We start from the raw sequence: 144,179 nt of genomic DNA on the forward strand, positions 1-144,179 counted from the left end.
CCGTCAGTTCGGCATCGGCTACTGGTACCCCTTTCCAGACACTCATGGATGGGTAGTGCCTACCTTTACCAACATTCTAGCACGACTATGTTATCTGGAGTTACTGACCACAGCCAGATCTCCACTTCAGCTCCTTCCTATCCAGGTGTTCTTGAGTGGGACATCACAGGAAGCACTGAAAAGAATTCCTCTTCACTCGGAGACTTTACTCTGGCACTCACTGACCGGCACCCAGCTGCTTCCTCCATGTTTATGGCAGCCCAGTATGATAAAACTTCAGACGCCAATAACATGGTCCCTCTATATCCATCACTTTCTGCCAGGCTTGCTCAGGGAGCACCATCTCAGATTCCAAATCAGGGGCATAGCCGCCTGTCACTTCCCTACCAGGAAGGAAGCCAGGTATATTACTACAACCAAGGCACACTGGGGTCTTTACTGTATGGAGAACTTGGCTCCTGCCCGCAGTCCTATGGCTCTGTGCCATACACAGGGAGTAGGGCCTCTGTGCAACCAGAAATGGGAATGGGACTAAAGGAGATTCAGCCCACAAATATCCGACCACCAGCTTCCACCTCTGCAACCTGCCACCCTGTGTCTGCTCAACGCATCACAGAAACAAGTTTTCAAGGTGAGTATACAAACGGCAGAGAAAGTTGAAGAATGAGGTCGGCATTCACAAATGGGGTCAAATCGACAGCTGGGAAGTGGTGTAGAGACAGGTAGAATTTAGATCCTGAGCCTTCAGTAACCACTACCTTCGCTCAGTGCCCTCTGTTTTTAGACTCTATATAAGAACACCTAGGCTTCCCTGGTGGCGCCGTGGTTAAGAATCCGCCTGCCAATGCAATGCGGGGGACACGGGTTCGAGCCCCGGTCTGCGAAGATCCGACATGCCGTGGAGCAACTAAGCCCATGTGCCACAACGACTGAGCCTGCATTCTAGAGCCCATGAGCCGCAACGACCGAAGCCCACGCGCCTAGAGCGCATGCTCCGCAACAAGAGACGCCACCGCGATGAGAAGCCCGCACACCGCAACCAAGAGAAGCCCCCGCTAGCCGCCAACTAGAGAAAGCCCGTGCACAGCAATGAAGACCCAGTGCAGCCAAAAAAATAAATACGTAGAATAAATAAGTTCAAACAATAAATAAATAAACATAAATTAAAAAAAAAAAAAAAACAAGAACACCTAATGCAGGTGGGAAGGTGGGAGGGACACTGTAAAGGTCATCTATGCTACATGGACGAGAACCCCGAGAGCACACCAATAGGTACCACATTTTTCACTGCTGTAGCCGAGCATTCCCCCTGTACTACCACACTGTAGCACTCCCTTCCCTCGTCTACTGCTACAGTCTCTTTGGAAGGTGTTTCAGAACTCTTGTTACGAGAGTGCCGGTTGAACTGTCCTCACTTCCGTCATTTATACCAGGATTTAAGACCTTGTGGTCCGAGATCCTGTCCAGAGAGCAAGCAGGCTAAGACTCTGTCTTTGTTTCTATATTTCATCAGAAAGGGCTCTACCCCCTCTCCTAGTTCATGGTGTGAAGTGTTCTTAGCCTCTCGGGAAAGTGGGGAGAATTGAAAGGACTCTAGATGAGAATGCTAGGCTTTGTAAAACATTTCAGTTTTTTAAAAATAAGACTCATTTTGGATTGGACTGTATCTGCTTTCTGGGCTTGGACTTGCGTTTTCTCAGCACTCTTACCCTCACGTGGGGTATGCCGCCATGGCTGGATAGCTGGGGGTGGCTGGGGGTCTTTGGGGTTGCTTGAATTTCCCAAGAGCCGACAGGAAGAGAGCCCAGTTTTCGTCTCATTCTTCTTCCCCAGCGCATGAAGAACCTTCACAGACTCCAGCACGCGCACGCCAAGGGAGGTTCGAGGCTTTTGAAAGCTCTCTTGGCGAAGCTCGGTTTGGTGTTCCTTTGGCTTCGTGTTGGGGATTGCTGGCTTGTCTTCTGCCTTGACTTTGTTCCCTGACTGCTTGTTCTCTTCAGCCTTGTTTCTTCCTCTGGTCCTTTTGGTCTTTTCCTGCCCATGGCTCTCAGTTTTGCTGATCTTTCCGGATGCAGCTTTCTGAGGTTTGCCTTGAGAGTGCTTGGCCGTGTTCGCAGGAGCCCTGTCACTGACTGCAGCAGTGCATATAACCGCTTCTCCCCCTAACAGGCACTCTGGATCCTTTGGCTGGATTTTGGCCTTGGGAGCACCACTGATAGGCTCAGAGGCTTTCTGTTTGTTCTTCCTGGGTTGATCAGAGGGAACCTTCACGACACTTGGCTTTTCCTGCACCTGATTCACCTTAATGGCTCTGGTGTCTTTAGCTTTGATCACGTTGGGACCTTGGGATCGATCAAGATCTTTCAAAGAATTAAAGAGCTGGGGAAGGTGAATATCCTCCGCCAGTGTAGTAATGTCTGCAAGACCACTGCTAGGTTCAATCCCATTTTCAAGTGTCCCTAGGTCCTGACGACTCAGGCTGTTCTCTCCCAGATCAGCATTTTCAGAACCAGGCTGCTCCTCTTGGCTGAGGGGATCGGTGCAGGCCAGCGGCTGGGGAATATCAGGGATTCCTAAAGGGAGTAGTGGAGGATCTTGGTTTTCTACTGGGATCTGGTAGGCATCCAGAGGCTTTGAAAGCTTGGTTTTGAAATCATCCACGTTCTTACTCTCTGTTTGTCCCTGGCTTGGAGCTGGAGGCAGGGCCAGGAGACGCCTGGCACTCTGGACTGGAGCTGTCACTGAAATGTCCCCAAGTGCACATGGTGGGTTACTCTCAAGTATGTGACTGTTTCTGCTACTGCAGGACTTGGGGAGTTCTTGAGTTTGTGTCACACAAAACGTCTGGCTTGGAGGTTGCAACCTCCAAGCCAGACAGCTTTCCTATGGAATGACAGAGAACTTCAGAGAACTTGTCAAGATGAAACACCAGTCTGCGGGAGAAAGGGAAGAAGAGAATGATGGAAGTCGTTTCTGGGAAACTATTTTTACATAATGTTTTGTTTCTTCCTGGTAAATAAACTGAAATCTTCTTAACATTCAAACAAAATCTAAACCACTAAATTCAATAATACAGGAGTATAACTTTTGAAAAAATTTTCTTTGGCTGTGCAGCATGTGGGATCTTAGCTCCCCAACCAGGGATTGAACCCACGCCTGCTGCATTGGAAGCGCAGAGTCTTCACCACTGGACCACCAGGGAAGTCCCAGGAATATCACTTTTAAAGGAGAAGGTATAAACCCCTTGGTTATATGAACTGGAGATTTTTAGTAAGAAGTCAATATATTTTTTGTTAGGCACATTTTATGTTAGGCTGTCTCCCTGCACAGGATGCAGGCGCCTTGAAAATGGAAATCGTATCCCTCTATAGTACGTCCCTCTTCTTTCTGCTTTGCAGTTTGCTGCTCCACTTGTTCAACCCCACCTAGTAATAACCTATACTTCCCTTGTTCCTGTTTTCCCATCTGGAAAACAGACAAAAGGCAACCAAACAACGCAAAGGTCTCAACAAATAAGGGATACCCAAAACCAGAGATGGCCAGAACTTCTGTATCCCTCATGAAACCTAGCCCGGTGTTCAATACTTAGGTATCATTAATACATGCGTGTTGACTGAAACAGTTGAAACGCAATTCTTCCACTTCCCAGTTTAGTTTTAGTCCTCATACAAAACCTGATCATCAAATTCCTTAATACTAGGAATCACAGTGAAAAATAATTTCTCAACTGACTTCTGTCAGATGAGTGAGAACTAAGGTTAATTCAGTGTATCTGAAGCATAGAAAGTGAGGGCACAAGTGGCACAAGATGGGGCTAGAGAAGCAGAGAGAATTCTAGACCACGCAGAGTCTTAAAGGCCAACACTGTGTTTTCCAGTCTCAAAACAATGTTTGTGAGCGATGTTTATGAGCAATGTTCCAACTTGCTTTGAAGCTTTCTTGTGTGAAGAATGGATTGGAAGGAAACAAGATATATGGACACTAGTTAGGACCTAATCGCAACAGACAGGCAAGTTCAGTATTAGGATGTTGAGGGAGAGCTGACAGATTCCAAAGAAATTCAGGAGATAAACTGAAGCGGGCTTAATGGGGTATGAGATGGAGGAAAGGAAGGTCTTAGGGAATTAAAGGGTTTACTGCACACATGTGCAAAGTCTCAAAATTAATCATTTGAACGTACAGAGGTAGATCTCCCAAATGACACCGGTTAGGAAGCAACGGTACGGCCTTTAGAATTCCTAGAGACAACACAAATCAACTGTTTCGATGGAAAATTCGGCGGGACCCTTGATTTCCATGGGAATACAGAGAAAAGAGACACTGATCTGGCTTGCAGTTATTTAGGAAGTTGTTAGCCTGACATCACATACTAGTATCATGTAAGTAGGCCGTCTGAAGTATGAAGCTTAGGGGAAAAACCTTGAAGAAAACTTAAAAGCTTAAGCCACACCTCTACACTACAACACCTTTCACAATTTCTTCTCAGATAAGCATCATCCCCATCAGTGAAGAAACTCATATCTCATAATAGGAAAAACAGGCCTAAAGATTCAATGTGTGTCTTTGGAGGTCCCATCTATGCGATAGCTTCCTGGTACCACAAAAGTCCTCAGGAAGATCAATCTTTGCACCCCTGAAAGCTTACCACCAAGGAAAATGACTAGGTCCATAGATTTCCTCCCTCAAACCAGCTTACCTCACACATAAATCATTAGCAACTCAGCCCTTACTCACATTATCACAGTCACAAGAGTGGTTAGGGAGAAAAGCACTAACCGGGGGAACTAAAACAGAGGCAATCCAGGCCAAGTTGGGCTGGTGGCAGATATCTGCTCCTTACGCTCGGGTGCATAATGGGACTCACCGCAATGCCTTTTTCACAGACCCTTTTTAAAGTTTCTCCACAAAATCCAACAGCTCAAGTTAGTTCATGACGCTTCAAGGTAAACGATCGTCAAGAGAAAAACATGCAATATGTCTTACAATGTTGGATTCCTTACAAATAGGACAAGGAAATAACCATGTAGACAAAACCAGAGCATTTTAAAATATCTGTATTCTACAAACATACCAGTGAATGCTATAAATAAGGTAATATGACATAAAACAAAATGAAAACTAGATGTGAGACTGTTCTCTGCAGTGTACAGACTTCATGGCAGTTGCTGCACTATCTAGCTACTTATATCTACAACTCTCTGTTCTGTTAATACAAAATGAGGCCCAAGTGTGTCAACTTGTTTCCCACAGAAACCAAAAAATCTACATGCATCTCTTTTCTCCTGTGCCCTTTCACCTTACCTGCTCCCAATTCTCCACCAACGTCCTCCTCTTTCTCTAATTATTCTCCTCTTCATTTTGCTTGGCCTTGCACCCAAGCATGCAAGACAGAGAGTCCTAGAGGTCCAAGATTCTAGAGTGGCTGTCTGCAAGGGGGAGGAGATTACAGTAACTGCCACACTGTATATACTTCTGTGCAAAGAAAAAGGGACAGTGTTCAGAATGTCTCTCACATATAAAAAGAGCTGGATGGCAGGATACCTGTGTGGCCCAGGGAACTAGAGCTAGCAAATTATGGGCCAAAGAATTGCAACCAAAGGCTGGAAGAGGAAAGGTCTGCAACCAGCTCTGTCTCCTAGCTCTCTGGTATTTGCTGCCAACGGGCAGAGTCTATTTCGTGAAGCATCAAGCACTGAAAAGAAGACTCCTGCTGCTGGAAGTTGACAGGAAGTAACATCCAATGCAAGATCAAGGCTTGTCCTAGAAGCAATGCCCATAATGGAAGAAAAAAAAAAAAAAAAAAAGAAAGCGGAAGAGAAATGTTAAGTCGCAAGCCCAACCTGGCCCCCAGCCTAGCCCAGCCCAAGGAAGGTAGGAGTCAAGGAGAAGAAACTAAAAGAGAAGAGCCTTGGACCACAACATTCTCCACAAGGTACACTCAACAAACTTCACCCTACTCTTGAACCAAGTTACAAAAAGAGCTTCTTAATCCCTACTTTTGCTCCTTACAATCTGCTATCAGGTCACTCATTAGACACATATGATTTCAGAACAACTGTAATAGTTCAAACTAGATGGCTCTTTCCTTCCTAAGAATTATTAATTGAATAACATCTATATAGCTCTAAGTGTATGATACATAAAATAGAATACCCTGTAGAATATAAGTAACTGTTAGTTAATTATATTAATGAACGTCTGTAAGAAATGTTGCAATGATTTCCCTAATGGAAGAGCCTGGGGGAGGTAAATCTGTCTTCTAGGATTTCCTCCCCAGAGCTCAGAAATTGAGGGGTTGTTTTAGCTCTCCTACGCTCTCTTCACCCAAGCCCGCCTTCCTGTTGGGGATCGGACCTCCCTATTGGCTATCTCATACCTTTCAACTAACTGCCTGCTTTGTGACATCACTCTCCTACCAAACCTACTACCACTTGGTAGAGGTCTTGGGGTTTCCGTGGAGCTGTTTGGACCAGTAACCAGTGACCTCTGTACTGGACACGTGCGCCGTTCAGCTGCAGCCACTCAGACATCCTCTAGTGTTGTCTCCTCATCCCTTGCACCTGCAGTTGATGTCTCCTCTTCTCTGACCATGTCAGGTAAGAAAAGAAACTTTGGAAAGTTTTGCGTTCGATTTCTTTTGCCCCTAAATTGAGTAGGAGATTCAAAATAGCGTGGAATAATGAGGGAAAGTATTGAACTACAAGTCTGGAGACCTAATTTCAGTTTTGACTTTGACGTTTACTGTCTGTGTGACTTTGGACAAAGCACTGACTGCCTCACAAAGCCTGTTGCTTTCCTTATCTGTTACTTTAGGATACCACATTGGGTTGATCACTCTGATCCCCTTCTTTGACAATATTGAGCCTTAAAGGGTACCCATGTAGAAAATGAAATCAGAGACTTCTCAAGAGTGTTTCAACAGAAACGTAGAAAAGCCAGGTGACACAGAAAACTAGCAATATATACCAAGATGTTTCATCTCTAATGGTCTCCCTCCACTAGTATTTCGACTAGTTGAAAAGAGAGAATAGGGAGAGAGGATGGAGAGTACTGGGCTATATAGGGAGGCACAGCGTCAAACGTAAGGAAGTTTAGGATTGTTTTCATTAGCACAGGCCAGCAGGAACCAAGAGATGGGGAAAAAATGTAAGAATGAAGAGGGAAAGCATAGAGGAGCTCTCAAGAAAGACGTAGTTTGCCATGGAATGTTGATGGGAACCAAAGATTTTAAATTAAAGCAGAAACAGCACAGAGGGAAATCTGCTCAGAGCAGGGCAAAACAAAGTTGACGGTAGCAAATCCTTACATTAACAGACTAAGAAGGAAAGTAAGGCCAGAACAGGGGATCACCAGGAAAGGCAGCTTATCAGAAAAGTCATACTCCGTTTTCTTTCTTTTATTGCCTCTCTGAATACAGTTGGCACTTGACAGTTTTGAATATAAACATTTTAGAAATACGTTTTAGAAATGATGCTTCCTGTAAACAAGAAACCAAAGTGGTTATCTAGGGGGCTGCTTTTCAGTGTTTTACTCTTTCTAATTTTTAAAGTAGGTAGACATTTTACCAATTAAACATTTTAAGTGATATCTTCTAAACTGAATCAGAAGGACTATTTCCTTTGTGTGATATGTAGCTTCTAAGGCAAGGTTGCTTTTCATTTTTACAGTTATTTCCTTCCTAACACAGAGAGCACATTGATCAACAGCCATCGTTCGCTTGTAGATCTTAGCTACCGAAGAAGAAAAAGAAAAAGTCAAGCCCCACATCTCTAATTCCCCATTTAGGGAATTCCCTGGCGGTCCAGTGCTTAGGACTCGGTGTTTTCAAGGCCAGGGCCACGCGGCGCAGCAAAAGAAAAAAACAAACAAACATCCACATTTATCTAAAACAATACTGGGGAGTCCTTTGGATTTTCTTACATTTGAAAATCTTTTTTAATTGGATTCTAGGGATGATTTTTTTTGAGGTTTTGGGATGCCATCTTCTTGGATGTTGAAGATGATTCTAATCTAAGTTCTAGGATAAATACAAAAACCTTCTTGATACTTTTTAAGGTTCCTTTCTGCTTATTATATAAATTATATTCATTGAAATATATATTTCTCCTAGGCTTAATACCTGTTACTTGCTGGGTAAAAATAGGAATGAGCACAATAATGAAACTCTTTTACACTTATTATTTTGCTGTCTGCTTCGTACCAGTTTTCATTGAAATACTTGTCTATATATGTTGTGGCTACCTATACATTCACATTTATTGCATTCTGTTGCTTGTCATGCAGTTTTTACTGATATACCTTCTCTGTCTGTATGCACTGGCTAGGAATTCATTCACCTCTATCACCTCTATCGTGTTTTTTGGTTAATAGTATTCACTAAAATAGAGTGGGCAAAATTCACTTTCATAATATTGCATGGATGGTACAGAATGTCATTTCTTAGTAAATTCATTATGCTTTGATACTTGCCACATACCCCAGTTTTCATTAATATCTATGGATCTCTTTTTCGTTACGTAATATGTTTGTCATGATTTTTCTTTGTCTTTCTAGAACTTATTGTATCTTCCTCCATATAAATCATACGCAATAGGTCAGCTTATTCATCTATTAATTATTACTGCTATTATTATTGGTGGTGGTGTTATAACCACTTTATAGATGAGTAATCTGAAGTAATCAGGTAACTTTTCTCTTTCCAAAAGCACTTAAGAAATCCACTTTCGGGCAATCATTTTGAGGTAGGATGAGAAACCAGGCTTGAAGAGGGCAAAAAGGACTCTTAAAATTCACCAGTTGGACTGAGCTATACGTCAACTCTAGGTAATAGCGTGGGAACTGCACAAGCAAAGGGAGACACTGAAGATGACAATGGTAATAGCCGTACTGTTTTCTAATGGACAAAAAAAATGCCTATATTATAAGTTCTATTTCTCCTGCTTTCTGGCAGTATCATGCTCAGAGTGGAGTCCTGGCAAGGAAGTCAGGATACTTAGGTTCTGAAACCTGGTAATGATACTAACATAATGAGAGAACTTGAACAAGTCAACCCGACCTCTCTGAGCCTCAGTTTCCTTACTCATGAAATGAGACTGAGAAAATAGAAGTTCTCTAAGGGCCTCCTAGTTCTAAAATGCTTCCAGTCTAGGAAATAGCATAGAAGTCAATACGAGTGCAGGCTGAAGGGAAAGACAGGGCAGGGAGAAGGTTGCTTCCAGCCTAGACAACAACGTCTGAACCATACCACTTGGTTCTTCTGCCCATCTGTGCCCAAGATGGGAGCACAGGCAGTTAATACAGAAGAGTGGAAAACTGCTCAGTCCTTACAGCCATCATTAACTGTCTGATTTTGGGTTTCTCAGGAAGGATCGATAGTACAGGTGTCCTGAGAGCAAGAACCTTAAGATAATGCTGTTCCTCAAACGTAGTGAGAATTTCTCAACCTCCCTGAGTTTTTCATGTCCCTCTTGTTCTTACAGAAAATTTCCAAAATCCATCTCTACTTGGAACTCTTAAGTTCTCTGCAGCATTCTCTTCCCGTGGTGAGCAATGCAACTTCCCTAACACGAAGTGTCTGCAACTTCTCCAGAGTCTCTGCCCCTGCCGTCAGTTCGGCATCGGCTACTGGTACCCCTTTCCAGACACTCATGGATGGGTAGTGCCTACCTTTACCAACATTCTAGCACGACTATGTTATCTGGAGTTACTGACCACAGCCAGATCTCCACTTCAGCTCCTTCCTATCCAGGTGTTCTTGAGTGGGACATCACAGGAAGCACTGAAAAGAATTCCTCTTCACTCGGAGACTTTACTCTGGCACTCACTGACCGGCACCCAGCTGCTTCCTCCATGTTTATGGCAGCCCAGTATGATAAAACTTCAGACGCCAATAACATGGTCCCTCTATATCCATCACTTTCTGCCAGGCTTGCTCAGGGAACACCATCTCAGATTCCAAATCAGGGGCATAGCCGCCTGTCACTTCCCTACCAGGAAGGAAGCCAGGTATATTACTACAACCAAGGCACACTGGGGTCTTTACTGTATGGAGAACTTGGCTCCTGCCCGCAGTCCTATGGCTCTGTGCCATACACAGGGAGTAGGGCCTCTGTGCAACCAGAAATGGGAATGGGACTAAAGGAGATTCAGCCCACAAATATCCGACCACCAGCTTCCACCTCTGCAACCTGCCACCCTGTGTCTGCTCAACGCATCACAGAAACAAGTTTTCAAGGTGAGTATACAAACGGCAGAGAAAGTTGAAGAATGAGGTCGGCATTCACAAATGGGGTCAAATCGACAGCTGGGAAGTGGTGTAGAGACAGGTAGAATTTAGATCCTGAGCCTTCAGTAACCACTACCTTCGCTCAGTGCCCTCTGTTTTTAGACTCTATATAAGAACACCTAGGCTTCCCTGGTGGCGCCGTGGTTAAGAATCCGCCTGCCAATGCAATGCGGGGGACACGGGTTCGAGCCCCGGTCTGCGAAGATCCGACATGCCGTGGAGCAACTAAGCCCATGTGCCACAACGACTGAGCCTGCATTCTAGAGCCCATGAGCCGCAACGACCGAAGCCCACGCGCCTAGAGCGCATGCTCCGCAACAAGAGACGCCACCGCGATGAGAAGCCCGCACACCGCAACCAAGAGAAGCCCCCGCTAGCCGCCAACTAGAGAAAGCCCGTGCACAGCAATGAAGACCCAGTGCAGCCAAAAAAATAAATACGTAGAATAAATAAGTTCAAACAATAAATAAATAAACATAAATTAAAAAAAAAAAAAAAGAACACCTAATGCAGGTGGGAAGGTGGGAGGGACACTGTAAAGGTCATCTATGCTACATGGACGAGAACCCCGAGAGCACACCAATAGGTACCACATTTTTCACTGCTGTAGCCGAGCATTCCCCCTGTACTACCACACTGTAGCACTCCCTTCCCTCGTCTACTGCTACAGTCTCTTTGGAAGGTGTTTCAGAACTCTTGTTACGAGAGTGCCAGTTGAACTGTCCTCACTTCCGTCATTTATACCAGGATTTAAGACCTTGTGGTCCGAGATCCTGTCCAGAGAGCAAGCAGGCTAAGACTCTGTCTTTGTTTCTATATTTCATCAGAAAGGGCTCTACCCCCTCTCCTAGTTCATGGTGTGAAGTGTTCTTAGCCTCTCGGGAAAGTGGGGAGAATTGAAAGGACTCTAGATGAGAATGCTAGGCTTTGTAAAACATTTCAGTTTTTTAAAAATAAGACTCATTTTGGATTGGACTGTATCTGCTTTCTGGGCTTGGACTTGCGTTTTCTCAGCACTCTTACCCTCACGTGGGGTATGCCGCCATGGCTGGATAGCTGGGGGTGGCTGGGGGTCTTTGGGGTTGCTTGAATTTCCCAAGAGCCGACAGGAAGAGAGCCCAGTTTTCGTCTCATTCTTCTTCCCCAGCGCATGAAGAACCTTCACAGACTCCAGCACGCGCACGCCAAGGGAGGTTCGAGGCTTTTGAAAGCTCTCTTGGCGAAGCTCGGTTTGGTGTTCCTTTGGCTTCGTGTTGGGGATTGCTGGCTTGTCTTCTGCCTTGACTTTGTTCCCTGACTGCTTGTTCTCTTCAGCCTTGTTTCTTCCTCTGGTCCTTTTGGTCTTTTCCTGCCCATGGCTCTCAGTTTTGCTGATCTTTCCGGATGCAGCTTTCTGAGGTTTGCCTTGAGAGTGCTTGGCCGTGTTCGCAGGAGCCCTGTCACTGACTGCAGCAGTGCATATAACCGCTTCTCCCCCTAACAGGCACTCTGGATCCTTTGGCTGGATTTTGGCCTTGGGAGCACCACTGATAGGCTCAGAGGCTTTCTGTTTGTTCTTCCTGGGTTGATCAGAGGGAACCTTCACGACACTTGGCTTTTCCTGCACCTGATTCACCTTAATGGCTCTGGTGTCTTTAGCTTTGATCACGTTGGGACCTTGGGATCGATCAAGATCTTTCAAAGAATTAAAGAGCTGGGGAAGGTGAATATCCTCCGCCAGTGTAGTAATGTCTGCAAGACCACTGCTAGGTTCAATCCCATTTTCAAGTGTCCCTAGGTCCTGACGACTCAGGCTGTTCTCTCCCAGATCAGCATTTTCAGAACCAGGCTGCTCCTCTTGGCTGAGGGGATCGGTGCAGGCCAGCGGCTGGGGAATATCAGGGATTCCTAAAGGGAGTAGTGGAGGATCTTGGTTTTCTACTGGGATCTGGTAGGCATCCAGAGGCTTTGAAAGCTTGGTTTTGAAATCATCCACGTTCTTACTCTCTGTTTGTCCCTGGCTTGGAGCTGGAGGCAGGGCCAGGAGACGCCTGGCACTCTGGACTGGAGCTGTCACTGAAATGTCCCCAAGTGCACATGGTGGGTTACTCTCAAGTATGTGACTGTTTCTGCTACTGCAGGACTTGGGGAGTTCTTGAGTTTGTGTCACACAAAACGTCTGGCTTGGAGGTTGCAACCTCCAAGCCAGACAGCTTTCCTATGGAATGACAGAGAACTTCAGAGAACTTGTCAAGATGAAACACCAGTCTGCGGGAGAAAGGGAAGAAGAGAATGATGGAAGTCGTTTCTGGGAAACTATTTTTACATAATGTTTTGTTTCTTCCTGGTAAATAAACTGAAATCTTCTTAACATTCAAACAAAATCTAAACCACTAAATTCAATAATACAGGAGTATAACTTTTGAAAAAATTTTCTTTGGCTGTGCAGCATGTGGGATCTTAGCTCCCCAACCAGGGATTGAACCCACGCCTGCTGCATTGGAAGCGCAGAGTCTTCACCACTGGACCACCAGGGAAGTCCCAGGAATAGAACTTTTAAAGGAGAAGGTATAAACCCCTTGGTTATATGAACTGGAGATTTTTAGTAAGAAGTCAATATATTTTTTGTTAGGCACATTTTATGTTAGGCTGTCTCCCTGCACAGGATGCAGGCGCCTTGAAAATGGAAATCGTATCCCTCTATAGTACGTCCCTCTTCTTTCTGCTTTGCAGTTTGCTGCTCCACTTGTTCAACCCCACCTAGTAATAACCTATACTTCCCTTGTTCCTGTTTTCCCATCTGGAAAACAGACAAAAGGCAACCAAACAACGCAAAGGTCTCAACAAATAAGGGATACCCAAAACCAGAGATGGCCAGAACTTCTGTATCCCTCATGAAACCTAGCCCGGTGTTCAATACTTAGGTATCATTAATACATGCGTGTTGACTGAAACAGTTGAAACGCAATTCTTCCACTTCCCAGTTTAGTTTTAGTCCTCATACAAAATCTGATCATCAAATTCCTTAATACTAGGAATCACAGTGAAAAATAATTTCTCAACTGACTTCTGTCAGATGAGTGAGAACTAAGGTTAATTCAGTGTATCTGAAGCATAGAAAGTGAGGGCACAAGTGGCACAAGATGGGGCTAGAGAAGCAGAGAGAATTCTAGACCACGCAGAGTCTTAAAGGCCAACACTGTGTTTTCCAGTCTCAAAACAATGTTTGTGAGCGATGTTTATGAGCAAGGTTCCAACTTGCTTTGAAGCTTTCTTGTGTGAAGAATGGATTGGAAGGAAACAAGATATATGGACACTAGTTAGGACCTAATCGCAACAGACAGGCAAGTTCAGTATTAGGATGTTGAGGGAGAGCTGACAGATTCCAAAGAAATTCAGGAGATAAACTGAAGCGGGCTTAATGGGGTATGAGATGGAGGAAAGGAAGGTCTTAGGGAATTAAAGGGTTTACTGCACACATGTGCAAAGTCTCAAAATTAATCATTTGAACGTACAGAGGTAGATCTCCCAAATGACACCGGTTAGGAAGCAACGGTACGGCCTTTAGAATTCCTAGAGACAACACAAATCAACTGTTTCGATGGAAAATTCGGCGGGACCCTTGATTTCCATGGGAATACAGAGAAAAGAGACACTGATCTGGCTTGCAGTTATTTAGGAAGTTGTTAGCCTGACATCACATACTAGTATCATGTAAGTAGGCCGTCTGAAGTATGAAGCTTAGGGGAAAAACCTTGAAGAAAACTTAAAAGCTTAAGCCACACCTCTACACTACAACACCTTTCACAATTTCTTCTCAGATAAGCATCATCCCCATCAGTGAAGAAACTCATATCTCATAATAGGAAAAACAGGCCTAAAGATTCAATGTGTGTCTTTGGAGGTCCCATCTATGCGATAGCTTCCTGGTACCACAAAAGTCCTCAGGAAGATCAATCTTTGCACCCCTGAAAGCTTACCACCAAGGAAAATGACTAGGTCCATAGATTTCCTCCCTCAAACCAGCTTACCTCACACATAAATCATTAGCAACTCAGCCCTTACTCACATTATCACAGTCACAAGAGTGGTTAGGGAGAAAAGCACTAACCGGGGGAACTAAAACAGAGGCAATCCAGGCCAAGTTGGGCTGGTGGCAGATATCTGCTCCTTACGCTCGGGTGCATAATGGGACTCACCGCAATGCCTTTTTCACAGACCCTTTTTAAAGTTTCTCCACAAAATCCAACAGCTCAAGTTAGTTCATGACGCTTCAAGGTAAACGATCGTCAAGAGAAAAACATGCAATATGTCTTACAATGTTGGATTCCTTACAAATAGGACAAGGAAATAACCATGTAGACAAAACCAGAGCATTTTAAAATATCTGTATTCTACAAACATACCAGTGAATGCTATAAATAAGGTAATATGACATAAAACAAAATGAAAACTAGATGTGAGACTGTTCTCTTCAGTGTACAGACTTCATGGCAGTTGCTGCACTATCTAGCTACTTATATCTACAACTCTCTGTTCTGTTAATACAAAATGAGGCCCAAGTGTGTCAACTTGTTTCCCACAGAAACCAAAAAATCTACATGCATCTCTTTTCTCCTGTGCCCTTTCACCTTACCTGCTCCCAATTCTCCACCAACGTCCTCCTCTTTCTCTAATTATTCTCCTCTTCATTTTGCTTGGCCTTGCACCCAAGCATGCAAGACAGAGAGTCCTAGAGGTCCAAGATTCTAGAGTGGCTGTCTGCAAGGGGGAGGAGATTACAGTAACTGCCACACTGTATATACTTCTGTGCAAAGAAAAAGGGACAGTGTTCAGAATGTCTCTCACATATAAAAAGAGCTGGATGGCAGGATACCTGTGTGGCCCAGGGAACTAGAGCTAGCAAATTATGGGCCAAAGAATTGCAACCAAAGGCTGGAAGAGGAAAGGTCTGCAACCAGCTCTGTCTCCTAGCTCTCTGGTATTTGCTGCCAACGGGCAGAGTCTATTTCGTGAAGCATCAAGCACTGAAAAGAAGACTCCTGCTGCTGGAAGTTGACAGGAAGTAACATCCAATGCAAGATCAAGGCTTGTCCTAGAAGCAATGCCCATAATGGAAGAAAAAAAAAAAAAAAAAAAGAAAGCGGAAGAGAAATGTTAAGTCGCAAGCCCAACCTGGCCCCCAGCCTAGCCCAGCCCAAGGAAGGTAGGAGTCAAGGAGAAGAAACTAAAAGAGAAGAGCCTTGGACCACAACATTCTCCACAAGGTACACTCAACAAACTTCACCCTACTCTTGAACCAAGTTACAAAAAGAGCTTCTTAATCCCTACTTTTGCTCCTTACAATCTGCTATCAGGTCACTCATTAGACACATATGATTTCAGAACAACTGTAATAGTTCAAACTAGATGGCTCTTTCCTTCCTAAGAATTATTAATTGAATAACATCTATATAGCTCTAAGTGTATGATACATAAAATAGAATACCCTGTAGAATATAAGTAACTGTTAGTTAATTATATTAATGAACGTCTGTAAGAAATGTTGCAATGATTTCCCTAATGGAAGAGCCTGGGGGAGGTAAATCTGTCTTCTAGGATTTCCTCCCCAGAGCTCAGAAATTGAGGGGTTGTTTTAGCTCTCCTACGCTCTCTTCACCCAAGCCCGCCTTCCTGTTGGGGATCGGACCTCCCTATTGGCTATCTCATACCTTTCAACTAACTGCCTGCTTTGTGACATCACTCTCCTACCAAACCTACTACCACTTGGTAGAGGTCTTGGGGTTTCCGTGGAGCTGTTTGGACCAGTAACCAGTGACCTCTGTACTGGACACGTGCGCCGTTCAGCTGCAGCCACTCAGACATCCTCTAGTGTTGTCTCCTCATCCCTTGCACCTGCAGTTGATGTCTCCTCTTCTCTGACCATGTCAGGTAAGAAAAGAAACTTTGGAAAGTTTTGCGTTCGATTTCTTTTGCCCCTAAATTGAGTAGGAGATTCAAAATAGCGTGGAATAATGAGGGAAAGTATTGAACTACAAGTCTGGAGACCTAATTTCAGTTTTGACTTTGACGTTTACTGTCTGTGTGACTTTGGACAAAGCACTGACTGCCTCACAAAGCCTGTTGCTTTCCTTATCTGTTACTTTAGGATACCACATTGGGTTGATCACTCTGATCCCCTTCTTTGACAATATTGAGCCTTAAAGGGTACCCATGTAGAAAATGAAATCAGAGACTTCTCAAGAGTGTTTCAACAGAAACGTAGAAAAGCCAGGTGACACAGAAAACTAGCAATATATACCAAGATGTTTCATCTCTAATGGTCTCCCTCCACTAGTATTTCGACTAGTTGAAAAGAGAGAATAGGGAGAGAGGATGGAGAGTACTGGGCTATATAGGGAGGCACAGCGTCAAACGTAAGGAAGTTTAGGATTGTTTTCATTAGCACAGGCCAGCAGGAACCAAGAGATGGGGAAAAAATGTAAGAATGAAGAGGGAAAGCATAGAGGAGCTCTCAAGAAAGACGTAGTTTGCCATGGAATGTTGATGGGAACCAAAGATTTTAAATTAAAGCAGAAACAGCACAGAGGGAAATCTGCTCAGAGCAGGGCAAAACAAAGTTGACGGTAGCAAATCCTTACATTAACAGACTAAGAAGGAAAGTAAGGCCAGAACAGGGGATCACCAGGAAAGGCAGCTTATCAGAAAAGTCATACTCCGTTTTCTTTCTTTTATTGCCTCTCTGAATACAGTTGGCACTTGACAGTTTTGAATATAAACATTTTAGAAATACGTTTTAGAAATGATGCTTCCTGTAAACAAGAAACCAAAGTGGTTATCTAGGGGGCTGCTTTTCAGTGTTTTACTCTTTCTAATTTTTAAAGTAGGTAGACATTTTACCAATTAAACATTTTAAGTGATATCTTCTAAACTGAATCAGAAGGACTATTTCCTTTGTGTGATATGTAGCTTCTAAGGCAAGGTTGCTTTTCATTTTTACAGTTATTTCCTTCCTAACACAGAGAGCACATTGATCAACAGCCATCGTTCGCTTGTAGATCTTAGCTACCGAAGAAGAAAAAGAAAAAGTCAAGCCCCACATCTCTAATTCCCCATTTAGGGAATTCCCTGGCGGTCCAGTGCTTAGGACTCGGTGTTTTCAAGGCCAGGGCCACGCGGCGCAGCAAAAGAAAAAAACAAACAAACATCCACATTTATCTAAAACAATACTGGGGAGTCCTTTGGATTTTCTTACATTTGAAAATCTTTTTTAATTGGATTCTAGGGATGATTTTTTTTGAGGTTTTGGGATGCCATCTTCTTGGATGTTGAAGATGATTCTAATCTAAGTTCTAGGATAAATACAAAAACCTTCTTGATACTTTTTAAGGTTCCTTTCTGCTTATTATATAAATTATATTCATTGAAATATATATTTCTCCTAGGCTTAATACCTGTTACTTGCTGGGTAAAAATAGGAATGAGCACAATAATGAAACTCTTTTACACTTATTATTTTGCTGTCTGCTTCGTACCAGTTTTCATTGAAATACTTGTCTATATATGTTGTGGCTACCTATACATTCACATTTATTGCATTCTGTTGCTTGTCATGCAGTTTTTACTGATATACCTTCTCTGTCTGTATGCACTGGCTAGGAATTCATTCACCTCTATCACCTCTATCGTGTTTTTTGGTTAATAGTATTCACTAAAATAGAGTGGGCAAAATTCACTTTCATAATATTGCATGGATGGTACAGAATGTCATTTCTTAGTAAATTCATTATGCTTTGATACTTGCCACATACCCCAGTTTTCATTAATATCTATGGATCTCTTTTTCGTTACGTAATATGTTTGTCATGATTTTTCTTTGTCTTTCTAGAACTTATTGTATCTTCCTCCATATAAATCATACGCAATAGGTCAGCTTATTCATCTATTAATTATTACTGCTATTATTATTGGTGGTGGTGTTATAACCACTTTATAGATGAGTAATCTGAAGTAATCAGGTAACTTTTCTCTTTCCAAAAGCACTTAAGAAATCCACTTTCGGGCAATCATTTTGAGGTAGGATGAGAAACCAGGCTTGAAGAGGGCAAAAAGGACTCTTAAAATTCACCAGTTGGACTGAGCTATACGTCAACTCTAGGTAATAGCGTGGGAACTGCACAAGCAAAGGGAGACACTGAAGATGACAATGGTAATAGCCGTACTGTTTTCTAATGGACAAAAAAAATGCCTATATTATAAGTTCTATTTCTCCTGCTTTCTGGCAGTATCATGCTCAGAGTGGAGTCCTGGCAAGGAAGTCAGGATACTTAGGTTCTGAAACCTGGTAATGATACTAACATAATGAGAGAACTTGAACAAGTCAACCCGACCTCTCTGAGCCTCAGTTTCCTTACTCATGAAATGAGACTGAGAAAATAGAAGTTCTCTAAGGGCCTCCTAGTTCTAAAATGCTTCCAGTCTAGGAAATAGCATAGAAGTCAATACGAGTGCAGGCTGAAGGGAAAGACAGGGCAGGGAGAAGGTTGCTTCCAGCCTAGACAACAACGTCTGAACCATACCACTTGGTTCTTCTGCCCATCTGTGCCCAAGATGGGAGCACAGGCAGTTAATACAGAAGAGTGGAAAACTGCTCAGTCCTTACAGCCATCATTAACTGTCTGATTTTGGGTTTCTCAGGAAGGATCGATAGTACAGGTGTCCTGAGAGCAAGAACCTTAAGATAATGCTGTTCCTCAAACGTAGTGAGAATTTCTCAACCTCCCTGAGTTTTTCATGTCCCTCTTGTTCTTACAGAAAATTTCCAAAATCCATCTCTACTTGGAACTCTTAAGTTCTCTGCAGCATTCTCTTCCCGAGGTGAGCAATGCAACTTCCCTAACACGAAGTGTCTGCAACTTCTCCAGAGTCTCTGCCCCTGCCGTCAGTTCGGCATCGGCTACCGGTACCTCTTTCCAGACACTCATGGGTAGTGCCTACCTTTACCAACATTCTAGCACGACTATGTTATCTGGAGTTACTGACCACAGCCAGATCTCCACTTCAGCTCCTTCCTATCCAGGTGTTCTTGAGTGGGACATCACAGGAAGCACTGAAAAGAATTCCTCTTCACTCGGAGACTTTACTCTGGCACTCACTGACCGGCACCCAGCTGCTTCCTCCATGTTTATGGCAGCCCAGTATGATAAAACTTCAGACGCCAATAACATGGTCCCTCTATATCCATCACTTTCTGCCAGGCTTGCTCAGGGAGCACCATCTCAGATTCCAAATCAGGGGCATAGCCGCCTGTCACTTCCCTACCAGGAAGGAAGCCAGGTATATTACTATAACCAAGGCACACTGGGGTCTTCACTGTATGGAGAACTTGGCTCCTGCCCGCAATCCTATGGCTCCGCGTCATACACAGGAAGTAGGGCCTCTGCGCAACCAGAAATGGGAATGGGACTGAAGGAGATTCAGCCCACAAATATCCGACCACCAGCTTCCACCTCTGCAATCTGCCACCCTGTGTCTGCTCAACGCATCACAGAAACAAGTTTTCAAGGTGAGTATACAAACGGCAGAGCAAGTTGAAGAATGAGGTCGGCATTCACAAACGGGGTCAAATCGACAGCTGGGAAGGGGTGTAGAGACAGGTAGAATTTAGATCCTGAGCCTTTAATAACCACTACCTTCTCTCAGTGCTCTCTGTTTTTAGACTCTATGTAAGAACAGCTAGGGCTTCCCTGGTGGCGCCTGCCAATGCAGGGGACACGGCTTCGAGCCCCGGTCTGCGAAGATCCCACATGCCGTGCAGCAACTAAGCGCATGTGCCACAACGACTGAGCCTGCATTCCAGAGCCCGTGAGCCGCAACTACCGAAGCCCACGCGCCTACAGCCCATGCTCCGCAACAAGAGAGGCCACCGCGATGAGAAGCCCGCACACCGCAACCAAGAGTAGACGCCGCTAGCCGCAACTAGAGAAAGCCCGTGCACACCAATGAGGACCCAGTGCAGCCAAAAAAATAAATACGTAGAATAAATAAGTTCAATCAATCAATCAATCAATCAACGTAAATTAAAAACAAACAAACAAACAAAAAAACAGAACACCTAATGCAGGTGGGAAGGTGGGAGGGACACTGTAAAGGTCATCTATGCTACATGTACAAGAACCCCGAGAGCACACCAATAGGTACCACATTTTTCACTGCTGTAGCCGAGCATTCCCCCTGTACTACCACACTGTAGCACTCCCTTCCCTCGTCTACTGCTACAGTCTCTTTGGAAGGTGTTTCAGAACTCTTGTTATGAGAGTGCCAGTTGAACTGTCCTCACTTCCGTCATTTATACCAGGATTTAAGACCTTGTGGTCCGAGATCCTGTCCAGAGAGCAAGCAGGCTAAGACTCTGTCTTTGTTTCTATATTTCATCAGAAAGGGCTCTACCCCCTCTCCTAGTTCATGGTGTGAAGTGTTCTTAGCCTCTCGGGAAAGTGGGGAGAATTCAAAGGACTCTCTATGAGAATGCTAGGCTTTGTAAAACATTTCAGTTTTTTAAAAAGAAGACTCATTTTGTATTGGACTTAACAACAGTCCTACGAGATACAAAGAGAGCCAAGGATCAGTGACATGAAATGATCACCAGTAAGAATTACAACAGTCACCGCTTACCTCGTAGCATAGGGCACACTGTCCATGATCCTTAAGAAGAGTTAGTAGAAATGCCTTGCCCATCTTGCCCCTGAACCCCTTGAAAGGTACACGACTGCTGTGTTGGTGTTTAGGGGGAGCATCTCACTTACCCGGGACTGACTTCAACCTTGATTCCTCTGTAGTGATGGAGCCTTCCCCGCTGATGAAAAATTCCCTGGGATTGCAACCTCCAAGCCAGACCGCTTTCCTATGGAATGACAGAGAACTTCAGAGAACTTGTCAAGATGAAACACCGGTCTGCGGGAGAAAGGGAAGAAGAGAACGATGGAAATCGTTTCTGGGAAACTATTTTTACATTATGTTTTGTTTGTTCCTGGTAAATAAACTGAAATCTTCTTAACATTCAAACAAAATCTAAACCACTAAATTCAACAACACAGGAGTATAACTTTTGAAAAAAATTTCTTTGGCTGCGCAGCATGTGGGATCTTAGCTCCCCAACCAGGGATTGAACCCACGCCTGCTGCATTGGAAGCGCAGAGTCTTCACCACTGGACCACCAGGGAAGTCCCAGGAATAGAACTTTTAAAGGAGAAGGTATAAACCCCTGGGTTATATGAACTGGAGATTTTTAGTAAGAAGTCAATAGATCTTTTGTTAGGCACATTTTATGTTAGGCTGTCTCCCTGCACAGGACGCAGGCGCCTTGAAAATGGAAATCACATCCCTCTATAGTACGTCCCTCTTCTTTCTGCTTTGCAGTTTGCTGCTCCACTTGTTCAACCCCACCTAGTAATAACCTATACTTCCCTTGTTCCTGTTTTCCCATCTGGAAAACAGACAAAAGGCAACCAAACAACGCAAAGGTCTCAACAAATAAGGGATACCCAAAACCAGAGATGGCCAGAACTTCTGTATCCCTCATGAAACCTAGCCCGGTGTTCAATACTTAGGTATCATTAATACATGCGTGTTGACTGAAACAGTTGAAACGCAATTCTTCCACTTCCCAGTTTAGTTTTAGTCCTCATACAAAACCTGATCATCAAATTCCTTAATGCTAGGAATCACAGTGAAAAATAATTTCTCAACTGACTTCTGTCAGATGAGTGAGAACTAAGGTTAATTCAGTGTATCTGAAGCATAGAAAGTGAGGGCAAACGTGGCACAAGATGGGGCTAGAGAAGCAGAGAGGATTCTAGAGCACGCAGAGTCTTAAAGGCCACCAGTGTGTTTTCTATTCTCAAAACAATGTTTGTGAGCGATGTTTATGAGCAATGTTCCAACTTGCTTTGAAGGTTTCTTGTGTGAAGAATGGATTGGAGGGAAACAAGATATATGGACACTAGTTAGGACCTAATCGCAACAGACAGGCAAGTTCAGTATTAGGATGTTGAGGGAGAGCTGACAGATTCCAAAGAAATTCAGGAGATAAACTGAAGCGGGCTTAATGGGGTATGAGATTGAGGAAAGGAAGGTCTTAGGGAATTAAAGGGTTTACTGCACACATGAGCAGAGTCTCAAAATTAATCATTTGAACGTACAGAGGGGGATCTCCCAAATGACACCGGTTAGGAAGCAACGGTACGCCCTTTAGAATTCCTAGAGACAGCACAAATCAACTGTTTCGATGGAAAATTCGGCGGGACCCTTGATTTCCATGGGAATATAGAGAAAAGAGACACTGATCTGGCTTGCAGGTATTTAGGAAGTTGTTAGCCTGACATCACATACTAGTCTCATGTAAGTAGGCCGTCTGAAGTATGAAGCTTAGGGGAAAAACCTTGAAGAAAACTTAAAAGCTTAAGCCACACCTCTATACTACACCACCTTTCACAGTTTCTTCTCAGATAAGCAGCATCCCCATCAGTGAAGAAACTCACATCCCACAATAGGAACAACAGGCCTAAAAATTAAATGTGTGTCTTTGGAGGTCCCATCTATGCGATATCTTCCTGGTACCAGAAAAGTCCCCAGGAAGATCGATCTTTGCACCCCTGAAAGCTTACCACCAAGGAAAATGACTAGGTCCATAGATTTCCTCCCTCAAACCAGCCTACCTCACACATAAATCACTAGCAACTCAGCCCTTAACTCACATTATCACAGTCACAAGAGTGGTTAGGGAGAAAAGCACTAACCAGGGGAACTAACACAGAGGCAATCCAGGCCAAGCTGGGCTGGTGGCAGATATCTGCTCCTTACGCTCGGGTGCATAATGCGACTCACCACAATGCCTTTTTCACAGACCCTTTTTAAAGTTTCTCCACAAAATCCAACAGCTCAAGTTAGTTCATGACGCTTCAAGGTAAACAATCGTCAAGAGAAAAACATGCAATATGTCTTACAATGTTGGATTCCTTACAAATAGGACAAGGAAATAACCATGTAGACAAAACCAGAGCATTTGAAAACATCTGCGTTCTACAAACATACCAGTGAATGCTATAAATAAGGTAATATGACATAAAACAAAATGAAAACTAGATGTGAGACTGTTCTCTTCAGTGTACAGACTTCATGGCAGTTGCTGCACGATCTAGCTACTTATATCTACAACTCTCTGTTCTGTTAATACAAAATGAGGCCCAAGTGTGTCAACTTGTTTCCCACAGAAACCAAAAAACCTACATGCATCTCTTTTCTCCGGTGCCCTTTCACCTTACCTGCTCCCAGTTCTCCACCAATGTCCTCCTCTTTCTCTAATTATTCTCCTCTTCATTGTGCTTGGCCTTGCACCCAAGCATGCAAGACAGAGAGTCCTAGAGGTCCGAGATTCTAGAGGGGCTGTTTGCAAGGGGGAGGAGATTACGGTAACCGCCACACTGTATATACTTCTGTGCAAAGAAAGAGGGACAGTGTTCAGAATGTCTCTCACATATAAAAAGAGCTGGATGGCAGGATACCTGTGTGGCCCAAGGAACTAGAGCTAGCAAATCATGGGCAAAACAATTGCAACCAAAGGCTGGAAGAGGAAAGGTCTGCAACCAGCTCTGTCTCCTAGCTCTCTGGTATTTGCTGCCAATGGGCAGAGTCTATTTCGTGAAGCATCAAGCACTGAAAAGAAGACTCCTGCTGCTGGAAGTTGACAGGAAGGAACATCCAATGCAAGACCAAGGCTTGTCCTAGAAGCAATGCCCATAATGGAAGAAAAAAAAAAAAAAAAAAGAAAGCGGAAGAGAAATGTTAAGTCGCAAGTCCAACCTGGCCCCCAGCCTAGCCCAGCCCAAGGAAGGTAGGAGTCAAGGAGAAGAAACTAAAAGAGAAGAGCCTTGGACCACAACATTCTCCACAGGGTACACTCAACAAACTTCACCCTGCTCTTTAACCAAGTTACAACTGTAATAGTTCAAACTACATGGCTCTTTCCTTCCTAAGGATACTAGTTAAATAAGATCTATATAGCTCTAAGTATATGATACATAAAATAGAATACTCTGTAGAATATAAGTAACTGTTAGTTAATTATATTAATGAACGTCTGTAAGAAATGTTGCAATGATTTCCCTAATGGAAGAGCCTGGGGGAGGTAAATCTGTCTTCTAGGATTTCCTCCCCAGAGCTCAGAAATTGAGGGGTTGTTTTAGCTCTCCTACGCTCTCTTCACCCAAGCCCGCCCTCCTGTTGGGGATCGGACCTCCCTATTGGCTAGCTCATACCTTTCAACTGCCTGCTTTGTGACATCACTCTCCTACCAAACCTACTACCACTTGGTAGAGGTCTTGGGGTTTCCGTGGAGCCGTTTGGACCAGTAACCAGTGACCTTTGTACTGGACACGTGCGCCGTTCAGCTGCAGCCACTCAGACATCCTCTAGTGTTGTCTCCTCATCCCTTGTACCTGCAGCTGATGTCTCCTCTTCTCTGACCATGTCAGGTAAGAAAAGAAACTTTGGAAAGTTTTGCGTTCGATTTCTTTTGCCCCTAAATTGAGGAGGAGATTCAAAATAGCGTGGAATAATGAGGGACAGTATTGAACTACAAGTCTGGAGACCTAATTTCAGTTTTGACTTTGACGTTTACTGTCTGTGTGACTTTGGACAAATCACTGACTGCCTCACAAAGCCTGCTGCTTTCCTTATCTGTTACGTTAGGATACCACATTGGGTTGATCACTCTGATCCCCTTCTTTTCCAATATTGAGCCTTAAAGGGTACCCATGTAGAAAATGAAATCAGAGACTTCTCAAAAGAGTGTTTCAACAGAAACATAGAAAAGCCAGGTGACACAGAAAACTAGCGATATATATACCAAGATGTTTCATCTCCAATGGTCTCCCTCCACTAGTATTTCGACTAGTTGAAAAGAGAGAATAGGGAGAGAGGATGGAGAGTACTGGGCTATATAGGGAGGCACAGAGTCAAACGTAAGCAAGTTTAGGATTGTTTTCATTAGCACAGGCCAACAGGAACCAAGAGATGGGAAAAAAATATAAGAATGAAGAGGGAAAGCATAGAGGAGCTCTCAAGAAAGAGGCAGTTTGCCATGGAATGTTGATGGGAGCCAAAGATTTTAAATTAAAGCAGAAACAGCACAGAGGGAAATCTGCTCAGAGCAGGGCAAAACAAAGCTGATGGTAGCAAATCCTTACATTAACAGACTAAGAAGGAAAGTAAGGCCAGAACAGGGGATCACCAGGAAAGGCAGCCTATCAGAAAAGTCATACTCCGTTTTCTTTCTTTTATTGCCTCTCTGAATACAGCTGGCACTTGACAGTTTGGAATAGAAACATTTTAGAAGTATGTTTTAGAAATGATGCTTCCTAGAAACCAGAAACCAAAGTGGTTATCTAGGGGGCTGCTTTTCAGTGTTCTATTCTTTCTAATTTTTAAACTAGGTAGACATTTGACCAATTAAACATTTTAAATGATATCTTCTACGTTGAATCAGAAGGACTATTTCCTTTGTGTGATATGTAGCTTCTAAGGCAAGGTTGCTTTTCATTTTTACAGTTATTTCCTTCCTAACACAGAGAGCACATTGATCAACAGCCATCGTTCGCTTGTAGATCTTAGCTACCGAAGAAGAAAAAGAAAAAGTCAAGCCCCACATCTCTAATTCCCCATTTAGGGAATTCCCTGGCGGTCCAGCGCTTAGGACTCGGTGCTTTCACGGCCAGGGCCACGCGGCGCGGCAAAAGAAAAAAAGAAAACACAAACATCCACATTTATCTAAAACAATATTGTGGAGTCCTTTGGATTTTCTTACATTTGAAAATTTTTTTTAATTGGATTCTAGGGATGATGGTTTTTTGAGGTCTTGGGATGTCATCTTCTTGGATGTGGAAGATGATTCTAAGTTCTAGGATAAATACAAAAACCTTCTTGATACTTTTTAAGCTTCCTTTCTGCTTATTATATGAGTTATATTCATGGACAGATATATTTCTCCTAGGTTTAATACCTGTTACTTGCTGGGTAAAAATATGAATGAGCACAATAATGAAACTCTTTTACACTTACTATTTTGCTGTCTGCTTTGTACCGGTTTTCATTGAAATACTTGTCTATATATGTTGTGGCTACCTATACATTCACATTTGTTGCATTCTGTTGCTTGTTATGCATTTTTTACTGATTTATCGTCTCTGTCTGTATGCATTGGCTAGGAATTCATTCACCTCTATCACCTCCATCGTGTTTTTTGGTTAATAGTATTCACTAAAATAGAGTGGGCAAAATTCACTTTCATAATATTGCATGTATGGTACAGAATGTCATTTGTTAGTAAATTCATTAGGCTTTGATACTTGCCCACATACCCCAGTTTTCATTAATATCTATGGATTTCTTTTTCGTTACGTAACATGTTTTTCATGATTTTTCTTTGTCTTTCTAGAACTTATTGTATCTTCCTCCATATAAATCATACGCAATAGATCAGCTTATTCATCTATTAATTATTACTGCTATTATTATTGGTGGTGGTGTTATAACCACTTTATAGATGAGTAATCTGAAGTAATCAGATAACTTTTCTCTTTCCAAAAGCACTTAAGAAATCCACTTTCGGGTAATCATTTTGAGGTAGGATGAGAAACCAGGCTTGAAGAGGGCAAAAATGACTCTTTCAGTTCACCAGTTGGACTGAGCTATACGTCAACTCTAGGTAATAGCGTGGGAACTGCACAAGCAAAGGGAGACACTGAAGATGACAATGGTAATGGCCGTACTGTTTTCTAATGGACAAAAAAAATGCTTATATTATAAGTTCTATTTCTCCTGCTTTCTGGCAGTATCATGCTCAGAGTGGAGTCCTAGCAAGGAAGTCAGGATACTTAGGTTCTGAAACCTGGTAATGACACTAACATAATGAGAGAACCTGAACAAGTCAACCCGACCTCTCTGAGCCTCAGTTTCCTTACTCGTGAAATGAGACTGAAAAAAGAGAAAGTTCTCTAAGGGCCTCCTAGTTCTAAAATGCTTCCAGTCTAGGAAATAGCATAGAAGTCAATACGAGTGCAGGTAGAAGGGAAAGACAGGGCAGGGAGAAGGTTGCTTCCAGCCTAGAGAACAATGTCTGAACCATACCACTTGGCTCTTCTGCCCATCTGTGCCCAAGATGGGAGCACAGGCAGTTAATACAGAAGAGTGGAAAACTGCTCAGTCCTTACAGCCATCATTAACTGTCTGATTTTGGGTTTCTCAGGAAGGGTCGATAGTAGAGGTGTCCTGAGAGCAAGAACCTTAAGATAATGCTGTTCCTCAAACGTAGTGAGAATTTCTCAACCTCCCTGAGTTTTTCATGACCCTCTTGTTCTTACAGAAAATTTCCAAAATCCATCTCTACTTGGAACTCTAAATTCTCTGCAGCATTCTCTTCCTGTGGTGAGCAATGCAACTTCCCTAACACGAAGTGTCTGCAACTTCTCCAGAGTCTCTGCCCCTGCCGTCAGTTCGGCATTGGCTACCGGTACCTCTTTCCAGACACTCATGGGTAGTGCCTACCTTTACCAACATTCCAGCACGACTATGTTATCTGGAGTTACTGACCACAGCCAGATCTCCACTTCAGCTCCTTCCTATCCAGGTGTTCTTGAGTGGGACATCACAGGAAGCACTGAAAAGAATTCCTCTTCACTCGGAGACTTTACTCTGGCACTCACTGACCGGCACCCAGCTGCTTCCTCCATGTTTATGGCAGCCCAGTATGATAAAACTTCAGACGCCAATAACATGGTCCCTCTATATCCATCACTTTCTGCCAGGCTTGCTCAGGGAGCACCATCTCAGATTCCAAATCAGGGGCATAGCCGCCTGTCACTTCCCTACCAGGAAGGAAGCCAGGTATATTACTATAACCAAGGCACACTGGGGTCTTCACTGTATGGAGAACTTGGCTCCTGCCCGCAATCCTATGGCTCCGCGTCATACACAGGAAGTAGGGCCTCTGCGCAACCAGAAATGGGAATGGGACTGAAGGAGATTCAGCCCACAAATATCCGACCACCAGCTTCCACCTCTGCAATCTGCCACCCTGTGTCTGCTCAACGCATCACAGAAACAAGTTTTCAAGGTGAGTATACAAACGGCAGAGAAAGTTGAAGAATGAGGTCGGCATTCACAAATGGGGTCAAATCGACAGCTGGGAAGTGGTGTAGAGACAGGTAGAATTTAGATCCTGAGCCTTTAGTAACCACTACCTTCGCTCATTGCCCTCTGTTTTTAGACTCTATATAAGAACACCTAGGGCTTCCCTGGTGGTGCCGTGGTTAAGAATCCGCCTGCCAATGCAATGCGGGGGACACGGGTTCGAGCCCTGGTCTGGGAAGATCCCACATGCCGTGGAGCAACTAAGCCCATGTGCCACAACGACTGAGCCTGCATTCTAGAGCCCGTGAGCCGCAACTACCGAAGCCCACGCGCCTAGAGCGCATGCTCCGCAACAAGAGAAGCCCGCACACCGCAACCAAGAGTAGACCCCGCTAGCCGCAACTAGAGAAAGCCCGTGCACAGCAATGAAGACCCTGTGCAGCCAAAAAAATAAATACGTAGAATAAATAAGTTCAATCAATCAATCAATAAATAAACGTAAATTAAAAAAAACAAAAAAACAAAAAGAACACCTAATGCAGGTGGGAAGGTGGCAGGGACACTGTAAAGGTCATCTATGCTACATGTACAAGAACCCCGAGAGCACACCAATAGGTACCACATTTTTCACTGCTGTAGCCGAGCATTCCCCCTGTACTACCACACTGTAGCACTCCCTTCCCTCGTCTACTGCTACAGTCTCTTTGGAAGGTGTCTCAGAACTCTTGTTATGAGAGTGCCAGTTGAAGTGTCCTCACTTCCGTCATTTATACCAGGATTTAAGACCTTGTGGTCCGAGATCCTGTCCAGAGAGCAAGCAGGCTAAGACTCTGTCTTTGTTTCTGTATTTCATCAGAAAGGGCTCTACCCCCTCTCCTAGTTCATGGTGTGAAGTGTTCTTAGCCTCTCGGGAAAGTGGGGAGAATTCAAAGGACTCTCTATGAGAATGCTAGGCTTTGTAAAACATTTCAGTTTTTTAAAAAGAAGACTCATTTTGTATTGGACTTACAACAGTCCTATGAGATACAAAGAGAGCCAAGGATCAGTGACATGAAATGATCACCAGTAAGAATTACAACAGTCACCGCTTACCTCGTAGCATAGGGCACTGTCCATGATCCTTAAGAAGAGTTAGTAGAAATGCCTTGCCCATCTTGCCCCTGAACCCCTTGAAAGGTACACGACTGCTGTGTTGGTGTTTAGGGGGAGCATCTCATTTACCAGGGACTGACTTCTCCCTTGATCCCTTTGTAGTGATGGAGACTTCCCTGGTGATGAAAAATTCCCTGGGATTGCAACCTCCAAGCCAGACGTTTTGTGTGACACAAACTCAAGAACTCCCCAAGTCCTGCAGTAGCAGAAACAGTCACATACTTGAGAGTAACCCACCATCTGAACTTGGGGACATTTCAGTGACAGCTCCAGTCCAGAGTGCCAGGCGTCTCCTGGCCCTGCCTCCAGCTCCAAGCCAGGGACAAACAGAGAGTAAGAACGTGGAGGATATCAAAACCAAGCTGTCAAAGCCTCTGGAGGCCTACCAGATCCCAATAGAAAACCAAGATCCTCCACTACTCCCTTTAGGAATCCCTGATATTCCCCAGCCGCTGGCCTGCACCGATCCCCTCAGCCAAGAGGAGCAGCCTGGTTCTGAAAATGCTGATCTGGGAGAGAACAGCCTGAGTCGTCAGGACCTAGGGACACTTGAAAATGGGACTGAACCTAGCAGTGGTCTTGCAGACATTACTACACTGGCGGAGGATATTCACCTTCCCCAGCTCTTTAATTCTTGGAAAGATCTTGATCGATCCCAAGGTCCCAACGTGATCAAAGCTGAAGACTCCAGAGCCATTAAGGTGAATCAGGTGCAGGAAAAGCCAAGTGTCGTAAAGGTTCCCTCTGATCAACCCAGGAAGAACAAACAGAAAGCCTCTGAGCCTATCGGTGGTGCTCCCAAGGCCAAAATCCAGCCAAAGGATCCAGAGTGCCTGTTAGGGGGAGAAGCGGTTATATGCACTGCTGCAGTCAGTGACAGGGCTCCTGCGAACACGGCCAAGCACTCTCAAGGCAAACCTCAGAAAGCTGCATCCGGAAAGATCAGCAAAACTGAGAGCCATGGGCAGGAAAAGACCAAAAGGACCAGAGGAAGAAACAAGGCTGAAGAGAACAAGCAGTCAGGGAACAAAGTCAAGGCAGAAGACAAGCCAGCAATCCCCAACACGAAGCGAAAGGAACACCAAACTGAGCTTCGCCAAGAGAGCTTTCAAAAGCCTCAAACCTCCCTTGGCGTGCGCATGCTGGAGTCTGTGAAGGTTCTTCATGCGCTGGGGAAGAAGAATGAGACGAAAACTGGGCTCTCTTCCTGTCGGCTCTTGGGAAATTCAAGCAACCCCAAAGACCCCCAGCCACCCCCAGCGATCCAGCCACGGCGGCATACCCCACGTGAGGGTAAGAGGCCTGAGAAAACGCAAGTCCAAGCCCAGAAACCAGACAGCAGTGCTGAAACAGAGTGTCCATCTCCATCCCAGTGTGAGCGGCCTCCTCCTGGGAAGGTCAAGTTGATACCTCTGCCTTTTTCTGCCTGGGACAAGCCTCAAGCTCGACCCGCTCCTCGGAGGCCACAGTCTCTGGCCTCACATCGGCCTGCTGTGGCTTACCGTGCCCAGCCTGGTTCTACTGACTCAGCTCAACCTGCTGCAGTCAATTCATCCCAGCCAGCTCCTGCCTCTTTGCCAGGTCCCGCCAAACCAGCTCAGCCAACTGTGGCCAACCCAACCCAACCGGCTTGGACCAACCATACCCAGCCTCGTGTCCCTCAGCCTGCTGCTCCTAGGCCTGCACCCTACAAAACTTCATCTGGCGCTTCTCTCCAGCGCGAGCCTGTTCCCCCTGCTGTGACTAAGCGCCAGTCCCCACCCAAGCTCCAAACCCAACTTCTACTCCAAGACTTCAGCAAGCAACGAGTTCCATGGAGGGAACCCAACGTGCCTGAGCCAGTCATGTCAAAGCCCATCGAACAAGAGCAGAGGCCAGAGCGAGAGGCCATGAAGAGGCGGGCTCAACAACAACGGGAGAATGCTGCCAGATACACCTCTTCGGGGAAGCTGCAATTTTTCACCCAGAGGGACAAAGAAATGGAAATTGCTGACTACTACGGATACGTCAGGTGACAGCTGCTAGGATTCTTGCTGCCACCTTGGCTACCAGCGGTTCTTCCATACATAGGTAAGATAGGTATAGAACCGAATAAGTAAATGGAATAGAATTAATAGATGAGTAATAAACCTTTCGAATTTTGAGATGCTGCTAACTGGGGCGTGAGAAAGGAAGGCCTGAAAGTTGGATGGGAGAATGAAGGAAAGGGGTAAAAACTGAGGAAAGAGGAAGGAACTTGGCCCAGGGCTAGGAAGGCCAAAAGAGACGTATGGATTTAGGAAAGGAAGCAGGAGTGAGGATGAAATGGCAGAAGTAAAAAGCAGGGTCAGGGGTCTGGGTTGAAAGAACACAACTGGAGTAGAGTTGAAGGTGACAGGAGATGAGTCTAGGTTTACTAGGAGAAATAGAAACAAAGTCTCTCGGGGAGGTTGGCCTTAAGTCTCACAACCACCAGATAGGTATTTCAGAAAACAAGAGGTTCACGACACATCTCTGAAAGGTTTGAGTTGCCTTATTCAGGTGTGATTATAGTGGGGGAATAGGCAAATCTACCAGAGAAGTGGCTAGGGCTCAGAGTCCTCCTAGGGGCAGCTGACGACAGGGCCAGAGCCAAGGGAACTGCTGCATCAGGAGGCCCACGAACAAATCAGGGGCATAGCCGCCTGTCACTTCCCTACCAGGAAGGAAGCCAGGTATATTACTATAACCAAGGCACACTGGGGTCTTCACTGTATGGAGAACTTGGCTCCTGCCCGCAATCCTATGGCTCCGCGTCATACACAGGAAGTAGGGCCTCTGCGCAACCAGAAATGGGAATGGGACTGAAGGAGATTCAGCCCGCAAATATCCGACCACCAGCTTCCACCTCTGCAATCTGCCACCCTGTGTCTGCTCAACGCATCACAGAAACAAGTTTTCAAGGTGAGTATACAAACGGCAGAGCAAGTTGAAGAATGAGGTCGGCATTCACAAACGGGGTCAAATCGACAGCTGGGAAGGGGTGTAGAGACAGGTAGAATTTAGATCCTGAGCCTTTAATAACCACTACCTTCTCTCAGTGCTCTCTGTTTTTAGACTCTATGTAAGAACAGCTAGGGCTTCCCTGGTGGCGCCTGCCAATGCAGGGGACACGGCTTCGAGCCCCGGTCTGCGAAGATCCCACATGCCGTGCAGCAACTAAGCGCATGTGCCACAACGACTGAGCCTGCATTCCAGAGCCCGTGAGCCGCAACTACCGAAGCCCACGCGCCTACAGCCCATGCTCCGCAACAAGAGAGGCCACCGCGATGAGAAGCCCGCACACCGCAACCAAGAGTAGACCCCGCTAGCCGCAACTAGAGAAAGCCCGTGCACACCAATGAGGACCCAGTGCAGCCAAAAAAATAAATACGTAGAATAAATAAGTTCAATCAATCAATCAATCAATCAACGTAAATTAAAAACAAACAAACAAACAAAAAAACAGAACACCTAATGCAGGTGGGAAGGTGGGAGGGACACTGTAAAGGTCATCTATGCTACATGTCCAAGAACCCCGAGAGCACACCAATAGGTACCACATTTTTCACTGCTGTAGCCGAGCATTCCCCCTGTACTACCACACTGTAGCACTCCCTTCCCTCGTCTACTGCTACAGTCTCTTTGGAAGGTGTTTCAGAACTCTTGTTATGAGAGTGCCAGTTGAACTGTCCTCACTTCCGTCATTTATACCAGGATTTAAGACCTTGTGGTCCGAGATCCTGTCCAGAGAGCAAGCAGGCTAAGACTCTGTCTTTGTTTCTATATTTCATCAGAAAGGGCTCTACCCCCTCTCCTAGTTCATGGTGTGAAGTGTTCTTAGCCTCTCGGGAAAGTGGGGAGAATTCAAAGGACTCTCTATGAGAATGCTAGGCTTTGTAAAACATTTCAGTTTTTTAAAAAGAAGACTCATTTTGTATTGGACTTAACAACAGTCCTATGAGATACAAAGAGAGCCAAGGATCAGTGACATGAAATGATCACCAGTAAGAATTACAACAGTCACCGCTTACCTCGTAGCATAGGGCACACTGTCCATGATCCTTAAGAAGAGTTAGTAGAAATGCCTTGCCCATCTTGCCCCTGAACCCCTTGAAAGGTACACGACTGCTGTGTTGGTGTTTAGGGGGAGCATCTCACTTACCCGGGACTGACTTCAACCTTGATTCCTCTGTAGTGATGGAGACTTCCCCGCTGATGAAAAATTCCCTGGGATTGCAACCTCCAAGCCAGACCGCTTTCCTATGGAATGACAGAGAACTTCAGAGAACTTGTCAAGATGAAACACCAGTCAGTCTGCGGGAGAAAGGGAAGAAGAGAACGATGGAAATCGTTTCTGGGAAACTATTTTTACATTATGTTTTGTTTGTTCCTGGTAAATAAACTGAAATCTTCTTAACATTCAAACAAAATCTAAACCACTAAATTCAACAACACAGGAGTATAACTTTTGAAAAAAATTTCTTTGGCTGCGCAGCATGTGGGATCTTAGCTCCCCAACCAGGGATTGAACCCACGCCTGCTGCATTGGAAGCGCAGAGTCTTCACCACTGGACCACCAGGGAAGTCCCAGGAATAGAACTTTTAAAGGAGAAGGTATAAACCCCTGGGTTATATGAACTGGAGATTTTTAGTAAGAAGTCAATAGATCTTTTGTTAGGCACATTTTATGTTAGGCTGTCTCCCTGCACAGGACGCAGGCGCCTTGAAAATGGAAATCACATCCCTCTATAGTACGTCCCTCTTCTTTCTGCTTTGCAGTTTGCTGCTCCACTTGTTCAACCCCACCTAGTAATAACCTATACTTCCCTTGTTCCTGTTTTCCCATCTGGAAAACAGACAAAAGGCAACCAAACAACGCAAAGGTCTCAACAAATAAGGGATACCCAAAACCAGAGATGGCCAGAACTTCTGTATCCCTCATGAAACCTAGCCCGGTGTTCAATACTTAGGTATCATTAATACATGCGTGTTGACTGAAACAGTTGAAACGCAATTCTTCCACTTCCCAGTTTAGTTTTAGTCCTCATACAAAACCTGATCATCAAATTCCTTAATGCTAGGAATCACAGTGAAAAATAATTTCTCAACTGACTTCTGTCAGATGAGTGAGAACTAAGGTTAATTCAGTGTATCTGAAGCATAGAAAGTGAGGGCAAACGTGGCACAAGATGGGGCTAGAGAAGCAGAGAGGATTCTAGAGCACGCAGAGTCTTAAAGGCCACCAGTGTGTTTTCTATTCTCAAAACAATGTTTGTGAGCGATGTTTATGAGCAATGTTCCAACTTGCTTTGAAGGTTTCTTGTGTGAAGAATGGATTGGAGGGAAACAAGATATATGGACACTAGTTAGGACCTAATCGCAACAGACAGGCAAGTTCAGTATTAGGATGTTGAGGGAGAGCTGACAGATTCCAAAGAAATTCAGGAGATAAACTGAAGCGGGCTTAATGGGGTATGAGATGGAGGAAAGGAAGGTCTTAGGGAATTAAAGGGTTTACTGCACACATGAGCAGAGTCTCAAAATTAATCATTTGAACGTACAGAGGGGGATCTCCCAAATGACACCGGTTAGGAAGCAACGGTACGCCCTTTAGAATTCCTAGAGACAGCACAAATCAACTGTTTCGATGGAAAATTCGGCGGGACCCTTGATTTCCATGGGAATATAGAGAAAAGAGACACTGATCTGGCTTGCAGGTATTTAGGAAGTTGTTAGCCTGACATCACATACTAGTCTCATGTAAGTAGGCCGTCTGAAGTATGAAGCTTAGGGGAAAAACCTTGAAGAAAACTTAAAAGCTTAAGCCACACCTCTATACTACACCACCTTTCACAGTTTCTTCTCAGATAAGCAGCATCCCCATCAGTGAAGAAACTCACATCTCATAATAGGAACAACAGGCCTAAAAATTAAATGTGTGTCTTTGGAGGTCCCATCTATGCGATATCTTCCTGGTACCAGAAAAGTCCCCAGGAAGATCGATCTTTGCACCCCTGAAAGCTTACCACCAAGGAAAATGACTAGGTCCATAGATTTCCTCCCTCAAACCAGCCTACCTCACACATAAATCACTAGCAACTCAGCCCTTAACTCACATTATCACAGTCACAAGAGTGGTTAGGGAGAAAAGCACTAACCAGGGGAACTAACACAGAGGCAATCCAGGCCAAGCTGGGCTGGTGGCAGATATCTGCTCCTTACGCTCGGGTGCATAATGCGACTCACCACAATGCCTTTTTCACAGACCCTTTTTAAAGTTTCTCCACAAAATCCAACAGCTCAAGTTAGTTCATGACGCTTCAAGGTAAACAATCGTCAAGAGAAAAACATGCAATATGTCTTACAATGTTGGATTCCTTACAAATAGGACAAGGAAATAACCATGTAGACAAAACCAGAGCATTTGAAAACATCTGCGTTCTACAAACATACCAGTGAATGCTATAAATAAGGTAATATGACATAAAACAAAATGAAAACTAGATGTGAGACTGTTCTCTTCAGTGTACAGACTTCATGGCAGTTGCTGCACGATCTAGCTACTTATATCTACAACTCTCTGTTCTGTTAATACAAAATGAGGCCCAAGTGTGTCAACTTGTTTCCCACAGAAACCAAAAAACCTACATGCATCTCTTTTCTCCGGTGCCCTTTCACCTTACCTGCTCCCAGTTCTCCACCAATGTCCTCCTCTTTCTCTAATTATTCTCCTCTTCACTGTGCTTGGCCTTGCACCCAAGCATGCAAGACAGAGAGTCCTAGAGGTCCGAGATTCTAGAGGGGCTGTTTGCAAGGGGGAGGAGATTACGGTAACCGCCACACTGTATATACTTCTGTGCAAAGAAAGAGGGACAGTGTTCAGAATGTCTCTCACATATAAAAAGAGCTGGATGGCAGGATACCTGTGTGGCCCAAGGAACTAGAGCTAGCAAATCATGGGCAAAACAATTGCAACCAAAGGCTGGAAGAGGAAAGGTCTGCAACCAGCTCTGTCTCCTAGCTCTCTGGTATTTGCTGCCAATGGGCAGAGTCTATTTCGTGAAGCATCAAGCACTGAAAAGAAGACTCCTGCTGCTGGAAGTTGACAGGAAGGAACATCCAATGCAAGATCAAGGCTTGTCCTAGAAGCAATGCCCATAATGGAAGAAAAAAAAAAAAAAAAAAGAAAGCGGAAGAGAAATGTTAAGTCGCAAGTCCAACCTGGCCCCCAGCCTAGCCCAGCCCAAGGAAGGTAGGAGTCAAGGAGAAGAAACTAAAAGAGAAGAGCCTTGGACCACAACATTCTCCACAGGGTACACTCAACAAACTTCACCCTGCTCTTTAACCAAGTTACAACTGTAATAGTTCAAACTACATGGCTCTTTCCTTCCTAAGGATACTAGTTAAATAAGATCTATATAGCTCTAAGTATATGATACATAAAATAGAATACTCTGTAGAATATAAGTAACTGTTAGTTAATTATATTAATGAACGTCTGTAAGAAATGTTGCAATGATTTCCCTAATGGAAGAGCCTGGGGGAGGTAAATCTGTCTTCTAGGATTTCCTCCCCAGAGCTCAGAAATTGAGGGGTTGTTTTAGCTCTCCTACGCTCTCTTCACCCAAGCCCGCCCTCCTGTTGGGGATCGGACCTCCCTATTGGCTAGCTCATACCTTTCAACTGCCTGCTTTGTGACATCACTCTCCTACCAAACCTACTACCACTTGGTAGAGGTCTTGGGGTTTCCGTGGAGCCGTTTGGACCAGTAACCAGTGACCTTTGTACTGGACACGTGCGCCGTTCAGCTGCAGCCACTCAGACATCCTCTAGTGTTGTCTCCTCATCCCTTGTACCTGCAGCTGATGTCTCCTCTTCTCTGACCATGTCAGGTAAGAAAAGAAACTTTGGAAAGTTTTGCGTTCGATTTCTTTTGCCCCTAAATTGAGGAGGAGATTCAAAATAGCGTGGAATAATGAGGGAAAGTATTGAACTACAAGTCTGGAGACCTAATTTCAGTTTTGACTTTGACGTTTACTGTCTGTGTGACTTTGGACAAATCACTGACTGCCTCACAAAGCCTGCTGCTTTCCTTATCTGTTACGTTAGGATACCACATTGGGTTGATCACTCTGATCCCCTTCTTTTCCAATATTGAGCCTTAAAGGGTACCCATGTAGAAAATGAAATCAGAGACTTCTCAAAAGAGTGTTTCAACAGAAACATAGAAAAGCCAGGTGACACAGAAAACTAGCGATATATATACCAAGATGTTTCATCTCCAATGGTCTCCCTCCACTAGTATTTCGACTAGTTGAAAAGAGAGAATAGGGAGAGAGGATGGAGAGTACTGGGCTATATAGGGAGGCACAGAGTCAAACGTAAGCAAGTTTAGGATTGTTTTCATTAGCACAGGCCAACAGGAACCAAGAGATGGGAAAAAAATATAAGAATGAAGAGGGAAAGCATAGAGGAGCTCTCAAGAAAGAGGCAGTTTGCCATGGAATGTTGATGGGAGCCAAAGATTTTAAATTAAAGCAGAAACAGCACAGAGGGAAATCTGCTCAGAGCAGGGCAAAACAAAGCTGATGGTAGCAAATCCTTACATTAACAGACTAAGAAGGAAAGTAAGGCCAGAACAGGGGATCACCAGGAAAGGCAGCCTATCAGAAAAGTCATACTCCGTTTTCTTTCTTTTATTGCCTCTCTGAATACAGCTGGCACTTGACAGTTTGGAATAGAAACATTTTAGAAGTATGTTTTAGAAATGATGCTTCCTAGAAACCAGAAACCAAAGTGGTTATCTAGGGGGCTGCTTTTCAGTGTTCTATTCTTTCTAATTTTTAAACTAGGTAGACATTTGACCAATTAAACATTTTAAATGATATCTTCTACGTTGAATCAGAAGGACTATTTCCTTTGTGTGATATGTAGCTTCTAAGGCAAGGTTGCTTTTCATTTTTACAGTTATTTCCTTCCTAACACAGAGAGCACATTGATCAACAGCCATCGTTCGCTTGTAGATCTTAGCTACCGAAGAAGAAAAAGAAAAAGTCAAGCCCCACATCTCTAATTCCCCATTTAGGGAATTCCCTGGCGGTCCAGCGCTTAGGACTCGGTGCTTTCACGGCCAGGGCCACGCGGCGCGGCAAAAGAAAAAAAGAAAACACAAACATCCACATTTATCTAAAACAATATTGTGGAGTCCTTTGGATTTTCTTACATTTGAAAATTTTTTTTAATTGGATTCTAGGGATGATGGTTTTTTGAGGTCTTGGGATGTCATCTTCTTGGATGTGGAAGATGATTCTAAGTTCTAGGATAAATACAAAAACCTTCTTGATACTTTTTAAGCTTCCTTTCTGCTTATTATATGAGTTATATTCATGGACAGATATATTTCTCCTAGGTTTAATACCTGTTACTTGCTGGGTAAAAATATGAATGAGCACAATAATGAAACTCTTTTACACTTACTATTTTGCTGTCTGCTTTGTACCGGTTTTCATTGAAATACTTGTCTATATATGTTGTGGCTACCTATACATTCACATTTGTTGCATTCTGTTGCTTGTTATGCATTTTTTACTGATTTATCGTCTCTGTCTGTATGCATTGGCTAGGAATTCATTCACCTCTATCACCTCCATCGTGTTTTTTGGTTAATAGTATTCACTAAAATAGAGTGGGCAAAATTCACTTTCATAATATTGCATGTATGGTACAGAATGTCATTTGTTAGTAAATTCATTAGGCTTTGATACTTGCCCACATACCCCAGTTTTCATTAATATCTATGGATTTCTTTTTCGTTACGTAACATGTTTTTCATGATTTTTCTTTGTCTTTCTAGAACTTATTGTATCTTCCTCCATATAAATCATACGCAATAGATCAGCTTATTCATCTATTAATTATTACTGCTATTATTATTGGTGGTGGTGTTATAACCACTTTATAGATGAGTAATCTGAAGTAATCAGATAACTTTTCTCTTTCCAAAAGCACTTAAGAAATCCACTTTCGGGTAATCATTTTGAGGTAGGATGAGAAACCAGGCTTGAAGAGGGCAAAAATGACTCTTTCAGTTCACCAGTTGGACTGAGCTATACGTCAACTCTAGGTAATAGCGTGGGAACTGCACAAGCAAAGGGAGACACTGAAGATGACAATGGTAATGGCCGTACTGTTTTCTAATGGACAAAAAAAATGCTTATATTATAAGTTCTATTTCTCCTGCTTTCTGGCACTATCATGCTCAGAGTGGAGTCCTGGCAAGGAAGTCAGGATACTTAGGTTCTGAAACCTGGTAATGACACTAACATAATGAGAGAACTTGAACAAGTCAACCCGACCTCTCTGAGCCTCAGTTTCCTTACTCATGAAATGAGACTGAGAAAATAGAAGTTCTCTAAGGGCCTCCTAGTTCTAAAATGCTTCCAGTCTAGGAAATAGCATAGAAGTCAATACGAGTGCAGGCTGAAGGGAAAGACAGGGCAGGGAGAAGGTTGCTTCCAGCCTAGACAACAACGTCTGAACCATACCACTTGGTTCTTCTGCCCATCTGTGCCCAAGATGGGAGCACAGGCAGTTAATACAGAAGAGTGGAAAACTGCTCAGTCCTTACAGCCATCATTAACTGTCTGATTTTGGGTTTCTCAGGAAGGATTGATAGTACAGGTGTCCTGAGAGCAAGAACCTTAAGATAATGCTGTTCCTCAAACGTAGTGAGAATTTCTCAACCTCCCTGAGTTTTTCATGTCCCTCTTGTTCTTACAGAAAATTTCCAAAATCCATCTCTACTTGGAACTCTTAAGTTCTCTGCAGCATTCTCTTCCCGTGGTGAGCAATGCAACTTCCCTAACACGAAGTGTCTGCAACTTCTCCAGAGTCTCTGCCCCTGCCGTCAGTTCGGCATCGGCTACTGGTACCCCTTTCCAGACACTCATGGATGGGTAGTGCCTACCTTTACCAACATTCTAGCACGACTATGTTATCTGGAGTTACTGACCACAGCCAGATCTCCACTTCAGCTCCTTCCTATCCAGGTGTTCTTGAGTGGGACATCACAGGAAGCACTGAAAAGAATTCCTCTTCACTCGGAGACTTTACTCTGGCACTCACTGACCGGCACCCAGCTGCTTCCTCCATGTTTATGGCAGCCCAGTATGATAAAACTTCAGACGCCAATAACATGGTCCCTCTATATCCATCACTTTCTGCCAGGCTTGCTCAGGGAGCACCATCTCAGATTCCAAATCAGGGGCATAGCCGCCTGTCACTTCCCTACCAGGAAGGAAGCCAGGTATATTACTACAACCAAGGCACACTGGGGTCTTTACTGTATGGAGAACTTGGCTCCTGCCCGCAGTCCTATGGCTCTGTGCCATACACAGGGAGTAGGGCCTCTGTGCAACCAGAAATGGGAATGGGACTAAAGGAGATTCAGCCCACAAATATCCGACCACCAGCTTCCACCTCTGCAACCTGCCACCCTGTGTCTGCTCAACGCATCACAGAAACAAGTTTTCAAGGTGAGTATACAAACGGCAGAGAAAGTTGAAGAATGAGGTCGGCATTCACAAATGGGGTCAAATCGACAGCTGGGAAGTGGTGTAGAGACAGGTAGAATTTAGATCCTGAGCCTTCAGTAACCACTACCTTCGCTCAGTGCCCTCTGTTTTTAGACTCTATATAAGAACACCTAGGCTTCCCTGGTGGCGCCGTGGTTAAGAATCCGCCTGCCAATGCAATGCGGGGGACACGGGTTCGAGCCCCGGTCTGCGAAGATCCGACATGCCGTGGAGCAACTAAGCCCATGTGCCACAACGACTGAGCCTGCATTCTAGAGCCCATGAGCCGCAACGACCGAAGCCCACGCGCCTAGAGCGCATGCTCCGCAACAAGAGACGCCACCGCGATGAGAAGCCCGCACACCGCAACCAAGAGAAGCCCCCGCTAGCCGCCAACTAGAGAAAGCCCGTGCACAGCAATGAAGACCCAGTGCAGCCAAAAAAATAAATACGTAGAATAAATAAGTTCAAACAATAAATAAATAAACATAAATTAAAAAAAAAAAAAAAACAAGAACACCTAATGCAGGTGGGAAGGTGGGAGGGACACTGTAAAGGTCATCTATGCTACATGTACGAGAACCCCGAGAGCACACCAATAGGTACCACATTTTTCACTGCTGTAGCCGAGCATTCCCCCTGTACTACCACACTGTAGCACTCCCTTCCCTCGTCTACTGCTACAGTCTCTTTGGAAGGTGTTTCAGAACTCTTGTTACGAGAGTGCCGGTTGAACTGTCCTCACTTCCGTCATTTATACCAGGATTTAAGACCTTGTGGTCCGAGATCCTGTCCAGAGAGCAAGCAGGCTAAGACTCTGTCTTTGTTTCTATATTTCATCAGAAAGGGCTCTACCCCCTCTCCTAGTTCATGGTGTGAAGTGTTCTTAGCCTCTCGGGAAAGTGGGGAGAATTGAAAGGACTCTAGATGAGAATGCTAGGCTTTGTAAAACATTTCAGTTTTTTAAAAATAAGACTCATTTTGGATTGGACTGTATCTGCTTTCTGGGCTTGGACTTGCGTTTTCTCAGCACTCTTACCCTCACGTGGGGTATGCCGCCATGGCTGGATAGCTGGGGGTGGCTGGGGGTCTTTGGGGTTGCTTGAATTTCCCAAGAGCCGACAGGAAGAGAGCCCAGTTTTCGTCTCATTCTTCTTCCCCAGCGCATGAAGAACCTTCACAGACTCCAGCACGCGCACGCCAAGGGAGGTTCGAGGCTTTTGAAAGCTCTCTTGGCGAAGCTCGGTTTGGTGTTCCTTTGGCTTCGTGTTGGGGATTGCTGGCTTGTCTTCTGCCTTGACTTTGTTCCCTGACTGCTTGTTCTCTTCAGCCTTGTTTCTTCCTCTGGTCCTTTTGGTCTTTTCCTGCCCATGGCTCTCAGTTTTGCTGATCTTTCCGGATGCAGCTTTCTGAGGTTTGCCTTGAGAGTGCTTGGCCGTGTTCGCAGGAGCCCTGTCACTGACTGCAGCAGTGCATATAACCGCTTCTCCCCCTAACAGGCACTCTGGATCCTTTGGCTGGATTTTGGCCTTGGGAGCACCACTGATAGGCTCAGAGGCTTTCTGTTTGTTCTTCCTGGGTTGATCAGAGGGAACCTTCACGACACTTGGCTTTTCCTGCACCTGATTCACCTTAATGGCTCTGGTGTCTTTAGCTTTGATCACGTTGGGACCTTGGGATCGATCAAGATCTTTCAAAGAATTAAAGAGCTGGGGAAGGTGAATATCCTCCGCCAGTGTAGTAATGTCTGCAAGACCACTGCTAGGTTCAATCCCATTTTCAAGTGTCCCTAGGTCCTGACGACTCAGGCTGTTCTCTCCCAGATCAGCATTTTCAGAACCAGGCTGCTCCTCTTGGCTGAGGGGATCGGTGCAGGCCAGCGGCTGGGGAATATCAGGGATTCCTAAAGGGAGTAGTGGAGGATCTTGGTTTTCTACTGGGATCTGGTAGGCATCCAGAGGCTTTGAAAGCTTGGTTTTGAAATCATCCACGTTCTTACTCTCTGTTTGTCCCTGGCTTGGAGCTGGAGGCAGGGCCAGGAGACGCCTGGCACTCTGGACTGGAGCTGTCACTGAAATGTCCCCAAGTGCACATGGTGGGTTACTCTCAAGTATGTGACTGTTTCTGCTACTGCAGGACTTGGGGAGTTCTTGAGTTTGTGTCACACAAAACGTCTGGCTTGGAGGTTGCAACCTCCAAGCCAGACAGCTTTCCTATGGAATGACAGAGAACTTCAGAGAACTTGTCAAGATGAAACACCAGTCTGCGGGAGAAAGGGAAGAAGAGAATGATGGAAGTCGTTTCTGGGAAACTATTTTTACATAATGTTTTGTTTCTTCCTGGTAAATAAACTGAAATCTTCTTAACATTCAAACAAAATCTAAACCACTAAATTCAATAATACAGGAGTATAACTTTTGAAAAAATTTTCTTTGGCTGTGCAGCATGTGGGATCTTAGCTCCCCAACCAGGGATTGAACCCACGCCTGCTGCATTGGAAGCGCAGAGTCTTCACCACTGGACCACCAGGGAAGTCCCAGGAATATCACTTTTAAAGGAGAAGGTATAAACCCCTTGGTTATATGAACTGGAGATTTTTAGTAAGAAGTCAATATATTTTTTGTTAGGCACATTTTATGTTAGGCTGTCTCCCTGCACAGGATGCAGGCGCCTTGAAAATGGAAATCGTATCCCTCTATAGTACGTCCCTCTTCTTTCTGCTTTGCAGTTTGCTGCTCCACTTGTTCAACCCCACCTAGTAATAACCTATACTTCCCTTGTTCCTGTTTTCCCATCTGGAAAACAGACAAAAGGCAACCAAACAACGCAAAGGTCTCAACAAATAAGGGATACCCAAAACCAGAGATGGCCAGAACTTCTGTATCCCTCATGAAACCTAGCCCGGTGTTCAATACTTAGGTATCATTAATACATGCGTGTTGACTGAAACAGTTGAAACGCAATTCTTCCACTTCCCAGTTTAGTTTTAGTCCTCATACAAAACCTGATCATCAAATTCCTTAATGCTAGGAATCACAGTGAAAAATAATTTCTCAACTGACTTCTGTCAGATGAGTGAGAACTAAGGTTAATTCAGTGTATCTGAAGCATAGAAAGTGAGGGCACAAGTGGCAAAAGATGGGGCTAGAGAAGCAGAGAGAATTCTAGACCACGCAGAGTCTTAAAGGCCAACACTGTGTTTTCCAGTCTCAAAACAATGTTTGTGAGCGATGTTTATGAGCAATGTTCCAACTTGCTTTGAAGCTTTCTTGTGTGAAGAATGGATTGGAAGGAAACAAGATATATGGACACTAGTTAGGACCTAATCGCAACAGACAGGCAAGTTCAGTATTAGGATGTTGAGGGAGAGCTGACAGATTCCAAAGAAATTCAGGAGATAAACTGAAGCGGGCTTAATGGGGTATGAGATGGAGGAAAGGAAGGTCTTAGGGAATTAAAGGGTTTACTGCACACATGTGCAAAGTCTCAAAATTAATCATTTGAACGTACAGAGGTAGATCTCCCAAATGACACCGGTTAGGAAGCAACGGTACGGCCTTTAGAATTCCTAGAGACAACACAAATCAACTGTTTCGATGGAAAATTCGGCGGGACCCTTGATTTCCATGGGAATACAGAGAAAAGAGACACTGATCTGGCTTGCAGGTATTTAGGAAGTTGTTAGCCTGACATCACATACTAGTATCATGTAAGTAGGCCGTCTGAAGTATGAAGCTTAGGGGAAAAACCTTGAAGAAAACTTAAAAGCTTAAGCCACACCTCTACACTACAACACCTTTCACAATTTCTTCTCAGATAAGCAGCATCCCCATCAGTAAAGAAACTCATATCTCATAATAGGAAAAACAGGCCTAAAGATTCAATGTGTGTCTTTGGAGGTCCCATCTATGCGATAGCTTCCTGGTACCACAAAAGTCCTCAGGAAGATCAATCTTTGCACCCCTGAAAGCTTACCACCAAGGAAAATGACTAGGTCCATAGATTTCCTCCCTCAAACCAGCTTACCTCACACATAAATCATTAGCAACTCAGCCCTTACTCACATTATCACAGTCACAAGAGTGGTTAGGGAGAAAAGCACTAACCGGGGGAACTAAAACAGAGGCAATCCAGGCCAAGTTGGGCTGGTGGCAGATATCTGCTCCTTACGCTCGGGTGCATAATGGGACTCACTGCAATGCCTTTTTCACAGACCCTTTTTAAAGTTTCTCCACAAAATCCAACAGCTCAAGTTAGTTCATGACGCTTCAAGGTAAACGATCGTCAAGAGAAAAACATGCAATATGTCTTACAATGTTGGATTCCTTACAAATAGGACAAGGAAATAACCATGTAGACAAAACCAGAGCATTTTAAAATATCTGTATTCTACAAACATACCAGTGAATGCTATAAATAAGGTAATATGACATAAAACAAAATGAAAACTAGATGTGAGACTGTTCTCTTCAGTGTACAGACTTCATGGCAGTTGCTGCACTATCTAGCTACTTATATCTACAACTCTCTGTTCTGTTAATACAAAATGAGGCCCAAGTGTGTCAACTTGTTTCCCACAGAAACCAAAAAATCTACATGCATCTCTTTTCTCCTGTGCCCTTTCACCTTACCTGCTCCCAATTCTCCACCAACGTCCTCCTCTTTCTCTAATTATTCTCCTCTTCATTTTGCTTGGCCTTGCACCCAAGCATGCAAGACAGAGAGTCCTAGAGGTCCAAGATTCTAGAGTGGCTGTCTGCAAGGGGGAGGAGATTACAGTAACTGCCACACTGTATATACTTCTGTGCAAAGAAAAAGGGACAGTGTTCAGAATGTCTCTCACATATAAAAAGAGCTGGATGGCAGGATACCTGTGTGGCCCAGGGAACTAGAGCTAGCAAATTATGGGCCAAAGAATTGCAACCAAAGGCTGGAAGAGGAAAGGTCTGCAACCAGCTCTGTCTCCTAGCTCTCTGGTATTTGCTGCCAACGGGCAGAGTCTATTTCGTGAAGCATCAAGCACTGAAAAGAAGACTCCTGCTGCTGGAAGTTGACAGGAAGTAACATCCAATGCAAGATCAAGGCTTGTCCTAGAAGCAATGCCCATAATGGAAGAAAAAAAAAGAAAGCGGAAGAGAAATGTTAAGTCGCAAGCCCAACCTGGCCCCCAGCCTAGCCCAGCCCAAGGAAGGTAGGAGTCAAGGAGAAGAAACTAAAAGAGAAGAGCCTTGGACCACAACATTCTCCACAAGGTACACTCAACAAACTTCACCCTACTCTTGAACCAAGTTACAAAAAGAGCTTCTTAATCCCTACTTTTGCTCCTTACAATCTGCTATCAGGTCACTCATTAGACACATATGATTTCAGAACAACTGTAATAGTTCAAACTAGATGGCTCTTTCCTTCCTAAGAATTATTAATTGAATAACATCTATATAGCTCTAAGTGTATGATACATAAAATAGAATACCCTGTAGAATATAAGTAACTGTTAGTTAATTATATTAATGAACGTCTGTAAGAAATGTTGCAATGATTTCCCTAATGGAAGAGCCTGGGGGAGGTAAATCTGTCTTCTAGGATTTCCTCCCCAGAGCTCAGAAATTGAGGGGTTGTTTTAGCTCTCCTACGCTCTCTTCACCCAAGCCCGCCTTCCTGTTGGGGATCGGACCTCCCTATTGGCTATCTCATACCTTTCAACTAACTGCCTGCTTTGTGACATCACTCTCCTACCAAACCTACTACCACTTGGTAGAGGTCTTGGGGTTTCCGTGGAGCTGTTTGGACCAGTAACCAGTGACCTCTGTACTGGACACGTGCGCCGTTCAGCTGCAGCCACTCAGACATCCTCTAGTGTTGTCTCCTCATCCCTTGCACCTGCAGTTGATGTCTCCTCTTCTCTGACCATGTCAGGTAAGAAAAGAAACTTTGGAAAGTTTTGCGTTCGATTTCTTTTGCCCCTAAATTGAGTAGGAGATTCAAAATAGCGTGGAATAATGAGGGAAAGTATTGAACTACAAGTCTGGAGACCTAATTTCAGTTTTGACTTTGACGTTTACTGTCTGTGTGACTTTGGACAAAGCACTGACTGCCTCACAAAGCCTGTTGCTTTCCTTATCTGTTACTTTAGGATACCACATTGGGTTGATCACTCTGATCCCCTTCTTTGACAATATTGAGCCTTAAAGGGTACCCATGTAGAAAATGAAATCAGAGACTTCTCAAGAGTGTTTCAACAGAAACGTAGAAAAGCCAGGTGACACAGAAAACTAGCAATATATACCAAGATGTTTCATCTCTAATGGTCTCCCTCCACTAGTATTTCGACTAGTTGAAAAGAGAGAATAGGGAGAGAGGATGGAGAGTACTGGGCTATATAGGGAGGCACAGCGTCAAACGTAAGGAAGTTTAGGATTGTTTTCATTAGCACAGGCCAGCAGGAACCAAGAGATGGGGAAAAAATGTAAGAATGAAGAGGGAAAGCATAGAGGAGCTCTCAAGAAAGACGTAGTTTGCCATGGAATGTTGATGGGAACCAAAGATTTTAAATTAAAGCAGAAACAGCACAGAGGGAAATCTGCTCAGAGCAGGGCAAAACAAAGTTGACGGTAGCAAATCCTTACATTAACAGACTAAGAAGGAAAGTAAGGCCAGAACAGGGGATCACCAGGAAAGGCAGCTTATCAGAAAAGTCATACTCCGTTTTCTTTCTTTTATTGCCTCTCTGAATACAGTTGGCACTTGACAGTTTTGAATATAAACATTTTAGAAATACGTTTTAGAAATGATGCTTCCTGTAAACAAGAAACCAAAGTGGTTATCTAGGGGGCTGCTTTTCAGTGTTTTACTCTTTCTAATTTTTAAAGTAGGTAGACATTTTACCAATTAAACATTTTAAGTGATATCTTCTAAACTGAATCAGAAGGACTATTTCCTTTGTGTGATATGTAGCTTCTAAGGCAAGGTTGCTTTTCATTTTTACAGTTATTTCCTTCCTAACACAGAGAGCACATTGATCAACAGCCATCGTTCGCTTGTAGATCTTAGCTACCGAAGAAGAAAAAGAAAAAGTCAAGCCCCACATCTCTAATTCCCCATTTAGGGAATTCCCTGGCGGTCCAGTGCTTAGGACTCGGTGTTTTCACGGCCAGGGCCACGCGGCGCAGCAAAAGAAAAAAACAAACAAACATCCACATTTATCTAAAACAATACTGGGGAGTCCTTTGGATTTTCTTACATTTGAAAATCTTTTTTAATTGGATTCTAGGGATGATTTTTTTTGAGGTTTTGGGATGCCATCTTCTTGGATGTTGAAGATGATTCTAATCTAAGTTCTAGGATAAATACAAAAACCTTCTTGATACTTTTTAAGGTTCCTTTCTGCTTATTATATAAATTATATTCATTGAAATATATATTTCTCCTAGGCTTAATACCTGTTACTTGCTGGGTAAAAATAGGAATGAGCACAATAATGAAACTCTTTTACACTTATTATTTTGCTGTCTGCTTCGTACCAGTTTTCATTGAAATACTTGTCTATATATGTTGTGGCTACCTATACATTCACATTTATTGCATTCTGTTGCTTGTCATGCAGTTTTTACTGATATACCTTCTCTGTCTGTATGCACTGGCTAGGAATTCATTCACCTCTATCACCTCTATCGTGTTTTTTGGTTAATAGTATTCACTAAAATAGAGTGGGCAAAATTCACTTTCATAATATTGCATGGATGGTACAGAATGTCATTTCTTAGTAAATTCATTATGCTTTGATACTTGCCACATACCCCAGTTTTCATTAATATCTATGGATCTCTTTTTCGTTACGTAATATGTTTGTCATGATTTTTCTTTGTCTTTCTAGAACTTATTGTATCTTCCTCCATATAAATCATACGCAATAGGTCAGCTTATTCATCTATTAATTATTACTGCTATTATTATTGGTGGTGGTGTTATAACCACTTTATAGATGAGTAATCTGAAGTAATCAGGTAACTTTTCTCTTTCCAAAAGCACTTAAGAAATCCACTTTCGGGCAATCATTTTGAGGTAGGATGAGAAACCAGGCTTGAAGAGGGCAAAAAGGACTCTTAAAATTCACCAGTTGGACTGAGCTATACGTCAACTCTAGGTAATAGCGTGGGAACTGCACAAGCAAAGGGAGACACTGAAGATGACAATGGTAATAGCCGTACTGTTTTCTAATGGACAAAAAAAATGCCTATATTATAAGTTCTATTTCTCCTGCTTTCTGGCAGTATCATGCTCAGAGTGGAGTCCTGGCAAGGAAGTCAGGATACTTAGGTTCTGAAACCTGGTAATGATACTAACATAATGAGAGAACTTGAACAAGTCAACCCGACCTCTCTGAGCCTCAGTTTCCTTACTCATGAAATGAGACTGAGAAAATAGAAGTTCTCTAAGGGCCTCCTAGTTCTAAAATGCTTCCAGTCTAGGAAATAGCATAGAAGTCAATACGAGTGCAGGCTGAAGGGAAAGACAGGGCAGGGAGAAGGTTGCTTCCAGCCTAGACAACAACGTCTGAACCATACCACTTGGTTCTTCTGCCCATCTGTGCCCAAGATGGGAGCACAGGCAGTTAATACAGAAGAGTGGAAAACTGCTCAGTCCTTACAGCCATCATTAACTGTCTGATTTTGGGTTTCTCAGGAAGGATCGATAGTACAGGTGTCCTGAGAGCAAGAACCTTAAGATAATGCTGTTCCTCAAACGTAGTGAGAATTTCTCAACCTCCCTGAGTTTTTCATGTCCCTCTTGTTCTTACAGAAAATTTCCAAAATCCATCTCTACTTGGAACTCTTAAGTTCTCTGCAGCATTCTCTTCCCGAGGTGAGCAATGCAACTTCCCTAACACGAAGTGTCTGCAACTTCTCCAGAGTCTCTGCCCCTGCCGTCAGTTCGGCATCGGCTACCGGTACCTCTTTCCAGACACTCATGGGTAGTGCCTACCTTTACCAACATTCTAGCACGACTATGTTATCTGGAGTTACTGACCACAGCCAGATCTCCACTTCAGCTCCTTCCTATCCAGGTGTTCTTGAGTGGGACATCACAGGAAGCACTGAAAAGAATTCCTCTTCACTCGGAGACTTTACTCTGGCACTCACTGACCGGCACCCAGCTGCTTCCTCCATGTTTATGGCAGCCCAGTATGATAAAACTTCAGACGCCAATAACATGGTCCCTCTATATCCATCACTTTCTGCCAGGCTTGCTCAGGGAGCACCATCTCAGATTCCAAATCAGGGGCATAGCCGCCTGTCACTTCCCTACCAGGAAGGAAGCCAGGTATATTACTATAACCAAGGCACACTGGGGTCTTCACTGTATGGAGAACTTGGCTCCTGCCCGCAATCCTATGGCTCCGCGTCATACACAGGAAGTAGGGCCTCTGCGCAACCAGAAATGGGAATGGGACTGAAGGAGATTCAGCCCACAAATATCCGACCACCAGCTTCCACCTCTGCAATCTGCCACCCTGTGTCTGCTCAACGCATCACAGAAACAAGTTTTCAAGGTGAGTATACAAACGGCAGAGCAAGTTGAAGAATGAGGTCGGCATTCACAAACGGGGTCAAATCGACAGCTGGGAAGGGGTGTAGAGACAGGTAGAATTTAGATCCTGAGCCTTTAATAACCACTACCTTCTCTCAGTGCTCTCTGTTTTTAGACTCTATGTAAGAACAGCTAGGGCTTCCCTGGTGGCGCCTGCCAATGCAGGGGACACGGCTTCGAGCCCCGGTCTGCGAAGATCCCACATGCCGTGCAGCAACTAAGCGCATGTGCCACAACGACTGAGCCTGCATTCCAGAGCCCGTGAGCCGCAACTACCGAAGCCCACGCGCCTACAGCCCATGCTCCGCAACAAGAGAGGCCACCGCGATGAGAAGCCCGCACACCGCAACCAAGAGTAGACCCCGCTAGCCGCAACTAGAGAAAGCCCGTGCACAGCAATGAGGACCCAGTGCAGCCAAAAAAATAAATACGTAGAATAAATAAGTTCAATCAATCAATCAATCAATCAACGTAAATTAAAAACAAACAAACAAACAAAAAAACAGAACACCTAATGCAGGTGGGAAGGTGGGAGGGACACTGTAAAGGTCATCTATGCTACATGTACAAGAACCCCGAGAGCACACCAATAGGTACCACATTTTTCACTGCTGTAGCCGAGCATTCCCCCTGTACTACCACACTGTAGCACTCCCTTCCCTCGTCTACTGCTACAGTCTCTTTGGAAGGTGTTTCAGAACTCTTGTTATGAGAGTGCCAGTTGAACTGTCCTCACTTCCGTCATTTATACCAGGATTTAAGACCTTGTGGTCCGAGATCCTGTCCAGAGAGCAAGCAGGCTAAGACTCTGTCTTTGTTTCTATATTTCATCAGAAAGGGCTCTACCCCCTCTCCTAGTTCATGGTGTGAAGTGTTCTTAGCCTCTCGGGAAAGTGGGGAGAATTCAAAGGACTCTCTATGAGAATGCTAGGCTTTGTAAAACATTTCAGTTTTTTAAAAAGAAGACTCATTTTGTATTGGACTTAACAACAGTCCTACGAGATACAAAGAGAGCCAAGGATCAGTGACATGAAATGATCACCAGTAAGAATTACAACAGTCACCGCTTACCTCGTAGCATAGGGCACACTGTCCATGATCCTTAAGAAGAGTTAGTAGAAATGCCTTGCCCATCTTGCCCCTGAACCCCTTGAAAGGTACACGACTGCTGTGTTGGTGTTTAGGGGGAGCATCTCACTTACCCGGGACTGACTTCTCCCTTGATTCCTCTGTAGTGATGGAGACTTCCCCGCTGATGAAAAATTCCCTGGGATTGCAACCTCCAAGCCAGACCGCTTTCCTATGGAATGACAGAGAACTTCAGAGAACTTGTCAAGATGAAACACCGGTCTGCGGGAGAAAGGGAAGAAGAGAACGATGGAAATCGTTTCTGGGAAACTATTTTTACATTATGTTTTGTTTGTTCCTGGTAAATAAACTGAAATCTTCTTAACATTCAAACAAAATCTAAACCACTAAATTCAACAACACAGGAGTATAACTTTTGAAAAAAATTTCTTTGGCTGCGCAGCATGTGGGATCTTAGCTCCCCAACCAGGGATTGAACCCACGCCTGCTGCATTGGAAGCGCAGAGTCTTCACCACTGGACCACCAGGGAAGTCCCAGGAATAGAACTTTTAAAGGAGAAGGTATAAACCCCTGGGTTATATGAACTGGAGATTTTTAGTAAGAAGTCAATAGATCTTTTGTTAGGCACATTTTATGTTAGGCTGTCTCCCTGCACAGGACGCAGGCGCCTTGAAAATGGAAATCACATCCCTCTATAGTACGTCCCTCTTCTTTCTGCTTTGCAGTTTGCTGCTCCACTTGTTCAACCCCACCTAGTAATAACCTATACTTCCCTTGTTCCTGTTTTCCCATCTGGAAAACAGACAAAAGGCAACCAAACAACGCAAAGGTCTCAACAAATAAGGGATACCCAAAACCAGAGATGGCCAGAACTTCTGTATCCCTCATGAAACCTAGCCCGGTGTTCAATACTTAGGTATCATTAATACATGCGTGTTGACTGAAACAGTTGAAACGCAATTCTTCCACTTCCCAGTTTAGTTTTAGTCCTCATACAAAACCTGATCATCAAATTCCTTAATGCTAGGAATCACAGTGAAAAATAATTTCTCAACTGACTTCTGTCAGATGAGTGAGAACTAAGGTTAATTCAGTGTATCTGAAGCATAGAAAGTGAGGGCAAACGTGGCACAAGATGGGGCTAGAGAAGCAGAGAGGATTCTAGAGCACGCAGAGTCTTAAAGGCCACCAGTGTGTTTTCTATTCTCAAAACAATGTTTGTGAGCGATGTTTATGAGCAATGTTCCAACTTGCTTTGAAGCTTTCTTGTGTGAAGAATGGATTGGAGGGAAACAAGATATATGGACACTAGTTAGGACCTAATCGCAACAGACAGGCAAGTTCAGTATTAGGATGTTGAGGGAGAGCTGACAGATTCCAAAGAAATTCAGGAGATAAACTGAAGCGGGCTTCATGGGGTATGAGATGGAGGAAAGGAAGGTCTTAGGGAATTAAAGGGTTTACTGCACACATGAGCAGAGTCTCAAAATTAATCATTTGAACGTACAGAGGGGGATCGATCTCCCAAATGACACCGGTTAGGAAGCAACGGTACGCCCTGTAGAATTCCTAGAGACAGCACAAATCAACTGTTTCGATGGAAAATTCGGCGGGACCCTTGATTTCCATGGGAATATAGAGAAAAGAGACACTGATCTGGCTTGCAGGTATTTAGGAAGTTGTTAGCCTGACATCACATACTAGTCTCATGTAAGTAGGCCGTCTGAAGTATGAAGCTTAGGGGAAAAACCTTGAAGAAAACTTAAAAGCTTAAGCCACACCTCTATACTACACCACCTTTCACAGTTTCTTCTCAGATAAGCAGCATCCCCATCAGTGAAGAAACTCACATCCCATAATAGGAACAACAGGCCTAAAAATTAAATGTGTGTCTTTGGAGGTCCCATCTATGCGATATCTTCCTGGTACCAAAAAAGTCCCCAGGAAGATCGATCTTTGCACCCCTGAAAGCTTACCACCAAGGAAAATGACTAGGTCCATAGATTTCCTCCCTCAAACCAGCCTACCTCACACATAAATCACTAGCAACTCAGCCCTTAACTCACATTATCACAGTCACAAGAGTGGTTAGGGAGAAAAGCACTAACCAGGGGAACTAACACAGAGGCAATCCAGGCCAAGCTGGGCTGGTGGCAGATATCTGCTCCTTACGCTCGGGTGCATAATGCGACTCACCACAATGCCTTTTTCACAGACCCTTTTTAAAGTTTCTCCACAAAATCCAACAGCTCAAGTTAGCTCATGACGCTTCAAGGTAAACAATCGTCAAGAGAAAAACATGCAATATGTCTTACAATGTTGGATTCCTTACAAATAGGACAAGGAAATAACCATGTAGACAAAACCAGAGCATTTGAAAACATCTGCGTTCTACAAACATACCAGTGAATGCTATAAATAAGGTAATATGACATAAAACAAAATGAAAACTAGATGTGAGACTGTTCTCTTCAGTGTACAGACTTCATGGCAGTTGCTGCACGATCTAGCTACTTATATCTACAACTCTCTGTTCTGTTAATACAAAATGAGGCCCAAGTGTGTCAACTTGTTTCCCACAGAAACCAAAAAACCTACATGCATCTCTTTTCTCCGGTGCCCTTTCACCTTACCTGCTCCCAGTTCTCCACCAATGTCCTCCTCTTTCTCTAATTATTCTCCTCTTCATTGTGCTTGGCCTTGCACCCAAGCATGCAAGACAGAGAGTCCTAGAGGTCCGAGATTCTAGAGGGGCTGTTTGCAAGGGGGAGGAGATTACGGTAACTGCCACACTGTATATACTTCTGTGCAAAGAAAGAGGGACAGTGTTCAGAATGTCTCTCACATATAAAAAGAGCTGGATGGCAGGATACCTGTGTGGCCCAAGGAACTAGAGCTAGCAAATCATGGGCAAAACAATTGCAACCAAAGGCTGGAAGAGGAAAGGTCTGCAACCAGCTCTGTCTCCTAGCTCTCTGGTATTTGCTGCCAATGGGCAGAGTCTATTTCGTGAAGCATCAAGCACTGAAAAGAAGACTCCTGCTGCTGGAAGTTGACAGGAAGGAACATCCAATGCAAGATCAAGGCTTGTCCTAGAAGCAATGCCCATAATGGAAGAAAAAAAAAAAAAAAGAAAGCGGAAGAGAAATGTTAAGTCGCAAGTCCAACCTGGCCCCCAGCCTAGCCCAGCCCAAGGAAGGTAGGAGTCAAGGAGAAGAAACTAAAAGAGAAGAGCCTTGGACCACAACATTCTCCACAGGGTACACTCAACAAACTTCACCCTGCTCTTTAACCAAGTTACAACTGTAATAGTTCAAACTACATGGCTCTTTCCTTCCTAAGGATACTAGTTAAATAAGATCTATATAGCTCTAAGTATATGATACATAAAATAGAATACTCTGTAGAATATAAGTAACTGTTAGTTAATTATATTAATGAACGTCTGTAAGAAATGTTGCAATGATTTCCCTAATGGAAGAGCCTGGGGGAGGTAAATCTGTCTTCTAGGATTTCCTCCCCAGAGCTCAGAAATTGAGGGGTTGTTTTAGCTCTCCTACGCTCTCTTCACCCAAGCCCGCCCTCCTGTTGGGGATCGGACCTCCCTATTGGCTAGCTCATACCTTTCAACTGCCTGCTTTGTGACATCACTCTCCTACCAAACCTACTACCACTTGGTAGAGGTCTTGGGGTTTCCGTGGAGCCGTTTGGACCAGTAACCAGTGACCTTTGTACTGGACACGTGCGCCGTTCAGCTGCAGCCACTCAGACATCCTCTAGTGTTGTCTCCTCATCCCTTGTACCTGCAGTTGATGTCTCCTCTTCTCTGACCATGTCAGGTAAGAAAAGAAACTTTGGAAAGTTTTGCGTTCGATTTCTTGTGCCCCTAAATTGAGGAGGAGATTCAAAATAGCGTGGAATAATGAGGGAAAGTATTGAACTACAAGTCTGGAGACCTAATTTCAGTTTTGACTTTGACGTTTACTGTCTGTGTGACTTTGGACAAATCACTGACTGCCTCACAAAGCCTGCTGCTTTCCTTATCTGTTACGTTAGGATACCACATTGGGTTGATCACTCTGATCCCCTTCTTTTCCAATATTGAGCCTTAAAGGGTACCCATGTAGAAAATGAAATCAGAGACTTCTCAAAAGAGTGTTTCAACAGAAACATAGAAAAGCCAGGTGACACAGAAAACTAGCGATATATACCAAGATGTTTCATCTCCAATGGTCTCCCTCCACTAGTATTTCGACTAGTTGAAAAGAGAGAATAGGGAGAGAGGATGGAGAGTACTGGGCTATATAGGGAGGCACAGAGTCAAACGTAAGCAAGTTTAGGATTGTTTTCATTAGCACAGGCCAACAGGAACCAAGAGATGGGAAAAAAATATAAGAATGAAGAGGGAAAGCATAGAGGAGCTCTCAAGAAAGAGGCAGTTTGCCATGGAATGTTGATGGGAGCCAAAGATTTTAAATTAAAGCAGAAACAGCACAGAGGGAAATCTGCTCAGAGCAGGGCAAAACAAAGCTGATGGTAGCAAATCCTTACATTAACAGACTAAGAAGGAAAGTAAGGCCAGAACAGGGGATCACCAGGAAGGGCAGCCTATCAGAAAAGTCATACTCCGTTTTCTTTCTTTTATTGCCTCTCTGAATACAGCTGGCACTTGACAGTTTGGAATAGAAACATTTTAGAAGTATGTTTTAGAAATGATGCTTCCTAGAAACCAGAAACCAAAGTGGTTATCTAGGGGGCTGCTTTTCAGTGTTCTATTCTTTCTAATTTTTAAACTAGGTAGACATTTGACCAATTAAACATTTTAAATGATATCTTCTACATTGAATCAGAAGGACTATTTCCTTTGTGTGATATGTAGCTTCTAAGGCAAGGTTGCTTTTCAATTTTTACAGTTATTTCCTTCCTAACACAGAGAGCACATTGATCAACAGCCATCGTTCGCTTGTAGATCTTAGCTACCGGAGAAGAAAAAGAAAAAGTCAAGCCCCCACATCTCTAATTCCCCATTTAGGGAATTCCCTGGCGGTCCAGCGCTTAGGACTCGGTGCTTTCACGGCCAGGGCCACGCGGCGCGGCAAAAGAAAAAAAGAAAACACAAACATCCACGTTTATCTAAAACAATGTTGTGGAGTCCTTTGGATTTTCTTACATTTGAAAATCTTTTTTAATTGGATTCTAGGGATGATGGTTTTTTGAGGTCTTGGGATGTCATCTTCTTGGATGTGGAAGATGATTCTAAGTTCTAGGATAAATACAAAAACCTTCTTGATACTTTTTAAGCTTCCTTTCTGCTTATTATATGAGTTATATTCATGGAAAGATATATTTCTCCTAGGCTTAATACCTGTTACTTGCTGGGTAAAAATATGAATGAGCACAATAATGAAACTCTTTTACACTTACTATTTTGCTGTCTGCTTTGTACCGGTTTTCATTGAAATACTTGTCTATATATGTTGTGGCTACCTATACATTCACATTTGTTGCATTCTGTTGCTTGTTGTGCATTTTTTACTGATTTATCGTCTCTGTCTGTATGCATTGGCTAGGAATTCATTCACCTCTATCACCTCCATCGTGTTTTTTGGTTAATAGTATTCACTAAAATAGAGTGGGCAAAATTCACTTTCATAATATTGCATGTATGGTACAGAATGTCATTTGTTAGTAAATTCATTAGGCTTTGATACTTGCCCACATACCCCAGTTTTCATTAATATCTATGGATTTCTTTTTCGTTACGTAACATGTTTTTCATGATTTTTCTTTGTCTTTCTAGAACTTATTGTATCTTCCTCCATATAAATCATACGCAATAGATCAGCTTATTCATCTATTAATTATTACTGCTATTATTATTGGTGGTGGTGTTATAACCACTTTATAGATGAGTAATCTGAAGTAATCAGATAACTTTTCTCTTTCCAAAAGCACTTAAGAAATCCACTTTCGGGTAATCATTTTGAGGTAGGATGAGAAACCAGGCTTGAAGAGGGCAAACATGACTCTTTCAGTTCACCAGTTGGACTGAGCTATACGTCAACTCTAGGTAATAGCGTGGGAACTGCACAAGCAAAGGGAGACACTGAAGATGACAATGGTAATGGCCGTACTGTTTTCTAATGGACAAAAAAAATGCTTATATTATAAGTTCTATTTCTCCTGCTTTCTGGCACTATCATGCTCAGAGTGGAGTCCTGGCAAGGAAGTCAGGATACTTAGGTTCTGAAACCTGGTAATGACACTAACATAATGAGAGAACCTGAACAAGTCAACCCGACCTCTCTGAGCCTCAGTTTCCTTACTCGTGAAATGAGACTGAAAAAAGAGAAAGTTCTCTAAGGGCCTCCTAGTTCTAAAATGCTTCCAGTCTAGGAAATAGCATAGAAGTCAATACGAGTGCAGGCTGAAGGGAAAGACAGGGCAGGGAGAAGGTTGCTTCCAGCCTAGAGAACAATGTCTGAACCATACCACTTGGCTCTTCTGCCCATCTGTGCCCAAGATGGGAGCACAGGCAGTTAATACAGAAGAGTGGAAAACTGCTCAGTCCTTACAGCCATCATTAACTGTCTGATTTTGGGTTTCTCAGGAAGGGTCGATAGTAGAGGTGTCCTGAGAGCAAGAACCTTAAGATAATGCTGTTCCTCAAACGTAGTGAGAATTTCTCAACCTCCCTGAGTTTTTCATGACCCTCTTGTTCTTACAGAAAATTTCCAAAATCCATCTCTACTTGGAACTCTAAATTCTCTGCAGCATTCTCTTCCTGTGGTGAGCAATGCAACTTCCCTAACACGAAGTGTCTGCAACTTCTCCAGAGTCTCTGCCCCTGCCGTCAGTTCGGCATCGGCTACCGGTACCTCTTTCCAGACACTCATGGGTAGTGCCTACCTTTACCAACATTCCAGCACGACTATGTTATCTGGAGTTACTGACCACAGCCAGATCTCCACTTCAGCTCCTTCCTATCCAGGTGTTCTTGAGTGGGACATCACAGGAAGCACTGAAAAGAATTCCTCTTCACTCGGAGACTTTACTCTGGCACTCACTGACCGGCACCCAGCTGCTTCCTCCATGTTTATGGCAGCCCAGTATGATAAAACTTCAGACGCCAATAACATGGTCCCTCTATATCCATCACTTTCTGCCAGGCTTGCTCAGGGAGCACCATCTCAGATTCCAAATCAGGGGCATAGCCGCCTGTCACTTCCCTACCAGGAAGGAAGCCAGGTATATTACTATAACCAAGGCACACTGGGGTCTTCACTGTATGGAGAACTTGGCTCCTGCCCGCAATCCTATGGCTCCGCGTCATACACAGGAAGTAGGGCCTCTGCGCAACCAGAAATGGGAATGGGACTGAAGGAGATTCAGCCCACAAATATCCGACCACCAGCTTCCACCTCTGCAATCTGCCACCCTGTGTCTGCTCAACGCATCACAGAAACAAGTTTTCAAGGTGAGTATACAAACGGCAGAGAAAGCTGAAGAATGAGGTCGGCATTCACAAATGGGGTCAAATCGACAGCTGGGAAGGGGTGTAGAGACAGGTAGAATTTAGATCCTGAGCCTTTAGTAACCACTACCTTCGCTCAGTGCCCTCTGTTTTTAGACTCTATGTAAGAACACCTAGGGCTTCCCTGGTGGCGCCGTGGTTAAGAATCCACCTGCCAATGCAATGCGGGGGACACGGGTTCGAGCCCTGGTCTGGGAAGATCCCACATGCCGTGGAGCAACTAAGCCCATGTGCCACAACGACTGAGCCTGCATTCTAGAGCCCGTGAGCCGCAACTACCGAAGCCCACGCGCCTAGAGCGCATGCTCCGCAACAAGAGAAGCCCGCACAGCGCAACCAAGAGTAGACCCCGCTAGCCGCAACTAGAGAAAGCCCGTGCACAGCAATGAAGACCCTGTGCAGCCAAAAAAATAAATACGTAGAATAAATAAGTTCAAACAATCAATCAATAAATAAACGTAAATTAAAAAAAAACAAAAAAACAAAAAAACAAAAAGAACACCTAATGCAGGTGGGAAGGTGGCAGGGACACTGTAAAGGTCATCTATGCTACATGTACAAGAACCCCGAGAGCACACCAATAGGTACCACATTTTTCACTGCTGTAGCCGAGCATTCCCCCTGTACTACCACACTGTATCACTCCCTTCCCTCGTCTACTGCTACAGTCTCTTTGGAAGGTGTCTCAGAACTCTTGTTATGAGAGTGCCAGTTGAAGTGTCCTCACTTCCGTCATTTATACCAGGATTTAAGACCTTGTGGTCCGAGATCCTGTCCAGAGAGCAAGCAGGCTAAGACTCTGTCTTTGTTTCTGTATTTCATCAGAAAGGGCTCTACCCCCTCTCCTAGTTCATGGTGTGAAGTGTTCTTAGCCTCTCGGGAAAGTGGGGAGAATTGAAAGGACTCTATATGAGAATGCTAGGCTTTGTAAAACATTTCAGTTGTTTAAAAAGAAGACTCATTTTGTATTGGACTTACAACAGTCCTATGAGATACAAAGAGAGCCAAGGATCAGTGACATGAAATGATCACCAGTTAAGCATTACAACAGTCACCGCTTACCTCGTAGCATAGGGCACTGTCCATGATCCTTAAGAAGAGTTAGTAGAAATGCCTTGCCCATCTTGCCCCTGAACCCCTTGAAAGGTACACGACTGCTGTGTTGGTGTTTAGGGGGAGCATCTCATTTACCAGGGACTGACTTCTCCCTTGATCCCTTTGTAGTGATGGAGCCTTCCCTGGTGATGAAAAATTCCCTGGGATTGCAACCTCCAAGCCAGACGTTTTGTGTGACACAAACTCAAGAACTCCCCAAGTCCTGCAGTAGCAGAAACAGTCACATACTTGAGAGTAACCCACCATCTGAACTTGGGGACATTTCAGTGACAGCTCCAGTCCAGAGTGCCAGGCGTCTCCTGGCCCTGCCTCCAGCTCCAAGCCAGGGACAAACAGAGAGTAAGAACGTGGAGGATATCAAAACCAAGCTGTCAAAGCCTCTGGAGGCCTACCAGATCCCAATAGAAAACCAAGATCCTCCACTACTCCCTTTGGGAATCCCTGATATTCCCCAGCCGCTGGCCTGCACCGATCCCCTCAGCCAAGAGGAGCAGCCTGGTTCTGAAAATGCTGATCTGGGAGAGAACAGCCTGAGTCGTCAGGACCTAGGGACACTTGAAAATGGGACTGAACCTAGCAGTGGTCTTGCAGACATTACTACACTGGCGGAGGATATTCACCTTCCCCAGCTCTTTAATTCTTGGAAAGATCTTGATCGATCCCAAGGTCCCAACGTGATCAAAGCTGAAGACACCAGAGCCATTAAGGTGAATCAGGTGCAGGAAAAGCCAAGTGTCGTAAAGGTTCCCTCTGATCAACCCAGGAAGAACAAACAGAAAGCCTCTGAGCCTATCGGTGGTGCTCCCAAGGCCAAAATCCAGCCAAAGGATCCAGAGTGCCTGTTAGGGGGAGAAGCGGTTATATGCACTGCTGCAGTCAGTGACAGGGCTCCTGCGAACACGGCCAAGCACTCTCAAGGCAAACCTCAGAAAGCTGCATCCGGAAAGATCAGCAAAACTGAGAGCCATGGGCAGGAAAAGACCAAAAGGACCAGAGGAAGAAACAAGGCTGAAGAGAACAAGCAGTCAGGGAACAAAGTCAAGGCAGAAGACAAGCCAGCAATCCCCAACACGAAGCGAAAGGAACACCAAACTGAGCTTCGCCAAGAGAGCTTTCAAAAGCCTCGAACCTCCCTTGGCGTGCGCATGCTGGAGTCTGTGAAGGTTCTTCATGCGCTGGGGAAGAAGAATGAGACGAAAACTGGGCTCTCTTCCTGTCGGCTCTTGGGAAATTCAAGCAACCCCAAAGACCCCCAGCCACCCCCAGCGATCCAGCCACGGCGGCATACCCCACGTGAGGGTAAGAGGCCTGAGAAAACGCAAGTCCAAGCCCAGAAACCAGACAGCAGTGCTGAAACAGAGTGTCCATCTCCATCCCAGTGTGAGCGGCCTCCTCCTGGGAAGGTCAAGTTGATACCTCTGCCTTTTTCTGCCTGGGACAAGCCTCAAGCTCGACCCGCTCCTCGGAGGCCACAGTCTCTGGCCTCACATCGGCCTGCTGTGGCTTACCGTGCCCAGCCTGGTTCTACTGACTCAGCTCAACCTGCTGCAGTCAATTCATCCCAGCCAGCTCCTGCCTCTTTGCCAGGTCCCGCCAAACCAGCTCAGCCAACTGTGGCCAACCCAACCCAACCGGCTTGGACCAACCATACCCAGCCTCGTGTCCCTCAGCCTGCTGCTCCTAGGCCTGCACCCTACAAAACTTCATCTGGCGCTTCTCTCCAGCGCGAGCCTGTTCCCCCTGCTGTGACTAAGCGCCAGTCCCCACCCAAGCTCCAAACCCAACTTCTACTCCAAGACTTCAGCAAGCAACGAGTTCCATGGAGGGAACCCAACGTGCCTGAGCCAGTCATGTCAAAGCCCATCAAACAAGAGCAGAGGCCAGAGCGAGAGGCCATGAAGAGGCGGGCTCAACAACAACGGGAGAATGCTGCCAGATACACCTCTTCGGGGAAGCTGCAATTTTTCACCGAGAGGGACAAAGAAATGGAAATTGCTGACTACTACGGATACGTCAGGTGACAGCTGCTAGGATTCTTGCTGCCACCTTGGCTACCAGCGGTTCTTCCATACATAGGTAAGATAGGTATAGAACCGAATAAGTAAATGGAATAGAATTAATAGATGAGTAATAAACCTTTCGAATTTTGAGATGCTGCTAACTGGGGCGTGAGAAAGGAAGGCCTGAAAGTTGGATGGGAGAATGAAGGAAAGGGGTAAAAACTGAGGAAAGAGGAAGGAACTTGGCCCAGGGCTAGGAAGGCCAAAAGAGACGTATGGATTTAGGAAAGGAAGCAGGAGTGAGGATGAAATGGCAGAAGTAAAAAGCAGGGTCAGGGGTCTGGGTTGAAAGAACACAATTGGAGTAGAGTTGAAGGTGACAGGAGATGAGTCTAGGTTTACTAGGAGAAATAGAAACAAAGTCTCTCGGGGAGGTTGGCCTTAAGTCTCACAACCACCAGATAGGTATTTCAGAAAACAAGAGGTTCACGACACATCTCTGAAAGGTTTGAGTTGCCTTATTCAGGTGTGATTATAGTGGGGGAATAGGCAAATCTACCAGAGAAGTAGCTAGGGCTCAGAGTCCTCCTAGGGGCAGCTGACGACAGGGCCAGAGCCAAGGGAACTGCTGCATCAGGAGGCCCACGAACAAATCAGGGGCATAGCCGCCTGTCACTTCCCTACCAGGAAGGAAGCCAGGTATATTACTATAACCAAGGCACACTGGGGTCTTCACTGTATGGAGAACTTGGCTCCTGCCCGCAATCCTATGGCTCCGCGTCATACACAGGAAGTAGGGCCTCTGCGCAACCAGAAATGGGAATGGGACTGAAGGAGATTCAGCCCGCAAATATCCGACCACCAGCTTCCACCTCTGCAATCTGCCACCCTGTGTCTGCTCAACGCATCACAGAAACAAGTTTTCAAGGTGAGTATACAAACGGCAGAGCAAGTTGAAGAATGAGGTCGGCATTCACAAACGGGGTCAAATCGACAGCTGGGAAGGGGTGTAGAGACAGGTAGAATTTAGATCCTGAGCCTTTAATAATCACTACCTTCTCTCAGTGCTCTCTGTTTTTAGACTCTATGTAAGAACAGCTAGGGCTTCCCTGGTGGCGCCTGCCAATGCAGGGGACACGGCTTCGAGCCCCGGTCTGCGAAGATCCCACATGCCGTGCTGCAACTAAGCGCATGTGCCACAACGACTGAGCCTGCATTCCAGAGCCCGTGAGCCGCAACTACCGAAGCCCACGCGCCTACAGCCCATGCTCCGCAACAAGAGAGGCCACCGCGATGAGAAGCCCGCACACCGCAACCAAGAGTAGACCCCGCTAGCCGCAACTAGAGAAAGCCCGTGCACAGCAATGAGGACCCAGTGCAGCCAAAAAAATAAATACGTAGAATAAATAAGTTCAATCAATCAATCAATCAATAAACGTAAATTAAAAACAAACAAACAAACAAAAAAACAGAACACCTAATGCAGGTGGGAAGGTGGGAGGGACACTGTAAAGGTCATCTATGCTACATGTACAAGAACCCCGAGAGCACACCAATAGGTACCACATTTTTCACTGCTGTAGCCGAGCATTCCCCCTGTACTACCACACTGTAGCACTCCCTTCCCTCGTCTACCGCTACAGTCTCTTTGGAAGGTGTTTCAGAACTCTTGTTATGAGAGTGCCAGTTGAACTGTCCTCACTTCCGTCATTTATACCAGGATTTAAGACCTTGTGGTCCGAGATCCTGTCCAGAGAGCAAGCAGGCTAAGACTCTGTCTTTGTTTCTATATTTCATCAGAAAGGGCTCTACCCCCTCTCCTAGTTCATGGTGTGAAGTGTTCTTAGCCTCTCGGGAAAGTGGGGAGAATTCAAAGGACTCTCTATGAGAATGCTAGGCTTTGTAAAACATTTCAGTTTTTTAAAAAGAAGACTCATTTTGTATTGGACTTACAACAGTCCTATGAGATACAAAGAGAGCCAAGGATCAGTGACATGAAATGATCACCAGTAAGAATTACAACAGTCACCGCTTACCTCGTAGCATAGGGCACACTGTCCATGATCCTTAAGAAGAGTTAGTAGAAATGCCTTGCCCATCTTGCCCCTGAACCCCTTGAAAGGTACACGACTGCTGTGTTGGTGTTTAGGGGGAGCATCTCACTTACCCGGGACTGACTTCTCCCTTGATTCCTCTGTAGTGATGGAGACTTCCCCGCTGATGAAAAATTCCCTGGGATTGCAACCTCCAAGCCAGACCGCTTTCCTATGGAATGACAGAGAACTTCAGAGAACTTGTCAAGATGAAACACCAGTCAGTCTGCGGGAGAAAGGGAAGAAGAGAACGATGGAAATCGTTTCTGGGAAACTATTTTTACATTATGTTTTGTTTGTTCCTGGTAAATAAACTGAAATCTTCTTAACATTCAAACAAAATCTAAACCACTAAATTCAACAACACAGGAGTATAACTTTTGAAAAAAATTTCTTTGGCTGCGCAGCATGTGGGATCTTAGCTCCCCAACCAGGGATTGAACCCACGCCTGCTGCATTGGAAGCGCAGAGTCTTCACCACTGGACCACCAGGGAAGTCCCAGGAATAGAACTTTTAAAGGAGAAGGTATAAACCCCTGGGTTATATGAACTGGAGATTTTTAGTAAGAAGTCAATAGATCTTTTGTTAGGCACATTTTATGTTAGGCTGTCTCCCTGCACAGGACGCAGGCGCCTTGAAAATGGAAATCACATCCCTCTATAGTACGTCCCTCTTCTTTCTGCTTTGCAGTTTGCTGCTCCACTTGTTCAACCCCACCTAGTAATAACCTATACTTCCCTTGTTCCTGTTTTCCCATCTGGAAAACAGACAAAAGGCAACCAAACAACGCAAAGGTCTCAACAAATAAGGGATACCCAAAACCAGAGATGGCCAGAACTTCTGTATCCCTCATGAAACCTAGCCCGGTGTTCAATACTTAGGTATCATTAATACATGCGTGTTGACTGAAACAGTTGAAACGCAATTCTTCCACTTCCCAGTTTAGTTTTAGTCCTCATACAAAACCTGATCATCAAATTCCTTAATGCTAGGAATCACAGTGAAAAATAATTTCTCAACTGACTTCTGTCAGATGAGTGAGAACTAAGGTTAATTCAGTGTATCTGAAGCATAGAAAGTGAGGGCAAACGTGGCACAAGATGGGGCTAGAGAAGCAGAGAGGATTCTAGAGCACGCAGAGTCTTAAAGGCCACCAGTGTGTTTTCTATTCTCAAAACAATGTTTGTGAGCGATGTTTATGAGCAATGTTCCAACTTGCTTTGAAGCTTTCTTGTGTGAAGAATGGATTGGAGGGAAACAAGATATATGGACACTAGTTAGGACCTAATCGCAACAGACAGGCAAGTTCAGTATTAGGATGTTGAGGGAGAGCTGACAGATTCCAAAGAAATTCAGGAGATAAACTGAAGCGGGCTTCATGGGGTATGAGATGGAGGAAAGGAAGGTCTTAGGGAATTAAAGGGTTTACTGCACACATGAGCAGAGTCTCAAAATTAATCATTTGAACGTACAGAGGGGGATCGATCTCCCAAATGACACCGGTTAGGAAGCAACGGTACGCCCTGTAGAATTCCTAGAGACAGCACAAATCAACTGTTTCGATGGAAAATTCGGCGGGACCCTTGATTTCCATGGGAATATAGAGAAAAGAGACACTGATCTGGCTTGCAGGTATTTAGGAAGTTGTTAGCCTGACATCACATACTAGTCTCATGTAAGTAGGCCGTCTGAAGTATGAAGCTTAGGGGAAAAACCTTGAAGAAAACTTAAAAGCTTAAGCCACACCTCTATACTACACCACCTTTCACAGTTTCTTCTCAGATAAGCAGCATCCCCATCAGTGAAGAAACTCACATCCCATAATAGGAACAACAGGCCTAAAAATTAAATGTGTGTCTTTGGAGGTCCCATCTATGCGATATCTTCCTGGTACCAGAAAAGTCCCCAGGAAGATCGATCTTTGCACCCCTGAAAGCTTACCACCAAGGAAAATGACTAGGTCCATAGATTTCCTCCCTCAAACCAGCCTACCTCACACATAAATCACTAGCAACTCAGCCCTTAACTCACATTATCACAGTCACAAGAGTGGTTAGGGAGAAAAGCACTAACCAGGGGAACTAACACAGAGGCAATCCAGGCCAAGCTGGGCTGGTGGCAGATATCTGCTCCTTACGCTCGGGTGCATAATGCGACTCACCACAATGCCTTTTTCACAGACCCTTTTTAAAGTTTCTCCACAAAATCCAACAGCTCAAGTTAGCTCATGACGCTTCAAGGTAAACAATCGTCAAGAGAAAAACATGCAATATGTCTTACAATGTTGGATTCCTTACAAATAGGACAAGGAAATAACCATGTAGACAAAACCAGAGCATTTGAAAACATCTGCGTTCTACAAACATACCAGTGAATGCTATAAATAAGGTAATATGACATAAAACAAAATGAAAACTAGATGTGAGACTGTTCTCTTCAGTGTACAGACTTCATGGCAGTTGCTGCACGATCTAGCTACTTATATCTACAACTCTCTGTTCTGTTAATACAAAATGAGGCCCAAGTGTGTCAACTTGTTTCCCACAGAAACCAAAAAACCTACATGCATCTCTTTTCTCCGGTGCCCTTTCACCTTACCTGCTCCCAGTTCTCCACCAATGTCCTCCTCTTTCTCTAATTATTCTCCTCTTCATTGTGCTTGGCCTTGCACCCAAGCATGCAAGACAGAGAGTCCTAGAGGTCCGAGATTCTAGAGGGGCTGTTTGCAAGGGGGAGGAGATTACGGTAACTGCCACACTGTATATACTTCTGTGCAAAGAAAGAGGGACAGTGTTCAGAATGTCTCTCACATATAAAAAGAGCTGGATGGCAGGATACCTGTGTGGCCCAAGGAACTAGAGCTAGCAAATCATGGGCAAAACAATTGCAACCAAAGGCTGGAAGAGGAAAGGTCTGCAACCAGCTCTGTCTCCTGGCTCTCTGGTATTTGCTGCCAATGGGCAGAGTCTATTTCGTGAAGCATCAAGCACTGAAAAGAAGACTCCTGCTGCTGGAAGTTGACAGGAAGGAACATCCAATGCAAGATCAAGGCTTGTCCTAGAAGCAATGCCCATAATGGAAGAAAAAAAAAAAAAAAAAAGAAAGCGGAAGAGAAATGTTAAGTCGCAAGTCCAACCTGGCCCCCAGCCTAGCCCAGCCCAAGGAAGGTAGGAGTCAAGGAGAAGAAACTAAAAGAGAAGAGCCTTGGACCACAACATTCTCCACAGGGTACACTCAACAAACTTCACCCTGCTCTTTAACCAAGTTACAACTGTAATAGTTCAAACTACATGGCTCTTTCCTTCCTAAGGATACTAGTTAAATAAGATCTATATAGCTCTAAGTATATGATACATAAAATAGAATACTCTGTAGAATATAAGTAACTGTTAGTTAATTATATTAATGAACGTCTGTAAGAAATGTTGCAATGATTTCCCTAATGGAAGAGCCTGGGGGAGGTAAATCTGTCTTCTAGGATTTCCTCCCCAGAGCTCAGAAATTGAGGGGTTGTTTTAGCTCTCCTACGCTCTCTTCACCCAAGCCCGCCCTCCTGTTGGGGATCGGACCTCCCTATTGGCTAGCTCATACCTTTCAACTGCCTGCTTTGTGACATCACTCTCCTACCAAACCTACTACCACTTGGTAGAGGTCTTGGGGTTTCCGTGGAGCCGTTTGGACCAGTAACCAGTGACCTTTGTACTGGACACGTGCGCCGTTCAGCTGCAGCCACTCAGACATCCTCTAGTGTTGTCTCCTCATCCCTTGTACCTGCAGTTGATGTCTCCTCTTCTCTGACCATGTCAGGTAAGAAAAGAAACTTTGGAAAGTTTTGCGTTCGATTTCTTGTGCCCCTAAATTGAGGAGGAGATTCAAAATAGCGTGGAGTAATGAGGGAAAGTATTGAACTACAAGTCTGGAGACCTAATTTCAGTTTTGACTTTGACGTTTACTGTCTGTGTGACTTTGGACAAATCACTGACTGCCTCACAAAGCCTGCTGCTTTCCTTATCTGTTACGTTAGGATACCACATTGGGTTGATCACTCTGATCCCCTTCTTTTCCAATATTGAGCCTTAAAGGGTACCCATGTAGAAAATGAAATCAGAGACTTCTCAAAAGAGTGTTTCAACAGAAACATAGAAAAGCCAGGTGACACAGAAAACTAGCGATATATACCAAGATGTTTCATCTCCAATGGTCTCCCTCCACTAGTATTTCGACTAGTTGAAAAGAGAGAATAGGGAGAGAGGATGGAGAGTACTGGGCTATATAGGGAGGCACAGAGTCAAACGTAAGCAAGTTTAGGATTGTTTTCATTAGCACAGGCCAACAGGAACCAAGAGATGGGAAAAAAATATAAGAATGAAGAGGGAAAGCATAGAGGAGCTCTCAAGAAAGAGGCAGTTTGCCATGGAATGTTGATGGGAGCCAAAGATTTTAAATTAAAGCAGAAACAGCACAGAGGGAAATCTGCTCAGAGCAGGGCAAAACAAAGCTGATGGTAGCAAATCCTTACATTAACAGACTAAGAAGGAAAGTAAGGCCAGAACAGGGGATCACCAGGAAAGGCAGCCTATCAGAAAAGTCATACTCCGTTTTCTTTCTTTTATTGCCTCTCTGAATACAGCTGGCACTTGACAGTTTGGAATAGAAACATTTTAGAAGTATGTTTTAGAAATGATGCTTCCTAGAAACCAGAAACCAAAGTGGTTATCTAGGGGGCTGCTTTTCAGTGTTCTATTCTTTCTAATTTTTAAACTAGGTAGACATTTGACCAATTAAACATTTTAAATGATATCTTCTACATTGAATCAGAAGGACTATTTCCTTTGTGTGATATGTAGCTTCTAAGGCAAGGTTGCTTTTCATTTTTACAGTTATTTCCTTCCTAACACAGAGAGCACATTGATCAACAGCCATCGTTCGCTTGTAGATCTTAGCTACCGGAGAAGAAAAAGAAAAAGTCAAGCCCCACATCTCTAATTCCCCATTTAGGGAATTCCCTGGCGGTCCAGCGCTTTAGGACTCGGTGCTTTGACGGCCAGGGCCACGCGGCGCGGCAAAAGAAAAAAAGAAAACACAAACATCCACATTTATCTAAAACAATATTGTGGAGTCCTTTGGATTTTCTTACATTTGAAAATCTTTTTTAATTGGATTCTAGGGATGATGGTTTTTTGAGGTCTTGGGATGTCATCTTCTTGGATGTGGAAGATGATTCTAAGTTCTAGGATAAATACAAAAACCTTCTTGATACTTTTTAAGCTTCCTTTCTGCTTATTATATGAGTTATATTCATGGACAGATATATTTCTCCTAGGCTTAATACCTGTTACTTGCTGGGTAAAAATATGAATGAGCACAATAATGAAACTCTTTTACACTTACTATTTTGCTGTCTGCTTTGTACCGGTTTTCATTGAAATACTTGTCTATATATGTTGTGGCTACCTATACATTCACATTTGTTGCATTCTGTTGCTTGTTGTGCATTTTTTACTGATTTATCGTCTCTGTCTGTATGCATTGGCTAGGAATTCATTCACCTCTATCACCTCCATCGTGTTTTTTGGTTAATAGTATTCACTAAAATAGAGTGGGCAAAATTCACTTTCATAATATTGCATGTATGGTACAGAATGTCATTTGTTAGTAAATTCATTAGGCTTTGATACTTGCCCACATACCCCAGTTTTCATTAATATCTATGGATTTCTTTTTCGTTACGTAACATGTTTTTCATGATTTTTCTTTGTCTTTCTAGAACTTATTGTATCTTCCTCCATATAAATCATACGCAATAGATCAGCTTATTCATCTATTAATTATTACTGCTATTATTATTGGTGGTGGTGTTATAACCACTTTATAGATGAGTAATCTGAAGTAATCAGATAACTTTTCTCTTTCCAAAAGCACTTAAGAAATCCACTTTCGGGTAATCATTTTGAGGTAGGATGAGAAACCAGGCTTGAAGAGGGCAAAAATGACTCTTTCAGTTCACCAGTTGGACTGAGCTATACGTCAACTCTAGGTAATAGCGTGGGAACTGCACAAGCAAAGGGAGACACTGAAGATGACAATGGTAATGGCCGTACTGTTTTCTAATGGACAAAAAAAATGCTTATATTATAAGTTCTATTTCTCCTGCTTTCTGGCACTATCATGCTCAGAGTGGAGTCCTGGCAAGGAAGTCAGGATACTTAGGTTCTGAAACCTGGTAATGACACTAACATAATGAGAGAACCTGAACAAGTCAACCCGACCTCTCTGAGCCTCAGTTTCCTTACTCGTGAAATGAGACTGAAAAAAGAGAAAGTTCTCTAAGGGCCTCCTAGTTCTAAAATGCTTCCAGTCTAGGAAATAGCATAGAAGTCAATACGAGTGCAGGCTGAAGGGAAAGACAGGGCAGGGAGAAGGTTGCTTCCAGCCTAGAGAACAATGTCTGAACCATACCACTTGGCTCTTCTGCCCATCTGTGCCCAAGATGGGAGCACAGGCAGTTAATACAGAAGAGTGGAAAACTGCTCAGTCCTTACAGCCATCATTAACTGTCTGATTTTGGGTTTCTCAGGAAGGGTCGATAGTAGAGGTGTCCTGAGAGCAAGAACCTTAAGATAATGCTGTTCCTCAAACGTAGTGAGAATTTCTCAACCTCCCTGAGTTTTTCATGACCCTCTTGTTCTTACAGAAAATTTCCAAAATCCATCTCTACTTGGAACTCTAAATTCTCTGCAGCATTGTCTTCCTGTGGTGAGCAATGCAACTTCCCTAACACGAAGTGTCTGCAACTTCTCCAGAGTCTCTGCCCCTGCCGTCAGTTCGGCATCGGCTACCGGTACCTCTTTCCAGACACTCATGGGTAGTGCCTACCTTTACCAACATTCCAGCACGACTATGTTATCTGGAGTTACTGACCACAGCCAGATCTCCACTTCAGCTCCTTCCTATCCAGGTGTTCTTGAGTGGGACATCACAGGAAGCACTGAAAAGAATTCCTCTTCACTCGGAGACTTTACTCTGGCACTCACTGACCGGCACCCAGCTGCTTCCTCCATGTTTATGGCAGCCCAGTATGATAAAACTTCAGACGCCAATAACATGGTCCCTCTATATCCATCACTTTCTGCCAGGCTTGCTCAGGGAGCACCATCTCAGATTCCAAATCAGGGGCATAGCCGCCTGTCACTTCCCTACCAGGAAGGAAGCCAGGTATATTACTATAACCAAGGCACACTGGGGTCTTCACTGTATGGAGAACTTGGCTCCTGCCCGCAATCCTATGGCTCCGCGTCATACACAGGAAGTAGGGCCTCTGCGCAACCAGAAATGGGAATGGGACTGAAGGAGATTCAGCCCGCAAATATCCGACCACCAGCTTCCACCTCTGCAATCTGCCACCCTGTGTCTGCTCAACGCATCACAGAAACAAGTTTTCAAGGTGAGTATACAAACGGCAGAGAAAGTTGAAGAATGAGGTCGGCATTCACAAATGGGGTCAAATCGACAGCTGGGAAGGGGTGTAGAGACAGGTAGAATTTAGATCCTGAGCCTTTAGTAACCACTACCTTCGCTCAGTGCCCTCTGTTTTTAGACTCTATATAAGAACACCTAGGGCTTCCCTGGTGGCGCCGTGGTTAAGAATCCGCCTGCCAATGCAATGCGGGGGACACGGGTTCGAGCCCTGGTCTGGGAAGATCCCACATGCCGTGGAGCAACTAAGCCCATGTGCCACAACGACTGAGCCTGCATTCTAGAGCCCGTGAGCCGCAACTACCGAAGCCCACGCGCCTAGAGCGCATGCTCCGCAACAAGAGAAGCCCGCACACCGCAACCAAGAGTAGACCCCGCTAGCCGCAACTAGAGAAAGCCCGTGCACAGCAATGAAGACCCTGTGCAGCCAAAAAAATAAATACGTAGAATAAATAAGTTCAAACAATCAATCAATAAATAAACGTAAATTAAAAAAAACAAAAAAACAAAAAGAACACCTAATGCAGGTGGGAAGGTGGCAGGGACACTGTAAAGGTCATCTATGCTACATGTACAAGAACCCCGAGAGCACACCAATAGGTACCACATTTTTCACTGCTGTAGCCGAGCATTCCCCCTGTACTACCACACTGTAGCACTCCCTTCCCTCGTCTACTGCTACAGTCTCTTTGGAAGGTGTCTCAGAACTCTTGTTATGAGAGTGCCAGTTGAAGTGTCCTCACTTCCGTCATTTATACCAGGATTTAAGACCTTGTGGTCCGAGATCCTGTCCAGAGAGCAAGCAGGCTAAGACTCTGTCTTTGTTTCTGTATTTCATCAGAAAGGGCTCTACCCCCTCTCCTAGTTCATGGTGTGAAGTGTTCTTAGCCTCTCGGGAAAGTGGGGAGAATTGAAAGGACTCTATATGAGAATGCTAGGCTTTGTAAAACATTTCAGTTGTTTAAAAAGAAGACTCATTTTGTATTGGACTTACAACAGTCCTATGAGATACAAAGAGAGCCAAGGATCAGTGACATGAAATGATCACCAGTTAAGCATTACAACAGTCACCGCTTACCTCGTAGCATAGGGCACTGTCCATGATCCTTAAGAAGAGTTAGTAGAAATGCCTTGCCCATCTTGCCCCTGAACCCCTTGAAAGGTACATGACTGCTGTGTTGGTGTTTAGGGGGAGCATCTCATTTACCAGGGACTGACTTCTCCCTTGATCCCTTTGTAGTGATGGAGCCTTCCCTGGTGATGAAAAATTCCCTGGGATTGCAACCTCCAAGCCAGACGTTTTGTGTGACACAAACTCAAGAACTCCCCAAGTCCTGCAGTAGCAGAAACAGTCACATACTTGAGAGTAACCCACCATCTGAACTTGGGGACATTTCAGTGACAGCTCCAGTCCAGAGTGCCAGGCGTCTCCTGGCCCTGCCTCCAGCTCCAAGCCAGGGACAAACAGAGAGTAAGAACGTGGAGGATATCAAAACCAAGCTGTCAAAGCCTCTGGAGGCCTACCAGATCCCAATAGAAAACCAAGATCCTCCACTACTCCCTTCAGGAATCCCTGATATTCCCCAGCCGCTGGCCTGCACCGATCCCCTCAGCCAAGAGGAGCAGCCTGGTTCTGAAAATGCTGATCTGGGAGAGAACAGCCTGAGTCGTCAGGACCTAGGGACACTTGAAAATGGGACTGAACCTAGCAGTGGTCTTGCAGACATTACTACACTGGCGGAGGATATTCACCTTCCCCAGCTCTTTAATTCTTGGAAAGATCTTGATCGATCCCAAGGTCCCAACGTGATCAAAGCTGAAGACACCAGAGCCATTAAGGTGAATCAGGTGCAGGAAAAGCCAAGTGTCGTAAAGGTTCCCTCTGATCAACCCAGGAAGAACAAACAGAAAGCCTCTGAGCCTATCGGTGGTGCTCCCAAGGCCAAAATCCAGCCAAAGGATCCAGAGTGCCTGTTAGGGGGAGAAGCGGTTATATGCACTGCTGCAGTCAGTGACAGGGCTCCTGCGAACACGGCCAAGCACTCTCAAGGCAAACCTCAGAAAGCTGCATCCGGAAAGATCAGCAAAACTGAGAGCCATGGGCAGGAAAAGACCAAAAGGACCAGAGGAAGAAACAAGGCTGAAGAGAACAAGCAGTCAGGGAACAAAGTCAAGGCAGAAGACAAGCCAGCAATCCCCAACACGAAGCGAAAGGAACACCAAACTGAGCTTCGCCAAGAGAGCTTTCAAAAGCCTCGAACCTCCCTTGGCGTGCGCATGCTGGAGTCTGTGAAGGTTCTTCATGCGCTGGGGAAGAAGAATGAGACGAAAACTGGGCTCTCTTCCTGTCGGCTCTTGGGAAATTCAAGCAACCCCAAAGACCCCCAGCCACCCCCAGCGATCCAGCCACGGCGGCATACCCCACGTGAGGGTAAGAGGCCTGAGAAAACGCAAGTCCAAGCCCAGAAACCAGACAGCAGTGCTGAAACAGAGTGTCCATCTCCATCCCAGTGTGAGCGGCCTCCTCCTGGGAAGGTCAAGTTGATACCTCTGCCTTTTTCTGCCTGGGACAAGCCTCAAGCTCGACCCGCTCCTCGGAGGCCACAGTCTCTGGCCTCACATCGGCCTGCTGTGGCTTACCGTGCCCAGCCTGGTTCTACTGACTCAGCTCAACCTGCTGCAGTCAATTCATCCCAGCCAGCTCCTGCCTCTTTGCCAGGTCCCGCCAAACCAGCTCAGCCAACTGTGGCCAACCCAACCCAACCGGCTTGGACCAACCATACCCAGCCTCGTGTCCCTCAGCCTGCTGCTCCTAGGTCTGCACCCTACAAAACTTCATCTGGCGCTTCTCTCCAGCGCGAGCCTGTTCCCCCTGCTGTGACTAAGCGCCAGTCCCCACCCAAGCTCCAAACCCAACTTCTACTCCAAGACTTCAGCAAGCAACGAGTTCCATGGAGGGAACCCAACGTGCCTGAGCCAGTCATGTCAAAGCCCATCAAACAAGAGCAGAGGCCAGAGCGAGAGGCCATGAAGAGGCGGGCTCAACAACAACGGGAGAATGCTGCCAGATACACCTCTTCGGGGAAGCTGCAATTTTTCACCGAGAGGGACAAAGAAATGGAAATTGCTGACTACTACGGATACGTCAGGTGACAGCTGCTAGGATTCTTGCTGCCACCTTGGCTACCAGCGGTTCTTCCATACATAGGTAAGATAGGTATAGAACCGAATAAGTAAATGGAATAGAATTAATAGATGAGTAATAAACCTTTCGAATTTTGAGATGCTGCTAACTGGGGCGTGAGAAAGGAAGGACTGAAAGTTGGATGGGAGAATGAAGGAAAGGGGTAAAAACTGAGGAAAGAGGAAGGAACTTGGCCCAGGGCTAGGAAGGCCAAAAGAGACGTATGGATTTAGGAAAGGAAGCAGGAGTGAGGATGAAATGGCAGAAGTAAAAAGCAGGGTCAGGGGTCTGGGTTGAAAGAACACAATTGGAGTAGAGTTGAAGGTGACAGGAGATGAGTCTAGGTTTACTAGGAGAAATAGAAACAAAGTCTCTCGGGGAGGTTGGCCTTAAGTCTCACAACCACCAGATAGGTATTTCAGAAAACAAGAGGTTCACGACACATCTCTGAAAGGTTTGAGTTGCCTTATTCAGGTGTGATTATAGTGGGGGAATAGGCAAATCTACCAGAGAAGTAGCTAGGGCTCAGAGTCCTCCTAGGGGCAGCTGACGACAGGGCCAGAGCCAAGGGAACTGCTGCATCAGGAGGCCCACGAACAAATCAGGGGCATAGCCGCCTGTCACTTCCCTACCAGGAAGGAAGCCAGGTATATTACTATAACCAAGGCACACTGGGGTCTTCACTGTATGGAGAACTTGGCTCCTGCCCGCAATCCTATGGCTCCGCGTCATACACAGGAAGTAGGGCCTCTGCGCAACCAGAAATGGGAATGGGACTGAAGGAGATTCAGCCCGCAAATATCCGACCACCAGCTTCCACCTCTGCAATCTGCCACCCTGTGTCTGCTCAACGCATCACAGAAACAAGTTTTCAAGGTGAGTATACAAACGGCAGAGCAAGTTGAAGAATGAGGTCGGCATTCACAAACGGGGTCAAATCGACAGCTGGGAAGGGGTGTAGAGACAGGTAGAATTTAGATCCTGAGCCTTTAATAATCACTACCTTCTCTCAGTGCTCTCTGTTTTTAGACTCTATGTAAGAACAGCTAGGGCTTCCCTGGTGGCGCCTGCCAATGCAGGGGACACGGCTTCGAGCCCCGGTCTGCGAAGATCCCACATGCCGTGCTGCAACTAAGCGCATGTGCCACAACGACTGAGCCTGCATTCCAGAGCCCGTGAGCCGCAACTACCGAAGCCCACGCGCCTACAGCCCATGCTCCGCAACAAGAGAGGCCACCGCGATGAGAAGCCCGCACACCGCAACCAAGAGTAGACCCCGCTAGCCGCAACTAGAGAAAGCCCGTGCACACCAATGAGGACCCAGTGCAGCCAAAAAAATAAATACGTAGAATAAATAAGTTCAATCAATCAATCAATCAATAAACGTAAATTAAAAACAAACAAACAAACAAAAAAACAGAACACCTAATGCAGGTGGGAAGGTGGGAGGGACACTGTAAAGGTCATCTATGCTACATGTACAAGAACCCCGAGAGCACACCAATAGGTACCACATTTTTCACTGCTGTAGCCGAGCATTCCCCCTGTACTACCACACTGTAGCACTCCCTTCCCTCGTCTACCGCTACAGTCTCTTTGGAAGGTGTTTCAGAACTCTTGTTATGAGAGTGCCAGTTGAACTGTCCTCACTTCCGTCATTTATACCAGGATTTAAGACCTTGTGGTCCGAGATCCTGTCCAGAGAGCAAGCAGGCTAAGACTCTGTCTTTGTTTCTATATTTCATCAGAAAGGGCTCTACCCCCTCTCCTAGTTCATGGTGTGAAGTGTTCTTAGCCTCTCGGGAAAGTGGGGAGAATTCAAAGGACTCTCTATGAGAATGCTAGGCTTTGTAAAACATTTCAGTTTTTTAAAAAGAAGACTCATTTTGTATTGGACTTACAACAGTCCTATGAGATACAAAGAGAGCCAAGGATCAGTGACATGAAATGATCACCAGTAAGAATTACAACAGTCACCGCTTACCTCGTAGCATAGGGCACACTGTCCATGATCCTTAAGAAGAGTTAGTAGAAATGCCTTGCCCATCTTGCCCCTGAACCCCTTGAAAGGTACACGACTGCTGTGTTGGTGTTTAGGGGGAGCATCTCACTTACCCGGGACTGACTTCAACCTTGATTCCTCTGTAGTGATGGAGACTTCCCCGCTGATGAAAAATTCCCTGGGATTGCAACCTCCAAGCCAGACCGCTTTCCTATGGAATGACAGAGAACTTCAGAGAACTTGTCGAGATGAAACACCAGTCAGTCTGCGGGAGAAAGGGAAGAAGAGAACGATGGAAATCGTTTCTGGGAAACTATTTTTACATTATGTTTTGTTTGTTCCTGGTAAATAAACTGAAATCTTCTTAACATTCAAACAAAATCTAAACCACTAAATTCAACAACACAGGAGTATAACTTTTGAAAAAAATTTCTTTGGCTGCGCAGCATGTGGGATCTTAGCTCCCCAACCAGGGATTGAACCCACGCCTGCTGCATTGGAAGCGCAGAGTCTTCACCACTGGACCACCAGGGAAGTCCCAGGAATAGAACTTTTAAAGGAGAAGGTATAAACCCCTGGGTTATATGAACTGGAGATTTTTAGTAAGAAGTCAATAGATCTTTTGTTAGGCACATTTTATGTTAGGCTGTCTCCCTGCACAGGACGCAGGCGCCTTGAAAATGGAAATCACATCCCTCTATAGTACGTCCCTCTTCTTTCTGCTTTGCAGTTTGCTGCTCCACTTGTTCAACCCCACCTAGTAATAACCTATACTTCCCTTGTTCCTGTTTTCCCATCTGGAAAACAGACAAAAGGCAACCAAACAACGCAAAGGTCTCAACAAATAAGGGATACCCAAAACCAGAGATGGCCAGAACTTCTGTATCCCTCATGAAACCTAGCCCGGTGTTCAATACTTAGGTATCATTAATACATGCGTGTTGACTGAAACAGTTGAAACGCAATTCTTCCACTTCCCAGTTTAGTTTTAGTCCTCATACAAAACCTGATCATCAAATTCCTTAATGCTAGGAATCACAGTGAAAAATAATTTCTCAACTGACTTCTGTCAGATGAGTGAGAACTAAGGTTAATTCAGTGTATCTGAAGCATAGAAAGTGAGGGCAAACGTGGCACAAGATGGGGCTAGAGAAGCAGAGAGGATTCTAGAGCACGCAGAGTCTTAAAGGCCACCAGTGTGTTTTCTATTCTCAAAACAATGTTTGTGAGCGATGTTTATGAGCAATGTTCCAACTTGCTTTGAAGCTTTCTTGTGTGAAGAATGGATTGGAGGGAAACAAGATATATGGACACTAGTTAGGACCTAATCGCAACAGACAGGCAAGTTCAGTATTAGGATGTTGAGGGAGAGCTGACAGATTCCAAAGAAATTCAGGAGATAAACTGAAGCGGGCTTCATGGGGTATGAGATGGAGGAAAGGAAGGTCTTAGGGAATTAAAGGGTTTACTGCACACATGAGCAGAGTCTCAAAATTAATCATTTGAACGTACAGAGGGGGATCGATCTCCCAAATGACACCGGTTAGGAAGCAACGGTACGCCCTGTAGAATTCCTAGAGACAGCACAAATCAACTGTTTCGATGGAAAATTCGGCGGGACCCTTGATTTCCATGGGAATATAGAGAAAAGAGACACTGATCTGGCTTGCAGGTATTTAGGAAGTTGTTAGCCTGACATCACATACTAGTCTCATGTAAGTAGGCCGTCTGAAGTATGAAGCTTAGGGGAAAAACCTTGAAGAAAACTTAAAAGCTTAAGCCACACCTCTATACTACACCACCTTTCACAGTTTCTTCTCAGATAAGCAGCATCCCCATCAGTGAAGAAACTCACATCCCATAATAGGAACAACAGGCCTAAAAATTAAATGTGTGTCTTTGGAGGTCCCATCTATGCGATATCTTCCTGGTACCAGAAAAGTCCCCAGGAAGATCGATCTTTGCACCCCTGAAAGCTTACCACCAAGGAAAATGACTAGGTCCATAGATTTCCTCCCTCAAACCAGCCTACCTCACACATAAATCACTAGCAACTCAGCCCTTAACTCACATTATCACAGTCACAAGAGTGGTTAGGGAGAAAAGCACTAACCAGGGGAACTAACACAGAGGCAATCCAGGCCAAGCTGGGCTGGTGGCAGATATCTGCTCCTTACGCTCGGGTGCATAATGCGACTCACCACAATGCCTTTTTCACAGACCCTTTTTAAAGTTTCTCCACAAAATCCAACAGCTCAAGTTAGCTCATGACGCTTCAAGGTAAACAATCGTCAAGAGAAAAACATGCAATATGTCTTACAATGTTGGATTCCTTACAAATAGGACAAGGAAATAACCATGTAGACAAAACCAGAGCATTTGAAAACATCTGCGTTCTACAAACATACCAGTGAATGCTATAAATAAGGTAATATGACATAAAACAAAATGAAAACTAGATGTGAGACTGTTCTCTTCAGTGTACAGACTTCATGGCAGTTGCTGCACGATCTAGCTACTTATATCTACAACTCTCTGTTCTGTTAATACAAAATGAGGCCCAAGTGTGTCAACTTGTTTCCCACAGAAACCAAAAAACCTACATGCATCTCTTTTCTCCGGTGCCCTTTCACCTTACCTGCTCCCAGTTCTCCACCAATGTCCTCCTCTTTCTCTAATTATTCTCCTCTTCATTGTGCTTGGCCTTGCACCCAAGCATGCAAGACAGAGAGTCCTAGAGGTCCGAGATTCTAGAGGGGCTGTTTGCAAGGGGGAGGAGATTACGGTAACTGCCACACTGTATATACTTCTGTGCAAAGAAAGAGGGACAGTGTTCAGAATGTCTCTCACATATAAAAAGAGCTGGATGGCAGGATACCTGTGTGGCCCAAGGAACTAGAGCTAGCAAATCATGGGCAAAACAATTGCAACCAAAGGCTGGAAGAGGAAAGGTCTGCAACCAGCTCTGTCTCCTGGCTCTCTGGTATTTGCTGCCAATGGGCAGAGTCTATTTCGTGAAGCATCAAGCACTGAAAAGAAGACTCCTGCTGCTGGAAGTTGACAGGAAGGAACATCCAATGCAAGATCAAGGCTTGTCCTAGAAGCAATGCCCATAATGGAAGAAAAAAAAAAAAAAAAAAGAAAGCGGAAGAGAAATGTTAAGTCGCAAGTCCAACCTGGCCCCCAGCCTAGCCCAGCCCAAGGAAGGTAGGAGTCAAGGAGAAGAAACTAAAAGAGAAGAGCCTTGGACCACAACATTCTCCACAGGGTACACTCAACAAACTTCACCCTGCTCTTTAACCAAGTTACAACTGTAATAGTTCAAACTACATGGCTCTTTCCTTCCTAAGGATACTAGTTAAATAAGATCTATATAGCTCTAAGTATATGATACATAAAATAGAATACTCTGTAGAATATAAGTAACTGTTAGTTAATTATATTAATGAACGTCTGTAAGAAATGTTGCAATGATTTCCCTAATGGAAGAGCCTGGGGGAGGTAAATCTGTCTTCTAGGATTTCCTCCCCAGAGCTCAGAAATTGAGGGGTTGTTTTAGCTCTCCTACGCTCTCTTCACCCAAGCCCGCCCTCCTGTTGGGGATCGGACCTCCCTATTGGCTAGCTCATACCTTTCAACTGCCTGCTTTGTGACATCACTCTCCTACCAAACCTACTACCACTTGGTAGAGGTCTTGGGGTTTCCGTGGAGCCGTTTGGACCAGTAACCAGTGACCTTTGTACTGGACACGTGCGCCGTTCAGCTGCAGCCACTCAGACATCCTCTAGTGTTGTCTCCTCATCCCTTGTACCTGCAGTTGATGTCTCCTCTTCTCTGACCATGTCAGGTAAGAAAAGAAACTTTGGAAAGTTTTGCGTTCGATTTCTTGTGCCCCTAAATTGAGGAGGAGATTCAAAATAGCGTGGAATAATGAGGGAAAGTATTGAACTACAAGTCTGGAGACCTAATTTCAGTTTTGACTTTGACGTTTACTGTCTGTGTGACTTTGGACAAATCACTGACTGCCTCACAAAGCCTGCTGCTTTCCTTATCTGTTACGTTAGGATACCACATTGGGTTGATCACTCTGATCCCCTTCTTTTCCAATATTGAGCCTTAAAGGGTACCCATGTAGAAAATGAAATCAGAGACTTCTCAAAAGAGTGTTTCAACAGAAACATAGAAAAGCCAGGTGACACAGAAAACTAGCGATATATACCAAGATGTTTCATCTCCAATGGTCTCCCTCCACTAGTATTTCGACTAGTTGAAAAGAGAGAATAGGGAGAGAGGATGGAGAGTACTGGGCTATATAGGGAGGCACAGAGTCAAACGTAAGCAAGTTTAGGATTGTTTTCATTAGCACAGGCCAACAGGAACCAAGAGATGGGAAAAAAATATAAGAATGAAGAGGGAAAGCATAGAGGAGCTCTCAAGAAAGAGGCAGTTTGCCATGGAATGTTGATGGGAGCCAAAGATTTTAAATTAAAGCAGAAACAGCACAGAGGGAAATCTGCTCAGAGCAGGGCAAAACAAAGCTGATGGTAGCAAATCCTTACATTAACAGACTAAGAAGGAAAGTAAGGCCAGAACAGGGGATCACCAGGAAGGGCAGCCTATCAGAAAAGTCATACTCCGTTTTCTTTCTTTTATTGCCTCTCTGAATACAGCTGGCACTTGACAGTTTGGAATAGAAACATTTTAGAAGTATGTTTTAGAAATGATGCTTCCTAGAAACCAGAAACCAAAGTGGTTATCTAGGGGGCTGCTTTTCAGTGTTCTATTCTTTCTAATTTTTAAACTAGGTAGACATTTGACCAATTAAACATTTTAAATGATATCTTCTACATTGAATCAGAAGGACTATTTCCTTTGTGTGATATGTACCTTCTAAGGCAAGGTTGCTTTTCAATTTTTACAGTTATTTCCTTCCTAACACAGAGAGCACATTGATCAACAGCCATCGTTCGCTTGTAGATCTTAGCTACCGGAGAAGAAAAAGAAAAAGTCAAGCCCCACATCTCTAATTCCCCATTTAGGGAATTCCCTGGCGGTCCAGCGCTTAGGACTCGGTGCTTTCACGGCCAGGGCCACGCGGCGCGGCAAAAGAAAAAAAGAAAACACAAACATCCACGTTTATCTAAAACAATGTTGTGGAGTCCTTTGGATTTTCTTACATTTGAAAATCTTTTTTAATTGGATTCTAGGGATGATGGTTTTTTGAGGTCTTGGGATGTCATCTTCTTGGATGTGGAAGATGATTCTAAGTTCTAGGATAAATACAAAAACCTTCTTGATACTTTTTAAGCTTCCTTTCTGCTTATTATATGAGTTATATTCATGGACAGATATATTTCTCCTAGGCTTAATACCTGTTACTTGCTGGGTAAAAATATGAATGAGCACAATAATGAAACTCTTTTACACTTACTATTTTGCTGTCTGCTTTGTACCGGTTTTCATTGAAATACTTGTCTATATATGTTGTGGCTACCTATACATTCACATTTGTTGCATTCTGTTGCTTGTTGTGCATTTTTTACTGATTTATCGTCTCTGTCTGTATGCATTGGCTAGGAATTCATTCACCTCTATCACCTCCATCGTGTTTTTTGGTTAATAGTATTCACTAAAATAGAGTGGGCAAAATTCACTTTCATAATATTGCATGTATGGTACAGAATGTCATTTGTTAGTAAATTCATTAGGCTTTGATACTTGCCCACATACCCCAGTTTTCATTAATATCTATGGATTTCTTTTTCGTTACGTAACATGTTTTTCATGATTTTTCTTTGTCTTTCTAGAACTTATTGTATCTTCCTCCATATAAATCATACGCAATAGATCAGCTTATTCATCTATTAATTATTACTGCTATTATTATTGGTGGTGGTGTTATAACCACTTTATAGATGAGTAATCTGAAGTAATCAGATAACTTTTCTCTTTCCAAAAGCACTTAAGAAATCCACTTTCGGGTAATCATTTTGAGGTAGGATGAGAAACCAGGCTTGAAGAGGGCAAACATGACTCTTTCAGTTCACCAGTTGGACTGAGCTATACGTCAACTCTAGGTAATAGCGTGGGAACTGCACAAGCAAAGGGAGACACTGAAGATGACAATGGTAATGGCCGTACTGTTTTCTAATGGACAAAAAAAATGCTTATATTATAAGTTCTATTTCTCCTGCTTTCTGGCAGTATCATGCTCAGAGTGGAGTCCTGGCAAGGAAGTCAGGATACTTAGGTTCTGAAACCTGGTAATGACACTAACATAATGAGAGAACCTGAACAAGTCAACCCGACCTCTCTGAGCCTCAGTTTCCTTACTCGTGAAATGAGACTGAAAAAAGAGAAAGTTCTCTAAGGGCCTCCTAGTTCTAAAATGCTTCCAGTCTAGGAAATAGCATAGAAGTCAATACGAGTGCAGGCTGAAGGGAAAGACAGGGCAGGGAGAAGGTTGCTTCCAGCCTAGAGAACAATGTCTGAACCATACCACTTGGCTCTTCTGCCCATCTGTGCCCAAGATGGGAGCACAGGCAGTTAATACAGAAGAGTGGAAAACTGCTCAGTCCTTACAGCCATCATTAACTGTCTGATTTTGGGTTTCTCAGGAAGGGTCGATAGTAGAGGTGTCCTGAGAGCAAGAACCTTAAGATAATGCTGTTCCTCAAACGTAGTGAGAATTTCTCAACCTCCCTGAGTTTTTCATGACCCTCTTGTTCTTACAGAAAATTTCCAAAATCCATCTCTACTTGGAACTCTAAATTCTCTGCAGCATTCTCTTCCTGTGGTGAGCAATGCAACTTCCCTAACACGAAGTGTCTGCAACTTCTCCAGAGTCTCTGCCCCTGCCGTCAGTTCGGCATCGGCTACCGGTACCTCTTTCCAGACACTCATGGGTAGTGCCTACCTTTACCAACATTCCAGCACGACTATGTTATCTGGAGTTACTGACCACAGCCAGATCTCCACTTCAGCTCCTTCCTATCCAGGTGTTCTTGAGTGGGACATCACAGGAAGCACTGAAAAGAATTCCTCTTCACTCGGAGACTTTACTCTGGCACTCACTGACCGGCACCCAGCTGCTTCCTCCATGTTTATGGCAGCCCAGTATGATAAAACTTCAGACGCCAATAACATGGTCCCTCTATATCCATCACTTTCTGCCAGGCTTGCTCAGGGAGCACCATCTCAGATTCCAAATCAGGGGCATAGCCGCCTGTCACTTCCCTACCAGGAAGGAAGCCAGGTATATTACTATAACCAAGGCACACTGGGGTCTTCACTGTATGGAGAACTTGGCTCCTGCCCGCAATCCTATGGCTCCGCGTCATACACAGGAAGTAGGGCCTCTGCGCAACCAGAAATGGGAATGGGACTGAAGGAGATTCAGCCCACAAATATCCGACCACCAGCTTCCACCTCTGCAATCTGCCACCCTGTGTCTGCTCAACGCATCACAGAAACAAGTTTTCAAGGTGAGTATACAAACGGCAGAGAAAGCTGAAGAATGAGGTCGGCATTCACAAATGGGGTCAAATCGACAGCTGGGAAGGGGTGTAGAGACAGGTAGAATTTAGATCCTGAGCCTTTAGTAACCACTACCTTCGCTCAGTGCCCTCTGTTTTTAGACTCTATGTAAGAACACCTAGGGCTTCCCTGGTGGCGCCGTGGTTAAGAATCCGCCTGCCAATGCAATGCGGGGGACACGGGTTCGAGCCCTGGTCTGGGAAGATCCCACATGCCGTGGAGCAACTAAGCCCATGTGCCACAACGACTGAGCCTGCATTCTAGAGCCCGTGAGCCGCAACTACCGAAGCCCACGCGCCTAGAGCGCATGCTCCGCAACAAGAGAAGCCCGCACACCGCAACCAAGAGTAGACCCCGCTAGCCGCAACTAGAGAAAGCCCGTGCACAGCAATGAAGACCCTGTGCAGCCAAAAAAATAAATACGTAGAATAAATAAGTTCAAACAATCAATCAATAAATAAACGTAAATTAAAAAAAAACAAAAAAACAAAAAAACAAAAAGAACACCTAATGCAGGTGGGAAGGTGGCAGGGACACTGTAAAGGTCATCTATGCTACATGTACAAGAACCCCGAGAGCACACCAATAGGTACCACATTTTTCACTGCTGTAGCCGAGCATTCCCCCTGTACTACCACACTGTAGCACTCCCTTCCCTCGTCTACTGCTACAGTCTCTTTGGAAGGTGTCTCAGAACTCTTGTTATGAGAGTGCCAGTTGAAGTGTCCTCACTTCCGTCATTTATACCAGGATTTAAGACCTTGTGGTCCGAGATCCTGTCCAGAGAGCAAGCAGGCTAAGACTCTGTCTTTGTTTCTGTATTTCATCAGAAAGGGCTCTACCCCCTCTCCTAGTTCATGGTGTGAAGTGTTCTTAGCCTCTCGGGAAAGTGGGGAGAATTGAAAGGACTCTATATGAGAATGCTAGGCTTTGTAAAACATTTCAGTTGTTTAAAAAGAAGACTCATTTTGTATTGGACTTACAACAGTCCTATGAGATACAAAGAGAGCCAAGGATCAGTGACATGAAATGATCACCAGTTAAGCATTACAACAGTCACCGCTTACCTCGTAGCATAGGGCACTGTCCATGATCCTTAAGAAGAGTTAGTAGAAATGCCTTGCCCATCTTGCCCCTGAACCCCTTGAAAGGTACATGACTGCTGTGTTGGTGTTTAGGGGGAGCATCTCATTTACCAGGGACTGACTTCTCCCTTGATCCCTTTGTAGTGATGGAGCCTTCCCTGGTGATGAAAAATTCCCTGGGATTGCAACCTCCAAGCCAGACGTTTTGTGTGACACAAACTCAAGAACTCCCCAAGTCCTGCAGTAGCAGAAACAGTCACATACTTGAGAGTAACCCACCATCTGAACTTGGGGACATTTCAGTGACAGCTCCAGTCCAGAGTGCCAGGCGTCTCCTGGCCCTGCCTCCAGCTCCAAGCCAGGGACAAACAGAGAGTAAGAACGTGGAGGATATCAAAACCAAGCTGTCAAAGCCTCTGGAGGCCTACCAGATCCCAATAGAAAACCAAGATCCTCCACTACTCCCTTTGGGAATCCCTGATATTCCCCAGCCGCTGGCCTGCACCGATCCCCTCAGCCAAGAGGAGCAGCCTGGTTCTGAAAATGCTGATCTGGGAGAGAACAGCCTGAGTCGTCAGGACCTAGGGACACTTGAAAATGGGACTGAACCTAGCAGTGGTCTTGCAGACATTACTACACTGGCGGAGGATATTCACCTTCCCCAGCTCTTTAATTCTTGGAAAGATCTTGATCGATCCCAAGGTCCCAACGTGATCAAAGCTGAAGACACCAGAGCCATTAAGGTGAATCAGGTGCAGGAAAAGCCAAGTGTCGTAAAGGTTCCCTCTGATCAACCCAGGAAGAACAAACAGAAAGCCTCTGAGCCTATCGGTGGTGCTCCCAAGGCCAAAATCCAGCCAAAGGATCCAGAGTGCCTGTTAGGGGGAGAAGCGGTTATATGCACTGCTGCAGTCAGTGACAGGGCTCCTGCGAACACGGCCAAGCACTCTCAAGGCAAACCTCAGAAAGCTGCATCCGGAAAGATCAGCAAAACTGAGAGCCATGGGCAGGAAAAGACCAAAAGGACCAGAGGAAGAAACAAGGCTGAAGAGAACAAGCAGTCAGGGAACAAAGTCAAGGCAGAAGACAAGCCAGCAATCCCCAACACGAAGCGAAAGGAACACCAAACTGAGCTTCGCCAAGAGAGCTTTCAAAAGCCTCGAACCTCCCTTGGCGTGCGCATGCTGGAGTCTGTGAAGGTTCTTCATGCGCTGGGGAAGAAGAATGAGACGAAAACTGGGCTCTCTTCCTGTCGGCTCTTGGGAAATTCAAGCAACCCCAAAGACCCCCAGCCACCCCCAGCGATCCAGCCACGGCGGCATACCCCACGTGAGGGTAAGAGGCCTGAGAAAACGCAAGTCCAAGCCCAGAAACCAGACAGCAGTGCTGAAACAGAGTGTCCATCTCCATCCCAGTGTGAGCGGCCTCCTCCTGGGAAGGTCAAGTTGATACCTCTGCCTTTTTCTGCCTGGGACAAGCCTCAAGCTCGACCCGCTCCTCGGAGGCCACAGTCTCTGGCCTCACATCGGCCTGCTGTGGCTTACCGTGCCCAGCCTGGTTCTACTGACTCAGCTCAACCTGCTGCAGTCAATTCATCCCAGCCAGCTCCTGCCTCTTTGCCAGGTCCCGCCAAACCAGCTCAGCCAACTGTGGCCAACCCAACCCAACCGGCTTGGACCAACCATACCCAGCCTCGTGTCCCTCAGCCTGCTGCTCCTAGGCCTGCACCCTACAAAACTTCATCTGGCGCTTCTCTCCAGCGCGAGCCTGTTCCCCCTGCTGTGACTAAGCGCCAGTCCCCACCCAAGCTCCAAACCCAACTTCTACTCCAAGACTTCAGCAAGCAACGAGTTCCATGGAGGGAACCCAACGTGCCTGAGCCAGTCATGTCAAAGCCCATCAAACAAGAGCAGAGGCCAGAGCGAGAGGCCATGAAGAGGCGGGCTCAACAACAACGGGAGAATGCTGCCAGATACACCTCTTCGGGGAAGCTGCAATTTTTCACCCAGAGGGACAAAGAAATGGAAATTGCTGACTACTACGGATACGTCAGGTGACAGCTGCTAGGATTCTTGCTGCCACCTTGGCTACCAGCGGTTCTTCCATACATAGGTAAGATAGGTATAGAACCGAATAAGTAAATGGAATAGAATTAATAGATGAGTAATAAACCTTTCGAATTTTGAGATGCTGCTAACTGGGGCGTGAGAAAGGAAGGCCTGAAAGTTGGATGGGAGAATGAAGGAAAGGGGTAAAAACTGAGGAAAGAGGAAGGAACTTGGCCCAGGGCTAGGAAGGCCAAAAGAGACGTATGGATTTAGGAAAGGAAGCAGGAGTGAGGATGAAATGGCAGAAGTAAAAAGCAGGGTCAGGGGTCTGGGTTGAAAGAACACAATTGGAGTAGAGTTGAAGGTGACAGGAGATGAGTCTAGGTTTACTAGGAGAAATAGAAACAAAGTCTCTCGGGGAGGTTGGCCTTAAGTCTCACAACCACCAGATAGGTATTTCAGAAAACAAGAGGTTCACGACACATCTCTGAAAGGTTTGAGTTGCCTTATTCAGGTGTGATTATAGTGGGGGAATAGGCAAATCTACCAGAGAAGTAGCTAGGGCTCAGAGACCTCCTAGGGGCAGCTGACGACAGGGCCAGAGCCAAGGGAACTGCTGCATCAGGAGGCCCACGAACAAATCAGGGGCATAGCCGCCTGTCACTTCCCTACCAGGAAGGAAGCCAGGTATATTACTATAACCAAGGCACACTGGGGTCTTCACTGTATGGAGAACTTGGCTCCTGCCCGCAATCCTATGGCTCCGCGTCATACACAGGAAGTAGGGCCTCTGCGCAACCAGAAATGGGAATGGGACTGAAGGAGATTCAGCCCGCAAATATCCGACCACTGGCTTCCACCTCTGCAATCTGCCACCCTGTGTCTGCTCAACGCATCACAGAAACAAGTTTTCAAGGTGAGTATACAAACGGCAGAGCAAGTTGAAGAATGAGGTCGGCATTCACAAACGGGGTCAAATCGACAGCTGGGAAGGGGTGTAGAGACAGGTAGAATTTAGATCCTGAGCCTTTAATAATCACTACCTTCTCTCAGTGCTCTCTGTTTTTAGACTCTATGTAAGAACAGCTAGGGCTTCCCTGGTGGCGCCTGCCAATGCAGGGGACACGGCTTCGAGCCCCGGTCTGCGAAGATCCCACATGCCGTGCTGCAACTAAGCGCATGTGCCACAACGACTGAGCCTGCATTCCAGAGCCCGTGAGCCGCAACTACCGAAGCCCACGCGCCTACAGCCCATGCTCCGCAACAAGAGAGGCCACCGCGATGAGAAGCCCGCACACCGCAACCAAGAGTAGACCCCGCTAGCCGCAACTAGAGAAAGCCCGTGCACACCAATGAGGACCCAGTGCAGCCAAAAAAATAAATACGTAGAATAAATAAGTTCAATCAATCAATCAATCAATAAACGTAAATTAAAAACAAACAAACAAACAAAAAAACAGAACACCTAATGCAGGTGGGAAGGTGGGAGGGACACTGTAAAGGTCATCTATGCTACATGTACAAGAACCCCGAGAGCACACCAATAGGTACCACATTTTTCACTGCTGTAGCCGAGCATTCCCCCTGTACTACCACACTGTAGCACTCCCTTCCCTCGTCTACTGCTACAGTCTCTTTGGAAGGTGTTTCAGAACTCTTGTTATGAGAGTGCCAGTTGAACTGTCCTCACTTCCGTCATTTATACCAGGATTTAAGACCTTGTGGTCCGAGATCCTGTCCAGAGAGCAAGCAGGCTAAGACTCTGTCTTTGTTTCTATATTTCATCAGAAAGGGCTCTACCCCCTCTCCTAGTTCATGGTGTGAAGTGTTCTTAGCCTCTCGGGAAAGTGGGGAGAATTCAAAGGACTCTCTATGAGAATGCTAGGCTTTGTAAAACATTTCAGTTTTTTAAAAAGAAGACTCATTTTGTATTGGACTTACAACAGTCCTATGAGATACAAAGAGAGCCAAGGATCAGTGACATGAAATGATCACCAGTAAGAATTACAACAGTCACCGCTTACCTCGTAGCATAGGGCACTGTCCATGATCCTTAAGAAGAGTTAGTAGAAATGCCTTGCCCATCTTGCCCCTGAACCCCTTGAAAGGTACACGACTGCTGTGTTGGTGTTTAGGGGGAGCATCTCACTTACCCGGGACTGACTTCAACCTTGATTCCTCTGTAGTGATGGAGACTTCCCCGCTGATGAAAAATTCCCTGGGATTGCAACCTCCAAGCCAGACCGCTTTCCTATGGAATGACAGAGAACTTCAGAGAACTTGTCAAGATGAAACACCAGTCAGTCTGCGGGAGAAAGGGAAGAAGAGAACGATGGAAATCGTTTCTGGGAAACTATTTTTACATTATGTTTTGTTTGTTCCTGGTAAATAAACTGAAATCTTCTTAACATTCAAACAAAATCTAAACCACTAAATTCAACAACACAGGAGTATAACTTTTGAAAAAAATTTCTTTGGCTGCGCAGCATGTGGGATCTTAGCTCCCCAACCAGGGATTGAACCCACGCCTGCTGCATTGGAAGCGCAGAGTCTTCACCACTGGACCACCAGGGAAGTCCCAGGAATAGAACTTTTAAAGGAGAAGGTATAAACCCCTGGGTTATATGAACTGGAGATTTTTAGTAAGAAGTCAATAGATCTTTTGTTAGGCACATTTTATGTTAGGCTGTCTCCCTGCACAGGACGCAGGCGCCTTGAAAATGGAAATCACATCCCTCTATAGTACGTCCCTCTTCTTTCTGCTTTGCAGTTTGCTGCTCCACTTGTTCAACCCCACCTAGTAATAACCTATACTTCCCTTGTTCCTGTTTTCCCATCTGGAAAACAGACAAAAGGCAACCAAACAACGCAAAGGTCTCAACAAATAAGGGATACCCAAAACCAGAGATGGCCAGAACTTCTGTATCCCTCATGAAACCTAGCCCGGTGTTCAATACTTAGGTATCATTAATACATGCGTGTTGACTGAAACAGTTGAAACGCAATTCTTCCACTTCCCAGTTTAGTTTTAGTCCTCATACAAAACCTGATCATCAAATTCCTTAATGCTAGGAATCACAGTGAAAAATAATTTCTCAACTGACTTCTGTCAGATGAGTGAGAACTAAGGTTAATTCAGTGTATCTGAAGCATAGAAAGTGAGGGCAAACGTGGCACAAGATGGGGCTAGAGAAGCAGAGAGGATTCTAGAGCACGCAGAGTCTTAAAGGCCACCAGTGTGTTTTCTATTCTCAAAACAATGTTTGTGAGCGATGTTTATGAGCAATGTTCCAACTTGCTTTGAAGCTTTCTTGTGTGAAGAATGGATTGGAGGGAAACAAGATATATGGACACTAGTTAGGACCTAATCGCAACAGACAGGCAAGTTCAGTATTAGGATGTTGAGGGAGAGCTGACAGATTCCAAAGAAATTCAGGAGATAAACTGAAGCGGGCTTCATGGGGTATGAGATGGAGGAAAGGAAGGTCTTAGGGAATTAAAGGGTTTACTGCACACATGAGCAGAGTCTCAAAATTAATCATTTGAACGTACAGAGGGGGATCGATCTCCCAAATGACACCGGTTAGGAAGCAACGGTACGCCCTGTAGAATTCCTAGAGACAGCACAAATCAACTGTTTCGATGGAAAATTCGGCGGGACCCTTGATTTCCATGGGAATATAGAGAAAAGAGACACTGATCTGGCTTGCAGGTATTTAGGAAGTTGTTAGCCTGACATCACATACTAGTCTCATGTAAGTAGGCCGTCTGAAGTATGAAGCTTAGGGGAAAAACCTTGAAGAAAACTTAAAAGCTTAAGCCACACCTCTATACTACACCACCTTTCACAGTTTCTTCTCAGATAAGCAGCATCCCCATCAGTGAAGAAACTCACATCCCATAATAGGAACAACAGGCCTAAAAATTAAATGTGTGTCTTTGGAGGTCCCATCTATGCGATATCTTCCTGGTACCAGAAAAGTCCCCAGGAAGATCGATCTTTGCACCCCTGAAAGCTTACCACCAAGGAAAATGACTAGGTCCATAGATTTCCTCCCTCAAACCAGCCTACCTCACACATAAATCACTAGCAACTCAGCCCTTAACTCACATTATCACAGTCACAAGAGTGGTTAGGGAGAAAAGCACTAACCAGGGGAACTAACACAGAGGCAATCCAGGCCAAGCTGGGCTGGTGGCAGATATCTGCTCCTTACGCTCGGGTGCATAATGCGACTCACCACAATGCCTTTTTCACAGACCCTTTTTAAAGTTTCTCCACAAAATCCAACAGCTCAAGTTAGCTCATGACGCTTCAAGGTAAACAATCGTCAAGAGAAAAACATGCAATATGTCTTACAATGTTGGATTCCTTACAAATAGGACAAGGAAATAACCATGTAGACAAAACCAGAGCATTTGAAAACATCTGCGTTCTACAAACATACCAGTGAATGCTATAAATAAGGTAATATGACATAAAACAAAATGAAAACTAGATGTGAGACTGTTCTCTTCAGTGTACAGACTTCATGGCAGTTGCTGCACGATCTAGCTACTTATATCTACAACTCTCTGTTCTGTTAATACAAAATGAGGCCCAAGTGTGTCAACTTGTTTCCCACAGAAACCAAAAAACCTACATGCATCTCTTTTCTCCGGTGCCCTTTCACCTTACCTGCTCCCAGTTCTCCACCAATGTCCTCCTCTTTCTCTAATTATTCTCCTCTTCATTGTGCTTGGCCTTGCACCCAAGCATGCAAGACAGAGAGTCCTAGAGGTCCGAGATTCTAGAGGGGCTGTTTGCAAGGGGGAGGAGATTACGGTAACTGCCACACTGTATATACTTCTGTGCAAAGAAAGAGGGACAGTGTTCAGAATGTCTCTCACATATAAAAAGAGCTGGATGGCAGGATACCTGTGTGGCCCAAGGAACTAGAGCTAGCAAATCATGGGCAAAACAATTGCAACCAAAGGCTGGAAGAGGAAAGGTCTGCAACCAGCTCTGTCTCCTGGCTCTCTGGTATTTGCTGCCAATGGGCAGAGTCTATTTCGTGAAGCATCAAGCACTGAAAAGAAGACTCCTGCTGCTGGAAGTTGACAGGAAGGAACATCCAATGCAAGATCAAGGCTTGTCCTAGAAGCAATGCCCATAATGGAAGAAAAAAAAAAAAAAAAAAGAAAGCGGAAGAGAAATGTTAAGTCGCAAGTCCAACCTGGCCCCCAGCCTAGCCCAGCCCAAGGAAGGTAGGAGTCAAGGAGAAGAAACTAAAAGAGAAGAGCCTTGGACCACAACATTCTCCACAGGGTACACTCAACAAACTTCACCCTGCTCTTTAACCAAGTTACAACTGTAATAGTTCAAACTACATGGCTCTTTCCTTCCTAAGGATACTAGTTAAATAAGATCTATATAGCTCTAAGTATATGATACATAAAATAGAATACTCTGTAGAATATAAGTAACTGTTAGTTAATTATATTAATGAACGTCTGTAAGAAATGTTGCAATGATTTCCCTAATGGAAGAGCCTGGGGGAGGTAAATCTGTCTTCTAGGATTTCCTCCCCAGAGCTCAGAAATTGAGGGGTTGTTTTAGCTCTCCTACGCTCTCTTCACCCAAGCCCGCCCTCCTGTTGGGGATCGGACCTCCCTATTGGCTAGCTCATACCTTTCAACTGCCTGCTTTGTGACATCACTCTCCTACCAAACCTACTACCACTTGGTAGAGGTCTTGGGGTTTCCGTGGAGCCGTTTGGACCAGTAACCAGTGACCTTTGTACTGGACACGTGCGCCGTTCAGCTGCAGCCACTCAGACATCCTCTAGTGTTGTCTCCTCATCCCTTGTACCTGCAGTTGATGTCTCCTCTTCTCTGACCATGTCAGGTAAGAAAAGAAACTTTGGAAAGTTTTGCGTTCGATTTCTTGTGCCCCTAAATTGAGGAGGAGATTCAAAATAGCGTGGAGTAATGAGGGAAAGTATTGAACTACAAGTCTGGAGACCTAATTTCAGTTTTGACTTTGACGTTTACTGTCTGTGTGACTTTGGACAAATCACTGACTGCCTCACAAAGCCTGCTGCTTTCCTTATCTGTTACGTTAGGATACCACATTGGGTTGATCACTCTGATCCCCTTCTTTTCCAATATTGAGCCTTAAAGGGTACCCATGTAGAAAATGAAATCAGAGACTTCTCAAAAGAGTGTTTCAACAGAAACATAGAAAAGCCAGGTGACACAGAAAACTAGCGATATATACCAAGATGTTTCATCTCCAATGGTCTCCCTCCACTAGTATTTCGACTAGTTGAAAAGAGAGAATAGGGAGAGAGGATGGAGAGTACTGGGCTATATAGGGAGGCACAGAGTCAAACGTAAGCAAGTTTAGGATTGTTTTCATTAGCACAGGCCAACAGGAACCAAGAGATGGGAAAAAAATATAAGAATGAAGAGGGAAAGCATAGAGGAGCTCTCAAGAAAGAGGCAGTTTGCCATGGAATGTTGATGGGAGCCAAAGATTTTAAATTAAAGCAGAAACAGCACAGAGGGAAATCTGCTCAGAGCAGGGCAAAACAAAGCTGATGGTAGCAAATCCTTACATTAACAGACTAAGAAGGAAAGTAAGGCCAGAACAGGGGATCACCAGGAAAGGCAGCCTATCAGAAAAGTCATACTCCGTTTTCTTTCTTTTATTGCCTCTCTGAATACAGCTGGCACTTGACAGTTTGGAATAGAAACATTTTAGAAGTATGTTTTAGAAATGATGCTTCCTAGAAACCAGAAACCAAAGTGGTTATCTAGGGGGCTGCTTTTCAGTGTTCTATTCTTTCTAATTTTTAAACTAGGTAGACATTTGACCAATTAAACATTTTAAATGATATCTTCTACATTGAATCAGAAGGACTATTTCCTTTGTGTGATATGTAGCTTCTAAGGCAAGGTTGCTTTTCATTTTTACAGTTATTTCCTTCCTAACACAGAGAGCACATTGATCAACAGCCATCGTTCGCTTGTAGATCTTAGCTACCGGAGAAGAAAAAGAAAAAGTCAAGCCCCACATCTCTAATTCCCCATTTAGGGAATTCCCTGGCGGTCCAGCGCTTTAGGACTCGGTGCTTTGACGGCCAGGGCCACGCGGCGCGGCAAAAGAAAAAAAGAAAACACAAACATCCACATTTATCTAAAACAATATTGTGGAGTCCTTTGGATTTTCTTACATTTGAAAATCTTTTTTAATTGGATTCTAGGGATGATGGTTTTTTGAGGTCTTGGGATGTCATCTTCTTGGATGTGGAAGATGATTCTAAGTTCTAGGATAAATACAAAAACCTTCTTGATACTTTTTAAGCTTCCTTTCTGCTTATTATATGAGTTATATTCATGGACAGATATATTTCTCCTAGGCTTAATACCTGTTACTTGCTGGGTAAAAATATGAATGAGCACAATAATGAAACTCTTTTACACTTACTATTTTGCTGTCTGCTTTGTACCGGTTTTCATTGAAATACTTGTCTATATATGTTGTGGCTACCTATACATTCACATTTGTTGCATTCTGTTGCTTGTTGTGCATTTTTTACTGATTTATCGTCTCTGTCTGTATGCATTGGCTAGGAATTCATTCACCTCTATCACCTCCATCGTGTTTTTTGGTTAATAGTATTCACTAAAATAGAGTGGGCAAAATTCACTTTCATAATATTGCATGTATGGTACAGAATGTCATTTGTTAGTAAATTCATTAGGCTTTGATACTTGCCCACATACCCCAGTTTTCATTAATATCTATGGATTTCTTTTTCGTTACGTAACATGTTTTTCATGATTTTTCTTTGTCTTTCTAGAACTTATTGTATCTTCCTCCATATAAATCATACGCAATAGATCAGCTTATTCATCTATTAATTATTACTGCTATTATTATTGGTGGTGGTGTTATAACCACTTTATAGATGAGTAATCTGAAGTAATCAGATAACTTTTCTCTTTCCAAAAGCACTTAAGAAATCCACTTTCGGGTAATCATTTTGAGGTAGGATGAGAAACCAGGCTTGAAGAGGGCAAAAATGACTCTTTCAGTTCACCAGTTGGACTGAGCTATACGTCAACTCTAGGTAATAGCGTGGGAACTGCACAAGCAAAGGGAGACACTGAAGATGACAATGGTAATGGCCGTACTGTTTTCTAATGGACAAAAAAAATGCTTATATTATAAGTTCTATTTCTCCTGCTTTCTGGCACTATCATGCTCAGAGTGGAGTCCTGGCAAGGAAGTCAGGATACTTAGGTTCTGAAACCTGGTAATGACACTAACATAATGAGAGAACCTGAACAAGTCAACCCGACCTCTCTGAGCCTCAGTTTCCTTACTCGTGAAATGAGACTGAAAAAAGAGAAAGTTCTCTAAGGGCCTCCTAGTTCTAAAATGCTTCCAGTCTAGGAAATAGCATAGAAGTCAATACGAGTGCAGGCTGAAGGGAAAGACAGGGCAGGGAGAAGGTTGCTTCCAGCCTAGAGAACAATGTCTGAACCATACCACTTGGCTCTTCTGCCCATCTGTGCCCAAGATGGGAGCACAGGCAGTTAATACAGAAGAGTGGAAAACTGCTCAGTCCTTACAGCCATCATTAACTGTCTGATTTTGGGTTTCTCAGGAAGGGTCGATAGTAGAGGTGTCCTGAGAGCAAGAACCTTAAGATAATGCTGTTCCTCAAACGTAGTGAGAATTTCTCAACCTCCCTGAGTTTTTCATGACCCTCTTGTTCTTACAGAAAATTTCCAAAATCCATCTCTACTTGGAACTCTAAATTCTCTGCAGCATTGTCTTCCTGTGGTGAGCAATGCAACTTCCCTAACACGAAGTGTCTGCAACTTCTCCAGAGTCTCTGCCCCTGCCGTCAGTTCGGCATCGGCTACCGGTACCTCTTTCCAGACACTCATGGGTAGTGCCTACCTTTACCAACATTCCAGCACGACTATGTTATCTGGAGTTACTGACCACAGCCAGATCTCCACTTCAGCTCCTTCCTATCCAGGTGTTCTTGAGTGGGACATCACAGGAAGCACTGAAAAGAATTCCTCTTCACTCGGAGACTTTACTCTGGCACTCACTGACCGGCACCCAGCTGCTTCCTCCATGTTTATGGCAGCCCAGTATGATAAAACTTCAGACGCCAATAACATGGTCCCTCTATATCCATCACTTTCTGCCAGGCTTGCTCAGGGAGCACCATCTCAGATTCCAAATCAGGGGCATAGCCGCCTGTCACTTCCCTACCAGGAAGGAAGCCAGGTATATTACTATAACCAAGGCACACTGGGGTCTTCACTGTATGGAGAACTTGGCTCCTGCCCGCAATCCTATGGCTCCGCGTCATACACAGGAAGTAGGGCCTCTGCGCAACCAGAAATGGGAATGGGACTGAAGGAGATTCAGCCCGCAAATATCCGACCACCAGCTTCCACCTCTGCAATCTGCCACCCTGTGTCTGCTCAACGCATCACAGAAACAAGTTTTCAAGGTGAGTATACAAACGGCAGAGAAAGTTGAAGAATGAGGTCGGCATTCACAAATGGGGTCAAATCGACAGCTGGGAAGGGGTGTAGAGACAGGTAGAATTTAGATCCTGAGCCTTTAGTAACCACTACCTTCGCTCAGTGCCCTCTGTTTTTAGACTCTATATAAGAACACCTAGGGCTTCCCTGGTGGCGCCGTGGTTAAGAATCCGCCTGCCAATGCAATGCGGGGGACACGGGTTCGAGCCCTGGTCTGGGAAGATCCCACATGCCGTGGAGCAACTAAGCCCATGTGCCACAACGACTGAGCCTGCATTCTAGAGCCCGTGAGCCGCAACTACCGAAGCCCACGCGCCTAGAGCGCATGCTCCGCAACAAGAGAAGCCCGCACACCGCAACCAAGAGTAGACCCCGCTAGCCGCAACTAGAGAAAGCCCGTGCACAGCAATGAAGACCCTGTGCAGCCAAAAAAATAAATACGTAGAATAAATAAGTTCAAACAATCAATCAATAAATAAACGTAAATTAAAAAAAACAAAAAAACAAAAAGAACACCTAATGCAGGTGGGAAGGTGGCAGGGACACTGTAAAGGTCATCTATGCTACATGTACAAGAACCCCGAGAGCACACCAATAGGTACCACATTTTTCACTGCTGTAGCCGAGCATTCCCCCTGTACTACCACACTGTAGCACTCCCTTCCCTCGTCTACTGCTACAGTCTCTTTGGAAGGTGTCTCAGAACTCTTGTTATGAGAGTGCCAGTTGAAGTGTCCTCACTTCCGTCATTTATACCAGGATTTAAGACCTTGTGGTCCGAGATCCTGTCCAGAGAGCAAGCAGGCTAAGACTCTGTCTTTGTTTCTGTATTTCATCAGAAAGGGCTCTACCCCCTCTCCTAGTTCATGGTGTGAAGTGTTCTTAGCCTCTCGGGAAAGTGGGGAGAATTGAAAGGACTCTATATGAGAATGCTAGGCTTTGTAAAACATTTCAGTTGTTTAAAAAGAAGACTCATTTTGTATTGGACTTACAACAGTCCTATGAGATACAAAGAGAGCCAAGGATCAGTGACATGAAATGATCACCAGTTAAGCATTACAACAGTCACCGCTTACCTCGTAGCATAGGGCACTGTCCATGATCCTTAAGAAGAGTTAGTAGAAATGCCTTGCCCATCTTGCCCCTGAACCCCTTGAAAGGTACATGACTGCTGTGTTGGTGTTTAGGGGGAGCATCTCATTTACCAGGGACTGACTTCTCCCTTGATCCCTTTGTAGTGATGGAGCCTTCCCTGGTGATGAAAAATTCCCTGGGATTGCAACCTCCAAGCCAGACGTTTTGTGTGACACAAACTCAAGAACTCCCCAAGTCCTGCAGTAGCAGAAACAGTCACATACTTGAGAGTAACCCACCATCTGAACTTGGGGACATTTCAGTGACAGCTCCAGTCCAGAGTGCCAGGCGTCTCCTGGCCCTGCCTCCAGCTCCAAGCCAGGGACAAACAGAGAGTAAGAACGTGGAGGATATCAAAACCAAGCTGTCAAAGCCTCTGGAGGCCTACCAGATCCCAATAGAAAACCAAGATCCTCCACTACTCCCTTCAGGAATCCCTGATATTCCCCAGCCGCTGGCCTGCACCGATCCCCTCAGCCAAGAGGAGCAGCCTGGTTCTGAAAATGCTGATCTGGGAGAGAACAGCCTGAGTCGTCAGGACCTAGGGACACTTGAAAATGGGACTGAACCTAGCAGTGGTCTTGCAGACATTACTACACTGGCGGAGGATATTCACCTTCCCCAGCTCTTTAATTCTTGGAAAGATCTTGATCGATCCCAAGGTCCCAACGTGATCAAAGCTGAAGACACCAGAGCCATTAAGGTGAATCAGGTGCAGGAAAAGCCAAGTGTCGTAAAGGTTCCCTCTGATCAACCCAGGAAGAACAAACAGAAAGCCTCTGAGCCTATCGGTGGTGCTCCCAAGGCCAAAATCCAGCCAAAGGATCCAGAGTGCCTGTTAGGGGGAGAAGCGGTTATATGCACTGCTGCAGTCAGTGACAGGGCTCCTGCGAACACGGCCAAGCACTCTCAAGGCAAACCTCAGAAAGCTGCATCCGGAAAGATCAGCAAAACTGAGAGCCATGGGCAGGAAAAGACCAAAAGGACCAGAGGAAGAAACAAGGCTGAAGAGAACAAGCAGTCAGGGAACAAAGTCAAGGCAGAAGACAAGCCAGCAATCCCCAACACGAAGCGAAAGGAACACCAAACTGAGCTTCGCCAAGAGAGCTTTCAAAAGCCTCGAACCTCCCTTGGCGTGCGCATGCTGGAGTCTGTGAAGGTTCTTCATGCGCTGGGGAAGAAGAATGAGACGAAAACTGGGCTCTCTTCCTGTCGGCTCTTGGGAAATTCAAGCAACCCCAAAGACCCCCAGCCACCCCCAGCGATCCAGCCACGGCGGCATACCCCACGTGAGGGTAAGAGGCCTGAGAAAACGCAAGTCCAAGCCCAGAAACCAGACAGCAGTGCTGAAACAGAGTGTCCATCTCCATCCCAGTGTGAGCGGCCTCCTCCTGGGAAGGTCAAGTTGATACCTCTGCCTTTTTCTGCCTGGGACAAGCCTCAAGCTCGACCCGCTCCTCGGAGGCCACAGTCTCTGGCCTCACATCGGCCTGCTGTGGCTTACCGTGCCCAGCCTGGTTCTACTGACTCAGCTCAACCTGCTGCAGTCAATTCATCCCAGCCAGCTCCTGCCTCTTTGCCAGGTCCCGCCAAACCAGCTCAGCCAACTGTGGCCAACCCAACCCAACCGGCTTGGACCAACCATACCCAGCCTCGTGTCCCTCAGCCTGCTGCTCCTAGGTCTGCACCCTACAAAACTTCATCTGGCGCTTCTCTCCAGCGCGAGCCTGTTCCCCCTGCTGTGACTAAGCGCCAGTCCCCACCCAAGCTCCAAACCCAACTTCTACTCCAAGACTTCAGCAAGCAACGAGTTCCATGGAGGGAACCCAACGTGCCTGAGCCAGTCATGTCAAAGCCCATCAAACAAGAGCAGAGGCCAGAGCGAGAGGCCATGAAGAGGCGGGCTCAACAACAACGGGAGAATGCTGCCAGATACACCTCTTCGGGGAAGCTGCAATTTTTCACCGAGAGGGACAAAGAAATGGAAATTGCTGACTACTACGGATACGTCAGGTGACAGCTGCTAGGATTCTTGCTGCCACCTTGGCTACCAGCGGTTCTTCCATACATAGGTAAGATAGGTATAGAACCGAATAAGTAAATGGAATAGAATTAATAGATGAGTAATAAACCTTTCGAATTTTGAGATGCTGCTAACTGGGGCGTGAGAAAGGAAGGACTGAAAGTTGGATGGGAGAATGAAGGAAAGGGGTAAAAACTGAGGAAAGAGGAAGGAACTTGGCCCAGGGCTAGGAAGGCCAAAAGAGACGTATGGATTTAGGAAAGGAAGCAGGAGTGAGGATGAAATGGCAGAAGTAAAAAGCAGGGTCAGGGGTCTGGGTTGAAAGAACACAATTGGAGTAGAGTTGAAGGTGACAGGAGATGAGTCTAGGTTTACTAGGAGAAATAGAAACAAAGTCTCTCGGGGAGGTTGGCCTTAAGTCTCACAACCACCAGATAGGTATTTCAGAAAACAAGAGGTTCACGACACATCTCTGAAAGGTTTGAGTTGCCTTATTCAGGTGTGATTATAGTGGGGGAATAGGCAAATCTACCAGAGAAGTAGCTAGGGCTCAGAGTCCTCCTAGGGGCAGCTGACGACAGGGCCAGAGCCAAGGGAACTGCTGCATCAGGAGGCCCACGAACAAATCAGGGGCATAGCCGCCTGTCACTTCCCTACCAGGAAGGAAGCCAGGTATATTACTATAACCAAGGCACACTGGGGTCTTCACTGTATGGAGAACTTGGCTCCTGCCCGCAATCCTATGGCTCCGCGTCATACACAGGAAGTAGGGCCTCTGCGCAACCAGAAATGGGAATGGGACTGAAGGAGATTCAGCCCGCAAATATCCGACCACCAGCTTCCACCTCTGCAATCTGCCACCCTGTGTCTGCTCAACGCATCACAGAAACAAGTTTTCAAGGTGAGTATACAAACGGCAGAGCAAGTTGAAGAATGAGGTCGGCATTCACAAACGGGGTCAAATCGACAGCTGGGAAGGGGTGTAGAGACAGGTAGAATTTAGATCCTGAGCCTTTAATAATCACTACCTTCTCTCAGTGCTCTCTGTTTTTAGACTCTATGTAAGAACAGCTAGGGCTTCCCTGGTGGCGCCTGCCAATGCAGGGGACACGGCTTCGAGCCCCGGTCTGCGAAGATCCCACATGCCGTGCTGCAACTAAGCGCATGTGCCACAACGACTGAGCCTGCATTCCAGAGCCCGTGAGCCGCAACTACCGAAGCCCACGCGCCTACAGCCCATGCTCCGCAACAAGAGAGGCCACCGCGATGAGAAGCCCGCACACCGCAACCAAGAGTAGACCCCGCTAGCCGCAACTAGAGAAAGCCCGTGCACACCAATGAGGACCCAGTGCAGCCAAAAAAATAAATACGTAGAATAAATAAGTTCAATCAATCAATCAATCAATAAACGTAAATTAAAAACAAACAAACAAACAAAAAAACAGAACACCTAATGCAGGTGGGAAGGTGGGAGGGACACTGTAAAGGTCATCTATGCTACATGTACAAGAACCCCGAGAGCACACCAATAGGTACCACATTTTTCACTGCTGTAGCCGAGCATTCCCCCTGTACTACCACACTGTAGCACTCCCTTCCCTCGTCTACCGCTACAGTCTCTTTGGAAGGTGTTTCAGAACTCTTGTTATGAGAGTGCCAGTTGAACTGTCCTCACTTCCGTCATTTATACCAGGATTTAAGACCTTGTGGTCCGAGATCCTGTCCAGAGAGCAAGCAGGCTAAGACTCTGTCTTTGTTTCTATATTTCATCAGAAAGGGCTCTACCCCCTCTCCTAGTTCATGGTGTGAAGTGTTCTTAGCCTCTCGGGAAAGTGGGGAGAATTCAAAGGACTCTCTATGAGAATGCTAGGCTTTGTAAAACATTTCAGTTTTTTAAAAAGAAGACTCATTTTGTATTGGACTTACAACAGTCCTATGAGATACAAAGAGAGCCAAGGATCAGTGACATGAAATGATCACCAGTAAGAATTACAACAGTCACCGCTTACCTCGTAGCATAGGGCACACTGTCCATGATCCTTAAGAAGAGTTAGTAGAAATGCCTTGCCCATCTTGCCCCTGAACCCCTTGAAAGGTACACGACTGCTGTGTTGGTGTTTAGGGGGAGCATCTCACTTACCCGGGACTGACTTCAACCTTGATTCCTCTGTAGTGATGGAGACTTCCCCGCTGATGAAAAATTCCCTGGGATTGCAACCTCCAAGCCAGACCGCTTTCCTATGGAATGACAGAGAACTTCAGAGAACTTGTCGAGATGAAACACCAGTCAGTCTGCGGGAGAAAGGGAAGAAGAGAACGATGGAAATCGTTTCTGGGAAACTATTTTTACATTATGTTTTGTTTGTTCCTGGTAAATAAACTGAAATCTTCTTAACATTCAAACAAAATCTAAACCACTAAATTCAACAACACAGGAGTATAACTTTTGAAAAAAATTTCTTTGGCTGCGCAGCATGTGGGATCTTAGCTCCCCAACCAGGGATTGAACCCACGCCTGCTGCATTGGAAGCGCAGAGTCTTCACCACTGGACCACCAGGGAAGTCCCAGGAATAGAACTTTTAAAGGAGAAGGTATAAACCCCTGGGTTATATGAACTGGAGATTTTTAGTAAGAAGTCAATAGATCTTTTGTTAGGCACATTTTATGTTAGGCTGTCTCCCTGCACAGGACGCAGGCGCCTTGAAAATGGAAATCACATCCCTCTATAGTACGTCCCTCTTCTTTCTGCTTTGCAGTTTGCTGCTCCACTTGTTCAACCCCACCTAGTAATAACCTATACTTCCCTTGTTCCTGTTTTCCCATCTGGAAAACAGACAAAAGGCAACCAAACAACGCAAAGGTCTCAACAAATAAGGGATACCCAAAACCAGAGATGGCCAGAACTTCTGTATCCCTCATGAAACCTAGCCCGGTGTTCAATACTTAGGTATCATTAATACATGCGTGTTGACTGAAACAGTTGAAACGCAATTCTTCCACTTCCCAGTTTAGTTTTAGTCCTCATACAAAACCTGATCATCAAATTCCTTAATGCTAGGAATCACAGTGAAAAATAATTTCTCAACTGACTTCTGTCAGATGAGTGAGAACTAAGGTTAATTCAGTGTATCTGAAGCATAGAAAGTGAGGGCAAACGTGGCACAAGATGGGGCTAGAGAAGCAGAGAGGATTCTAGAGCACGCAGAGTCTTAAAGGCCACCAGTGTGTTTTCTATTCTCAAAACAATGTTTGTGAGCGATGTTTATGAGCAATGTTCCAACTTGCTTTGAAGCTTTCTTGTGTGAAGAATGGATTGGAGGGAAACAAGATATATGGACACTAGTTAGGACCTAATCGCAACAGACAGGCAAGTTCAGTATTAGGATGTTGAGGGAGAGCTGACAGATTCCAAAGAAATTCAGGAGATAAACTGAAGCGGGCTTCATGGGGTATGAGATGGAGGAAAGGAAGGTCTTAGGGAATTAAAGGGTTTACTGCACACATGAGCAGAGTCTCAAAATTAATCATTTGAACGTACAGAGGGGGATCGATCTCCCAAATGACACCGGTTAGGAAGCAACGGTACGCCCTGTAGAATTCCTAGAGACAGCACAAATCAACTGTTTCGATGGAAAATTCGGCGGGACCCTTGATTTCCATGGGAATATAGAGAAAAGAGACACTGATCTGGCTTGCAGGTATTTAGGAAGTTGTTAGCCTGACATCACATACTAGTCTCATGTAAGTAGGCCGTCTGAAGTATGAAGCTTAGGGGAAAAACCTTGAAGAAAACTTAAAAGCTTAAGCCACACCTCTATACTACACCACCTTTCACAGTTTCTTCTCAGATAAGCAGCATCCCCATCAGTGAAGAAACTCACATCCCATAATAGGAACAACAGGCCTAAAAATTAAATGTGTGTCTTTGGAGGTCCCATCTATGCGATATCTTCCTGGTACCAGAAAAGTCCCCAGGAAGATCGATCTTTGCACCCCTGAAAGCTTACCACCAAGGAAAATGACTAGGTCCATAGATTTCCTCCCTCAAACCAGCCTACCTCACACATAAATCACTAGCAACTCAGCCCTTAACTCACATTATCACAGTCACAAGAGTGGTTAGGGAGAAAAGCACTAACCAGGGGAACTAACACAGAGGCAATCCAGGCCAAGCTGGGCTGGTGGCAGATATCTGCTCCTTACGCTCGGGTGCATAATGCGACTCACCACAATGCCTTTTTCACAGACCCTTTTTAAAGTTTCTCCACAAAATCCAACAGCTCAAGTTAGCTCATGACGCTTCAAGGTAAACAATCGTCAAGAGAAAAACATGCAATATGTCTTACAATGTTGGATTCCTTACAAATAGGACAAGGAAATAACCATGTAGACAAAACCAGAGCATTTGAAAACATCTGCGTTCTACAAACATACCAGTGAATGCTATAAATAAGGTAATATGACATAAAACAAAATGAAAACTAGATGTGAGACTGTTCTCTTCAGTGTACAGACTTCATGGCAGTTGCTGCACGATCTAGCTACTTATATCTACAACTCTCTGTTCTGTTAATACAAAATGAGGCCCAAGTGTGTCAACTTGTTTCCCACAGAAACCAAAAAACCTACATGCATCTCTTTTCTCCGGTGCCCTTTCACCTTACCTGCTCCCAGTTCTCCACCAATGTCCTCCTCTTTCTCTAATTATTCTCCTCTTCATTGTGCTTGGCCTTGCACCCAAGCATGCAAGACAGAGAGTCCTAGAGGTCCGAGATTCTAGAGGGGCTGTTTGCAAGGGGGAGGAGATTACGGTAACTGCCACACTGTATATACTTCTGTGCAAAGAAAGAGGGACAGTGTTCAGAATGTCTCTCACATATAAAAAGAGCTGGATGGCAGGATACCTGTGTGGCCCAAGGAACTAGAGCTAGCAAATCATGGGCAAAACAATTGCAACCAAAGGCTGGAAGAGGAAAGGTCTGCAACCAGCTCTGTCTCCTGGCTCTCTGGTATTTGCTGCCAATGGGCAGAGTCTATTTCGTGAAGCATCAAGCACTGAAAAGAAGACTCCTGCTGCTGGAAGTTGACAGGAAGGAACATCCAATGCAAGATCAAGGCTTGTCCTAGAAGCAATGCCCATAATGGAAGAAAAAAAAAAAAAAAAAAGAAAGCGGAAGAGAAATGTTAAGTCGCAAGTCCAACCTGGCCCCCAGCCTAGCCCAGCCCAAGGAAGGTAGGAGTCAAGGAGAAGAAACTAAAAGAGAAGAGCCTTGGACCACAACATTCTCCACAGGGTACACTCAACAAACTTCACCCTGCTCTTTAACCAAGTTACAACTGTAATAGTTCAAACTACATGGCTCTTTCCTTCCTAAGGATACTAGTTAAATAAGATCTATATAGCTCTAAGTATATGATACATAAAATAGAATACTCTGTAGAATATAAGTAACTGTTAGTTAATTATATTAATGAACGTCTGTAAGAAATGTTGCAATGATTTCCCTAATGGAAGAGCCTGGGGGAGGTAAATCTGTCTTCTAGGATTTCCTCCCCAGAGCTCAGAAATTGAGGGGTTGTTTTAGCTCTCCTACGCTCTCTTCACCCAAGCCCGCCCTCCTGTTGGGGATCGGACCTCCCTATTGGCTAGCTCATACCTTTCAACTGCCTGCTTTGTGACATCACTCTCCTACCAAACCTACTACCACTTGGTAGAGGTCTTGGGGTTTCCGTGGAGCCGTTTGGACCAGTAACCAGTGACCTTTGTACTGGACACGTGCGCCGTTCAGCTGCAGCCACTCAGACATCCTCTAGTGTTGTCTCCTCATCCCTTGTACCTGCAGTTGATGTCTCCTCTTCTCTGACCATGTCAGGTAAGAAAAGAAACTTTGGAAAGTTTTGCGTTCGATTTCTTGTGCCCCTAAATTGAGGAGGAGATTCAAAATAGCGTGGAGTAATGAGGGAAAGTATTGAACTACAAGTCTGGAGACCTAATTTCAGTTTTGACTTTGACGTTTACTGTCTGTGTGACTTTGGACAAATCACTGACTGCCTCACAAAGCCTGCTGCTTTCCTTATCTGTTACGTTAGGATACCACATTGGGTTGATCACTCTGATCCCCTTCTTTTCCAATATTGAGCCTTAAAGGGTACCCATGTAGAAAATGAAATCAGAGACTTCTCAAAAGAGTGTTTCAACAGAAACATAGAAAAGCCAGGTGACACAGAAAACTAGCGATATATACCAAGATGTTTCATCTCCAATGGTCTCCCTCCACTAGTATTTCGACTAGTTGAAAAGAGAGAATAGGGAGAGAGGATGGAGAGTACTGGGCTATATAGGGAGGCACAGAGTCAAACGTAAGCAAGTTTAGGATTGTTTTCATTAGCACAGGCCAACAGGAACCAAGAGATGGGAAAAAAATATAAGAATGAAGAGGGAAAGCATAGAGGAGCTCTCAAGAAAGAGGCAGTTTGCCATGGAATGTTGATGGGAGCCAAAGATTTTAAATTAAAGCAGAAACAGCACAGAGGGAAATCTGCTCAGAGCAGGGCAAAACAAAGCTGATGGTAGCAAATCCTTACATTAACAGACTAAGAAGGAAAGTAAGGCCAGAACAGGGGATCACCAGGAAAGGCAGCCTATCAGAAAAGTCATACTCCGTTTTCTTTCTTTTATTGCCTCTCTGAATACAGCTGGCACTTGACAGTTTGGAATAGAAACATTTTAGAAGTATGTTTTAGAAATGATGCTTCCTAGAAACCAGAAACCAAAGTGGTTATCTAGGGGGCTGCTTTTCAGTGTTCTATTCTTTCTAATTTTTAAACTAGGTAGACATTTGACCAATTAAACATTTTAAATGATATCTTCTACATTGAATCAGAAGGACTATTTCCTTTGTGTGATATGTAGCTTCTAAGGCAAGGTTGCTTTTCATTTTTACAGTTATTTCCTTCCTAACACAGAGAGCACATTGATCAACAGCCATCGTTCGCTTGTAGATCTTAGCTACCGGAGAAGAAAAAGAAAAAGTCAAGCCCCACATCTCTAATTCCCCATTTAGGGAATTCCCTGGCGGTCCAGCGCTTTAGGACTCGGTGCTTTGACGGCCAGGGCCACGCGGCGCGGCAAAAGAAAAAAAGAAAACACAAACATCCACATTTATCTAAAACAATATTGTGGAGTCCTTTGGATTTTCTTACATTTGAAAATCTTTTTTAATTGGATTCTAGGGATGATGGTTTTTTGAGGTCTTGGGATGTCATCTTCATGGATGTGGAAGATGATTCTAAGTTCTAGGATAAATACAAAAACCTTCTTGATACTTTTTAAGCTTCCTTTCTGCTTATTATATGAGTTATATTCATGGACAGATATATTTCTCCTAGGCTTAATACCTGTTACTTGCTGGGTAAAAATATGAATGAGCACAATAATGAAACTCTTTTACACTTACTATTTTGCTGTCTGCTTTGTACCGGTTTTCATTGAAATACTTGTCTATATATGTTGTGGCTACCTATACATTCACATTTGTTGCATTCTGTTGCTTGTTGTGCATTTTTTACTGATTTATCGTCTCTGTCTGTATGCATTGGCTAGGAATTCATTCACCTCTATCACCTCCATCGTGTTTTTTGGTTAATAGTATTCACTAAAATAGAGTGGGCAAAATTCACTTTCATAATATTGCATGTATGGTACAGAATGTCATTTGTTAGTAAATTCATTAGGCTTTGATACTTGCCCACATACCCCAGTTTTCATTAATATCTATGGATTTCTTTTTCGTTACGTAACATGTTTTTCATGATTTTTCTTTGTCTTTCTAGAACTTATTGTATCTTCCTCCATATAAATCATACGCAATAGATCAGCTTATTCATCTATTAATTATTACTGCTATTATTATTGGTGGTGGTGTTATAACCACTTTATAGATGAGTAATCTGAAGTAATCAGATAACTTTTCTCTTTCCAAAAGCACTTAAGAAATCCACTTTCGGGTAATCATTTTGAGGTAGGATGAGAAACCAGGCTTGAAGAGGGCAAAAATGACTCTTTCAGTTCACCAGTTGGACTGAGCTATACGTCAACTCTAGGTAATAGCGTGGGAACTGCACAAGCAAAGGGAGACACTGAAGATGACAATGGTAATGGCCGTACTGTTTTCTAATGGACAAAAAAAATGCTTATATTATAAGTTCTATTTCTCCTGCTTTCTGGCACTATCATGCTCAGAGTGGAGTCCTGGCAAGGAAGTCAGGATACTTAGGTTCTGAAACCTGGTAATGACACTAACATAATGAGAGAACCTGAACAAGTCAACCCGACCTCTCTGAGCCTCAGTTTCCTTACTCGTGAAATGAGACTGAAAAAAGAGAAAGTTCTCTAAGGGCCTCCTAGTTCTAAAATGCTTCCAGTCTAGGAAATAGCATAGAAGTCAATACGAGTGCAGGCTGAAGGGAAAGACAGGGCAGGGAGAAGGTTGCTTCCAGCCTAGAGAACAATGTCTGAACCATACCACTTGGCTCTTCTGCCCATCTGTGCCCAAGATGGGAGCACAGGCAGTTAATACAGAAGAGTGGAAAACTGCTCAGTCCTTACAGCCATCATTAACTGTCTGATTTTGGGTTTCTCAGGAAGGGTCGATAGTAGAGGTGTCCTGAGAGCAAGAACCTTAAGATAATGCTGTTCCTCAAACGTAGTGAGAATTTCTCAACCTCCCTGAGTTTTTCATGACCCTCTTGTTCTTACAGAAAATTTCCAAAATCCATCTCTACTTGGAACTCTAAATTCTCTGCAGCATTCTCTTCCTGTGGTGAGCAATGCAACTTCCCTAACACGAAGTGTCTGCAACTTCTCCAGAGTCTCTGCCCCTGCCGTCAGTTCGGCATCGGCTACCGGTACCTCTTTCCAGACACTCATGGGTAGTGCCTACCTTTACCAACATTCCAGCACGACTATGTTATCTGGAGTTACTGACCACAGCCAGATCTCCACTTCAGCTCCTTCCTATCCAGGTGTTCTTGAGTGGGACATCACAGGAAGCACTGAAAAGAATTCCTCTTCACTCGGAGACTTTACTCTGGCACTCACTGACCGGCACCCAGCTGCTTCCTCCATGTTTATGGCAGCCCAGTATGATAAAACTTCAGACGCCAATAACATGGTCCCTCTATATCCATCACTTTCTGCCAGGCTTGCTCAGGGAGCACCATCTCAGATTCCAAATCAGGGGCATAGCCGCCTGTCACTTCCCTACCAGGAAGGAAGCCAGGTATATTACTATAACCAAGGCACACTGGGGTCTTCACTGTATGGAGAACTTGGCTCCTGCCCGCAATCCTATGGCTCCGCGTCATACACAGGAAGTAGGGCCTCTGCGCAACCAGAAATGGGAATGGGACTGAAGGAGATTCAGCCCACAAATATCCGACCACCAGCTTCCACCTCTGCAATCTGCCACCCTGTGTCTGCTCAACGCATCACAGAAACAAGTTTTCAAGGTGAGTATACAAACGGCAGAGAAAGTTGAAGAATGAGGTCGGCATTCACAAATGGGGTCAAATCGACAGCTGGGAAGGGGTGTAGAGACAGGTAGAATTTAGATCCTGAGCCTTTAGTAACCACTACCTTCGCTCAGTGCCCTCTGTTTTTAGACTCTATATAAGAACACCTAGGGCTTCCCTGGTGGCGCCGTGGTTAAGAATCCGCCTGCCAATGCAATGCGGGGGACACGGGTTCGAGCCCTGGTCTGGGAAGATCCCACATGCCGTGGAGCAACTAAGCCCATGTGCCACAACGACTGAGCCTGCATTCTAGAGCCCGTGAGCCGCAACTACCGAAGCCCACGCGCCTAGAGCGCATGCTCCGCAACAAGAGAAGCCCGCACACCGCAACCAAGAGTAGACCCCGCTAGCCGCAACTAGAGAAAGCCCGTGCACAGCAATGAAGACCCTGTGCAGCCAAAAAAATAAATACGTAGAATAAATAAGTTCAAACAATCAATCAATAAATAAACGTAAATTAAAAAAAACAAAAAAACAAAAAGAACACCTAATGCAGGTGGGAAGGTGGCAGGGACACTGTAAAGGTCATCTATGCTACATGTACAAGAACCCCGAGAGCACACCAATAGGTACCACATTTTTCACTGCTGTAGCCGAGCATTCCCCCTGTACTACCACACTGTAGCACTCCCTTCCCTCGTCTACTGCTACAGTCTCTTTGGAAGGTGTCTCAGAACTCTTGTTATGAGAGTGCCAGTTGAAGTGTCCTCACTTCCGTCATTTATACCAGGATTTAAGACCTTGTGGTCCGAGATCCTGTCCAGAGAGCAAGCAGGCTAAGACTCTGTCTTTGTTTCTGTATTTCATCAGAAAGGGCTCTACCCCCTCTCCTAGTTCATGGTGTGAAGTGTTCTTAGCCTCTCGGGAAAGTGGGGAGAATTGAAAGGACTCTATATGAGAATGCTAGGCTTTGTAAAACATTTCAGTTGTTTAAAAAGAAGACTCATTTTGTATTGGACTTACAACAGTCCTATGAGATACAAAGAGAGCCAAGGATCAGTGACATGAAATGATCACCAGTTAAGCATTACAACAGTCACCGCTTACCTCGTAGCATAGGGCACTGTCCATGATCCTTAAGAAGAGTTAGTAGAAATGCCTTGCCCATCTTGCCCCTGAACCCCTTGAAAGGTACATGACTGCTGTGTTGGTGTTTAGGGGGAGCATCTCATTTACCAGGGACTGACTTCTCCCTTGATCCCTTTGTAGTGATGGAGACTTCCCTGGTGATGAAAAATTCCCTGGGATTGCAACCTCCAAGCCAGACGTTTTGTGTGACACAAACTCAAGAACTCCCCAAGTCCTGCAGTAGCAGAAACAGTCACATACTTGAGAGTAACCCACCATCTGAACTTGGGGACATTTCAGTGACAGCTCCAGTCCAGAGTGCCAGGCGTCTCCTGGCCCTGCCTCCAGCTCCAAGCCAGGGACAAACAGAGAGTAAGAACGTGGAGGATATCAAAACCAAGCTGTCAAAGCCTCTGGAGGCCTACCAGATCCCAATAGAAAACCAAGATCCTCCACTACTCCCTTTGGGAATCCCTGATATTCCCCAGCCGCTGGCCTGCACCGATCCCCTCAGCCAAGAGGAGCAGCCTGGTTCTGAAAATGCTGATCTGGGAGAGAACAGCCTGAGTCGTCAGGACCTAGGGACACTTGAAAATGGGACTGAACCTAGCAGTGGTCTTGCAGACATTACTACACTGGCGGAGGATATTCACCTTCCCCAGCTCTTTAATTCTTGGAAAGATCTTGATCGATCCCAAGGTCCCAACGTGATCAAAGCTGAAGACACCAGAGCCATTAAGGTGAATCAGGTGCAGGAAAAGCCAAGTGTCGTAAAGGTTCCCTCTGATCAACCCAGGAAGAACAAACAGAAAGCCGCTGAGCCTATCGGTGGTGCTCCCAAGGCCAAAATCCAGCCAAAGGATCCAGAGTGCCTGTTAGGGGGAGAAGCGGTTATATGCACTGCTGCAGTCAGTGACAGGGCTCCTGCGAACACGGCCAAGCACTCTCAAGGCAAACCTCAGAAAGCTGCATCCGGAAAGATCAGCAAAACTGAGAGCCATGGGCAGGAAAAGACCAAAAGGACCAGAGGAAGAAACAAGGCTGAAGAGAACAAGCAGTCAGGGAACAAAGTCAAGGCAGAAGACAAGCCAGCAATCCCCAACACGAAGCGAAAGGAACACCAAACTGAGCTTCGCCAAGAGAGCTTTCAAAAGCCTCGAACCTCCCTTGGCGTGCGCATGCTGGAGTCTGTGAAGGTTCTTCATGCGCTGGGGAAGAAGAATGAGACGAAAACTGGGCTCTCTTCCTGTCGGCTCTTGGGAAATTCAAGCAACCCCAAAGACCCCCAGCCACCCCCAGCGATCCAGCCACGGCGGCATACCCCACGTGAGGGTAAGAGGCCTGAGAAAACGCAAGTCCAAGCCCAGAAACCAGACAGCAGTGCTGAAACAGAGTGTCCATCTCCATCCCAGTGTGAGCGGCCTCCTCCTGGGAAGGTCAAGTTGATACCTCTGCCTTTTTCTGCCTGGGACAAGCCTCAAGCTCGACCCGCTCCTCGGAGGCCACAGTCTCTGGCCTCACATCGGCCTGCTGTGGCTTACCGTGCCCAGCCTGGTTCTACTGACTCAGCTCAACCTGCTGCAGTCAATTCATCCCAGCCAGCTCCTGCCTCTTTGCCAGGTCCCGCCAAACCAGCTCAGCCAACTGTGGCCAACCCAACCCAACCGGCTTGGACCAACCATACCCAGCCTCGTGTCCCTCAGCCTGCTGCTCCTAGGCCTGCACCCTACAAAACTTCATCTGGCGCTTCTCTCCAGCGCGAGCCTGTTCCCCCTGCTGTGACTAAGCGCCAGTCCCCACCCAAGCTCCAAACCCAACTTCTACTCCAAGACTTCAGCAAGCAACGAGTTCCATGGAGGGAACCCAACGTGCCTGAGCCAGTCATGTCAAAGCCCATCGAACAAGAGCAGAGGCCAGAGCGAGAGGCCATGAAGAGGCGGGCTCAACAACAACGGGAGAATGCTGCCAGATACACCTCTTCGGGGAAGCTGCAATTTTTCACCGAGAGGGACAAAGAAATGGAAATTGCTGACTACTATGGATACGTCAGGTGACAGCTGCTAGGATTCTTGCTGCCACCTTGGCTACCAGCGGTTCTTCCATACATAGGTAAGATAGGTATAGAACCGAATAAGTAAATGGAATAGAATTAATAGATGAGTAATAAACCTTTCGAATTTTGAGATGCTGCTAACTGGGGCGTGAGAAAGGAAGGACTGAAAGTTGGATGGGAGAATGAAGGAAAGGGGTAAAAACTGAGGAAAGAGGAAGGAACTTGGCCCAGGGCTAGGAAGGCCAAAAGAGACGTATGGATTTAGGAAAGGAAGCAGGAGTGAGGATGAAATGGCAGAAGTAAAAAGCAGGGTCAGGGGTCTGGGTTGAAAGAACACAATTGGAGTAGAGTTGAAGGTGACAGGAGATGAGTCTAGGTTTACTAGGAGAAATAGAAACAAAGTCTCTCGGGGAGGTTGGCCTTAAGTCTCACAACCACCAGATAGGTATTTCAGAAAACAAGAGGTTCACGACACATCTCTGAAAGGTTTGAGTTGCCTTATTCAGGTGTGATTATAGTGGGGGAATAGGCAAATCTACCAGAGAAGTAGCTAGGGCTCAGAGTCCTCCTAGGGGCAGCTGACGACAGGGCCAGAGCCAAGGGAACTGCTGCATCAGGAGGCCCACGAACAAATCAGGGGCATAGCCGCCTGTCACTTCCCTACCAGGAAGGAAGCCAGGTATATTACTATAACCAAGGCACACTGGGGTCTTCACTGTATGGAGAACTTGGCTCCTGCCCGCAATCCTATGGCTCCGCGTCATACACAGGAAGTAGGGCCTCTGCGCAACCAGAAATGGGAATGGGACTGAAGGAGATTCAGCCCGCAAATATCCGACCACCAGCTTCCACCTCTGCAATCTGCCACCCTGTGTCTGCTCAACGCATCACAGAAACAAGTTTTCAAGGTGAGTATACAAACGGCAGAGCAAGTTGAAGAATGAGGTCGGCATTCACAAACGGGGTCAAATCGACAGCTGGGAAGGGGTGTAGAGACAGGTAGAATTTAGATCCTGAGCCTTTAATAATCACTACCTTCTCTCAGTGCTCTCTGTTTTTAGACTCTATGTAAGAACAGCTAGGGCTTCCCTGGTGGCGCCTGCCAATGCAGGGGACACGGCTTCGAGCCCCGGTCTGCGAAGATCCCACATGCCGTGCTGCAACTAAGCGCATGTGCCACAACGACTGAGCCTGCATTCCAGAGCCCGTGAGCCGCAACTACCGAAGCCCACGCGCCTACAGCCCATGCTCCGCAACAAGAGAGGCCACCGCGATGAGAAGCCCGCACACCGCAACCAAGAGTAGACCCCGCTAGCCGCAACTAGAGAAAGCCCGTGCACACCAATGAGGACCCAGTGCAGCCAAAAAAATAAATACGTAGAATAAATAAGTTCAATCAATCAATCAATCAATAAACGTAAATTAAAAACAAACAAACAAACAAAAAAACAGAACACCTAATGCAGGTGGGAAGGTGGGAGGGACACTGTAAAGGTCATCTATGCTACATGTACAAGAACCCCGAGAGCACACCAATAGGTACCACATTTTTCACTGCTGTAGCCGAGCATTCCCCCTGTACTACCACACTGTAGCACTCCCTTCCCTCGTCTACCGCTACAGTCTCTTTGGAAGGTGTTTCAGAACTCTTGTTATGAGAGTGCCAGTTGAACTGTCCTCACTTCCGTCATTTATACCAGGATTTAAGACCTTGTGGTCCGAGATCCTGTCCAGAGAGCAAGCAGGCTAAGACTCTGTCTTTGTTTCTATATTTCATCAGAAAGGGCTCTACCCCCTCTCCTAGTTCATGGTGTGAAGTGTTCTTAGCCTCTCGGGAAAGTGGGGAGAATTCAAAGGACTCTCTATGAGAATGCTAGGCTTTGTAAAACATTTCAGTTTTTTAAAAAGAAGACTCATTTTGTATTGGACTTACAACAGTCCTATGAGATACAAAGAGAGCCAAGGATCAGTGACATGAAATGATCACCAGTAAGAATTACAACAGTCACCGCTTACCTCGTAGCATAGGGCACACTGTCCATGATCCTTAAGAAGAGTTAGTAGAAATGCCTTGCCCATCTTGCCCCTGAACCCCTTGAAAGGTACACGACTGCTGTGTTGGTGTTTAGGGGGAGCATCTCACTTACCCGGGACTGACTTCAACCTTGATTCCTCTGTAGTGATGGAGACTTCCCCGCTGATGAAAAATTCCCTGGGATTGCAACCTCCAAGCCAGACCGCTTTCCTATGGAATGACAGAGAACTTCAGAGAACTTGTCGAGATGAAACACCAGTCAGTCTGCGGGAGAAAGGGAAGAAGAGAACGATGGAAATCGTTTCTGGGAAACTATTTTTACATTATGTTTTGTTTGTTCCTGGTAAATAAACTGAAATCTTCTTAACATTCAAACAAAATCTAAACCACTAAATTCAACAACACAGGAGTATAACTTTTGAAAAAAATTTCTTTGGCTGCGCAGCATGTGGGATCTTAGCTCCCCAACCAGGGATTGAACCCACGCCTGCTGCATTGGAAGCGCAGAGTCTTCACCACTGGACCACCAGGGAAGTCCCAGGAATAGAACTTTTAAAGGAGAAGGTATAAACCCCTGGGTTATATGAACTGGAGATTTTTAGTAAGAAGTCAATAGATCTTTTGTTAGGCACATTTTATGTTAGGCTGTCTCCCTGCACAGGACGCAGGCGCCTTGAAAATGGAAATCACATCCCTCTATAGTACGTCCCTCTTCTTTCTGCTTTGCAGTTTGCTGCTCCACTTGTTCAACCCCACCTAGTAATAACCTATACTTCCCTTGTTCCTGTTTTCCCATCTGGAAAACAGACAAAAGGCAACCAAACAACGCAAAGGTCTCAACAAATAAGGGATACCCAAAACCAGAGATGGCCAGAACTTCTGTATCCCTCATGAAACCTAGCCCGGTGTTCAATACTTAGGTATCATTAATACATGCGTGTTGACTGAAACAGTTGAAACGCAATTCTTCCACTTCCCAGTTTAGTTTTAGTCCTCATACAAAACCTGATCATCAAATTCCTTAATGCTAGGAATCACAGTGAAAAATAATTTCTCAACTGACTTCTGTCAGATGAGTGAGAACTAAGGTTAATTCAGTGTATCTGAAGCATAGAAAGTGAGGGCAAACGTGGCACAAGATGGGGCTAGAGAAGCAGAGAGGATTCTAGAGCACGCAGAGTCTTAAAGGCCACCAGTGTGTTTTCTATTCTCAAAACAATGTTTGTGAGCGATGTTTATGAGCAATGTTCCAACTTGCTTTGAAGCTTTCTTGTGTGAAGAATGGATTGGAGGGAAACAAGATATATGGACACTAGTTAGGACCTAATCGCAACAGACAGGCAAGTTCAGTATTAGGATGTTGAGGGAGAGCTGACAGATTCCAAAGAAATTCAGGAGATAAACTGAAGCGGGCTTCATGGGGTATGAGATGGAGGAAAGGAAGGTCTTAGGGAATTAAAGGGTTTACTGCACACATGAGCAGAGTCTCAAAATTAATCATTTGAACGTACAGAGGGGGATCGATCTCCCAAATGACACCGGTTAGGAAGCAACGGTACGCCCTGTAGAATTCCTAGAGACAGCACAAATCAACTGTTTCGATGGAAAATTCGGCGGGACCCTTGATTTCCATGGGAATATAGAGAAAAGAGACACTGATCTGGCTTGCAGGTATTTAGGAAGTTGTTAGCCTGACATCACATACTAGTCTCATGTAAGTAGGCCGTCTGAAGTATGAAGCTTAGGGGAAAAACCTTGAAGAAAACTTAAAAGCTTAAGCCACACCTCTATACTACACCACCTTTCACAGTTTCTTCTCAGATAAGCAGCATCCCCATCAGTGAAGAAACTCACATCCCATAATAGGAACAACAGGCCTAAAAATTAAATGTGTGTCTTTGGAGGTCCCATCTATGCGATATCTTCCTGGTACCAGAAAAGTCCCCAGGAAGATCGATCTTTGCACCCCTGAAAGCTTACCACCAAGGAAAATGACTAGGTCCATAGATTTCCTCCCTCAAACCAGCCTACCTCACACATAAATCACTAGCAACTCAGCCCTTAACTCACATTATCACAGTCACAAGAGTGGTTAGGGAGAAAAGCACTAACCAGGGGAACTAACACAGAGGCAATCCAGGCCAAGCTGGGCTGGTGGCAGATATCTGCTCCTTACGCTCGGGTGCATAATGCGACTCACCACAATGCCTTTTTCACAGACCCTTTTTAAAGTTTCTCCACAAAATCCAACAGCTCAAGTTAGCTCATGACGCTTCAAGGTAAACAATCGTCAAGAGAAAAACATGCAATATGTCTTACAATGTTGGATTCCTTACAAATAGGACAAGGAAATAACCATGTAGACAAAACCAGAGCATTTGAAAACATCTGCGTTCTACAAACATACCAGTGAATGCTATAAATAAGGTAATATGACATAAAACAAAATGAAAACTAGATGTGAGACTGTTCTCTTCAGTGTACAGACTTCATGGCAGTTGCTGCACGATCTAGCTACTTATATCTACAACTCTCTGTTCTGTTAATACAAAATGAGGCCCAAGTGTGTCAACTTGTTTCCCACAGAAACCAAAAAACCTACATGCATCTCTTTTCTCCGGTGCCCTTTCACCTTACCTGCTCCCAGTTCTCCACCAATGTCCTCCTCTTTCTCTAATTATTCTCCTCTTCATTGTGCTTGGCCTTGCACCCAAGCATGCAAGACAGAGAGTCCTAGAGGTCCGAGATTCTAGAGGGGCTGTTTGCAAGGGGGAGGAGATTACGGTAACTGCCACACTGTATATACTTCTGTGCAAAGAAAGAGGGACAGTGTTCAGAATGTCTCTCACATATAAAAAGAGCTGGATGGCAGGATACCTGTGTGGCCCAAGGAACTAGAGCTAGCAAATCATGGGCAAAACAATTGCAACCAAAGGCTGGAAGAGGAAAGGTCTGCAACCAGCTCTGTCTCCTGGCTCTCTGGTATTTGCTGCCAATGGGCAGAGTCTATTTCGTGAAGCATCAAGCACTGAAAAGAAGACTCCTGCTGCTGGAAGTTGACAGGAAGGAACATCCAATGCAAGATCAAGGCTTGTCCTAGAAGCAATGCCCATAATGGAAGAAAAAAAAAAAAAAAAAAGAAAGCGGAAGAGAAATGTTAAGTCGCAAGTCCAACCTGGCCCCCAGCCTAGCCCAGCCCAAGGAAGGTAGGAGTCAAGGAGAAGAAACTAAAAGAGAAGAGCCTTGGACCACAACATTCTCCACAGGGTACACTCAACAAACTTCACCCTGCTCTTTAACCAAGTTACAACTGTAATAGTTCAAACTACATGGCTCTTTCCTTCCTAAGGATACTAGTTAAATAAGATCTATATAGCTCTAAGTATATGATACATAAAATAGAATACTCTGTAGAATATAAGTAACTGTTAGTTAATTATATTAATGAACGTCTGTAAGAAATGTTGCAATGATTTCCCTAATGGAAGAGCCTGGGGGAGGTAAATCTGTCTTCTAGGATTTCCTCCCCAGAGCTCAGAAATTGAGGGGTTGTTTTAGCTCTCCTACGCTCTCTTCACCCAAGCCCGCCCTCCTGTTGGGGATCGGACCTCCCTATTGGCTAGCTCATACCTTTCAACTGCCTGCTTTGTGACATCACTCTCCTACCAAACCTACTACCACTTGGTAGAGGTCTTGGGGTTTCCGTGGAGCCGTTTGGACCAGTAACCAGTGACCTTTGTACTGGACACGTGCGCCGTTCAGCTGCAGCCACTCAGACATCCTCTAGTGTTGTCTCCTCATCCCTTGTACCTGCAGTTGATGTCTCCTCTTCTCTGACCATGTCAGGTAAGAAAAGAAACTTTGGAAAGTTTTGCGTTCGATTTCTTGTGCCCCTAAATTGAGGAGGAGATTCAAAATAGCGTGGAATAATGAGGGAAAGTATTGAACTACAAGTCTGGAGACCTAATTTCAGTTTTGACTTTGACGTTTACTGTCTGTGTGACTTTGGACAAATCACTGACTGCCTCACAAAGCCTGCTGCTTTCCTTATCTGTTACGTTAGGATACCACATTGGGTTGATCACTCTGATCCCCTTCTTTTCCAATATTGAGCCTTAAAGGGTACCCATGTAGAAAATGAAATCAGAGACTTCTCAAAAGAGTGTTTCAACAGAAACATAGAAAAGCCAGGTGACACAGAAAACTAGCGATATATACCAAGATGTTTCATCTCCAATGGTCTCCCTCCACTAGTATTTCGACTAGTTGAAAAGAGAGAATAGGGAGAGAGGATGGAGAGTACTGGGCTATATAGGGAGGCACAGAGTCAAACGTAAGCAAGTTTAGGATTGTTTTCATTAGCACAGGCCAACAGGAACCAAGAGATGGGAAAAAAATATAAGAATGAAGAGGGAAAGCATAGAGGAGCTCTCAAGAAAGAGGCAGTTTGCCATGGAATGTTGATGGGAGCCAAAGATTTTAAATTAAAGCAGAAACAGCACAGAGGGAAATCTGCTCAGAGCAGGGCAAAACAAAGCTGATGGTAGCAAATCCTTACATTAACAGACTAAGAAGGAAAGTAAGGCCAGAACAGGGGATCACCAGGAAGGGCAGCCTATCAGAAAAGTCATACTCCGTTTTCTTTCTTTTATTGCCTCTCTGAATACAGCTGGCACTTGACAGTTTGGAATAGAAACATTTTAGAAGTATGTTTTAGAAATGATGCTTCCTAGAAACCAGAAACCAAAGTGGTTATCTAGGGGGCTGCTTTTCAGTGTTCTATTCTTTCTAATTTTTAAACTAGGTAGACATTTGACCAATTAAACATTTTAAATGATATCTTCTACATTGAATCAGAAGGACTATTTCCTTTGTGTGATATGTACCTTCTAAGGCAAGGTTGCTTTTCAATTTTTACAGTTATTTCCTTCCTAACACAGAGAGCACATTGATCAACAGCCATCGTTCGCTTGTAGATCTTAGCTACCGGAGAAGAAAAAGAAAAAGTCAAGCCCCACATCTCTAATTCCCCATTTAGGGAATTCCCTGGCGGTCCAGCGCTTAGGACTCGGTGCTTTCACGGCCAGGGCCACGCGGCGCGGCAAAAGAAAAAAAGAAAACACAAACATCCACGTTTATCTAAAACAATGTTGTGGAGTCCTTTGGATTTTCTTACATTTGAAAATCTTTTTTAATTGGATTCTAGGGATGATGGTTTTTTGAGGTCTTGGGATGTCATCTTCTTGGATGTGGAAGATGATTCTAAGTTCTAGGATAAATACAAAAACCTTCTTGATACTTTTTAAGCTTCCTTTCTGCTTATTATATGAGTTATATTCATGGACAGATATATTTCTCCTAGGCTTAATACCTGTTACTTGCTGGGTAAAAATATGAATGAGCACAATAATGAAACTCTTTTACACTTACTATTTTGCTGTCTGCTTTGTACCGGTTTTCATTGAAATACTTGTCTATATATGTTGTGGCTACCTATACATTCACATTTGTTGCATTCTGTTGCTTGTTGTGCATTTTTTACTGATTTATCGTCTCTGTCTGTATGCATTGGCTAGGAATTCATTCACCTCTATCACCTCCATCGTGTTTTTTGGTTAATAGTATTCACTAAAATAGAGTGGGCAAAATTCACTTTCATAATATTGCATGTATGGTACAGAATGTCATTTGTTAGTAAATTCATTAGGCTTTGATACTTGCCCACATACCCCAGTTTTCATTAATATCTATGGATTTCTTTTTCGTTACGTAACATGTTTTTCATGATTTTTCTTTGTCTTTCTAGAACTTATTGTATCTTCCTCCATATAAATCATACGCAATAGATCAGCTTATTCATCTATTAATTATTACTGCTATTATTATTGGTGGTGGTGTTATAACCACTTTATAGATGAGTAATCTGAAGTAATCAGATAACTTTTCTCTTTCCAAAAGCACTTAAGAAATCCACTTTCGGGTAATCATTTTGAGGTAGGATGAGAAACCAGGCTTGAAGAGGGCAAACATGACTCTTTCAGTTCACCAGTTGGACTGAGCTATACGTCAACTCTAGGTAATAGCGTGGGAACTGCACAAGCAAAGGGAGACACTGAAGATGACAATGGTAATGGCCGTACTGTTTTCTAATGGACAAAAAAAATGCTTATATTATAAGTTCTATTTCTCCTGCTTTCTGGCAGTATCATGCTCAGAGTGGAGTCCTGGCAAGGAAGTCAGGATACTTAGGTTCTGAAACCTGGTAATGACACTAACATAATGAGAGAACCTGAACAAGTCAACCCGACCTCTCTGAGCCTCAGTTTCCTTACTCGTGAAATGAGACTGAAAAAAGAGAAAGTTCTCTAAGGGCCTCCTAGTTCTAAAATGCTTCCAGTCTAGGAAATAGCATAGAAGTCAATACGAGTGCAGGCTGAAGGGAAAGACAGGGCAGGGAGAAGGTTGCTTCCAGCCTAGAGAACAATGTCTGAACCATACCACTTGGCTCTTCTGCCCATCTGTGCCCAAGATGGGAGCACAGGCAGTTAATACAGAAGAGTGGAAAACTGCTCAGTCCTTACAGCCATCATTAACTGTCTGATTTTGGGTTTCTCAGGAAGGGTCGATAGTAGAGGTGTCCTGAGAGCAAGAACCTTAAGATAATGCTGTTCCTCAAACGTAGTGAGAATTTCTCAACCTCCCTGAGTTTTTCATGACCCTCTTGTTCTTACAGAAAATTTCCAAAATCCATCTCTACTTGGAACTCTAAATTCTCTGCAGCATTCTCTTCCTGTGGTGAGCAATGCAACTTCCCTAACACGAAGTGTCTGCAACTTCTCCAGAGTCTCTGCCCCTGCCGTCAGTTCGGCATCGGCTACCGGTACCTCTTTCCAGACACTCATGGGTAGTGCCTACCTTTACCAACATTCCAGCACGACTATGTTATCTGGAGTTACTGACCACAGCCAGATCTCCACTTCAGCTCCTTCCTATCCAGGTGTTCTTGAGTGGGACATCACAGGAAGCACTGAAAAGAATTCCTCTTCACTCGGAGACTTTACTCTGGCACTCACTGACCGGCACCCAGCTGCTTCCTCCATGTTTATGGCAGCCCAGTATGATAAAACTTCAGACGCCAATAACATGGTCCCTCTATATCCATCACTTTCTGCCAGGCTTGCTCAGGGAGCACCATCTCAGATTCCAAATCAGGGGCATAGCCGCCTGTCACTTCCCTACCAGGAAGGAAGCCAGGTATATTACTATAACCAAGGCACACTGGGGTCTTCACTGTATGGAGAACTTGGCTCCTGCCCGCAATCCTATGGCTCCGCGTCATACACAGGAAGTAGGGCCTCTGCGCAACCAGAAATGGGAATGGGACTGAAGGAGATTCAGCCCACAAATATCCGACCACCAGCTTCCACCTCTGCAATCTGCCACCCTGTGTCTGCTCAACGCATCACAGAAACAAGTTTTCAAGGTGAGTATACAAACGGCAGAGAAAGCTGAAGAATGAGGTCGGCATTCACAAATGGGGTCAAATCGACAGCTGGGAAGGGGTGTAGAGACAGGTAGAATTTAGATCCTGAGCCTTTAGTAACCACTACCTTCGCTCAGTGCCCTCTGTTTTTAGACTCTATGTAAGAACACCTAGGGCTTCCCTGGTGGCGCCGTGGTTAAGAATCCGCCTGCCAATGCAATGCGGGGGACACGGGTTCGAGCCCTGGTCTGGGAAGATCCCACATGCCGTGGAGCAACTAAGCCCATGTGCCACAACGACTGAGCCTGCATTCTAGAGCCCGTGAGCCGCAACTACCGAAGCCCACGCGCCTAGAGCGCATGCTCCGCAACAAGAGAAGCCCGCACACCGCAACCAAGAGTAGACCCCGCTAGCCGCAACTAGAGAAAGCCCGTGCACAGCAATGAAGACCCTGTGCAGCCAAAAAAATAAATACGTAGAATAAATAAGTTCAAACAATCAATCAATAAATAAACGTAAATTAAAAAAAAACAAAAAAACAAAAAAACAAAAAGAACACCTAATGCAGGTGGGAAGGTGGCAGGGACACTGTAAAGGTCATCTATGCTACATGTACAAGAACCCCGAGAGCACACCAATAGGTACCACATTTTTCACTGCTGTAGCCGAGCATTCCCCCTGTACTACCACACTGTAGCACTCCCTTCCCTCGTCTACTGCTACAGTCTCTTTGGAAGGTGTCTCAGAACTCTTGTTATGAGAGTGCCAGTTGAAGTGTCCTCACTTCCGTCATTTATACCAGGATTTAAGACCTTGTGGTCCGAGATCCTGTCCAGAGAGCAAGCAGGCTAAGACTCTGTCTTTGTTTCTGTATTTCATCAGAAAGGGCTCTACCCCCTCTCCTAGTTCATGGTGTGAAGTGTTCTTAGCCTCTCGGGAAAGTGGGGAGAATTGAAAGGACTCTATATGAGAATGCTAGGCTTTGTAAAACATTTCAGTTGTTTAAAAAGAAGACTCATTTTGTATTGGACTTACAACAGTCCTATGAGATACAAAGAGAGCCAAGGATCAGTGACATGAAATGATCACCAGTTAAGCATTACAACAGTCACCGCTTACCTCGTAGCATAGGGCACTGTCCATGATCCTTAAGAAGAGTTAGTAGAAATGCCTTGCCCATCTTGCCCCTGAACCCCTTGAAAGGTACATGACTGCTGTGTTGGTGTTTAGGGGGAGCATCTCATTTACCAGGGACTGACTTCTCCCTTGATCCCTTTGTAGTGATGGAGCCTTCCCTGGTGATGAAAAATTCCCTGGGATTGCAACCTCCAAGCCAGACGTTTTGTGTGACACAAACTCAAGAACTCCCCAAGTCCTGCAGTAGCAGAAACAGTCACATACTTGAGAGTAACCCACCATCTGAACTTGGGGACATTTCAGTGACAGCTCCAGTCCAGAGTGCCAGGCGTCTCCTGGCCCTGCCTCCAGCTCCAAGCCAGGGACAAACAGAGAGTAAGAACGTGGAGGATATCAAAACCAAGCTGTCAAAGCCTCTGGAGGCCTACCAGATCCCAATAGAAAACCAAGATCCTCCACTACTCCCTTTGGGAATCCCTGATATTCCCCAGCCGCTGGCCTGCACCGATCCCCTCAGCCAAGAGGAGCAGCCTGGTTCTGAAAATGCTGATCTGGGAGAGAACAGCCTGAGTCGTCAGGACCTAGGGACACTTGAAAATGGGACTGAACCTAGCAGTGGTCTTGCAGACATTACTACACTGGCGGAGGATATTCACCTTCCCCAGCTCTTTAATTCTTGGAAAGATCTTGATCGATCCCAAGGTCCCAACGTGATCAAAGCTGAAGACACCAGAGCCATTAAGGTGAATCAGGTGCAGGAAAAGCCAAGTGTCGTAAAGGTTCCCTCTGATCAACCCAGGAAGAACAAACAGAAAGCCTCTGAGCCTATCGGTGGTGCTCCCAAGGCCAAAATCCAGCCAAAGGATCCAGAGTGCCTGTTAGGGGGAGAAGCGGTTATATGCACTGCTGCAGTCAGTGACAGGGCTCCTGCGAACACGGCCAAGCACTCTCAAGGCAAACCTCAGAAAGCTGCATCCGGAAAGATCAGCAAAACTGAGAGCCATGGGCAGGAAAAGACCAAAAGGACCAGAGGAAGAAACAAGGCTGAAGAGAACAAGCAGTCAGGGAACAAAGTCAAGGCAGAAGACAAGCCAGCAATCCCCAACACGAAGCGAAAGGAACACCAAACTGAGCTTCGCCAAGAGAGCTTTCAAAAGCCTCGAACCTCCCTTGGCGTGCGCATGCTGGAGTCTGTGAAGGTTCTTCATGCGCTGGGGAAGAAGAATGAGACGAAAACTGGGCTCTCTTCCTGTCGGCTCTTGGGAAATTCAAGCAACCCCAAAGACCCCCAGCCACCCCCAGCGATCCAGCCACGGCGGCATACCCCACGTGAGGGTAAGAGGCCTGAGAAAACGCAAGTCCAAGCCCAGAAACCAGACAGCAGTGCTGAAACAGAGTGTCCATCTCCATCCCAGTGTGAGCGGCCTCCTCCTGGGAAGGTCAAGTTGATACCTCTGCCTTTTTCTGCCTGGGACAAGCCTCAAGCTCGACCCGCTCCTCGGAGGCCACAGTCTCTGGCCTCACATCGGCCTGCTGTGGCTTACCGTGCCCAGCCTGGTTCTACTGACTCAGCTCAACCTGCTGCAGTCAATTCATCCCAGCCAGCTCCTGCCTCTTTGCCAGGTCCCGCCAAACCAGCTCAGCCAACTGTGGCCAACCCAACCCAACCGGCTTGGACCAACCATACCCAGCCTCGTGTCCCTCAGCCTGCTGCTCCTAGGCCTGCACCCTACAAAACTTCATCTGGCGCTTCTCTCCAGCGCGAGCCTGTTCCCCCTGCTGTGACTAAGCGCCAGTCCCCACCCAAGCTCCAAACCCAACTTCTACTCCAAGACTTCAGCAAGCAACGAGTTCCATGGAGGGAACCCAACGTGCCTGAGCCAGTCATGTCAAAGCCCATCAAACAAGAGCAGAGGCCAGAGCGAGAGGCCATGAAGAGGCGGGCTCAACAACAACGGGAGAATGCTGCCAGATACACCTCTTCGGGGAAGCTGCAATTTTTCACCCAGAGGGACAAAGAAATGGAAATTGCTGACTACTACGGATACGTCAGGTGACAGCTGCTAGGATTCTTGCTGCCACCTTGGCTACCAGCGGTTCTTCCATACATAGGTAAGATAGGTATAGAACCGAATAAGTAAATGGAATAGAATTAATAGATGAGTAATAAACCTTTCGAATTTTGAGATGCTGCTAACTGGGGCGTGAGAAAGGAAGGCCTGAAAGTTGGATGGGAGAATGAAGGAAAGGGGTAAAAACTGAGGAAAGAGGAAGGAACTTGGCCCAGGGCTAGGAAGGCCAAAAGAGACGTATGGATTTAGGAAAGGAAGCAGGAGTGAGGATGAAATGGCAGAAGTAAAAAGCAGGGTCAGGGGTCTGGGTTGAAAGAACACAATTGGAGTAGAGTTGAAGGTGACAGGAGATGAGTCTAGGTTTACTAGGAGAAATAGAAACAAAGTCTCTCGGGGAGGTTGGCCTTAAGTCTCACAACCACCAGATAGGTATTTCAGAAAACAAGAGGTTCACGACACATCTCTGAAAGGTTTGAGTTGCCTTATTCAGGTGTGATTATAGTGGGGGAATAGGCAAATCTACCAGAGAAGTAGCTAGGGCTCAGAGACCTCCTAGGGGCAGCTGACGACAGGGCCAGAGCCAAGGGAACTGCTGCATCAGGAGGCCCACGAACAAATCAGGGGCATAGCCGCCTGTCACTTCCCTACCAGGAAGGAAGCCAGGTATATTACTATAACCAAGGCACACTGGGGTCTTCACTGTATGGAGAACTTGGCTCCTGCCCGCAATCCTATGGCTCCGCGTCATACACAGGAAGTAGGGCCTCTGCGCAACCAGAAATGGGAATGGGACTGAAGGAGATTCAGCCCGCAAATATCCGACCACTGGCTTCCACCTCTGCAATCTGCCACCCTGTGTCTGCTCAACGCATCACAGAAACAAGTTTTCAAGGTGAGTATACAAACGGCAGAGCAAGTTGAAGAATGAGGTCGGCATTCACAAACGGGGTCAAATCGACAGCTGGGAAGGGGTGTAGAGACAGGTAGAATTTAGATCCTGAGCCTTTAATAATCACTACCTTCTCTCAGTGCTCTCTGTTTTTAGACTCTATGTAAGAACAGCTAGGGCTTCCCTGGTGGCGCCTGCCAATGCAGGGGACACGGCTTCGAGCCCCGGTCTGCGAAGATCCCACATGCCGTGCTGCAACTAAGCGCATGTGCCACAACGACTGAGCCTGCATTCCAGAGCCCGTGAGCCGCAACTACCGAAGCCCACGCGCCTACAGCCCATGCTCCGCAACAAGAGAGGCCACCGCGATGAGAAGCCCGCACACCGCAACCAAGAGTAGACCCCGCTAGCCGCAACTAGAGAAAGCCCGTGCACACCAATGAGGACCCAGTGCAGCCAAAAAAATAAATACGTAGAATAAATAAGTTCAATCAATCAATCAATCAATAAACGTAAATTAAAAACAAACAAACAAACAAAAAAACAGAACACCTAATGCAGGTGGGAAGGTGGGAGGGACACTGTAAAGGTCATCTATGCTACATGTACAAGAACCCCGAGAGCACACCAATAGGTACCACATTTTTCACTGCTGTAGCCGAGCATTCCCCCTGTACTACCACACTGTAGCACTCCCTTCCCTCGTCTACTGCTACAGTCTCTTTGGAAGGTGTTTCAGAACTCTTGTTATGAGAGTGCCAGTTGAACTGTCCTCACTTCCGTCATTTATACCAGGATTTAAGACCTTGTGGTCCGAGATCCTGTCCAGAGAGCAAGCAGGCTAAGACTCTGTCTTTGTTTCTATATTTCATCAGAAAGGGCTCTACCCCCTCTCCTAGTTCATGGTGTGAAGTGTTCTTAGCCTCTCGGGAAAGTGGGGAGAATTCAAAGGACTCTCTATGAGAATGCTAGGCTTTGTAAAACATTTCAGTTTTTTAAAAAGAAGACTCATTTTGTATTGGACTTACAACAGTCCTATGAGATACAAAGAGAGCCAAGGATCAGTGACATGAAATGATCACCAGTAAGAATTACAACAGTCACCGCTTACCTCGTAGCATAGGGCACTGTCCATGATCCTTAAGAAGAGTTAGTAGAAATGCCTTGCCCATCTTGCCCCTGAACCCCTTGAAAGGTACACGACTGCTGTGTTGGTGTTTAGGGGGAGCATCTCACTTACCCGGGACTGACTTCAACCTTGATTCCTCTGTAGTGATGGAGACTTCCCCGCTGATGAAAAATTCCCTGGGATTGCAACCTCCAAGCCAGACCGCTTTCCTATGGAATGACAGAGAACTTCAGAGAACTTGTCAAGATGAAACACCAGTCAGTCTGCGGGAGAAAGGGAAGAAGAGAACGATGGAAATCGTTTCTGGGAAACTATTTTTACATTATGTTTTGTTTGTTCCTGGTAAATAAACTGAAATCTTCTTAACATTCAAACAAAATCTAAACCACTAAATTCAACAACACAGGAGTATAACTTTTGAAAAAAATTTCTTTGGCTGCGCAGCATGTGGGATCTTAGCTCCCCAACCAGGGATTGAACCCACGCCTGCTGCATTGGAAGCGCAGAGTCTTCACCACTGGACCACCAGGGAAGTCCCAGGAATAGAACTTTTAAAGGAGAAGGTATAAACCCCTGGGTTATATGAACTGGAGATTTTTAGTAAGAAGTCAATAGATCTTTTGTTAGGCACATTTTATGTTAGGCTGTCTCCCTGCACAGGACGCAGGCGCCTTGAAAATGGAAATCACATCCCTCTATAGTACGTCCCTCTTCTTTCTGCTTTGCAGTTTGCTGCTCCACTTGTTCAACCCCACCTAGTAATAACCTATACTTCCCTTGTTCCTGTTTTCCCATCTGGAAAACAGACAAAAGGCAACCAAACAACGCAAAGGTCTCAACAAATAAGGGATACCCAAAACCAGAGATGGCCAGAACTTCTGTATCCCTCATGAAACCTAGCCCGGTGTTCAATACTTAGGTATCATTAATACATGCGTGTTGACTGAAACAGTTGAAACGCAATTCTTCCACTTCCCAGTTTAGTTTTAGTCCTCATACAAAACCTGATCATCAAATTCCTTAATGCTAGGAATCACAGTGAAAAATAATTTCTCAACTGACTTCTGTCAGATGAGTGAGAACTAAGGTTAATTCAGTGTATCTGAAGCATAGAAAGTGAGGGCAAACGTGGCACAAGATGGGGCTAGAGAAGCAGAGAGGATTCTAGAGCACGCAGAGTCTTAAAGGCCACCAGTGTGTTTTCTATTCTCAAAACAATGTTTGTGAGCGATGTTTATGAGCAATGTTCCAACTTGCTTTGAAGCTTTCTTGTGTGAAGAATGGATTGGAGGGAAACAAGATATATGGACACTAGTTAGGACCTAATCGCAACAGACAGGCAAGTTCAGTATTAGGATGTTGAGGGAGAGCTGACAGATTCCAAAGAAATTCAGGAGATAAACTGAAGCGGGCTTCATGGGGTATGAGATGGAGGAAAGGAAGGTCTTAGGGAATTAAAGGGTTTACTGCACACATGAGCAGAGTCTCAAAATTAATCATTTGAACGTACAGAGGGGGATCGATCTCCCAAATGACACCGGTTAGGAAGCAACGGTACGCCCTGTAGAATTCCTAGAGACAGCACAAATCAACTGTTTCGATGGAAAATTCGGCGGGACCCTTGATTTCCATGGGAATATAGAGAAAAGAGACACTGATCTGGCTTGCAGGTATTTAGGAAGTTGTTAGCCTGACATCACATACTAGTCTCATGTAAGTAGGCCGTCTGAAGTATGAAGCTTAGGGGAAAAACCTTGAAGAAAACTTAAAAGCTTAAGCCACACCTCTATACTACACCACCTTTCACAGTTTCTTCTCAGATAAGCAGCATCCCCATCAGTGAAGAAACTCACATCCCATAATAGGAACAACAGGCCTAAAAATTAAATGTGTGTCTTTGGAGGTCCCATCTATGCGATATCTTCCTGGTACCAGAAAAGTCCCCAGGAAGATCGATCTTTGCACCCCTGAAAGCTTACCACCAAGGAAAATGACTAGGTCCATAGATTTCCTCCCTCAAACCAGCCTACCTCACACATAAATCACTAGCAACTCAGCCCTTAACTCACATTATCACAGTCACAAGAGTGGTTAGGGAGAAAAGCACTAACCAGGGGAACTAACACAGAGGCAATCCAGGCCAAGCTGGGCTGGTGGCAGATATCTGCTCCTTACGCTCGGGTGCATAATGCGACTCACCACAATGCCTTTTTCACAGACCCTTTTTAAAGTTTCTCCACAAAATCCAACAGCTCAAGTTAGCTCATGACGCTTCAAGGTAAACAATCGTCAAGAGAAAAACATGCAATATGTCTTACAATGTTGGATTCCTTACAAATAGGACAAGGAAATAACCATGTAGACAAAACCAGAGCATTTGAAAACATCTGCGTTCTACAAACATACCAGTGAATGCTATAAATAAGGTAATATGACATAAAACAAAATGAAAACTAGATGTGAGACTGTTCTCTTCAGTGTACAGACTTCATGGCAGTTGCTGCACGATCTAGCTACTTATATCTACAACTCTCTGTTCTGTTAATACAAAATGAGGCCCAAGTGTGTCAACTTGTTTCCCACAGAAACCAAAAAACCTACATGCATCTCTTTTCTCCGGTGCCCTTTCACCTTACCTGCTCCCAGTTCTCCACCAATGTCCTCCTCTTTCTCTAATTATTCTCCTCTTCATTGTGCTTGGCCTTGCACCCAAGCATGCAAGACAGAGAGTCCTAGAGGTCCGAGATTCTAGAGGGGCTGTTTGCAAGGGGGAGGAGATTACGGTAACTGCCACACTGTATATACTTCTGTGCAAAGAAAGAGGGACAGTGTTCAGAATGTCTCTCACATATAAAAAGAGCTGGATGGCAGGATACCTGTGTGGCCCAAGGAACTAGAGCTAGCAAATCATGGGCAAAACAATTGCAACCAAAGGCTGGAAGAGGAAAGGTCTGCAACCAGCTCTGTCTCCTGGCTCTCTGGTATTTGCTGCCAATGGGCAGAGTCTATTTCGTGAAGCATCAAGCACTGAAAAGAAGACTCCTGCTGCTGGAAGTTGACAGGAAGGAACATCCAATGCAAGATCAAGGCTTGTCCTAGAAGCAATGCCCATAATGGAAGAAAAAAAAAAAAAAAAAAGAAAGCGGAAGAGAAATGTTAAGTCGCAAGTCCAACCTGGCCCCCAGCCTAGCCCAGCCCAAGGAAGGTAGGAGTCAAGGAGAAGAAACTAAAAGAGAAGAGCCTTGGACCACAACATTCTCCACAGGGTACACTCAACAAACTTCACCCTGCTCTTTAACCAAGTTACAACTGTAATAGTTCAAACTACATGGCTCTTTCCTTCCTAAGGATACTAGTTAAATAAGATCTATATAGCTCTAAGTATATGATACATAAAATAGAATACTCTGTAGAATATAAGTAACTGTTAGTTAATTATATTAATGAACGTCTGTAAGAAATGTTGCAATGATTTCCCTAATGGAAGAGCCTGGGGGAGGTAAATCTGTCTTCTAGGATTTCCTCCCCAGAGCTCAGAAATTGAGGGGTTGTTTTAGCTCTCCTACGCTCTCTTCACCCAAGCCCGCCCTCCTGTTGGGGATCGGACCTCCCTATTGGCTAGCTCATACCTTTCAACTGCCTGCTTTGTGACATCACTCTCCTACCAAACCTACTACCACTTGGTAGAGGTCTTGGGGTTTCCGTGGAGCCGTTTGGACCAGTAACCAGTGACCTTTGTACTGGACACGTGCGCCGTTCAGCTGCAGCCACTCAGACATCCTCTAGTGTTGTCTCCTCATCCCTTGTACCTGCAGTTGATGTCTCCTCTTCTCTGACCATGTCAGGTAAGAAAAGAAACTTTGGAAAGTTTTGCGTTCGATTTCTTGTGCCCCTAAATTGAGGAGGAGATTCAAAATAGCGTGGAGTAATGAGGGAAAGTATTGAACTACAAGTCTGGAGACCTAATTTCAGTTTTGACTTTGACGTTTACTGTCTGTGTGACTTTGGACAAATCACTGACTGCCTCACAAAGCCTGCTGCTTTCCTTATCTGTTACGTTAGGATACCACATTGGGTTGATCACTCTGATCCCCTTCTTTTCCAATATTGAGCCTTAAAGGGTACCCATGTAGAAAATGAAATCAGAGACTTCTCAAAAGAGTGTTTCAACAGAAACATAGAAAAGCCAGGTGACACAGAAAACTAGCGATATATACCAAGATGTTTCATCTCCAATGGTCTCCCTCCACTAGTATTTCGACTAGTTGAAAAGAGAGAATAGGGAGAGAGGATGGAGAGTACTGGGCTATATAGGGAGGCACAGAGTCAAACGTAAGCAAGTTTAGGATTGTTTTCATTAGCACAGGCCAACAGGAACCAAGAGATGGGAAAAAAATATAAGAATGAAGAGGGAAAGCATAGAGGAGCTCTCAAGAAAGAGGCAGTTTGCCATGGAATGTTGATGGGAGCCAAAGATTTTAAATTAAAGCAGAAACAGCACAGAGGGAAATCTGCTCAGAGCAGGGCAAAACAAAGCTGATGGTAGCAAATCCTTACATTAACAGACTAAGAAGGAAAGTAAGGCCAGAACAGGGGATCACCAGGAAAGGCAGCCTATCAGAAAAGTCATACTCCGTTTTCTTTCTTTTATTGCCTCTCTGAATACAGCTGGCACTTGACAGTTTGGAATAGAAACATTTTAGAAGTATGTTTTAGAAATGATGCTTCCTAGAAACCAGAAACCAAAGTGGTTATCTAGGGGGCTGCTTTTCAGTGTTCTATTCTTTCTAATTTTTAAACTAGGTAGACATTTGACCAATTAAACATTTTAAATGATATCTTCTACATTGAATCAGAAGGACTATTTCCTTTGTGTGATATGTAGCTTCTAAGGCAAGGTTGCTTTTCATTTTTACAGTTATTTCCTTCCTAACACAGAGAGCACATTGATCAACAGCCATCGTTCGCTTGTAGATCTTAGCTACCGGAGAAGAAAAAGAAAAAGTCAAGCCCCACATCTCTAATTCCCCATTTAGGGAATTCCCTGGCGGTCCAGCGCTTTAGGACTCGGTGCTTTGACGGCCAGGGCCACGCGGCGCGGCAAAAGAAAAAAAGAAAACACAAACATCCACATTTATCTAAAACAATATTGTGGAGTCCTTTGGATTTTCTTACATTTGAAAATCTTTTTTAATTGGATTCTAGGGATGATGGTTTTTTGAGGTCTTGGGATGTCATCTTCTTGGATGTGGAAGATGATTCTAAGTTCTAGGATAAATACAAAAACCTTCTTGATACTTTTTAAGCTTCCTTTCTGCTTATTATATGAGTTATATTCATGGACAGATATATTTCTCCTAGGCTTAATACCTGTTACTTGCTGGGTAAAAATATGAATGAGCACAATAATGAAACTCTTTTACACTTACTATTTTGCTGTCTGCTTTGTACCGGTTTTCATTGAAATACTTGTCTATATATGTTGTGGCTACCTATACATTCACATTTGTTGCATTCTGTTGCTTGTTGTGCATTTTTTACTGATTTATCGTCTCTGTCTGTATGCATTGGCTAGGAATTCATTCACCTCTATCACCTCCATCGTGTTTTTTGGTTAATAGTATTCACTAAAATAGAGTGGGCAAAATTCACTTTCATAATATTGCATGTATGGTACAGAATGTCATTTGTTAGTAAATTCATTAGGCTTTGATACTTGCCCACATACCCCAGTTTTCATTAATATCTATGGATTTCTTTTTCGTTACGTAACATGTTTTTCATGATTTTTCTTTGTCTTTCTAGAACTTATTGTATCTTCCTCCATATAAATCATACGCAATAGATCAGCTTATTCATCTATTAATTATTACTGCTATTATTATTGGTGGTGGTGTTATAACCACTTTATAGATGAGTAATCTGAAGTAATCAGATAACTTTTCTCTTTCCAAAAGCACTTAAGAAATCCACTTTCGGGTAATCATTTTGAGGTAGGATGAGAAACCAGGCTTGAAGAGGGCAAAAATGACTCTTTCAGTTCACCAGTTGGACTGAGCTATACGTCAACTCTAGGTAATAGCGTGGGAACTGCACAAGCAAAGGGAGACACTGAAGATGACAATGGTAATGGCCGTACTGTTTTCTAATGGACAAAAAAAATGCTTATATTATAAGTTCTATTTCTCCTGCTTTCTGGCACTATCATGCTCAGAGTGGAGTCCTGGCAAGGAAGTCAGGATACTTAGGTTCTGAAACCTGGTAATGACACTAACATAATGAGAGAACCTGAACAAGTCAACCCGACCTCTCTGAGCCTCAGTTTCCTTACTCGTGAAATGAGACTGAAAAAAGAGAAAGTTCTCTAAGGGCCTCCTAGTTCTAAAATGCTTCCAGTCTAGGAAATAGCATAGAAGTCAATACGAGTGCAGGCTGAAGGGAAAGACAGGGCAGGGAGAAGGTTGCTTCCAGCCTAGAGAACAATGTCTGAACCATACCACTTGGCTCTTCTGCCCATCTGTGCCCAAGATGGGAGCACAGGCAGTTAATACAGAAGAGTGGAAAACTGCTCAGTCCTTACAGCCATCATTAACTGTCTGATTTTGGGTTTCTCAGGAAGGGTCGATAGTAGAGGTGTCCTGAGAGCAAGAACCTTAAGATAATGCTGTTCCTCAAACGTAGTGAGAATTTCTCAACCTCCCTGAGTTTTTCATGACCCTCTTGTTCTTACAGAAAATTTCCAAAATCCATCTCTACTTGGAACTCTAAATTCTCTGCAGCATTGTCTTCCTGTGGTGAGCAATGCAACTTCCCTAACACGAAGTGTCTGCAACTTCTCCAGAGTCTCTGCCCCTGCCGTCAGTTCGGCATCGGCTACCGGTACCTCTTTCCAGACACTCATGGGTAGTGCCTACCTTTACCAACATTCCAGCACGACTATGTTATCTGGAGTTACTGACCACAGCCAGATCTCCACTTCAGCTCCTTCCTATCCAGGTGTTCTTGAGTGGGACATCACAGGAAGCACTGAAAAGAATTCCTCTTCACTCGGAGACTTTACTCTGGCACTCACTGACCGGCACCCAGCTGCTTCCTCCATGTTTATGGCAGCCCAGTATGATAAAACTTCAGACGCCAATAACATGGTCCCTCTATATCCATCACTTTCTGCCAGGCTTGCTCAGGGAGCACCATCTCAGATTCCAAATCAGGGGCATAGCCGCCTGTCACTTCCCTACCAGGAAGGAAGCCAGGTATATTACTATAACCAAGGCACACTGGGGTCTTCACTGTATGGAGAACTTGGCTCCTGCCCGCAATCCTATGGCTCCGCGTCATACACAGGAAGTAGGGCCTCTGCGCAACCAGAAATGGGAATGGGACTGAAGGAGATTCAGCCCGCAAATATCCGACCACCAGCTTCCACCTCTGCAATCTGCCACCCTGTGTCTGCTCAACGCATCACAGAAACAAGTTTTCAAGGTGAGTATACAAACGGCAGAGAAAGTTGAAGAATGAGGTCGGCATTCACAAATGGGGTCAAATCGACAGCTGGGAAGGGGTGTAGAGACAGGTAGAATTTAGATCCTGAGCCTTTAGTAACCACTACCTTCGCTCAGTGCCCTCTGTTTTTAGACTCTATATAAGAACACCTAGGGCTTCCCTGGTGGCGCCGTGGTTAAGAATCCGCCTGCCAATGCAATGCGGGGGACACGGGTTCGAGCCCTGGTCTGGGAAGATCCCACATGCCGTGGAGCAACTAAGCCCATGTGCCACAACGACTGAGCCTGCATTCTAGAGCCCGTGAGCCGCAACTACCGAAGCCCACGCGCCTAGAGCGCATGCTCCGCAACAAGAGAAGCCCGCACACCGCAACCAAGAGTAGACCCCGCTAGCCGCAACTAGAGAAAGCCCGTGCACAGCAATGAAGACCCTGTGCAGCCAAAAAAATAAATACGTAGAATAAATAAGTTCAAACAATCAATCAATAAATAAACGTAAATTAAAAAAAACAAAAAAACAAAAAGAACACCTAATGCAGGTGGGAAGGTGGCAGGGACACTGTAAAGGTCATCTATGCTACATGTACAAGAACCCCGAGAGCACACCAATAGGTACCACATTTTTCACTGCTGTAGCCGAGCATTCCCCCTGTACTACCACACTGTAGCACTCCCTTCCCTCGTCTACTGCTACAGTCTCTTTGGAAGGTGTCTCAGAACTCTTGTTATGAGAGTGCCAGTTGAAGTGTCCTCACTTCCGTCATTTATACCAGGATTTAAGACCTTGTGGTCCGAGATCCTGTCCAGAGAGCAAGCAGGCTAAGACTCTGTCTTTGTTTCTGTATTTCATCAGAAAGGGCTCTACCCCCTCTCCTAGTTCATGGTGTGAAGTGTTCTTAGCCTCTCGGGAAAGTGGGGAGAATTGAAAGGACTCTATATGAGAATGCTAGGCTTTGTAAAACATTTCAGTTGTTTAAAAAGAAGACTCATTTTGTATTGGACTTACAACAGTCCTATGAGATACAAAGAGAGCCAAGGATCAGTGACATGAAATGATCACCAGTTAAGCATTACAACAGTCACCGCTTACCTCGTAGCATAGGGCACTGTCCATGATCCTTAAGAAGAGTTAGTAGAAATGCCTTGCCCATCTTGCCCCTGAACCCCTTGAAAGGTACATGACTGCTGTGTTGGTGTTTAGGGGGAGCATCTCATTTACCAGGGACTGACTTCTCCCTTGATCCCTTTGTAGTGATGGAGACTTCCCTGGTGATGAAAAATTCCCTGGGATTGCAACCTCCAAGCCAGACGTTTTGTGTGACACAAACTCAAGAACTCCCCAAGTCCTGCAGTAGCAGAAACAGTCACATACTTGAGAGTAACCCACCATCTGAACTTGGGGACATTTCAGTGACAGCTCCAGTCCAGAGTGCCAGGCGTCTCCTGGCCCTGCCTCCAGCTCCAAGCCAGGGACAAACAGAGAGTAAGAACGTGGAGGATATCAAAACCAAGCTGTCAAAGCCTCTGGAGGCCTACCAGATCCCAATAGAAAACCAAGATCCTCCACTACTCCCTTCAGGAATCCCTGATATTCCCCAGCCGCTGGCCTGCACCGATCCCCTCAGCCAAGAGGAGCAGCCTGGTTCTGAAAATGCTGATCTGGGAGAGAACAGCCTGAGTCGTCAGGACCTAGGGACACTTGAAAATGGGACTGAACCTAGCAGTGGTCTTGCAGACATTACTACACTGGCGGAGGATATTCACCTTCCCCAGCTCTTTAATTCTTGGAAAGATCTTGATCGATCCCAAGGTCCCAACGTGATCAAAGCTGAAGACACCAGAGCCATTAAGGTGAATCAGGTGCAGGAAAAGCCAAGTGTCGTAAAGGTTCCCTCTGATCAACCCAGGAAGAACAAACAGAAAGCCTCTGAGCCTATCGGTGGTGCTCCCAAGGCCAAAATCCAGCCAAAGGATCCAGAGTGCCTGTTAGGGGGAGAAGCGGTTATATGCACTGCTGCAGTCAGTGACAGGGCTCCTGCGAACACGGCCAAGCACTCTCAAGGCAAACCTCAGAAAGCTGCATCCGGAAAGATCAGCAAAACTGAGAGCCATGGGCAGGAAAAGACCAAAAGGACCAGAGGAAGAAACAAGGCTGAAGAGAACAAGCAGTCAGGGAACAAAGTCAAGGCAGAAGACAAGCCAGCAATCCCCAACACGAAGCGAAAGGAACACCAAACTGAGCTTCGCCAAGAGAGCTTTCAAAAGCCTCGAACCTCCCTTGGCGTGCGCATGCTGGAGTCTGTGAAGGTTCTTCATGCGCTGGGGAAGAAGAATGAGACGAAAACTGGGCTCTCTTCCTGTCGGCTCTTGGGAAATTCAAGCAACCCCAAAGACCCCCAGCCACCCCCAGCGATCCAGCCACGGCGGCATACCCCACGTGAGGGTAAGAGGCCTGAGAAAACGCAAGTCCAAGCCCAGAAACCAGACAGCAGTGCTGAAACAGAGTGTCCATCTCCATCCCAGTGTGAGCGGCCTCCTCCTGGGAAGGTCAAGTTGATACCTCTGCCTTTTTCTGCCTGGGACAAGCCTCAAGCTCGACCCGCTCCTCGGAGGCCACAGTCTCTGGCCTCACATCGGCCTGCTGTGGCTTACCGTGCCCAGCCTGGTTCTACTGACTCAGCTCAACCTGCTGCAGTCAATTCATCCCAGCCAGCTCCTGCCTCTTTGCCAGGTCCCGCCAAACCAGCTCAGCCAACTGTGGCCAACCCAACCCAACCGGCTTGGACCAACCATACCCAGCCTCGTGTCCCTCAGCCTGCTGCTCCTAGGTCTGCACCCTACAAAACTTCATCTGGCGCTTCTCTCCAGCGCGAGCCTGTTCCCCCTGCTGTGACTAAGCGCCAGTCCCCACCCAAGCTCCAAACCCAACTTCTACTCCAAGACTTCAGCAAGCAACGAGTTCCATGGAGGGAACCCAACGTGCCTGAGCCAGTCATGTCAAAGCCCATCAAACAAGAGCAGAGGCCAGAGCGAGAGGCCATGAAGAGGCGGGCTCAACAACAACGGGAGAATGCTGCCAGATACACCTCTTCGGGGAAGCTGCAATTTTTCACCGAGAGGGACAAAGAAATGGAAATTGCTGACTACTACGGATACGTCAGGTGACAGCTGCTAGGATTCTTGCTGCCACCTTGGCTACCAGCGGTTCTTCCATACATAGGTAAGATAGGTATAGAACCGAATAAGTAAATGGAATAGAATTAATAGATGAGTAATAAACCTTTCGAATTTTGAGATGCTGCTAACTGGGGCGTGAGAAAGGAAGGACTGAAAGTTGGATGGGAGAATGAAGGAAAGGGGTAAAAACTGAGGAAAGAGGAAGGAACTTGGCCCAGGGCTAGGAAGGCCAAAAGAGACGTATGGATTTAGGAAAGGAAGCAGGAGTGAGGATGAAATGGCAGAAGTAAAAAGCAGGGTCAGGGGTCTGGGTTGAAAGAACACAATTGGAGTAGAGTTGAAGGTGACAGGAGATGAGTCTAGGTTTACTAGGAGAAATAGAAACAAAGTCTCTCGGGGAGGTTGGCCTTAAGTCTCACAACCACCAGATAGGTATTTCAGAAAACAAGAGGTTCACGACACATCTCTGAAAGGTTTGAGTTGCCTTATTCAGGTGTGATTATAGTGGGGGAATAGGCAAATCTACCAGAGAAGTAGCTAGGGCTCAGAGTCCTCCTAGGGGCAGCTGACGACAGGGCCAGAGCCAAGGGAACTGCTGCATCAGGAGGCCCACGAACAAATCAGGGGCATAGCCGCCTGTCACTTCCCTACCAGGAAGGAAGCCAGGTATATTACTATAACCAAGGCACACTGGGGTCTTCACTGTATGGAGAACTTGGCTCCTGCCCGCAATCCTATGGCTCCGCGTCATACACAGGAAGTAGGGCCTCTGCGCAACCAGAAATGGGAATGGGACTGAAGGAGATTCAGCCCGCAAATATCCGACCACCAGCTTCCACCTCTGCAATCTGCCACCCTGTGTCTGCTCAACGCATCACAGAAACAAGTTTTCAAGGTGAGTATACAAACGGCAGAGCAAGTTGAAGAATGAGGTCGGCATTCACAAACGGGGTCAAATCGACAGCTGGGAAGGGGTGTAGAGACAGGTAGAATTTAGATCCTGAGCCTTTAATAATCACTACCTTCTCTCAGTGCTCTCTGTTTTTAGACTCTATGTAAGAACAGCTAGGGCTTCCCTGGTGGCGCCTGCCAATGCAGGGGACACGGCTTCGAGCCCCGGTCTGCGAAGATCCCACATGCCGTGCTGCAACTAAGCGCATGTGCCACAACGACTGAGCCTGCATTCCAGAGCCCGTGAGCCGCAACTACCGAAGCCCACGCGCCTACAGCCCATGCTCCGCAACAAGAGAGGCCACCGCGATGAGAAGCCCGCACACCGCAACCAAGAGTAGACCCCGCTAGCCGCAACTAGAGAAAGCCCGTGCACACCAATGAGGACCCAGTGCAGCCAAAAAAATAAATACGTAGAATAAATAAGTTCAATCAATCAATCAATCAATAAACGTAAATTAAAAACAAACAAACAAACAAAAAAACAGAACACCTAATGCAGGTGGGAAGGTGGGAGGGACACTGTAAAGGTCATCTATGCTACATGTACAAGAACCCCGAGAGCACACCAATAGGTACCACATTTTTCACTGCTGTAGCCGAGCATTCCCCCTGTACTACCACACTGTAGCACTCCCTTCCCTCGTCTACCGCTACAGTCTCTTTGGAAGGTGTTTCAGAACTCTTGTTATGAGAGTGCCAGTTGAACTGTCCTCACTTCCGTCATTTATACCAGGATTTAAGACCTTGTGGTCCGAGATCCTGTCCAGAGAGCAAGCAGGCTAAGACTCTGTCTTTGTTTCTATATTTCATCAGAAAGGGCTCTACCCCCTCTCCTAGTTCATGGTGTGAAGTGTTCTTAGCCTCTCGGGAAAGTGGGGAGAATTCAAAGGACTCTCTATGAGAATGCTAGGCTTTGTAAAACATTTCAGTTTTTTAAAAAGAAGACTCATTTTGTATTGGACTTACAACAGTCCTATGAGATACAAAGAGAGCCAAGGATCAGTGACATGAAATGATCACCAGTAAGAATTACAACAGTCACCGCTTACCTCGTAGCATAGGGCACACTGTCCATGATCCTTAAGAAGAGTTAGTAGAAATGCCTTGCCCATCTTGCCCCTGAACCCCTTGAAAGGTACACGACTGCTGTGTTGGTGTTTAGGGGGAGCATCTCACTTACCCGGGACTGACTTCAACCTTGATTCCTCTGTAGTGATGGAGACTTCCCCGCTGATGAAAAATTCCCTGGGATTGCAACCTCCAAGCCAGACCGCTTTCCTATGGAATGACAGAGAACTTCAGAGAACTTGTCGAGATGAAACACCAGTCAGTCTGCGGGAGAAAGGGAAGAAGAGAACGATGGAAATCGTTTCTGGGAAACTATTTTTACATTATGTTTTGTTTGTTCCTGGTAAATAAACTGAAATCTTCTTAACATTCAAACAAAATCTAAACCACTAAATTCAACAACACAGGAGTATAACTTTTGAAAAAAATTTCTTTGGCTGCGCAGCATGTGGGATCTTAGCTCCCCAACCAGGGATTGAACCCACGCCTGCTGCATTGGAAGCGCAGAGTCTTCACCACTGGACCACCAGGGAAGTCCCAGGAATAGAACTTTTAAAGGAGAAGGTATAAACCCCTGGGTTATATGAACTGGAGATTTTTAGTAAGAAGTCAATAGATCTTTTGTTAGGCACATTTTATGTTAGGCTGTCTCCCTGCACAGGACGCAGGCGCCTTGAAAATGGAAATCACATCCCTCTATAGTACGTCCCTCTTCTTTCTGCTTTGCAGTTTGCTGCTCCACTTGTTCAACCCCACCTAGTAATAACCTATACTTCCCTTGTTCCTGTTTTCCCATCTGGAAAACAGACAAAAGGCAACCAAACAACGCAAAGGTCTCAACAAATAAGGGATACCCAAAACCAGAGATGGCCAGAACTTCTGTATCCCTCATGAAACCTAGCCCGGTGTTCAATACTTAGGTATCATTAATACATGCGTGTTGACTGAAACAGTTGAAACGCAATTCTTCCACTTCCCAGTTTAGTTTTAGTCCTCATACAAAACCTGATCATCAAATTCCTTAATGCTAGGAATCACAGTGAAAAATAATTTCTCAACTGACTTCTGTCAGATGAGTGAGAACTAAGGTTAATTCAGTGTATCTGAAGCATAGAAAGTGAGGGCAAACGTGGCACAAGATGGGGCTAGAGAAGCAGAGAGGATTCTAGAGCACGCAGAGTCTTAAAGGCCACCAGTGTGTTTTCTATTCTCAAAACAATGTTTGTGAGCGATGTTTATGAGCAATGTTCCAACTTGCTTTGAAGCTTTCTTGTGTGAAGAATGGATTGGAGGGAAACAAGATATATGGACACTAGTTAGGACCTAATCGCAACAGACAGGCAAGTTCAGTATTAGGATGTTGAGGGAGAGCTGACAGATTCCAAAGAAATTCAGGAGATAAACTGAAGCGGGCTTCATGGGGTATGAGATGGAGGAAAGGAAGGTCTTAGGGAATTAAAGGGTTTACTGCACACATGAGCAGAGTCTCAAAATTAATCATTTGAACGTACAGAGGGGGATCGATCTCCCAAATGACACCGGTTAGGAAGCAACGGTACGCCCTGTAGAATTCCTAGAGACAGCACAAATCAACTGTTTCGATGGAAAATTCGGCGGGACCCTTGATTTCCATGGGAATATAGAGAAAAGAGACACTGATCTGGCTTGCAGGTATTTAGGAAGTTGTTAGCCTGACATCACATACTAGTCTCATGTAAGTAGGCCGTCTGAAGTATGAAGCTTAGGGGAAAAACCTTGAAGAAAACTTAAAAGCTTAAGCCACACCTCTATACTACACCACCTTTCACAGTTTCTTCTCAGATAAGCAGCATCCCCATCAGTGAAGAAACTCACATCCCATAATAGGAACAACAGGCCTAAAAATTAAATGTGTGTCTTTGGAGGTCCCATCTATGCGATATCTTCCTGGTACCAGAAAAGTCCCCAGGAAGATCGATCTTTGCACCCCTGAAAGCTTACCACCAAGGAAAATGACTAGGTCCATAGATTTCCTCCCTCAAACCAGCCTACCTCACACATAAATCACTAGCAACTCAGCCCTTAACTCACATTATCACAGTCACAAGAGTGGTTAGGGAGAAAAGCACTAACCAGGGGAACTAACACAGAGGCAATCCAGGCCAAGCTGGGCTGGTGGCAGATATCTGCTCCTTACGCTCGGGTGCATAATGCGACTCACCACAATGCCTTTTTCACAGACCCTTTTTAAAGTTTCTCCACAAAATCCAACAGCTCAAGTTAGCTCATGACGCTTCAAGGTAAACAATCGTCAAGAGAAAAACATGCAATATGTCTTACAATGTTGGATTCCTTACAAATAGGACAAGGAAATAACCATGTAGACAAAACCAGAGCATTTGAAAACATCTGCGTTCTACAAACATACCAGTGAATGCTATAAATAAGGTAATATGACATAAAACAAAATGAAAACTAGATGTGAGACTGTTCTCTTCAGTGTACAGACTTCATGGCAGTTGCTGCACGATCTAGCTACTTATATCTACAACTCTCTGTTCTGTTAATACAAAATGAGGCCCAAGTGTGTCAACTTGTTTCCCACAGAAACCAAAAAACCTACATGCATCTCTTTTCTCCGGTGCCCTTTCACCTTACCTGCTCCCAGTTCTCCACCAATGTCCTCCTCTTTCTCTAATTATTCTCCTCTTCATTGTGCTTGGCCTTGCACCCAAGCATGCAAGACAGAGAGTCCTAGAGGTCCGAGATTCTAGAGGGGCTGTTTGCAAGGGGGAGGAGATTACGGTAACTGCCACACTGTATATACTTCTGTGCAAAGAAAGAGGGACAGTGTTCAGAATGTCTCTCACATATAAAAAGAGCTGGATGGCAGGATACCTGTGTGGCCCAAGGAACTAGAGCTAGCAAATCATGGGCAAAACAATTGCAACCAAAGGCTGGAAGAGGAAAGGTCTGCAACCAGCTCTGTCTCCTGGCTCTCTGGTATTTGCTGCCAATGGGCAGAGTCTATTTCGTGAAGCATCAAGCACTGAAAAGAAGACTCCTGCTGCTGGAAGTTGACAGGAAGGAACATCCAATGCAAGATCAAGGCTTGTCCTAGAAGCAATGCCCATAATGGAAGAAAAAAAAAAAAAAAAAAGAAAGCGGAAGAGAAATGTTAAGTCGCAAGTCCAACCTGGCCCCCAGCCTAGCCCAGCCCAAGGAAGGTAGGAGTCAAGGAGAAGAAACTAAAAGAGAAGAGCCTTGGACCACAACATTCTCCACAGGGTACACTCAACAAACTTCACCCTGCTCTTTAACCAAGTTACAACTGTAATAGTTCAAACTACATGGCTCTTTCCTTCCTAAGGATACTAGTTAAATAAGATCTATATAGCTCTAAGTATATGATACAT

General features: G+C 45.0%; 2 long non-coding RNA genes across 2 annotated transcripts; one reads left to right on the forward strand and one right to left on the reverse strand.

Annotated features, from left to right (window-relative positions):
* Positions 1-9,656: 9,656 nt before the first annotated feature.
* On the reverse strand, positions 9,657-64,783 carry LOC309644425. The gene is made up of 3 exons (XR_014254419.1): positions 64,671-64,783; positions 51,966-52,113; positions 9,657-9,986 (listed from the first exon to the last, which is right to left on the reverse strand). It is a non-coding gene; the product is annotated as an uncharacterized lncRNA (long non-coding RNA).
* On the forward strand, positions 38,367-48,635 carry LOC309644426. The gene is made up of 2 exons (XR_014254420.1): positions 38,367-38,873; positions 48,463-48,635. It is a non-coding gene; the product is annotated as an uncharacterized lncRNA (long non-coding RNA).
* Positions 64,784-144,179: the final 79,396 nt, after the last annotated feature.

Source organism: Balaenoptera physalus (genome assembly GCF_965194825.1).
Source record: "Balaenoptera physalus genome assembly, contig: SUPER_15_unloc_3, whole genome shotgun sequence".
NCBI classification, from domain to species: Eukaryota; Metazoa; Chordata; class Mammalia; order Artiodactyla; family Balaenopteridae; genus Balaenoptera; species Balaenoptera physalus.